A 144,179-nucleotide genomic window follows, 5' to 3' on the forward strand; every position below is an offset into this window, starting at 1 on the left:
CCATCTAGTTATATGGTCTAGGAACCATGAATATAGCGTCATTTCTAGGAAGAACCATTAATCTTACTACAAAAGTTTGGGTTCGGAGTTTAGGTATGTTCTTGGGAAGGTGTTAGGCACCCAAGACCGCCCAACCCTATGGTTGGCCTCCCATCATTGTGTCTTATGTCTTAACCTCATCAAAAGCATGTTCAAAACTTGCATCTAGACTCACACACAAACTAGCATATATCTAAACATACAACATGACATATTTTTTCCCAAACAAAACACACTTATCTATCCATCCAAATAAAAGAGAACCCAACATATCAAAGAAACCCTAGCATGTTACTATCATACATATTATATCCAAAGCAGCATATAGGCATAGAAAGATCCAAACAAACATGTGATGGCATCTACACTTCAACCAATCAAACATGTTTATCTCCATCATCAAGCTGAAATCCAATTCAAAGATGCATGGGAATGTGAATGCATGACTTACCTCACTTACCTTACAGCAACTCAGTACCTATAACATTAATAATGCATAAGCATGTGAATAAATGACATTAAAGCTAAGAAACCCTAATCTATACCCTAATCTATACATGTGATAACAAACAAATGTGTTAAAAGGTGAACAAACAATTATGGGGCTTAAACATATATAAAAATAGGCTACACAGAACAAACATGTGAGAGCAAAAACAAAACAAACAAAAAATTAGGGTTTTTGAGCAACGGCATCATGCACGCTAGAATAGGTTTGCGTACGTAGAATCAAGCTTACATACACAGGCTAGATCATGCGTACGCAGATCCTTACCCAGAAAACCTAAAACACAGAAATAGAGCAGAACTTTAAAACAACAAACTAACAACCTAACGTACACAAATATGAAAAGAACTAAAGGCCTAACACTAAACAAACATGTACAAACATAAACTAAACAAGAAAATAGGATTAAAACACAAAAGAGAAATAGAAAAGGAAGAAAAATAAAAAGAAGGGTTAGACTTAATACCTCAAACAAAAGATTTCCAAGCTTGATTTTGACTGTTCCCCTCAGTCAAATCTATTCACAAACTAATAAGAGACTAATTAGCAACGTTGAACTAAAAGGATTGGGGCCAGAAAAGATCTCAATCAAATAAAATTGACTTGAGAGTGTTTTGTGAAAAACTCCCTTTTAATTCATTATTTTCTAGTGAATCTTAGGTTTTTACAGTGAGATTTTTGTGTGTTTTGAAAATGTACAATGTAAGGCTTTTTATAGTTGAGAAAATGGGGTTTGGAATGGCTCCCAAACAATGTGGGATTCATTCCAAACCTCAACCATTATTGCAGAAAACTTTTCTTTCTCATACTTATGAAACCCTAGCTGCATACATTGGAATGTGCTTGCATACATATGCTTTGGCCTGTGTACGCAGGCTATAACCTGTGTACACAGGTCGAGGGCCACTTTAGTCATTTTATTTCTAAAAATAGATTTCTGCTTAATTAAAAGGTTATATTTTCCATTTTAACATTCTTCAAGTCAATTTGATATCTGATTGGGCACTAAATTGGCCTTGGGCCTTAGAGTTCGAGCATCATTAGGGAATGGGGGCCCTAGTTGTAAAGGGTACAAAATGTGGTGTCTACACCTGTCTTTGAGATAACCAATATGAAAATCCATTTGCAATCTATCAACCCATGTTATCTATTGCATTAGGTGAAAGCTATTTTTGTAAAATATATTTCTCTCTAATTTTATAAAGAACATTCTAAGTTGCTTGATTAGAGTTGGGATATATGTAGTCTGATCTAAATCTAACCCACATATGTTAGAGGCTTGTGATGTTGTTTTAGTGACCATTTGTTATTTTCCTTGGAAAATAGAGTAGAAACCTAGGCTACAAGGTTTTGTCTTTTTCAAAAAGGACCAATTATAAGGCATCTAAATGAATTTGTGTTTCAAGTTGAAGATACCACAAAGTTTAAGGTCAAAATGTGTTGAAGGTGTGAAACAAATTATGCCTTATAAGTTATAACTTGAACAAATTTTATCCCAGAGTAATAATGCCTTCTACACTCTCTATGTGTCTCTAATTTGATATCCTTACCAGGCACATTACTAAAGGCATAAGCACTAGTCTAATGAGAGTTTATTGATCATTGATATAGCTTTTGTTTCACTGAAACGTAGTTTTCTTTTTTCTTAGGGTTAACTATAGATTGCCCACCTGTGGTTTGGTCCGAATTTAAATTGCTTACCTATGGTTTAAAAGTTGGCACTTTATCCATCTGAGGTTAGTTCTGTCAGACAATCGTAACCCACCTCTGATACTTTTGTTAGAAAAACACCTTTTTATATGAAAATAAAACATAAAACGAATCAGAAGGTTAGGGTTTGAATTTTTTTGCGAAAATGAATGAACAATTACAATACGCATGAAATTTCCAATTATCTATGCTATCTCTCAAAAATGGCTTTCACAGCCACCTCCTCCCTCTTGTCCATCCTCACCAACATTTTACACCCATCTCCAAATTGGCCACCACCACCACCAAAAAAAAAAAAAAAAAAAAAAAAAAGAACAACAACAACCAATGTGGAAATACATCCTAAAGGAGAAGTTGCATGCTTGATTTGAAAACGAAAGAGAACAAGCGAGTGCTTTTGGAGAATTGAAGATCAGCCAAGCATGAAGAGTGATGGATATACCCTTTTTTTTATCTCTCTCTCTAAGTAAGTTTCAGCCGTACTACTCTATTGGCTACTGGCCAAATCCATATCATCGTAGTCCTTCAGATATGCTTCCTTGCTCTTTTCATAAAAGCAAGAGGCGGACCAAAAGCTTTAAGCAATTTCAAAAAATAAAAATCTCTGAAAAAAGTTTTCTTAGTGTCCATTTGGAACAGCTTATTTAGCTAAAACTTAAAACTTTTTATTGAAAGTGTAGAAAAAAGATTAAAAAATAAGATGAATAGTACAGTGGGACCCACGAATAGTATCAAAATTGCAGTAAGACCCATGAATTGTATTACAAAGTGTAGCAAGACCCATGAATAGTAGCAACAATAAGTTGAAAGTGGAGATAAATTGAAAAATTCAGCTCATCCCAAACGCACACTTAATGTGTGAATCAGGATCATTATCAGTTGGTCCTTTACGGTCTTCATAAAATTTGTTTTGGATTCCTACTTTTAGTGGATCTAGTTATAGTTGTGTCTCTGGCTTTGTGTCTAACTCATCTTCCCCTTCTAAGTTTCTTCAGCTTTTTTAAAATTTTTGGATCAAATATTTATCAGTTAACAAAAATCATCTTACCAAACAACTTTCCCAAGACTGGGAGCAAAATTGTTTGATTTTGTTGCATTCTTGTAATTGTTGCTAGGAGTTTTAAACATGAGTTCCAAATACTAATTTTACAAAACCCCTCACTTTTTCATCTTACTTTCACTTTTTGTTTTTGTTTTCTGGTTTTTTGAGAGAGATATAAAATGGAAGAAAATACAAATTTACCTTTGTTTTCAACAGAGATGGGTTATGGAAGTTAAACGAAGTGAATTTCAGGTGGGTAAAGTGACACTTTTCAAATTACAAGTAGGCAATGTAAATTCGAGCCAAACCACAGGTGGATTTAGTGTAATTACCCCTTTTTCTTAATATGCCTGTATTTGAATGGATTTCTACTTTGATGTTTCTTCTTTGTATTTGCCTTTGAGAAGCACTGGGTAGAGTTCAATATTGCAATTGTTTTGCATTAGTAATGGGATTAACTTGACATGTGATTACCTTTGTCCAACATTTAGCTAATCTATTCTAATATTATTTATTCACCTTTGTCTTTGGATATCAAAGCACATTGAAGATGCTACTCTTTACCGTGAAGCTGCATCTACATAAAGTTTACAATTTGTTAGGGCATTACATGTGTTGCTGGACTTGGGAGTTTGTGTTGTTTGTAGTTTGGAGAGCATGTGTTTTCTTGATGCAGTAAGATAATGGTGTTGTGTATCTTGAAATATCTTTTATTGCTTCTTTCAATCTTCTATGGATAAGATTAAATGACTTTCACATGTGAAAATTTCATAAAAAAATATGTTTGTATCAATATGTGTGTGTATGCATGCTTGCATGTGCCCCAGCTTTGGTAGATAACTTATTGCACCCATGTCAAGCATGTTGTTGTTTACTAATTTGTATTTGCTTTGATTCCTAAGTGGTAGCTTGGAACTAAAAATCTGATGCTAGAGGAATATAGCAATCATCTCGGCATATGTTTGTTAAGCATGATTTGTAGCTAACTACTACCTAATGTCTCATCCCTCTACCGTTTGAGCCAAGGCCCAATTACTACACCTTACCAACTGTTTTTACTATTATCATTATTTTTAGTGTCCATTTCGGAATAGATTATTTAGTTGAAATTGAAAACTTTTTGCTAAGATTGTAGAAAAAAGTTTTAAAAAAATAAGCTGAATAGTATCAAAAGGTGCAGTGGAACCCATGAATAATAGCAAAAATAAGCTAAAATCAACAATAAGTTACAACTTTAAGCACTTCCCTAATGTACACTTAGAGCATTAGTATTGATGATGCTAAAAAGTTATATTGCTATTTTTAGCACCATAACCTCCAATTATTGCCCAACATTGGTGGAGTTAAAGTCAAATTTTTTTGCCTTCTTGCTACAGTAAATAGCCAAGAGTAGTTGTTTACTATAGCAAGAAGGCATAAAAGAAATCATTGTTTATTCTTTTCTCCCTCTCCTCTCATTAAAAAAATCTTCTCTCTTTTCTCTTTAGTCTTCTCCCTTTATCTTTTTTCCTTCTCTCTCTCTCTCTCTCTCTCTCTCTCTCGTGCCTCCCTCATCTCCTTCTTGTGGGTGGGATTGTGGTGGTAGGTCAGTGTGGTTTGTGGGTGGGTCATTGGGTTTAGTACGATGTCTCTATGGGTGGGTTTGTGGGTAGATCGGTGTGGATGGGTCGCTGGGTTCGATGTCTGTATGGGTGGGTGGATGTGTTCATGTGGGTTCATCGGCTTTGATTCGTGGGGGTGGCTATAGGTGTGTTTGTGGCGGTGGCTCAGGTGGGTTTCATGGTGGTGGGTGTGATACCGTATTTTATTCACCCTCGATTTGTATTTTGGACCCCGAAAAATCCAAAAATGTTATTTTCTCTCCATGAAGCCGCAAGAACATCCAGAATGACGTGGCGTAACCCATTCGAACACCGGAGCACCCAAAGTGCCTCCCTCAGCCAAAATGACCAAAATGCCTTGGTCAACCCTAGGTTAACCGAAGGTTAAACAAGGTCGGAATCCTCACAAAACAATACTTTTCATGGTTTTATATCAAACCTGAGCTCCTCGGAGATTTTAGGCAACTTTGACCAAGTTTGACCTGGAGTTGACTCTCGGTGGGCCTTAAAAACCCTAATTTTGATCTGGCCGTCAAAACGGGTTGAAACCCTAGAGTCATAACTTTTGATCCGATCGTAGGATTTAGTGTTCCATACCTTTTCAAAAACAGGAAGTCAAGATATTTCCAAGGGTTTCAAGATCAACCTGATCAAGGCCACTTAAAGGTGGCGGCCCTTTAAAGACTGTTGGCAGCCCTACAAGGGCCGCCATCTCGAAAAGCATGCCGGGGCTATAAATAGCCCTAGGCACCCCCCCCCCCCCTAAAACCAAAAAAAGGAAGGACTCCCTAGCTGCCTGCTCTCTGTTGAATGTTTTCTACACATTTTTCCTCTCTTCCAAACACACAAAAAGACACATCAAAGCCACTAGATTCTTCCTTCTTCACCAAAATTACAAGGTATTGTTCTTATACCCAATCTTCTTTTCCTTGGTTCTACACCTTGGATTTGGGGTTTAGGGGTGTGTATGTAGCTTTTTAGCTACTATCCACACCCCTAACCTCCTAAATCTTTTTCTAACATTTATCTTGCTCTTTTTGCCTTAATAACATGATCTATGGCTTTATCTAGCATGATTCTTGCTTTATCTTGGTCCTAGCATGTTCTTAGCTTAGATACATGTTTCTATGCTTGTTTAGATGTCTATATGTCTTGATCTACATGCTTTATGCTTTATGCCATGTTTTCCCATGCTTTGTTCCTCTGTTTGTTCTATGTTGATGTTAGGGTTACATGCTCACATGCTTGTATGATGTTTTGGTCATACCTTGCTTGAATCTACATGTTTACATGCATGTTTCTATTCCTATATGTCTAGATCTATGTTTTCACATGCCCACTTAGATCTATGTTCTCTACATGCTTTGTACTTTTTTCCATGTGCTTATGCGCTCTATGCCATGTTGTGTGCCTAGACCTAGGCTATGTTTGTCATGCCATGTGCAATTGTGGCCCTTTTGTCACTTTTATCTCTTTTTCTTGTGTTTTGGCCTAATGGTTAGGACCCAATCTAGACCCTATGGTCTTTGTCATCATCCACACACTAAGGCCCACATCAAAGGGTTTGGATTATCCTTATTTTCATGTCTATGTTTGCTTGCTTCTATGTTTTATCTTCCATGTTAGCCTCTCTAGTTCTAGGCTATGCCACGTTTGACACCCTTATCGGGTTTGTGGTTTTGTGGTTACAGCTGATGCCTATGAGGCCTTGTTTGGGTGTAACCATTTGGGAGGCATCTTCGGATGCTGGGTTGCTCCTTGCGTACCCTTCCCTTTTCCACTTCATGCGATGACATGCTTACCATGCTTGTTTACGCCACCCATTGGCCTTTTATGCATCTTTACACGCTTGCTTACATGTCCATGCATGAGTCTTGCTTGCTAGTGTGTCATCCATGCTTCAACACAATGAAGATATGGACACCCAATCCAAACCTACATTTATTCCCCATGGACACCACCTTTTGTTTGCCTTTTGCTTGTTTGCCTTGTTACTTTCTTGCTTGTTCGTTTATCTTGTGGTTCGTCATGTCTCCTGTCATAAGCTATGCTTGCCATGTCTATCATACTTATCTGCTTTATGCCTCTTTCACATGCTCTTTGCATCTTTTTCCTTCCATTGCTTATCTGCTGGTTTCTTGTTCTTGCCTTTGCATGTACACACACGGAGCAAGGACGCGTAGAGCTAGGGCACGGTCTCCCAAGTGCAAGCAAAAAGGGCTAGGGTGCAAGCATGTTGATATAAGCCAAGTGGCCATGTTCAGTAGATTTAGGGGTCTAACTTCTCCCATTTGGTTATGTACTCTTCTAAACCCTCTTCCTTCCTCTCTTTTTTCTCTCTTAGATGGTTTGTATTAGGTATATCATGCCATGTACCATTCGTCCTCATCTCTAGAGTATGGCGACCCCTGTAAACTTTCCTACACCTATAAAAGTTCAAAAACGTGTATAAACACCTTTGAACGTTTAGACCCCCAAATTACAACTTAACCAATCCAAGCAATATGTCAAACAACTAGTGTGCAGAAACTTAACATATGCTATAATATGAAATTGGTTAAAAACTATCTAAGCCAAAACAAAACATAATCCATTGCAGATAATAAAAAGGCAAAGATAGAGAGGAAGGAAGATGCAAACACAAAGACAACACGCGATGTGTTATCGAAGAGAAAACCGAAGCTCTCGGCATAAAACCTCTCCGCCGCCCTCCAAGCGGTAAACAATCCACTAGAAAATACAGTTGGGATACATGGACAGCAATAGACCCTCCAAGCCTAATCTACCCAGTGCACCTAAGCCCTCCAAGCTCTTTGCTCCAACGAGGTTGCGCCGAACCTTTTTCTTTTCTAGCTTCCCGGATTCCGCTACTAGACCGTAGCATCAACCAATGAAGATTGGTTCCTTCCTAACTGCTTCCCAGAAATCCAAGCAGCTCTCTCATAGTAGTGATAATGGTGAGAATCAGGTTTGGTATAATGCCTCTCAAGGATTTGACAATGGCGAGGAAGAGAGTTAAGGAATTTGAAGAGACTCTAATGTATAGATTGTGGGTGAATCAATCTTGTTTTTCTTTAGGGTTTCTCTCTCAAAATTCTCTCTGGAAGCTTTCTTACAATCGTGGGTAAAGGGGTATTTATACTGGAGTGGGAGAGGAATGTGAAACGTCAGGTTTTACAAAACAGGGGTGGCTCGCTGCTTGACCTCGCGGCTTGACTAAGTCGCGAGATCCAGTTGCGAGATAACCGTATGGCCAGTTGTCCTGTTTTGTCCTGTAGTGCTCCAGCTAGCATGACTGTTCATCTTCCAGCATGCTTGGCACTTGTGCTGCGTCTGGCGGCTTGCAGCTGTGAGTCACCCGCGAGTCCCAGCCGCGAGTCTCTGTTTTCTTGCACACTCTTGAGCAATCTTCACTCTATCTCACTCACTACCCTTACATCAAACCCACCTAAATACAGGGTTACTAAATGCTGAATTACAAGCAAATTTGGCACGGAATAAAGCCAATTAGATGGTTGAATAAATTCAACCTTACAATCTCCCCCTTTGGCTATTCCGTGACAAAACCCTAAAACAGACTCTAGACTTAACATGTAAGTTGGGAACAGTTGAACAAAACTCACTCACACCTAACTCTAGAAGCTGTGAAGCACTTCAAATCATATGAACATAATACTCCTGAAACACAACAATACACCATGATCATTGTAAGCAGAAAATCATAAAATGCATATGAAACAGGCAATATGTGATCAAGCAAAGATGGAGTTTAGAAACAAACCATGGCTTGATCAACCAAGTGAACACCACAAGGTAGTGATCACAGTGCTCATTCACACTTGGAATGAACACAAGGACATACAAGTTAACAAGCACAAGGCAAGATACTTGTATGCTCAACACTCAACCAATGCATAGTACACAAGGTATATGCATCTAGGAACAATCCTACAAGGGCACAAGAGTGACAGTACATAAATCAAAATGCAAGACATTTAGATTAAAGTACTGATTTCAACATAGCATAAAGGCTGCATTAAGCAAGGTACATACCATAAAGCCTACAAACTATGCATAAAACATTAACCCTAAAAGCTTACAAAAGCACATGGGTACAAACACAAAACTTCCTGAATAACATCATCAAAATATATTAAAGTTTAAACCAAGAGTATAGGTTAAGAGTTAAAAACAACTATACACCAAAAACACAGTGTATCAAACCCAAAAATACATTAAATACCCAAAACATAAGCATATATAAACAAAGTCTCTGATTTTGACAACTTTGACAACTCCCCCTCAACACATTACTCCCCCTTAAGAGTTGCTTTTCTGCTTCTCATCATCAATGTCATCTCCCCCTTTTTGACCGGAATGGCCAAAGGGTCACTGTTCATGCTGAGTGGTGAAGCTGTCAAGTTTTGCAGACAAAACATCAATCTGGTCCTACATGGCTCTCATCCTCTCAGAGTGCTCAGTCTGGACTTCTCTGATCCCATCAAGTCGTTCCAGAATGATTTGGAAAGCATCTGGAGGTGTATCTGAAGAAGTTGATGCTCTAGACCTTTTGCCACTCCTCCTGGGTGTTGAGGTTGATGCATGCCCTGCTGCCTCTGCTTCAGTCTCCATTGGGACACCCTCTCCTTCATCACTTTCATCTTCTTCTCCTGGAAGCCTAACACTTATCCTTTTGCAGGTAAGCTTGTTAATTGCAGAGGGTGTGGACATGAGACTGATGTCTTGAGGGATTGGAACACCCTTCCTTCTAAAAATCCTCATTAGCAAACTGGGAAAGATCAATTTTGGCCTACAGGTTGTTCTTGTCTCATCCACAATGGTGTCATATATATGGGAACTTATGTCAATGAAATTCTTTTCTTTGAGATCCATCAGAAAAATTGCTCTAGCACAGTTGATTGTAGTCAACTTCTTTATGGGATAGAGGTTAAACATCATGATTATTGTTAGACACCTCATGTCCACTGGAAAGGCAGTGGTATTCAAACAGTTCCCTTCTCTTTGCCCACCTATCCTTTGTTGAACTGTTTCAATAGAAACACTCCTATCCTTGTAATTGATAAATTCCTCATCTTCTAATCCTTCAAGCCCTAGCACATCATCTATGACATGTGCATCCAAAATGAATTCTTTACCTCTAACCCAGCAACTTAACTCATTCTCCTTTATCACAGCATTTGAATAAAATTCCCTAATCAGGGGTTCACACACCACAGGGAAATCACTCAGAAGCTTTTCCCATCCTCTTCCTTCAAAACAGCTGGGGATAAAGGATTGTCTTAAGTCCTCCAAATCTACAAATCTTTCTTGAATAATTCCTGCTTTCAAGAAGATATCCTTGTATCTCTCAAAGTGATGAACTGACCTAAACAGTTTAGAATCCATTTTCAATCTTTTGTTAGCCTTCTTTGCAGGAGTTTTCTTCTTCGGAGGTGAGGGAGCCATCTGTGAACAATCAGAAGAGGCCACAACAGCATAGAACAATATATGTGTAGACCTAGTCAGTACCATGTAATTAACAAAGAGATTACAGCCACACAGATGAACTTAAACACTTAAACAATAAGCTACTTAGATCATCCACATGGATAAACACGCCTAAAATAGGAAACACAAGAACAACATGGAGAAACTATCCTAAAGGCAGATATATGTCATTGAGACATATAATGGAAAAATGATATGACTCACAATCAGCATTTTGAAACTAACAGATGCTCCCAACAGATTAACACAATAGAACAAGCACATTCAGCACAGTAAAACACATATCATCAAACGGAACATTTTGAAACAACTCAACAGCTCAAGATCAGATAAAATAAAAGACAGACTTAGCTAAGCACAGGATGAAGACCAAAAAGGAAACAACCAAGATCAAAACAAACTATTAGCAACAGCATCCGCAAGCTAAGCATGAACAAAGAGCAATAGCCGAAACACAAACCCATTTCTAAATCATAAACATATGCGAAAAATCAAGGGGAAAAACACAAAATCAAGTAGAAATGAGTTCAAAACTGAAAACCCATACCTGTGACTTGAAGAATTTGAGCAGAAAATATACAACAATGGAGGTTGGAAATGGGAGCACGGAGTGTTTGGGAGGGAGATAGTTTAGAGAGAAGATGAACAGTCACAAATGTTCGAGGGAAAACTGAAAAAGATTTAAAAACTGCTCCTATTTCTGCCAAACACGCGTTTTTCGTGACTTGATTAAGTCGCCACACAGTCGCCAGTTCAAGCCGCCAAGACACTCAAGGACCAAAATTTGAAAAATTTTTCTAAGTGTTTTTCGCAACTGGAAGGTCTACCCGCGAGTGAGTCGCGAGCTGAGCCGCGAAAATCTCTGAGTAACCCTCGCGACTGGACCTTCCACTCGCGAACAAGTCGCCAAAAATGACCCGCGAAGACGCGACTAAGGCTCGCGACTTGACATACCCGCGACTTAGCAGCCAAAACAGGGCAAAACTGGATTTTTGAAATTTTCAGATTTTTCAAACAAAATACTTTCCAAAAACACCTAAAACATTCAAAAATCTTTTTGTGCTTGAATTAACAAAGATTGAGCATGTGAAAACACATTTCATCAAGTACAATCACACAAATGAATATGGCATTTTTGAACATAAACTTGTGTGTTGTGTGTGGATATCAACAATGAGATAGTCCTTAGTCTAATGTGAAGCTTCAATGATCAATTCAACCAAGACATACACAATTAGCACTAGATCATGTGACCCATCTCAATTATAGAAATATGTATATATGACCTCCCACAAAACTTGATAACATAACTTGGAGCTTTACATTTGACTCCACTTTCAATCGTAACATTTGATCTTTTTGATCTTTTGAGGCAATCACCTCTCATTGTGAGAGTGATATTTGATATTTCTCTTTAATGAACAAGCCTTTGGCCTTTTGAATAAACATTTTCTTTAATATAAAGTCGCTTACCCTTTTTCCTAGTTGAATACTAGAATGTACGACAGGCTTTTGCAGCTCAATATCTCTTTTCATTTGGAGATTTACATTTGATGAGCTCTTTTTAGCAAAAACATAAATAAATAGTGGGAAGATATATAGACACAAGTCTATGCATGTCTCAAGATCAACATAACCATTCACTAATCATTCATGACAAGTTTGAAGATCTATTTACAACAATCACATAGATTTCAAGATTTTTCCCACAGTGATATGAGTGCATGAAAACAAGCAATGCTCGAAAATGCACAAAGCCATTAGCACAAAGGTACAAGGCAAAACAAGTTTTGAGACAAAAACTCAACAAAGTCAATCAAGCTTTTTGATTTTCTAATTTTTATGTGATTTTTGGATTTTTGACACAAGAAACAAAAAGATTGATAAGACAAAATTAAAAATATGCACAAGTAGACAAGCAAACAACCAACAGCAAAAACAGCAAGCAAAACAAACAAACATTGTCACAAAGCATAGGAAGTATTAATGCATGGACATGTTGTAATGCTTATGCATGAGTACCCTTTTTCACCCACACGTCACTTGCGTTTGGGGTGATTTCCTTATAGGATTGGGTACGGGAGTTAGGGCTTTCAAACCTTCGTGAGAAGCTTTCCAAGCAGTTGGTGAATGCACCAATCATCTTCATCACGTTCATCATTCCGGGATCACCATTCTGATCTCTAGATTGATCACCTGCCCAATTTCTTCTATCATTTCTAGGTCCTCCTGACCTTTGAGGAGTTGCACTATTCTTTGCTCTCAGCTTTTGGCAATTTGGTCGAGTATGCCCTTGAAGTCCGCAATAATGACACACATAAGTTGCTCTAGGACCTCTTTGTGGTCGTGGGCGTGACTTGGCACGAGATTCAGACTTGCCCATAGATTGATTACGGGGATTCAGCATCCGTTGGTTCACCACATTCTTCTTCTCCTCCACCTTGAGCTTCTCATCAGTAAGGTCAGCTACAACTGGATCTTTGGCCTTTACAAACTTCACTTCTTTAGTGACATTTCCAGATGAACTACTTTCTCCGGTATATCCCAATCCGGATTTGTCTGAAAAGTTCTTTTGAAATGAGATAACATCATCTAGCTTTTTGGTGGTGACCCTCTCTATTTTAGCATTTGCTTGCACAACCTCATTCTCAAGAAATCTCACTTTTGTGTAAGTTTCGGACAACTCACTATTCAGTGTTTCTATCTCACATTTGGCCTCCCTATATCGGATTAGGAGACTTTTGTAGTCCTCCTTAGCCTTCTTCATTTTTCTCACAACAGCCTTGGCCACCCTTGTGTACTCACCCGACTTCTCCAAGAGTGAGTTATAATTCTCTTGAAGATTTGCTGTGCTTTCATCTTCTTCAGCATTTGATTCTTCAACAATTCCTAGTGATTCATCATCACTATGTTCTCCAAGGTCTCGTACAAGCAAATTCAACTCATCTGAAGACTCAACATGAGCAATAGTCATAAAAGCCGAATAGTTCCCCTCTCCATCACAGCTCTCTTCAGATTATGAGTCAGACAAATCCGAGTCACTCAAAGTCGTGGCATACACTTTACCTTTCGATTTCAAATAATTCAGACATTCCTTCTTAAAGTGTCCATGCCCGTTACATTCGAAACAAGTGACACCTTGTGTGGGTTGGGATTCTTTTCCATCTTTCTTTTTGAATTCCCTTTTCTCCCTTTCAGAACTTTGGAATTTTCTTTTATCATCAAATTTGCCATTATTTTTGAATTTCAAGAACTTTCTGAAATTTTTGACAAGGTATGCAACATCTTTGTCAACCACATCTTCTCCCGATGAGTCTTGATCTTCCACCTTCTCATTAATGGTCTTTAGAGCAAGAGATTTACTCTTCCGTTGATTGGGCAGCGACATCTCATAAGTCTGTAGAGAACCAACCAGCTCCTGTACTTTGATGTCATCAAGGTCCTTCCTCTCTTCAATCGCTGTCACTTTAGCACGAAAACTTTCCTGCAATGATCGAAGGATCTTCCTTACAATTTTTGAATCCTCCATTTTCTCCCCCAAGTTGAACTTACTGACAACCACCTCATTTAGCTTCCCATAGAAAGAGTCAAAAGACTCATCCTCACTCATTTTGAGGTCCTCAAACCGAGTGGTCAGCATTTGCAACTTGGTGTCTTTCACTTTCTTCGTGCCTTTATAGGTGGTTTCCAAAATCTCCCATGCTTCTTTGGCAATGGTAGTGTGAGAAATCCTGTGAAATTCATCTGGAGACACACCACAGAAAATAGCATTGAGTGCTTTACTGTTAGCATTAGATGCAGCAAGTGCTGCCTTATCCCATGTGGATTTGGCTGCCTCAGGTCTGGTCCAACGAATCTCAACAGCATCCCAAACAGATTCATCAATAGAACACAGAAAAGCTCTCATGCGAACCTTCCAAAAAGCATAATTACTACCATCAAAATATGGAGGTGCATTTAGGGATTGAGACCGATCCATCTCAAAAGGGAGTCAAGGATCACACAATGGTAATGAAACCAATAACAGTGTACCCGCTCTGATACCAATTGAAAGTTCAAAAACGTGTATAAACACCTTTGAACGTTTAGACCCCCAAATTACAACTTAACCAATTCAAACAATATGTCAAACAACTAGTGTGCGGAAACTTAACATATGCTATAATATGAAATTGGTTAAAAACTATCTAAACCAAAACAAAACATAATCCATAGCAGATAATAAAAAGGCAAAGATAGAGAGGAAGGAAGATGCAAACACAAAGACAACACGCGATGTGTTATCGAAGAGGAAACCGAAGCCCTCGGCGTAAAACCTCTCCGCCGCCCTCCAAGCGGTAAACAATCCACTAGAAAATACAGTTGGGATACATGAACAGCAATAGACCCTCCAAGCCTAATCTACCCAGTGCACCTAAGCCCTCCAAGCTTCTTACTCCAACGAGGTTGCGTCGAACCTTTTTCTTTTCTAACTTCCCGGATTCCGCTACTAGACCGTAGCATCAACCAATGAAGATTGGTTCCTTCCTAACTGCTTCCCAGAAATCCAAACAGCTCTCTCACAGTAGTGATAATGGTGAGAATCAGGTTTGGTATAATGCCTCTCAAGGATTTGACAATGGAGAGGAAGAGAGTTGAGGAATTTGAAGAGACTCTAATGTATAGATTGTGGGTGAATCAATCTTGTTTTTCTTTAGGGTTTCTTTCTCAAAATTCTCTTTGGAAGCTTTCTTACAATCGTGGGTAAAAGGGGTATTTATACTGGAGTGAGAGAGGAATGTGAAACGTCAGGTTTTACAAAACAGGGGTGGCTCGCTGCTTGACCTCGCGGCTTGACTAACTCGCGAGATCCAGTCGCGCGAGATCCAGTCGCGAGATAACCGTATGGCCAGTTGTCCTGTTTTTTCCTGTAGTGCTCCAGCTAGCATGACTGTTCATCTTCCAGCATGCTTGGCACGTGTGCTGCGTCTGGCGACTTGTAGCCGCGAGTCACCCGCGAGTCCCAGCCGCGAGTCTCTGTTTTCTTGCACACTCTTGAGCAATCTTCACTCTATCTCACTCACTACCCTTACATCAAACCCACCTAAATACAGGGTTACTAAATGCTGAATTACAAGCAAATTTGGCACGGAATAAAGCCAATTAGATGGTTGAATAAATTCAACCTTACAACCTATATTTTGGGCCATCCTCTTAAATCTTCAATTCAAAAAACATCAATCTTTGCTATTAGATAGTAGCTGATTCCACAATATTCACACATGCACATCAGTTAGCAGCCATTTCTTCAATATTGTTAATGTAAAAATAAATTCAAAAAGAAAGTCAGCGGTTAAATAGTTATTTGAAAAAAAAAAGACAAACATGAATAAAATCTTGATAAAAAAGAAATAATTGCTTTGCGCCTTTGACAAATATTGTTCATGTCTTCGTTTTCATCATTCTTTTGAAACACACATCTATGGACCGTGTAAGCACCCATACTCATCAGCCATAAAAGTCTAAGATTGATTGGTGGTTGTGGATAAGGAAACTAATCTAGATTTTTGAGATAGAAACCTTCCTCGAGAGACAAAGTTCATTAAAACTAAATACGAAATGATGAGTTTGAGCTTTTGGATTTCAAATTTATTTCAAGTTTTTGAAGTTTGCCTATTTATAAATTTATTTGTGTTTTTCTAGTTAATTCTTTTTAACTAGAGTTAACTCCTCATCTAGAGAAATATTATATCTTAGATGGCAAGTTGTTACTTATGTTATTAGTGAGCAAAAAAATAATTTTAATGATGGAGTTCATATTATAATCATCAGTAATAACTTATCAACTAAAATTTGTTATAAAAGTGTTATGAAAATGTCGTGGATGGCACTCCTCTTAAATCTATTATGGGTTTTGTTTCGTTTTGTTATTTAGGAAGTTGAGTAAGATTTATTTTAAATGCCTACTATTACTGGTTTGGACTACTTTGGAGGAACAGCTCAACTGTCCGTAGGTTATAGTAATTCCTGGAAAAGAAGCCAGTTTACGACACGAAAGACCATCCAACTTCTCCACACCTTGTCAAACCCATATAGAACAAAGATAAGAAACATTTCTAACACCCAAATACAAGTACTCAAAAACTAAATTCCCAAAAATAAAAAAGTCCATTACAGAAGCTCAAACACCCAATACTCATATTGGACCAAATGGTAAAAATTGGGAAAAACTAAAAAGAAAAATCCAACTAATAGGAAAAAAAATTACCTTCACCAGTCATATATCACTATGTGATCGAGTACACTCTTACACGGCTCCACCCGTGTAGGCGAATTAGTTGGTTCATTCAGTTACGACTCTGATGTAAGACATGGTTTAATATTTAAATTTTGTAATTTTTAATTTTAGTATTTTTATGTAATTTTTGTTATTTTAGTTTTAGGTGATTTATTTCCTTAATTTAGGTGTTTTTAATGTTTTTTATAGTCAAATTAGGGTTTTATATGTTTTTGTAGCTGCCTTAGAGTTTGCTAGCCGCCTTGGGGTTTCTAGCCACCCTAGATTTTCTTTTTACTATTTAAACAGATTGTAGCCTCTAAAGGCAATTCATTTTTTAGACTATTATCAATAAACACAAACTTTTTGTCAAATTCTTTCTCGGGTGGATTCTAGTTTTTTTTTTTTTTTTTTTTCCTTGTGGATTCAGGGAAACCCTTTGTGGATTCGAGATTTACTATCAGAAGCTAATAGTTTAGTTTCTATTCCATCACAAGAGCATCGTGTGTGTTTTCTTCAGGCTTCCACAACATCAGTTGGTATCAAAGCCTTGACTTACCCTAGTCTCATGGCTAATCGGTGAGACGATGACCACCACAACAGTGACAGTAATGACAACGTCAACAATCCAATCCTCACTAGGGCTGAGTTCCTTAATTTTCATGATGAGAATCACCAATTTTGTGAAAAGAGTCAAAACATTATAGGTGAAATCGAGCAAAAGATTGCTACTCCTCTTGCTAGGAAATCATTTCACAATAACAATGATCAATCTATTCAAAGACGCACTCCTAACTACAAGAAAATTTCATTCTTCAGTGGAGATATGTGTAAGTTGGATTTTATTGATTGGCTTCTTGATTTGGAAGAGTATTTTATTTTTTGGAAGATTTGTGATGAAGAAAAAGTGCAGCTTGCATCTAATAAATTGGACGATGAAGCAGGTGAATGGTGGAAAGATATTCAAATTGATAGAAAGCGGTGAGGTAAGCATCCAATTTGTTCTTGGCAAAGAATGAAAATGATATTAATTGATTTATGGTTTCCTAATGACTATTATGATATACTAGATTATACAAGTGTTGATTGTAAATCTGTATATTCATATAAAAAGCAATATATTCAAAACATAAAAGGCCAACCACAAAACCAAAATTATAATAGCCAAGTCCATGTGTCAAGTAAAGGAAAGGGTTTAAGGGCTGAGAAGACGCAGCCTATTTCTAAAGAAAATTTTGAAGTGGTTAAAAAAGATCAAGACTTGCAACAAGTTATTGAATTAAAGATTGAAGATACTACTTGTCAAAAGTTTAATGAAGAGGTCAAAGAAAAGAAGGTTAAGCTAATTGTGGGTAATGATAGAAATAAAGAGATGGTAATTGTTGAGAATATTGTGGAAGATCCAATTGAGGTTAAATATGAGGATAAGTCCACAACTCACAATTTTCAGGTTTCAGTTGATTTGTTGAAGATGACTACACAATATGTTGATTTTCTTGGAGTAGAAAATTTTAATTTTATTATCAGTCTTTTGTTGATTGATGTTGCAAATAAATTAAAGGTAGATGAGAATAGATTTTATGCTACACTTTATGGACGAGAAAACACTTAACCATTTGAATAAAATAAGCATGCACTAAGTGAAGTCCCAATAGTGGACGGGCAAACACTTAGCCATTTCAAAGTCCCTAAGTAAGCGAAGTACAAACCATGGACGAATGAATACTTGAACAATAAAAGAAACAAGAAGGAATAGAAACAAATAAAGATGAGATTTATATTTAAAAATAAAAAGGATAGACGACCACCGTCCAAAAACCCTAAAGAGTAATAAGCCTAAAAAGGCAAGTGTATAAAACTTCCGTCCTTAAACATGGACGGAGTAAATGTACTTGAAGAAATTTAAATGGTCCAAAACAACGGACAACCCCCCCCCCCTCCCCCCAAAAAAAAAGATGAGAAAAGAAAATAAAGACAAAAATAAAATTTTGCTTGTAAATTGAACTATAGGGATAAACCACTGGGGGCAATGCCTCTAGACTTTGAGTTGTCCTTTATGGGATGAGGGGTAGAGACATCGTCCTCAATATTTACGTCCTCTAAGCTCATCTGGAGTAAGGAACTCTCAACTATAGTAGGGAGCTTGATAGAATCAAAGTCTACCCTAGGAAACACTTCGACAACATCTATACGGAAGTCCTCGAAACCCGTAGTTTAGTTTTTGCTTAGGAGGTCAATGAACTCACTGGATGTCTTAAATTCCTTGATCACCTCATCTCTAGATTTGCTCAAAGAAGACCTGAGCTTGTCATTCTGCTTCTGAAGATGGTCCAGACAGGTGTCCTTCTCTATGATGTCTACCCTCAGCTCCTCAACTAGGTTCTTTAACTCCTTCACCTTGTCCTCCAGATTCATCCTCTCCCCAGTCTTACGGCTTGACTCCCTTTCCATGTCCCTTATTTTTGTCTCCATCCTAATCCTCTCTTTATCCAAATATGCCACTTGCCTAGACGCCGCCATGAACTTGGTCATAACCTGCAATATACGCCAAATATGTATCACTAAAAGGTTACTTGAAGACAAGGTATATGACTTAGTATGGACGAAGCAAAAGTTACCTTGAAGAAATCATGGGTCGTCGAATGCTCAAATTCCTTGACGGTCATATCGTAGCATATGGAGATGTCCTCATTTATCACCACTTGCTTGAACCTGTTCCAAGCTAGGTTCTCCTCCTTAGAAGAGTCATGGCACCGTCGTCAGAAAGAGGGGCTTTGAGAGAAGGGTTGGACGGATCTACATCGGGACGAGGGAGGGAAGCATCAACCTTAGGGATCACAAGTTTAGCAACAAGAGCAACAGGGTCAAGAACCACGACAGGAGTGGTGGACGGTGTCTACAGGTCAACTTTCTACTTCTTATTGCCTCGACGGCTAGGAAGGTTACCCGTGTCCAGTTTCTTAGACACAGTCTTCCTCTTTTTCGATGAGACTAGAGGGACAAGCTTCAGTATGAACAGAGCAGGTGGCCAAGTTTGGATAGGAGCCTTGTCCCCAGATTGGACGACCTCATCACCAACAATGCCTTTCCCCTTATTCTCCTTCATAGTTGCCATTCCTATACAAAAGAAAGAGAATTGTTAGAGTCTAGATGGACTAACAAGCGAAAGTGCAAAAGAATAAATAACTTACGTTGATGGGTGGTAAGCTCATGGGTTAATGCTTCCTCAGTAGGTTTAGGTCCAAGCCCTCAAGTTGCTAGATGGCAAAGCATCACTAAGGAATGGAAGGTCTTGTCTACAAAGGAACGTGCTCGTTGGATGCGTTCTAGGAGAAGTTGGTCAGGGAGGGTCGTCTTACAGCTAAAAAAAAAAAGAATGAAGTTAGACAAGTATGATAGAATAAGCAAGACGAGCTATAAAAGGCAACGTATCTGTGAGAGACCGAGCAATTAGGTGCTCTCAAAAAAGAGATTTTTGGGTGCTTTTTAAGGCACCTTTCTTTTTGGGTAAGTGGTGTGGAGTCACCTTATTTTTTTTTAATACAAAAAAATAAGAAAAAACTAAAAAAATACATGATTGAATTATTCCTCTATCATTGATTGAAATGAAAATTACATATTTGGAAAATAAATAATTACATGGCTTTGGGTCCTAATTACAAACTACCAAAATAATTACATGGCCTTTTGTCCTAGTTACAATCTACTCAAAAAAAAAAAAAAAAAAAGACAAGGCATAGATCTCCCTATCCAAAAGAACTAGATTCGAAGGCTAGGTTATGGAATGGGAAGGTGTTAGGCACCTATTTCGCCCAAACAGAGTCTGGTTTTCTAGACTCTTGTGACCAATGTACCCCTTTATGCATGCTATGAATGACATGTTGTACATATGAACAAAGCTAAATCACACAAGCTTATTTATGAATGCATCCTCTTATTTGTTAAAAAAAATTCAGATCTGTTTTAGTAATAAAAAAATTGAATTTGGTTTAGAAAAATCAGATTTGTTTTTCCATGTGTAGAAAAATTAGTTTTTAATGAAAGAAAAATCAAATCTGTTTTTTGGACAAAGTAAAATAAATCTCTTGGGTAAAAAATATCAGATCTTTTTTTTTTTTTTTTTTTTTGGGAATGAAAAAAATTTTGGTTTTTGGGTTTGGTAAAGAACAATATTTCTTTTTGTGTAAAGAGAAAAATTAGATTTGTAGATGATTAAGAAAATCAGTTTTGTTTTTTATGTGAAATAAAACAAATATATATATATATATATATATTTAGAAAAGGATTATATTCACAACATCAACCTATGCAACATGCCTTAAACAAAACAAACAAGACTAGTCATGACTTTTTTTTTTTTATTTAAAAATATGCTATTTAAAAAAAAAAAAAAAAATCAGATCTACATTCAAAGAAAATATAGATCAGTTTTGATTAAGGAAAAATTCAGATTTACATCTAATGAAGATGTAGATCAGTTTTTGATTGAAGAAAAATTCAAATCTACATCTAATGAAGATGTAGATCTGTTTTGGTTAAAGAAAAATTTAAATCTACATATAAGGAAGATGTAGATCAGTTTTAGTTAAAGACAAAATCATATCTACATCCAATGAAGATGTAGAACAGTTTTTTGATTAAAGAAAAAAATTAGATCTTCATCTAATGAAGATGTAGATCAGTTTTTGATTAATGAAAAAAAAAAAAAAAAAAATCAGATGTACATCTAATGAAGATGTAGATCAATTTTTTTATTAAAGAAAAAAAATCATATCTACATCTAATGAAGATGTAGATCCGTTTTGGTTAAAGAAAAATTCAAATCTACATCTAATGAAGATGTAGATTAGTTTTAGTTAAAGAAAAATCCAGATCTACATCTAATGAATATGTAGATTAGTTTTTAGTTAAAGAAAAATTCAGATCTACATCTAATGAAGATGCAGATCAATTTTTTTATCAAAGAAAAATTCAGATCTACAACTAATTAAGATGTACATCAGTTTTTTTTATTGAAGAAAAATTTAGATCTACATCTAATGAAGATGTATATCAGTTTTTGGCTTAAAAAAGAATATTAGAACAAGCAAATTTTTGAAATAAAAAAAGTAGATCTCAACAACAACATCATGAACACATTCTAAATATATTGACAACATATGAGATGAGAATTGTAAAATCAATACTAACGCAAATATGAAAGTTCAAAGAGTGTGTAAAACACTTATGAACGTTTAGACTCCAAAATTAAAAATTACCAACACAAGCTTATAATCAAACAATATATGTGCGGAATATGAAATATAAGCTATAACCAAATTGTTAACACACTTTAACCATAATTAATCACAATCACAATAGTAATTAAAAGGTAAAGAAAAAGGGAAGAAAGATGTAAACATGAAGATAACATGATGATGTGTTATTTAAGAGGAAACCGAAGTACTAGGTGAAAAACCTTTCCGCTGCCCTCTAAGCGGTCAATAATCCACTAAAGAATGAAATTGGGATACATGAATAGAAGAAGACCCTCCAAGCCTAATCTACCTAGTGTACCTAAGCCCTCCAAGCTTCTTACTCCAACAAGGTTATGCCGAACCTCGTCTTCTCTAACTTACCGGATCCTGCAATAGCCCATTGCATCAACCAAAATGAATTGGTCCCTTCTGAACTGCTTCCCAAGCACCAAAATACCTTCTCACTGATATGGGTATGGTGAGATAAGGATTTGGCTAATGTACCTCTCAAAGATATGTTAATGGAGAGGGTGAGAGTAGAGGAATTTGGAGAATCAAAGGATGAAGATTGTGGATGAGTCAATCTTGTTTTTCTTTAGGGTTTCTCTCTCAAAATTCTCTTTGGATGCTCTCTACATTTCATAGGTATAAAGGTATTTATAGTAGGGTGTATCAGGAATGCACAGAGTCAGTTACAACCAAACAAGGCATTTTGGCGACTCGACCTCGTGATTGGAACGAGTCGCGAGTTTGAGTCGTGAGCTAATTGCCTGGCCAAATTGAAAGTTTTGTCTTGTAGTGCAACTGCTGGCGTGACCCTTCAGCTCCCCCTACATGCTTCACATGTGTGCCATTCTGGCGACTTGCTAGTTGCGAGACTCTTCTTGAGTGCACACTTCTTGAGTTTTCTTCACACTCTCTCACACACTATTCTTACATAATTCCCACCTAAATACAGGGTATCTAATTGCTAAATTACAAACAAATTTGGCATGGAATGAAGCCAACACATGATTGAATAAATTCAACCTTACAAAATATTCATTCATGCATCAAAAAACTAAAAAGAGAGAAGAGGAAAAAGTAAAGAGAAGACTACCTCTTGCATGGACGTATTCTTTTTCTCAATAGAATATTTTAGGGTTCTAAGAAATTTATGCAATTATCTTTGAAACCTAAAAACCTTAGTTTAAGAGAGAATATCAGAAAAGGGGAGTCAGGAATATGAGAAATTTGAAAATGTGAAGAGTGTCTCTTTGGGAGCGTTAAAAAGAATGTGCTGAATTTTGAGATCTAGTCTCTATTAATAGAGGCTTGAGTGCTTAAGAAATAAGCAACGATGGGTAGAATGTGAATTGGGACGCGTCTTTCTGCAAAAAAGTCGAAAAAGATATGTTTGATCGCCACCCGAACTCCGTCGGACCAAAAACCTAAAGTGTGCCATTTGGCACTTTGAAAGTGCTGAATGGCACTATTGAATGCCAATCATGCTTTCGAGCTCAAGTGCCTTTTGGACTCCTTTTTTAGGGTTTTCCTACGTCGGGACATGCACTTAAACTCGTTCTCAATCCGTATTCTAATTTTTTAACTCTTTTCTGGATAATTCAGGTCTTTTCAGCAACAATTATCTTGTAGATAAATACCTTAAAATAATCTTGATAAAGTTCAAATTATCCACAATTTTATTATTATCCAATTATCCCCTTTATTCCTATGCAAGCAATCCTATTCTAGACACTAATTATCAACCAATCACAAAATTATTTAATTAATTTTAATTGTTTAACCAATCACAATTAATTTAAATGAATCATACATGGTTGACTCTACCAAGACACAATGCATGCTGACTGTGCAAACTTGATCATGTGATATCTTTCGATCCAACAATCCGATTTGAAAACCGGACATACTTTCGCGACCATTAGAATCTCAAGATCATTTTTATGATATGCAATGAACAAATTAATGCATGTAATGCAATTATGAATTTTGGGGTACATGGATGGTCATTCTAGTCATCTTCATTGATTAAATCATGAGTGCAAAATCGAGTGTCTACAGTATCCTCAGAACGTAGACGACCCATCTCATCGATGTAAGGAGGGAAGGGGTCATTGCCTACCTCAATAGGGTTCTCTACCCAATACCCTAAGACGTAGAAGAACTCCGTCTTCCACCTTCTATCAAACAAGGGAAGAGACCTTATCAACCTACAACTAGAACCCCTAGCTGAAAACTGACTGATTGAAACCTAGGGATTGACTTATTTTAGAGGGTTTATAGCAATATAAGAACTCGTCTATAGTAAGAGGACAGTTCCCATCGAAGAGCTCTCTCCACAACACTTGCATGGATACAATGATCCTCTATGCATTGGGGCTAAGTTGGTTTGGACCTATACCTAACTTATGAAGAATCTCCCTAGCGAAAGCATTAAGAGGCAACCTAAGACCCTTTAACAGGTAAGCCTCATAAATGCCAACCCTTGAATTTGGGGTACAACACCATTTGCCAGGAATAGCAAGACAGGGATTAAGCTCACCTAGGATTTGGTATTTGTCCCTAAGTGAATAAAGTCTCTTCTCGTCTATCTCCGAAGGCATACCCACAGCACATTAGTATAAAATGTCCTCCTCCTCACTAGGGAAGGGAATGGACGGTTGGGCGCTAGGTGATGGACCAGTGGATGGACCCTATACGAGAACTGCTTATCTGTAGAACCACTACCACTACTACTATTGTCACTATTACTATCGTTGCTATTACTTTCATCTTGGTACTCTTCTAGCTCTCTCTCATCCCTATCACTAGACGAAAATACCAATATCTTAGCCATTTTGTAAAGAATTCTATGGAAAAACCTACAGATGAAGAAAAGAGAGGATACCTGATTCTAAACGAAGATGACTAAGGATGAAAGGAAACTTCTAGAAGATGCACAGGACGACTAATGTTTGAAAAGAAAATATGAGAAATGTGAGAGGGTAGGAGGGGTATTGCCCTATTTATAGGCAACAGGATGGGACACTGAAACAATGTGAACCAACCAAAATGTGCCACATGGCAACTTTTCGAAAAATGAAACGACGTGACCTATAGACCATTAGGATTATGCTACGTGTCAACATCTAGGACATCAGGTCCTAAATTTCCCTGACATGCCACCTGGAAAATCCTTCAACTAATGAAAAATCAACACGTGTTAGAATAACAATGTAAAGATGACACAAGGACAAGGGGGCAGCTGATGGGGATTTGGATTAGGTTTAGTTTGTCCATGGTAGTCGTCCATGATCAAATCACGCCTAGAACATTTTGTAAAGAAAGAAGTCCAACAGACGCACCACAAACATAAACAAGGTGCATCCAGCAGAAGGTGATCGTCCAAATCAAAATGGTCATCCATGGCGTAAGGGCATGGATGACCAAACAACACTTAGCTAATTTCAAAAAAAAATTTCTAAGGGTTCAATACAATCAGACCACAATCTGCCATTCCAAAATGTGGGGAGAATTCCTTGAAATCTGCTCCACTTTCTCCATTAACTCCGCACATCCCCCATGATGATAGTGGATCCAAACAAGTAGACCCACTCCTAACTCTCTATAAAAGGGTCAAGTCTCATTCAACCAAGGTAATTTCTATTATTCATAATTCACCATCCTTGTGTTCTAAAGAGAAAACTAACTCAACCGTTGGAGGGTTCTTGGGCGGTTCATACCGGTCACCCTTGGCAGTCTTTTTTTATCTTCAGGTCATCAAGCTATCATTGTAGCCCGGAGCATTCAGCCTACTGATTTTCGTGCATCATCAATAACTAAATAAACGTCTATATTCTTTTCCCAATCTTATATCACTCTTAATCCAATCACCCACAAAACTTCAACACAAGTCCTTAATTAATTTTGGACACTGATTGATAGAATAGAAGGTGAAAGAGAGAAGCATTTGTTGTGCAATGTCAGTCCATTGTTGAACGCAAAACACTTTATCACCAATTTGTTTTCAAGAATAAATGACCAAAAATACATTCTCAAACATGTTTTTCATCAATTTTTTTAGGGTATGTGCTTGATGTAGGATTTCAAGTTGGAAATTTGTAATTTCTGAGAATTTGTGATAGTTTGGTTGTTCCTTTGACGAACTTAAGAATTACAGTACTCATGAAATGCGAGAATTTCAACTCTGACATTTTACCAAAGAAATCTCAATTCTCACATCACTGATATGAGACTTATTAATTTGAACTTTATACAAAATATTTTTGTAATTTAACAAAAATATGATTTTTTGAACACTGAGGGTATAAGAAAATTACACAATTTTCAAAATATTAATTCATGACTTTAAAAAGTACAAAGAGAACAATTTAAAAGATTATTTTCATCGTTTAAAATGTGTTTTTAAATATAGAGTAATGAAAGTGCAACATGAATTCAAATTCTAAGCATGTTTAAACACAATAAAGTCTACTATTGTGGATTCAAATTCTCAAAAACCAGTAACTCTCGAGATTTAAAATTTCAGCCAAACAGCCAATGAAATGTAGTTCAAATAATACCTCCCCCTAAGTATAAGATTGGGTGGAAGGTAAGGTCGTGGCTTTTAAATCCATTGGATGCATTTTATTACTTATATATATATTGTTAGGTTCTAAGAAATTAGGAACTAATGTATTAGAACTTCAATTTGTATTATATTGGTAAATCATGATCAAAACATAGAATCTAGGTTTAGGCTTGCTCAAAGTATGTTTATTTGTGAAATTGGAATCGAGTGATTGCAGAATTTATTGGACTAAATCTGCAAGGTTCGATCGATCGAAAATTAGACTCGATTGATCGAACTACATGCAGATTTATTTTTCTGCAGAGTTCCAGTTCAGCCCAAACTCTACTTAAACGTATTAGGGTTCAAGTAAAACTCTCCTATATATAAGGGAAACCCTAGAACGTTTTTGAAGTGGTTTTTAGAGAGATTAGAGTGCCTCTTGTGCCTCTTTTTATTTTTAGGGTTTTGTACCCAAAGGCTCTCTAAAGGTTATGAAGAGTTTTCAAGGAGGAGATTTTTTCTACACCTTGATGATCAATTCAGTTGCTGCCATTAAAGCTTAAAGAATACACAAGCGAGGGTGTTTGTAGCTGGTGGGAATCCAAGAAAGAAGGAGTCCGTGGATTCGGAGCTTGCACGTGGTCGTGTCAGTAAGTTCTACTGGTTGGTAGCATTAGGAAGTCGAGCGGGGGTGCTTGTAAGTTCTTTTGTATGAACTTCGATTCTTTCAAGATAGTTGATTCAAGTTTACCTTGAGCATAGCTAGGTCAAATCCTCCCCAGGTTTTTACCGGTTTGGTTTCCTGGGTGATCATATCGTGTGTTATTTATTTTCCGCTGCTTTGTATGATTTGATCTTTATTATTGTGATAACCTAGACTTGTTTAATTGGACTAAGTAACAACTTGGCTAATTACCTAGGTTTAATCAATTGCTTAAGAGGTCTAAAAATTGTCAAGTGGTATTAGAGCAGGTAGCTCTTCTGTTTTAGATCTTTTGATCTAAGAGCTGATCCTTGACCCCTGTTGTCATGGATAATTTGAAATGTCTTTCTAATCATGTTTCTGCTTATAATTCTGTTGATTTTATTGATGCCTGTGAAACTCTTCATAAGGAATTATTGAAATCCATGAAAATTGCTAAGAAATTCAAGGAAGAGTTAAAATTGGCTAATCTTGAAAAAGAGGAATTGGTTGTTAGATTAGATGAATCTAATAAAAAGAATGAATTTTTGAGAAATCAAATTTCCTCTCAAGATGAGAAGATGAAAAGCATGGAACAAGAGTTAGTTGAATCTAAAGTTAAAATTGAAAATTTGACTAGTACCAAGCCTGTTGTTGATAACAGAAGTGTTTCTGTTTCTCTTAAGCCTAAAACTGAGAAAGTTTATATCCCTCCTTTTAAGATGAATAATAAAGAAAATGCTTATTTTGCTAGGTTAGAAAAAGGTAAAAGTTCTGATGTTGATGCTGAAGTTTCTAAACCTAAGTCTAAACCTACTGTTAGAGAGTATAATAAATCTGTTTTTGTGCCTACCTGTCACCTTTGTAGTGTTGTTGGTCATATTAGACCAAATTGTTTTTTGTTGAGGCAAGAACCAAAGCCTGTGACCGGAAACCCCATTAGGAATACTGATGTTCCTAAATTTGTTCCTATTTGTCACTTTTGTGGTGTCCATGGTCACATTCGTCTTAATTGTCATAAACTGAAATTTAAGCATTCTATGTTTTAGTCTAGGATTTGTGATGATATTTCTCCTGCCATAAGTCCATATAAATTGTTTCATATTTTTTTTGAAAAATTTGAGCTTGTTGGCTTGTGAAAGGAATTTGCAGGATTTTAGTCTTTCTCAGAAGATTGGTATAATTCCTCAAATACACTCTGCTTCTCATGGATTTTCACCTACAAAGCCGAAGACTCGTGCTATATGGGTGAGAAAAGATTCTCCAAGGTGAATGTTGCTAACTTATCCCTAATTTAATTCTTTCAATTAATTATGGACATGTTTTGTTTCTGTTTTTGGTCGTGTTTTTTTTTGGGTTGTTTTTTATTAAAAAAAAAAATCCAAAAAAAAAAAAACATTGAAAAAAAATTTCAAAAAGACAAAAATATTTTATTTTGTGTCTAGTTTTTTTTCTTGAGGATTACATGAGTTATGATATCTCTCTCTTGATTTAGAACATGCTTGACATTGTGGAGAAACTTGAATAGTATGTGTTAAATAAGTGCTAAGCTATTTCTGATTTTGTGTGAATATGTACTAGTTTGTACATGTACTCATGGGTTAATTAAGAAATTGATATTTCTTGTTTGTGTACCCTCTATAGCTTAGTTAAGCACTGTTATGCATTGCATTTGCATTGTTCATTTAGCATAATGTGTGCTTTTTGTTTTTGGTCATAAATTTTTTAAAACCAAAAAGATTTTTGTGTTTTTCACATCTTGAATTTATAATCAAGGATTGGCCATATTATCTTTACATAACATGTCTTTTGTATCTTGTTTAGCTTTGATGAGCTTATTTATTACACTCTACTAGTTGAAGATTTGTAGTGCATGTTGTGTGGGAAAGATGTGTATGGTTTTTGATTACTATGTCTTAATCTTGAAGTCACATGTTTTTAAATGTTGGACTTGAACTTTTAGAGAAAGGCATAAATAACCATCTCACCACTGTTCACTAGCCAATCATGAACACCTTAGTGCATATCATAAGATTTTGTGCTCGAGAAAGTGTAGCACATGCACAAAAAAAAACATAAGGTGAAGCCTCGGTTTAAATTGCTTAATACTTAAAATTGGTGTGTACTATTAGGCTTGATGCCAAACTCACATGACTTAAAATTGGTATGTATATTATGAGGCATAAATACAAGAAACTTACATGATTGCAAGCTTATGATCTAGGAGATGTGGGAGTTATATGATGTAACTCTTTAGGTGATAGTCTCTTTTAAATTCTATGTGATGAATTTTGTAGACTTTGTGATTGATTGCTATTCACATATCACCTCACATGTATCTCAAGTTTTTGCTAGTTGCACACACTACACAAATTACTCTTTATTAAACTTGGTACATTATATTGTGTGTGATCTTGTTGTGGCCATCCAAGATTAAAAGTTCCTTGATTTTAATGCAAAATGTGTGTAATGTTTGCGCTTTGAGGACAAATTGATTGAAAATCTTGATTTTGGAAGATCTGGGATGAATTCAAGTGTTTTTGAAAAACTTTTCGTCTCATACTTATGCATTTTTTATAAAACAATGTGCTTTGAGGAGTTTCTACTATAAAATGCTCTGTTTTTCAAAAATCTGATTTTTCCAAACTTTCGATCGATCGAACCTGTTTTTCGATCAATCGAAATTGCGATTAAAATTTTTGGTTTGAGTCTACCAGACTCGATTGATGTTCGATCGATTCTCGATCGATCGAAATTGAAAATTTTCAGTTTCTATGTTTTTTTTACCAAATTTTTTTTTTATGCATCATTTATGTTTAGGATTCACATGTATTGCATTGTTTTTTGTATCCATCTTGCAGTTTTGCAGTCATATCTCTCATTGTTTTCACATATAACATGCATACACTTTGCTAAATTGGATCCTCAACTTGATTTAAAAATTGATTGATTAATTTTTGAGCTATGTACTTTCTAGTATATGCTATTTTTATGTGTGACCTGTAGAAAATATTTTTCTTAAGAGATATGATGAATAATCATTGTGCAAATATTTTCTCTACTCATGCAACTGTTTATGGGTCACATAGTGCCATGTTTGCATTTTATTGAAAGAGAGAATATTTTTTCTTCATGTGTATCCTCAACTTAGTTTTTTTTAAAACTTGGTTTGTGTCTTTTTATTTATCCCCAACCCCTTTATTTTTCCCTAAAACTGTTTCCCAAAATTTGTTTTGTATTTCCTATTTTTATAGGGGGAGAAGCTTATTTTTAACCTTTGTTGTTCATAGGGGGAGTTGTCTCTATTTCTTATAGAGTTGAATTGTTTTGTGTTCCCTTCTTTCTCTATTTTCTCTTCCTCTGTTGCGTATGTTTTCTGTCAACTCTTTATTTGAGTTGTCTTTGTCAATGCGTGACAAAAAGGGGGAGAGATTTAGATGAAATGTGTGGAAAATACAAGAATGTTCTGTTTAGGGGGAGTTAACATTGAGTTAACATTATTTTTGATGTATCTAACTTAGGGGGAGAGTTAGATTGCATATTTGTTGATTTACTATTTTTGTTTTTTCTGTCACACATGCGTTTATGCATTTGTTGAGTGTTTCAGGAAATATACAGGTTGATTCAGTCGTGCTGCTGTCTACACTTGCAACTGATAGATAGTAGTTAGGTTGAATTATTTTTGGGCTATATGTAACTTTGAGCATTTCATGTTTGTGATGTGTTTTGTTAGGTTCTAAGAAATTAGGAACTAATGTATTAGAACTTCAATTTGTATTATGTTGGCAAACCATGATCAAAACATAGAGTCTAGGTTTAGACTTGCTCAAAGTATGTTTATTTGTGAAATTGGAATTGAGTGATTGCAGAATTTATTGGACTAAATCTGCAAGGCTCGATCGATATAAAATTAGACTCGATCGATTGAACTACGTGCAGATTTATTTTTCTGTAGAGTTTCAGTTCAGCCCAAACTCTACTTAAACGTATTAGGGTTCAAGTAAAACTCTCCTATATATAAAGGAAACCCTAGAATGTTTTTTGAAGTGGTTTTTAGAGAAATTAGAGTGCCTCTTGTGCCTCTTTTTATTTTTAGGGTTTTGTACCCAAAGGCTCTCTAAAGGTTGCTCATATTGCGGTTTGTGTAAATCTCTTGTGAGATCTAGAGGAGCTTTCCTTTACACAAACTTAGGGTTTTCAAGGAGGAGATTTTTTCTACACCTTGATGATCAATTCAGTTGCTGCCATTAAAGCTTAAAGAATACACAAGCGGGGGTGCTTGTAGCTGGTGGGAATCCAAGAAAGAAGGAGTCCGTGGATTCGGAGCTTACACGTGGTCGTGTCAGTAAATTCTACTGGTTGGTAGCATTAGGAAGTCGAGCGGGGGTGCTTGTAAGTCCTTTTGTATGAACTTCGATTCTTTCAAGATAGTGGATTCAAGTTTACCTTGAGGATAGCTAGGTCAAATCCTCTCCAAGTTTTTACCGGTTTGGTTTCCTGGGTGATCATATCGTGTGTTATTTATTTTCCGCTACTTTGCATGATTTGATCTTTATTATTGTGATAACCTAGACTTGTTTAATTGGACTAAGTAACAACTTGGCTAATTACCTAGGTTTAATCAATTGTTTAAGAGGTCTAAAAACTGTCATATATATATATATATATATGTATGTATGTATGTATATAAAGACCTACTAGAATGCATGCATAGCTTACCAATTACTTCTCAAAAAAAAAAAAAAAAAAAAAAAGACAGCATTTGGACAAAAACTTCTTATTACCATTACTACAGAGAGCAATTTCCAGTGAACAGAGCCAAACAAACTTCTATATTCTGTTCCCAATCTCCCATCACTCATAAGCCAATTACTTACAAAACTTCAACACTAGTCCATAATTAATATTGAAAAATGATTGATAGAATAGAAGCGGAAAGAGAGAAATTATTTTTGGTGAAGATGTCAATCCAAAAATATTTACATAAATTAATTATATAATTTTTTTTCAATGTCATCCTATTAATTCAAACAGAAATCCTGATTTTACTATCCTGTTTGTGCCAATATATAATTGATTTTGCTGACAGCCATGAGAAACAATTTCTTTATTTTCTAATGTTGATTTATTAGATTTATGCAATTTTTGTAACTGATTGTCTACCCCAGTATATTTCTTGTATACTTGGATGACTCTCTTTTCCTGATTTATATAATCTTATTACTTATAAAAAAAAGTGTTTTCTGCTTATATATCTGTTTGTTTTTCAATTCTTAAACAGTATTAACTTTATTGTGCAGGTTAAGGGCTACCGTGTTGGACCAGTATATGATGATGTTTTGGCTATGGCTTGGTTTTTCCTTGAGCTAATTGTCAAGTCAATGGCATTGGATAAGACTCGTCTTTTCTATCATAACCTTCCCACAAGTATTTTATATTCCCTGAATCTTATTCATGCCATCTGCTAAGATAGCTTTTGCTAATATCCATGTTGTTTCTGCATTTATATTTTTAGTAGACGTTGAATTACTAAGAAGTTATTTGGTAGGAGAGAAGGCCATTGGTCAAGCTTCAATTATTGGAAAGCTTAATAATACTACTTAGGTGCATGGTTACCAAGCTTAATATGTAGTGTAGCTTCCCAAGGTTCCTCCTTGGGTAGCTTTTTTCTCTTGGACTGCTGCTTTAGGCAAGATTCTAATTACAGATAATCTTCGAAAGAGGTATTTTTTTGTTCATGAGTGGTGTTATATGTTCAAAAGGTGTGGAGAATCTGTAGATCATCTCCTCCTTCACTATCCTATAGCATACGAGATGTGGAGTATGGACTTTTGCTTGTTTGGTATTTGTTGGGTGATGCCGCAAAGGGTAGTGCATTTGTTGGATTCTTGGTCATGCAATTTTAGGCGACATCCCAATATAGCTATATGGAGGATTGTGCTGCACTGATTGATGTGGTGTATATGGCAGGAACAGAATACTAGAAGTTTTGAGGGATGCAAACAGTCCATTCTTGAGTTTAAGACATTTTTCTTTTTTACTCTTCTTGAATAGTGCTTAGTTTTACCATCTTTTTCTTGTCTTTCCCTTCCTATTTTGCTTGATCATTGTAATTTGGTTTCTTGATGTTTTTGCCCCTTTAGTACATTTCCTATGTACTAGTTTGTGTTTTTTTAATAAAATTTTTATGTTACTAATCAAAAAAAGAAAAAAAAAGTGAAAGCTAGCTTGTGCATTGGATGTGTCCCTCATTTTTTAATGAGGAATTGGATTTTCTAGGTTGAAGGGATTTTTACAAATATCTTTGTGCCTCTTTCATCATAAATGTTATCTAGCTAAGTCGCATACATGTCCAAAATCCAAGAAATTAGATATAAAAAATGTAATTTAACATGGAAGGAAAGAAATTTATTTTGTGGCCTTTGATAGGGTATGCTTTCAATCTAAGATTTAGAATAATATTTTGCTTGTTAAATTTGAGTTCATTAATATTATATAAAGCATGAATAAATTTTGGAATGATTCATCTATCATGACAACAAGCATATTCTTTGGTTTTTTGGCAGTAGTTTCCATGTCCAAAGGAGTGATATTACCTTTAAAAATTGGTTTGACTTGCTCATCCTTGCTTACTGGATGTTGTCTATAGTCTAAACTTCAAGCTAATTATGTAGTAGTGATGGTATCATATGGTGTTTTTAGTAAATATTAATAACAATTTATATCCTATTCTGCTGCTTAGAGTCACATATCTTTGATCGGTGTTAAAAAAATGTTATTTTTGCCATTCTATTTGCGGCACTTTTTTTTTGATAGATTGTAGTACTGAACTATGTTAGGATGCCATTTCTTCTTTTGTTATATATATAGTTGCTTTCATTTAAAATTCTTTGTTGATCGTACAATTTAATTCCATGTTGCTGCCAGCAAATCATAGCATCACATTTCTAATCAGCTTATAATCTGGTTTAATTTTTGAGTGAGTTTTATTTTATTTTATTTTAATAATATTATTTTCCTTTTGGCGCAGATGAAGATATCCCTCTGATGCAATTGAAAGAAGGTGTCTTTAGATGTATAATGCAGTTGTATGATTGCCTTCTAACAGAAGTGCATGAGCGCTGTAAGAAGGGGTTGATTGAGCTTGGCAAAACGTTTGAATGGCAGTTTGGCCTTCTTTTGTTATGATCTTTTGTCCATCATTGAACCTCGCCAAGTTTTTGAATTGGTATGCTTTCTGCTGTATTTTAATGTATTTGTAAGAATTTTCGATTGGTCCTTTTGAATCTACCGTAGACCAAGAATGTTGAATGTGCCCTGCTATATTTTGAGAACTCTTTTTGATGATAAACATGGTGACTTATAAAAAAAATACTCAGTAGTTTTGTTTATCATTTAGAAAATTAGAATTAGATAAAAGAGTAACTTCGGGAGAATTTAAGCATGGCCAACTTATCATCCACTTTGGTAATAAATGGGAGCGAGGGAGAGGGAGAGAGTCACTAACTTCTCATAAAATGGATTACCATGCTAAAGGAATGCACCAGCAGTCTTGTTCTAAAAGTTGATGCAATACAGACATTGTAGCTTGGGTCAAATGACACCACTGGATATGTTCCTTGTATTACTGATTGTTACAATTCAGTGTGAATTGCACTGCAAAATACTTTGTTTTGCTGGTGCTGGCATTATTTCACCTCCATATTTTACTTGGTGGTTTTGGTTGCTGTATTTAAATTGTGGCTGAATTCCAAATTGCAACTGAATAAGACATTGTTTTAATAGGGGCAACTGGAATGTATTTATGAGAGTGTGCTTTTGGGATGTTTAATCGAATGTTTGAGACATGCCTTATCAATCCTTTTTATTTTGTTTTGTTTTGGGTTTTCTGTTCGTATATTTGACTATTTTTCTCTCTGCTAGTTACTAGGATGAGGTGAAGACCAATAAGCTTGATGACCTTTGAGTTAACAAACAACACCAACTTATTAATATTGATAAAGAAACATACCTTAGTTGTAGGGGAATGCAAAATGTGATTTGTACAGCTGTACTAAAGCAGTAGGGCTCTATTGGCCCGAAAGTGGTGGACTTTGTTGTTGCCCTTTTTCTATACTCTCTTTACACTGTTTCTTCTATATGTTGCAGATTTCCTTGTACCTTGACAAGTTTTCTGGCGTGTGCCAAATGGTTCAGCATGACTGCAAGCTTACATTTTTGCAGATTATATGTGATCATGACCTTTTTGTGGAAATGCCTGGGAGAGACCCTTCAGATAGGTAATTCATCAATGTGACACTTCTTTGGTACTTCATATCACTTTTTATATAGATAACATTGGAATTCTCGGTGATTTTAGCATCTCAAAGTAGCTCAAATTTCTCTGTGTAGCTTGCTTATTTGATATTGTTTTGTGGTATAGTGTTCTCTGTAAGCATATAATTTCTGTAAAATAATATCAAACCAAACTTTGACATTGGAATTGATGATATTTTGCTTATTTAATTGATCCATCCAAGGATGCCTGCTGCTCTTCTCCAAAATCGCTGAAACCACATCATGCCACTACTAGTTGGAGCCTTTGGTTTGATCATACTAGAACATCTAGAGTTGTTTGGCTATTAGCATATTTGTAATGCTAATAAGCTCCAAAATTTAACAAGATTGAATTTTAGTATTAAAACGGGGGCATTTGACTTATTGAGTTCATTGTTTTTATACATTTTCTTTTTATTGACTTATTGAGTTCGTTGTTTATATACTTATTGAGTTCATCTAGTATTATTGTATTTTATTTCAAAAAGTAAGGGTAATATAGAAAAGGCCATAAAATAGTTTACGCCTTTGCAGAAAATGGACATGTTTGCAGACATCCTATTAAGGAATGAAGGTTTAACAAAATACGTTGGAGGGAGTATAATGCTGCATTTTGTACAGAAGCTAGAAATTAATTATAGTTGTTGTGATTTCACATGCATGTTAATTTTAAGGATTGTACCACTAGCTGGGAATATTAAGGTTCCTCTCTGTTTTGGTATAGAAAATATATTTGCATATATGAAAATAAAAACACCTCAAAGCTCTTTATCAAAGCTATAGATTTTCTCACCTTAAAACCAATCTCTTTTCACCACCTAAATAAAAATATTAAATTATAAGTAATAATGCCAATGCAAAATTATGTGTATCAATTCATGGTCATAGACTATGCAGCTATAGCAAAAATGAAACAATTTTGGGTAGTTGCTTCTGTAGAACTAATCTAGTTTAATTGTAGCTGATGATAAGTCAGTTAAAGTATGTCGAGATAAGCTATGAACAGAATTAAATGGTCTATAGTGTCAGCACATGCTTGCAGAATCAAGATGAGGAGATCAGCCTGGAATGTTTTTTTTTGTTATGTTTTGATTTTGTTTTTTTTCTTTTTTTTTAATAGGCATTAAGAAACTTTATCTAATCTAATCTAATCTAATACTATATATAACAGCAGAAGCCTTTAAGGAGGTGCTGCCACATTAGGAAAAAAGGCCATCTAAAATTTAGACACGTATAACTTTAAAAAGCGATACATTGCAATGTTTGGTAACGTTACAACATTGTTTAAAAGCCCCTTGGTATAAAAGGAAACTAACCACTTAAAAAAAAAAAAAAAAATTGCTACAAGAGAAAGGAGAAAGCGAGGCGATAGATACAGAGAGAAATTGTGATGCCCCAATTTGATTGATTGTGTGATGTGTGTGGGTGTGTGATGAGTCCCACATCAGGTATTTACTGGGTAGATCTGGACTTTATTAACAACCACAAGGAGCTTCAATTGTGACTAGTCCTTTTGAGGTATAGCGCAGATGTGGCTAGCGCTTTTCCTTGGGTCGTTATATATGGTATCAGAGCCGGCCCAGTAATCCCGTGTGGGCTCGGAGACACTACCCCACAAAGTGGGCCCTAACGAGGACGTTAGGGATTTAAGTGGGGGAGATTGTGATGCCCCAATTTGATTGATTGTGTGATGTGTGTGGGTGTGTGATGAGTCCCACATCGGGTATTTACTGGGTAGATCTGGACTTTATTAACAACCACAAGGAGCTTCAATTGTGACTAATCCTTTTGAGGTATAGCGCAGATGTGGCTAGCGCTTTTCCTTGAGTCGTTACAGAAATAGAGTGCCCGTTTGGATTCGAATTATAGCTGCGTCTGCGTTTTCTAAATTTTTTTTCCAGCCGCACTATTTGACCAAGTCAACCGTGAACAGTGCATCTGTGCACTGTTCACAAACTCACAAATTCTACTTTTCAGCAACTTTTTCATTAAAAATGGGTCTCACGACACTATTCACACATTTAAAAATTATTTTGCTACAGTGTTTTTAGTTTCAGCAAAAATAAGCTCAATCCAAACAGACCCAGAGAGGCGATGAGATTTGGAGAAAGAAATAGAGAAAGAGGCAGAGTTAGAGACATCTCAGGTCAGTACCACCGTCGGACTCTGACCACCAAAATCCTTGCTTCCTTCAACCGGCAATGTACTGTTACAGAATGAGTTTTCTTTTTTTGGCTTTCTTTGTTTTTTGATTTTTTATAAATTTTTATAAGTAAAAACCTAAATCTTGTGATAACTATGATTTCATGTTTATTGCAATTTGGGTCGCTCGCCAGACTTAAAACGTCGGAACTGCAAGCATACAGAAAAAAACCATTAGGCCATACATCCGCCACCCAGATCGTCAAAACGGGCTTCGGTATTTTTTCTTTTCATTTTTTAGATTTGGGTATGAAAATGTTACTTTAATTGAGGTTTTTTTTTTTTTTTTTTTTTTTTTTTTTTTTTTTTTTTTTGGTTTAATGGGTTTAGATTTGATTCATTTTACTTTTGGGTTTTTGGGTTTTCTATCCAAATGTTTGTTTCCTCAATTTTAGATATTTGCTTTTGTTTTGTTCTTTGTTTAAAGATTACTGAAATAACTTCATTGAGATTAAATTAAGTGTAAGATTGAAATCATTGGTTATTTCCATTTCTAAAATTTATTTTCCCTTTTCAATCTTATTTGAAATGTGGTATCGTGATTAAATTTGGGCATATTGTTTTATTGTTGTTAATCTTGCTTTTTGGATGTATTTGGGATATCCTTGGTCTACGAAAACCAAATCCTTTGCCAACATCTTTTACTGTTATCCTTGATGATACTTTATCTTTCATTTCTAACATCTTTTTTCTAATTCTGCTAATAGAACAACTTAATTTTTCATATACAATTTGTTTGATAAAATTACTGATTTTTTGTTTTATTCTAGAATTCTTAATACATGGAGGTGGAAAGAAAATAAGAAGCATGATCTTGCAAGTTATAATGATATACCATTTTATGGTAGACACTGTACATGTTTGTATTTTAACAGAGAGAGTTTATTTCATTGTATTGTATTATGTTAGACACTATTTAACTAAACAAAAAAAGGATTCATTGAGAAAAACAGAGATCAATGGAGAGAGAGAGAGAGAGCAATTTGCGGGCAGGCACTACCGTTGCTCTCCATACACCAAAAAAATGGCCTCCCTCCACTGTTTAACTACTAAAGGTAAAGGTTTTTTTATTCATTTTTATATTACACCATAACTTGATTTTTATGTTTAGTCGTTTGGTTGGATAGGTTTGGATTTATGTATTTGAGTTAGATTTGGATTTGGCTATGGTAATTGGGTTAGAATTGTTTTCTACTTAATGTAATTTTTTTAGATTGATTTTGGTAATTTTTCACAGGGAGTATCTTTGAATTCTTGCCTTTTGGAAATATGAATTCTAATTTGTGATTTCTTTTATTGATTTTTTTTTTGGGCGGTAATGAGCATTTTTAAATTTGTGTCTTTGGTTTTTTGTTATATCGTAATTCGAAATCTTGGTTTCTCTATTTGTGTTTGCCTTTTGTTTTTGTTGGAGCCTTCGGACTTTGTGGAATTATAAGGGTGTGGACATAAACCTATTAATGTTCCTTTAAAGTTTTTTTTTTTTTTTGATACCTTATCAGTTCTTTCTTTGTTTTAGAGTTATGATTGAATTTCAACCTATGGTATCTACTGTTTATGTGTTATTAGACAACAAACTTTCTGTTTGTCTTATTAATATTTCATTCTACACAGAGAGCAACGAGTAGGGAGGTGATGAGACATGAGAAAATCCAAAGCATTACCAACAAAGGATGCAATTTCAACATGATTGGTAGACCCAATGCTCTTGGCTAACATTCTTTGTAGGATACTATTTACTGTCTTCAACAATTTGTCACTAACACAAGTTTTAAACTTTTAATTTTTCTTCACCTTTCTTATATGATACACTTTGTACTTCTTTCTATTTGTTTATAGGACTTCTATTATTTCTTTTAATTGTTTCTTCAAACTTATCTAAACATATGCACATCCTCATAAATTCCTTAATGTATCCCTGTACCACTCTGCTCAAGTTTAAAATTCACAAAAATTTAGAGGACAAGACAGGGGTATATTAATGCTTACATTATTTTTGTGGGACTGTTGAATTACCTTTGAATCTTTGATATGGGAACAATCTTTCACATTTTTACAATTCAAATCATATTATAATGTTCAATTTAACTTCTTGGGTAGTCTCTCTTTCATCTTTCTTTGCTGTAATTTAAAAAACTTTCTTACCCTATCATTTTATTGAAATACAGATTTACTAAGTTCTATGTCAAGTATGACACTTGGGTATTTTGCAATAAGATTTACTGGATCAAACTGACAGTTTAGGATGGCCTGATTTTCATTCTGTTTATCTCCTACTTTGTATTAAATTTTGTCCATTGATGTATTTGGGTTTGAATTGGCTCTATTTTGAATATTTTAGTCAGCTTTTTCTTCAATTTTTTAAAAACTTTCCTCAGCATAGCTTTTTTTTTTTTTTTTTTTTAAGTTTTTTTGTCTGTAATATTCCACAATTGCTTTTCCTTAACCTCTGGATTTTTCAATATCTATATTTTGTAATTTTGTAAATGAAAATTTTTCCTATTCGAATTAGCATCTGCCTTTTTCCCTACTTAATAGGCTAGGGTTCTTCTTTGATTGTTTTGTTAATTGATGACTTTATTCTATTTCTTTGGATTCTTTTTTTTTTTCAATTTATCATTTGTGGCTTTTGTTTTGGTATCATTAGTGGGTTTTGCCCTTGAAATTTTGTGTTTAAAAGTCAATTTCACTATGGAAGGTTTTATATTTGAATTTTAGAGTGTTATGATTTTATCTAAGTTATGGTTTTTAAAAATAAATTAAAATGTTTGGTTTTGATTTTTGATTAAAAAAAAAAAAAAAGTAGCTAACTGAATGTTAAAATTGTGTTATCTTTGTTTACTAAACATGGTTGTATTGTTTACACATTAATTTTTAGATTATTATGTAGAACTTGAAAATTATCTTTGTTTAAAAAAAAAAAAATGTAATATGGAAAAAATCTTCCACTTTTTTGCATGCTTACTACGTTTGCTTCAGCTTCTTCTGTAGTCTCTCTTTCATCCTTTTCCCTGTAAATTAAAAATTCTTGTTACTCCATCATTTTGCTAAAACACAGATTTACAGCGTTTTCTGTCAAATACGACACTTGGTTATTCTGCAAGAAGAGTTGATTGATTGAACTGACTGGTTAGGATGCCCTGATTTCCCCTATGTTTATTTCATATGTTGGATTAGATTTTGTCCATTAATATATTTGGGTATGACTTGGTTTTGCTTTGCAAATTTTAGTTAGCTATTTTATTTTAAGTTGATTCAATAATTTTTAGTTACAGCTTTACAGCGTTCTTTGCCATATAAGACACTTGGGTGTTATGTAAGAAGAGCTGCTAGATCAAACTTACAGGTTAGAGTGGCTTGACTTTCCCTGTATTTATCTCATATTTTATATTAAACTTTGTTGATTGCTGTATTTGGGTTTGTATTGGTTTTGTTCTGCATATTTTTGTTATCATTTTAAAAGTATTTGGATTCAATTATTTTCTGTTTTGGACTGAACTAAGCTGAACTGTAAAACTGTTATGATTCCATTAGGTTTTTCCCATCATTTTCCAATAGCAAATATGATGTTAGGATTCTCTTTTGCCTTTTTTTTTTTGGCTATGCTTTCTAATCAGTTTGCCTAATTTGTATTTTTGTGGTTTTTAATTCAGTCTACCTCAAAGATTACATTGCTGTGAGTTTAAGGAAACTGTTATGATTCCATTTGGTTTTTCCCATCATTTTCCAGTAGCAAATATGATGTTAGGATTCTCTTTTGCCTTTTCTTTTTTTTGGCTATCCTTTCTAATCAGTTTGCCTAATTTGTATTTTTGTGGTTTTTAATTCAGTCTACCTCAAAGATTACATTGTTGTGAGTTTAAGGAAACTGTAATGATTCCATTAGGTTTTTCCCATCATTTTCCAATAGCAAATATGATGTTAGGATTCTCTTTTGCCTTTTCTTTTTTTTGGCTATCCTTTCTAATCAGTTTGCCTAATTTGTATTTTTGTGGTTTTTAATTCAGACTACCTCAAAGATTACATTGTTGTGAGTTTGAGGGATTTGAATTTCAAATTATGATGATTCTGAAAATTTTCATTACAATTTCAAACTGAATTTTTATATATGGTTTATAATCTCCATCATTTTTCCCTACGGGTGTTTGCGGGTTTTGGTGTAATAATTGATAGTAGATAATGTTGCAGTATATATCTTAATTCTTGAAATTATAGGTGACATCTTGATTTCGGTGTTACTCAACCTTAAATGTTTTTATTTTTTATGGTTCATTTATTTAAACCCGCTATATTTTATAGATTTCAGATAATTATACTTGATTAGAGCTATTGAGTTAAATTGAAAGGTCAAGATAGGCTAATTTTCCCTTTGTTACTTTTACTTAAATATAAAATTATCTTATTTGTTGATGTTTAAAAAAAATTAGCACAAAAACAGTATAAGAAGATTTACAAATACGTACTCTCTGATTCAAAAAACAAACGTTAACATTACTTTTGGTCCTTTACCATTTTTGAGCCCTTTTTGATATTTGTTTAAGTCCTTACTAATTGCTTGATTCTGCACATTACTTTTTATTATTCATGAATAAGATTTTTGATTATGTACATCCGATTTATATATAATAAGTTGTCATTAGAATAAGGAAAATATTTTAATAATTTTTCTAATAGCTTCAAAGTCAATATATAGTACAAAGAATGCAATCTAAATTTGAACTTGATTTAATGTTAACCATTTCTTGAGGCACCATTTAATTTAAGTGTCAATCATTGCAGGGCACAAAATATGATTTTGTATGAGAACTAAAGAACGACAACTCCTTGAAAAATAGAGATAGCACAAACCTATTTTATAGATAGCATACCTACAAACAGGACAAGGACAAATGAGTAGCTATACAACTTGAACAGAACAAATTAATGTATTTTATTTATTGTATTGTTATGTTAAGTTATTGTCTTAATATATTTTATTTATTGTATTATTATGTTAAGTTATTGTCTTCTAATACGTAAGATGTTCTTGTGTTCCCACACTTCGTATGGACCATCTAATGTGCTTATCCCACACTTTGGATTGTTCATTATTGGCTTTATGGTACATTCTAATGCTGAAATTTTGTGCACACCATGTGTTTGACAAAATGTTTTGCTTACTCTTGCATTAGTTTATGTCCACTACATGGTTTGTGCCTTTTGGTTTTAGTTGCCGTTGGTCATTGCATTTTTTTTTTTAATGTGCATTTAGGCATATTATGTCATCACCATAAGTAAAAATTTAGTACATTGTGAGCGTTTGCGCTCCGCGTTTGCGTCCACGTTTTGATGAGTTCACGTTTTCTCCTTTTTTTTTTTTTTTTTTTGGCCCACATTTGTTGACTTTGGGGGGACAAATTTCACTGTTATGAACAGTAAATACACGAACACGCACTGTGCTGACGCTGTTCATGTACTAAAAAATATTAAAAATGGGTCCCACGGTACTATTTTCACATTTAAAAATTATTTTGCTACAGTGTTTTCAGTTTTCAGTTTCAGCAACAATAAGCTCAATCCAAACGGACCCATTGTCCACTTGAATATTCCATCATCAAAACCCAAGTTGCAACATTAGAAAATTTAGTAGTCTTCTTAAATTGGAATGTATTCTAAACTACACCTTCTATATTAACATATGTATATAACTAAACAACTACAACTTTAAATTTGATTGAGATCATCTAGATAGGCATGCTTTATAATTTAATTGCAGTAAAGTGAATAAAAAAAAAATACATCTAATTACGTGTAGCCACTCTTAGACCTCATACTCCTATTAAAGGCACTTAACTTTCCTAAATATCTAAGCCAAGTTAATGACATTTCAAATGTATGCAATTCAAACCACTTCCTGTATGTGACTGCTTTTTTGTTTACTTATGGGTTAGTTTCTTATTTGACGTGTTGTTTAAGAAAATAGGGCAATGATTAATGAAGGAAATGACAATTCTCTTTTGGTTAGTGGAGATAGTGATGCTGGTAAATAGGACAACAAAGATGCTCATGAGATATCTTGCACACTTAGGTGGGCAATTTGGAGTAGAAGGACGCACAATTGGATTTCAAATTTCCCTGTATAAGCATATGCTTGACATATTATCGGAAGAATTATGTTAAAATCAAGGTTTATGTCCACCTTGACCTTTAATATCATAGTCCAAACCCAATTCTTAAGGCCTTTAGCAATGCCAAAACAATTCGAAACAACAACTCAAGTTTTTTTGTTAGTTTCCCATAGTTTGTTTTTCATTTAAAGCTATCTTTATACTTTTATTTCTTTCATTTAAATTATACATACTTCATATATTTTTCTTAATTTTGCATATATTTTAGGTATATATCTGTTTGAACTTCTCATTATAATGTCTCTTTCATGTCATAGGGACATTACTATGTAGTTGTTATGGGGTAGAAATTAGAATGAATTTGCTTGATAGGTCTCCTGTTTGCCAGATTTCCAATTCCAAAAGAAAATACCATTGCTTTTAACTCCTATGTGCCACACCACCTGAGGTATTGATGCATCCAGTAGTTATTCCCATGCATGGCAGAACTAATTTCGCATTTGTATGTGTTATTCGTTTGGAATCAATTTAACATTTTTTTTTTTGAAACTTCTAATATGTCCAGGTATGCAAAAAGATCATCAATGGCTTGGATGCTCACAACACTAGACCCATAAGACTTTTAAGAGACAAAGCATGAAGTCCATAAACAAGGGGTTAAACTCTTTGAATTTTGGTTTATTTTAGGATTATAAATGTTATTTTGAGCTATGAATCTAAATTTGTATGATGTTCTAAGGTATTTGTTTTTCCACTACTGTAAGTTTAATTTTTTCCCCTTATTTAAAGTGTGTTAGTATACGTTACTATGATGAAGTATGATTTGATTTACTTTTGATGATGTTAAATAAGAAAGAAAAATACTTTTGAGATGCTATAAAAATACAATAAAAAAATTTAAAAAAAATATTTAAATAAAATTCCCGTGCATTTGCACGGGTTAAAAGCTAGTTTAAAATAAAATTACAAGAAATGCTTAATAATTAAGACCTCAAGTCACATAAATCCAGAGTCAAAGGAGGAAGGAAAACAGTTGAAATCCCTTTCATTCCCTTGAAGAGTGATGTCTAAAGATGCAATACACTAGTGAGTACCGGAACGTTATCAGCAAGCTTATAGGAACCTGCAAATAAAAATAGGGTTCTATCTCATTACTACAATGGCATAGGGCTAAACTCTACAAATTAACCCATGTAACCATACAATGACTCCCAAATTTGCTAAATATATTGATTTGCTAGCCTCTAGTATGTATGGCATGACTTCCAAGTTTGCTAAATATCTTGATTCACCCAACAAGTCTTTAAAATTTATATTGTCAAATGCATCAAGATTATTGTGTGATCGTAAATATTAAGTTAAAAGAAAATCTTTTAATACTGTTATAAGACAAGCTTCGCTCTTTGGTACCAAGGTTGGGTTGTTAAGAAACAACATGTTTAAAAAATGAGTGGCTGCAATGATAATGTTAAGATTGATTAGTGGAAATACAAATAAAAATAAGATTCAAAATGAGAAAATTCGTTTAAAAATAGGAGTTTAAAGATAGGGGTTGTCATATTGATGATGAGGGAGAGTTGCTTGAGATTGTTTAGTCTTGTGCAGAGGAGAGCGATTAAGTTGATTAAAGTTGGGAATGAAAACAAGATAGAGGAAGACTTAAAATAACAATATTAGAAGTACTAATAAAAAAAATAACAGTACAAGTAGTAAAAAATTACTTGTCAATCAGGGAGGTACCAAAGAGTATAATTTTGGATGAAATAACATTGCAGAAAAGAATACATGTGGCCGACCCTAATTAATTTGTTGAGGATCCATGGCCGACTCCAAAATTTTGGACTAAGACTTGGTTATATTTTTTAATGTCATGGGTTGATTAAGGTGGTTCCATTATATTATATTATTCATGTCATCAACTTTGGATTGTGATTCTTCCTATTAAATTTTGTTAATTAATGATCCCATGGTCTATGCAGATCCTAGATGAAATGCCTGTCTTTTACAACCTAAATGCCGTTGAAAAGCGTGAAGTTTTAATTGTTATTTTGCAAATTGTGCGCAATCTTGATGATGCATCACTTGTAAAGGCGTGGCAACAAAGCATCGCTCGGACTAGATAATTTTTCGAACTCTTGGAGGAATGCTTAGTTCTTTTTGAGGTTGCTACTTTGTTCAAAACTTTACTTCCTCTTTGATGATGTGATTTGAGTTTGTCTGTCAGTTAATTTTACTTCTTGTTTTGGTGATCGCATAGCAACATTGATACTCTTACCATTTTCATCATCGTTGATTTTTAATTTTATATTTTAGTCTATATTTTTTATTTGTTTTAAGACTTTAAAGTTAAACTAGCCGCGAACCCGGGCGTTGCACGTGATAATTACTTTTATGGTGGTTTTATTAATTTTTTTTTTTACAATTTAAACTAATTTAATAACGAGTAATATATTTCATAATTATATTTTTATTTGTTATAGGAACAATCATAAATGTAATATAGGAACAGTCCAAAACACCAAAAAAATGTAAACTAAAAAAATTAATAAAACTTAACAATGATTAATTGAACCAATATTATGATAAAATTTTGTTTTTGATAATCTATTAAGGTTATTTTCTTTGTATAAATTATAATTTCAGCCGCCCAAAACATATTATCAAATAAAAAATTATTAGCAAAATCTAAGAATTAAATTTCTATACATGTATTGTTATAAAATAATAATAATAAAGATAAAATTGCAAAAGTTAAAATTTGTCACCTATCCGATTATTTTCGTTTGGCTAACCTTTGCTTTTCTTTAAATAAATGGCATTATAGAGTACTTCTAATACAACTATTAAGAGTACTTTGTCCACCACAAAGGATTAGAAAATAAACAAAAATTAGTAAAATCTCATAGTTTAACATCTAAATTGAGCACTATAAAAAATCATGCTATGTAACAGAATAAATACCAAATTATCCAAATCATGCTATGTAATAGAATAATATTATATTTTTATATGCTATATTTAATTCTTTAGAATGCAATAGGATAAAATTTAACAATCAAAGAGAATTAAAAAATAAAATAACAACAACAACAACAATTTAAAAAACAAAACTAAATCACATTAACCCAAAATAGAGTTTTAAAGAATATAAAAAATTATCAACCTAAAGTAGAGATGCAAAAAAAAATAAAATAAAAATTCACCAAAAAATTTAGAGAGAGAGGGAACAATTTTTTTTTTTTGGTGAGAGAAAACTATGCATAGAATAGAAGAGATAGTGACAAATTTATAGTAAGAGGATGTAAATAAGAAGAGACAAAAATAAAGGAAGATGAAGGGAAAGAGGAAAAATGATATTATTGTAGAGGGTAATGGGGAGATGAAAAGGTAAGGGAGGGAGAAAGATTGAAGAAGTAGTGGGAAGATGAAATGGCAAGGGAGAGAGAAAGGTTGGAGAAGTGTAAATATTAAAAAAATAAATGTTAAAAACAATTATTAGAAAATTGAAAAAAAAAATCCTAAAGCTTGAAAGGCTTCAAATATTTGTTTTTTTGTTTTTTGCTTCTTTGTTTTTTGCTTTTTCTTCCTTTAAGCTAAAAAGACTCACACAAAACCCTAAAGCTGAACTAAAAAGGATTTGAGTTGGGCTTGATAGTGGAACTAAATAAATAAGAGGTGTGTTGGATTAATTATACAAATTTATTATAGGGTGATAGTGGAAGTAAATAAATAAGTAGTGGGCTGGATTTATTATAGGGTGATAGTGAAAGTAAATAAATAAGTAATGGGCTGCATTTATAGGGCTGAAAATTGTAAAAATCATTTTTAAATTGTAGGACAAATTATATTTAAAAAAAAAAAAAAATGACGTGGCAACTTATGTGGCGCAACGTGAGAACAGCAGCATTAAACACTACGCTTCAGCTTTTAGTAATACTAGTGTTTAACCTGTGCAATGCGCGGGATAGTTTTACATATTAACGAACTTTGCATCCAACATAAACTTAGTTATCATACTTCTACCACATATATTCAAACTTAAATAACATAGTATATTTAAGTATATAGTGTCCAATATCCCCTAAAATTTTTAAAAATTAGTTTCTTCAAATCACTCATGTGTGTACTTTCCTGTTATGAGAGATTAAAAAAAAGAATCTGACTTTAAGCAATTAAAACTTACATGACAATTTCAAATAGCAAATCTACTATTCCTAGGAACCACAATGAATCACACCAATCTAAAACTTGCAACACAATTTCAAATACCAAATCTACCATTCCTAGGAACCACAATGAATTAAACCATGAGATTTAGAGAATTTTACACCAAAAAGTTTAAAAGAGAAGAATGGCTACAAAAAAATATTAGTAAAATAATAATGCATAATTAATAGTACATTGGAATCTCAAATTCTAAAACCAAACCAATATATAACCCTTAAAAGGGACATTGAATCCAACTTTTTAATCGCAAAAGAAAAAAGACAAAGCTATAGTGCATAATCAAGCCACAATATATAAACAAAACAAAATTCCACCTGCAACAAATAAAATGCATAATTAATAGTAGATGGGAATCTCAAATTCTAAAACCAAACCAATTCATAAGTCATAACCCATAAAAACAACATCGAACCTTAATCTTGACCCTAAATTTCAATTGCAAAACAAAAAGAGAAAAAGAAAAAGCTCACAATCCCGAAACAGCTGCAATGATACAGAGAAAATTTGTTAAATAAAAGTAAATCATCTATAAGTACTCAAATCCAAAACACTAAGACATACACAATAAAAATAACCATACCGTAGATTATTCTTTTGAAGGTAGTCATATATATTTTTTGTTTTATTTCAATAATCTATAGGAAGTGAATCTTATGATTCACAATATTCAGTATTGTGGAATTGACTAATCTCTGTCTTATTAACACTAAATGTATCACTTTTTTGTAAATATAGGACTTCGACTCCATTTTCTATTGTAACCTCTCTCAAGCCCATGGATATTAGAACCAAGTAGCCTAAAGCTAGAACTGATTTTGTCAGTCCTACTCAAATTGTGGAAGCTTTCCCTCCAAAAAGTAGCTAAGGTGGGGATTCTACATCTAGGAACTTGCAAGATGGAAAAGCACATGGAAATTGTCCTCATCTTAACTCTAAAACTATAGAAGAGCAAGGTTCCTATACAGTTGTAGATTCCACATAACACAATCAATCAGCTTTGACCTGAGGAAGAAAAAAAAATTGATAAGAGAATGATTGGAGGGAGAAAAAAAAGTTATCACAATGAACCAACTGCAAATTATCAAGCATCAATGTTGCATAATGAAATATTGCAGATACTTAATTTTTTTTAGAATTCTCCCCCAAAAAATTCCAAATCTTCATTAAAGTAGAAGAGCCCAACAATCTGACATACATCATCCAAAATACGAAGCCTATCAAACTCGAAGATGCATACTATAAGCCAATTAACAATGTGTCTATTACCAAACCAAACCACCTTTCAAACCCAAGAAAAACCAGAAGAAAAGGCTTCCAATCAGGCAGACCAAGGGTACATACAAAAAATGTACATACAATTAAATACAATTAAATCTTCTCCTAAAATTTCTAACTCCATCAATTCCTCTGGCTTTGGAACTGACTTAACTAAATCCTCCAGAGATGAAACCACATTTAGCAATCCAAAACACAATCTTCAGAAATATCTTATCCCCTTTCTACTGGAATCCCATACTGCTAAACATGAACGCTTTCTTCACCATCCTATTTGGGTTTAACTTTTCAGTTTCAGAAATTTCCAAGAGTAGATCAAAACAGTTTTGAAAATCTATGTTACCATCAGTAGGAATATAAAAAGAAGTCATCTTATATTTAAACTGATTTTGAAGTGCAGCTTGATTAAAATAACTTAAGCTAACTATCATAATACAAAAACATGCAATAGAGATTCCATATTAATTTGAAGGGAATAAGACTTACAACAATGAGTTTTCTATCATTGAGCCTTCTTTTACCACTTTTATTGCAGCAGCAACTGCTACACCAAATGAAATCCCCACCTGAAATAAACATGCTCTCACATTTACCACAGATTTTGAAAACTAAAAGAACCAGCAAGTAGCAACAAAGTAATAAAAATCCTTTACCCCCTAACCTGATTCTTGATATTAGCTTTCAATTTATTTGGACATTTATTGTGAATGACAAATCACTGAATATTTAAGAAAGATTTTAGTTACATATCTTTTAAATAAACCAAACCCAAAAAAAAAAAAAAAAAAAAAAAAGAAAAAGAAAAAAACATGTTGCAAGCATAGTATTGATATCAAATGCTAAACGACAAAGTTTTATGATAAGTAATTAATCCAACAATTGACTTGGGGAAGGATTAATTCCAAAAATACAAATAAGGGAGTGTTGTAGAATGGTAATAGACCTCAAACATATATGAGTGAAAGTTAAAGCCACCTTCAATAACTTGTAATATATTATAATCTTTGATCATTTAAAGCATTAACAAAATTAATGAATGCAGCAGCAAACTATAATGGCCATTTATAACTGGCATATATTATAATCTTTAGGTAATTTAACAATTTCAGCCGAAGAAAATTTGGTTTAACTAAACAACGTAATAGCTGAAGTAATTTGCAGCTAATAAGGTAGTCATTGGAAAGAACATTAACCTCATGCAATATAGACTTCCTTACTGTGGTTATTCATACAATTTAACATTTATTTTGTACTGGATCAAATGTCATTATCTAATTCTAGAAAGTATGACATGAAGGAATCTAGAAATAAAGGAATTAACTGCATGCTATAGAGAACAAATTAAAGAACAATACTAATTTGTAGCGGGTCCTAATCAAGTGAATGTTAAGATGCATGCACTTCTACCAGTAAGCTAATATCTATATTTGCATGATCAATATTCACCACCAACACCACTGCATCACTGTATTGTAATAAATCTGACAAAAGAGATGCTCTAAACTCTATATACACATGCCACAAAGTTAACATGCTCTACTATGTATTCTACAAAGTTATCATTACTTTCCAATGGCCAAACCATAGAGCTACATGGTTTCATGCTGGATTTTTCAGAAAAATTATAATGATCCCTAAAAGCCACCAAAAAAAGTAAATATTAGACAGTGAGGTCATATTGGATATGACTAACAGGTACTACCAAACCCTCTTAAATCAGCAAATTGTGACAGTAACATATTAGTCTCTGAAGTCATATTGAAATGACTAACAGGTAGCAGTGTTACAGTCACACATAATTCAATTTCTCCTTCTCTTACAGCTCTAGCCGAACTCTCTTAAACCAACAAATTGTCTACTAAAAAATTTAGCACTATTTAGACCATACAGTTTTGTAGTCTAGGCCTTGATCCTCCTCCGGAGAGTAATCATCAAAACTTATATCAAAAAACTTAACTGTACCATAGTGAATAAACCAATATGTTACATATACGCTGAAAAGAAATGCATCATTTCAAAATTAATGCTTATTAAAGAAAAGTGTTAAAATAATAATTATATGATCAACTTCTTCATTTTATAATAGCCTGAACTTTTAGAATACGCATAGTTTAACTTCATTTTCTAATAATAATTCAATTTCTTACCTTGAAAATTCTGCTCCTTTAATTTTTTTTAAACAGATTCTGTTTCAATACTGAATGAAAAAATCCACCACTGTCAGTAAAGCATGCCAACCAAAAAGTGTAAAGTTTTATCATCTAGGAGAAACTGGTGATATTATGAAACTAATCTTGCTTGATATTTTACTGTTTCTGCACATGTTCACAAACACTTTTACCCTAGGTCTTAAACTTCCATTTGAAGTTTTATCCTAAGAATCAATATAGGCAGCATTAAAGCTTCTAATATAAGAGTAGTGAACACCAAAAACATAACAGTCTATGCAAAGTGATTCATTGACCTGATATGGGTAATTAGCAAGAGGGAGGGAAAAAGAGAGCTATAAATTTAAGTCTTCTACAATATAGCATTTTTCCTCATAAAACACACATAACTCTAAATTTTGTTTCCAATATATTAAATTATAAGTTATAACACTATTTTCTCAGACTAAATATAGCAGTACAAATTCTGTTTGGTTCAAAATTTTGGTCAAAATTAAATAGTATTTTAAAATGGAAAACTCATTGCTTGTATACAAAACTTAATCTTTCAAAACTAATAAATCACAGAAAGAAGTTTTAAAGAAAAAAAAAAGGAACTGAAATTTCCCAAGAAAGAAAGACTTACACAGTACATAACCCACATAGAAATCCAATCCACACAATCATATGTAGAACAATCTCTCAAAAATAATTAGAAAATACCCAAAAAATCAAAGAAAAACTGACCTCCTTACATAGATAAGCAGAGTATTCATGACATTGTCTCTGTAATTGGGTCATAGCAGAACAAATACTTGAGATTATATTATAATCTCACAGATTAGAGAGGCTTTTGACTAAATAGTTATAGTATTGGAGACGTTTGTAATCTTCAAGAATCATAAGGAATATAAGGAATAGAATAAATCCAATTACTGTAGCCAAATCCAAATCTAACTCAAATACATAAATATATAGTTATGGCACAATTTAAAAACGAATAATAAAAAAAAAAAAAAACCTTCACCTGTACCAGTTTCGGCTACATGACAGATTCTCTACTTCTCTCCTCAACTTATTGAAATTTTATGGTATTTAAATATAAAAAGTAATCCACAATTAGCAAAGTAAACTAACAAACGTAATTGAAATTTGAAACAAACAAATAAAAAAATAAAACTTTAGAATTGGCTGCAATTCCTTTTACTATTATACCTTCAGATTTCACAACCTAAACCCATTAAAACCCAACATCAAAAACAACAAAATAAAGTCTTAAAAGTCTTTTTAAAAATATCAACTAAAATCTACAAAGTAATAAACTTAGTATAAAGAAAGTTATACTATCAGATTTCAAAATCCCACAATTTCACACCCTCTTACAAAACAACAACACACACACCAAAAAAACAACCTAGAATAGGTAAGAGAACATTAAACTCATGTATGGTTTTCCCTGATTTTAACAAATAGAGAGGAAAAGGGATATGAATCCAAATTCCTAAATTGACAGCAAATCATAATCGAAGAGAATATTAGGAAAAGAAATTGGTACCTTTGCTTTGATTAAATTAGAGTCTCTAGATTGTAGAAAGATTCCACTTCAGAAAAATTCAAACAAACCCATTACCGAAAATATTTAATAGAAAATAGTCACATATCACAATTCCGATTTCCTTGACCCTAATTTCTGGAACCAAAATCTAACTGCGATTGTATAAGTGGAAAACATATAGCAAAACTAATTTAACTTTAAATTTGGTGGGATAATAAGTCAGAGAAAGAATAGGGACCCGTTGGAGGCATTGTTAATCAAAAAGTTAGAAGAAGAAGGAAGAATTTTTGAAGGGAACTTGAAAACGGTTCTCTTTTTTCTTCATTGGAAACTATGGGGTATATGTAGTTTTTGTCTGATTTCTCAGATTTTTCTCTCTCCCAACTCTTTGCGCCTAATCGACTCGTTCTCTCCCTCTCTGTTTATCAGATTCTCTCTCGGTCTCTTTCAATTTAACGGTATTTTTGTTTTAAATCGTGAGGGATTTCCCTGATTTTAACAAATACAGAGGAAAAGAGTTATGAATCCAAATTTCTGAATTGACAGTAAAAAAAAAAAACAAAAAAACAAAAAAAACAAAAGCAAATATCTACAAACATTTTGGTAGAAAACCCTAAAACCCAAAACAAAAACAAATCAAATCTAAACCTACCCAACAAAAAAACTCAATTAAAAGGAGAAAGAATGTGTCGGCACCAGTTCTTACCACCATCAGTAGCCTTGCCATAGAAGAAAAGTCTATCGGAACTGGCAGCGACATTCACAAACACTATCTCTGTATCCCTCTCAATCATTCTGCGTTTTAAAAGCCCGAAACAAAATACAAATCAAACCTAAACCTAGCCAACAGGAAAACTCAATTGAAAGGAACATTTCATACCCAAATCTAAAAAAATTTACCAGTGTTGATGGGCCATAGATTTTTCCCGGTGGTCTGATTCTGCCTCTTTCTTTGCTTCTTTCTCCATGTCTCAGGCCTCATTTCCTCTCTCTATTTCTATCTCCGTGTACATCGTATTTCTCTCTTGGCACCATACGAACTCTATCTCTCTTTGTGACTGCATCTTTTGTTAGGAATCAGAAAAACTTATGAAACAAATAAGGAAATTTTGGGAGAAATCTCTGTTCTTTATTGAAGAGTAAACCTGACTATCTTATAGCGTTACAGAGCAACACTTGAAAAACAAGAAAAATAACAGCCCACGTTTCAGAGCTCCTAATAACGTGGTAAGACTAATTCAAATGAACAACTAGCCCTTAACAATAGGGATTTATTGACAGATTGGCAACAGCCCACCAACAGCCCACTAAAGCAACCTAACGTCTAGCATAACAAAACATAACAATTCTTCCCTTAAACTAAATGCTACAAGCATTCAGTTTATATCCATCTCAGAACAAACTCCCAATAGCCCTCGCAGGTTCAAGAAAACATCCAGCTTGAGTGGTTTAGTCATCACATCAGCCAACTGTTCTTGTGTACCACAATGCACCAGCTCCACTGTACCAGCCTTTGTGAGCTCTCAAAGAAAATGGAAACGCACATCTATGTGCTTACTACGACCATGCATTACTGGATTTTTTGAGAGTTTGATTGCAAAACTATTATCACAACGAATAGTGGTTGACTTGCCTTGATTTTGACTCAGCTTTCCTAACACCCTTTTCAACCATACTGCTTGGCATGCACACGAAGCAGCAGCAATAAACTCTGCCTCTGTGGTAGATAGACTCACTACTAGTTGTTTTCTTGATGACCATGATACTGCTCTTGAACTCAATAAAAACACATAGCCTGAAGTACTCTTTCTGTCCTCCAAATCTCCAGCATAATCACTATCAGTGTATGCAGCAAGTTCATCATCTCCTCCCTTCTTATAGAAAATTCCAAACTCAGTTGTTCCTTTCAAATATCTTAGCACCCTTTTTGCTGCCTGTAAATGAAGCTCAGTAGGATTCTCCATATATCTACTAATAAGACTCACCACAAACATCATGTCAGGTCGAGTAGCTGTTAGATACATGAGACTACCCACAATCTGTTTATAGTAAGTCTTGTCCACCTTAACTCCACCTTCATCCTTCATGAGCTTAAAGCTAGGAACAATGGGATTATGAAAAAAATTACTTTTATCCATTCCAAACCGTTTCAGCACCTCCAAAGCATACTTCTTTTGACTGATAAAAACACCATCAGATCTTTGCAAGACTTCAAGACCAAGGAAATACCTCATCTTACCAAGATCTGTCATGTCAAACTCATGCTTCATGGAATTTTTAAACTCTGTAAACATCAATTCATCATTTCCAGTAAAAATGAGATCATCAACATAAAGACTTACAATTAATACTTTGCCTTCTTTGCTTGTCTTGATGAATAGAGTATGCTCATAGTCACACTTCTCAAAGCCTTCTTTCATGAAATAGGCCTCTATACGGCTGTACCAAGCACGTGGTGCTTGTTTAAGCCCATAAAGTGCCTTCTTTAACCTGTAAACCTTCTGTTCATTTCCCTTTTGCACATAACCACAAGGCTGCTCCACAAAAACCACTTCATTCAACTCACAATGTAAAAATGCAGACTTCACATCTAACTGGTAGATAGTCCATCCTTTTTGAGCTGCAAGTGCTACCACCAATCGAATTGTCTCCATGCGTGCCATAGGTGCAAATACTTCAGTATAGTCTACCCCATGCTGCTGAGTATACCCCTTTGCTACAAGCCTAGCCTTGTATTTGTCCACTTCTCCATTTTCATTAAACTTGGTCTTATAAATCCATTTCACTCCAACCTTCTTTGCTTCCTTAGGTAACTCCGTCAATTCCCACGTACCATTTTTTTTTATTGCTTCCATTTCTAAATCCATAGCTTTCCTCCATTTCTCACTCTTCACAGCATCTTCAAAGTAAATAGGATCAATAGTTGCAAACATGGCCAAATGAGCCAAATGAGCTTCATTATCTTCTTCAAAAATGCCTTCCCCTGTTTCATACTCTCATCCAAATTGGTGGTCTCCTATTCCTCCCTTCATTTGAGCTAGGAGAGCTTTCTTCAGTCAAGGAATCAGAGGAAAAATTACCTTCAGCTGCTTCTACATTAGCTTCAGGATCAGATTCAGATTCGCTCCCCTCTTCATTAGGATCAACTTCATTTCCCTCTTCATTGTCATCAAACATAGTTGCTTCCTCCTCAAGATCACCCCATTCCAATTCACTCACAATGGATTCTTCATATTTCTTACCCCAATCCCAATTCTTGTCTTCTTCGAATACAACATCCCTACTTGTTATGATTCTTTGTGAAACTGGATCATAAAGCCTGTAAGCCTTGGACTCTTCACTAACTCCCAACAAAACACAACTCAAGCTCTTATCATCCAGATTAGTTCTTTTACTGTCAGGCACATGAACATGGGAGATACATCCAAAAACTCTAAAATGCTCAACTGAAGGCTTAACTCCGCTCCAAGCTTCTTCTGGAGTCTTGTTTTTTACTGCCACTGTTGGACTTCGATTCAAGACATGCACTGTCCAATTTACTGCTTCAGGCCAGAAAGTTTTTGGAAGTTTCTTTTTGGAAATCATACTACGAACCATATTCATAATAGTTCTATTCTTCCGTTCTGCAACACCATTCTGTTGTGGTGTGTAGGCAGCTGTCAATTGTCTTCGTATGCCATTTACATCACAAAAATTGATGAACTCTTGTGATGTAAACTCTCCTCCTCGATCAGTACGTAACATTCTAACAAACGAGTTTGTCTCCTTCTCAACATGTATCTTAAAACTCAGAAAAACAGCAAAGGCTTCTGATTTCTCCATTAAAAAATAAACCCATGTTTTTCTACTAAAGTCATCAATGAAAGTAATCAAATACCTCTTCTTGCCATTTGAGATGGGCTTGATTGGTCCACAAATATCAGCATGCACTAATTGAAGAATTTGTGAAGCTCTCCAGGTGCTTTTCCTTGGAAATGAGAACCTTTGTTGCTTCCCTACCAAACAAGCCTTACACAGCCTTGAGGGAGACTTAAGTTGTGGTAAACCATTCACCATCTTCTTCTGCTGAAGAGTCTTTAAGCCCTTACAGCTCAAGTGTCCATATCTACAATGCCAAAGTTGCACCATATCTTCCATGATTGTGTTGAAACAAGCAGATGCTATAGGCTGAGATATAGCATGCAGTATGAACATTCGATTCAAAGCCATCTTCGTCTCCATTATTAAGCCTTTCTCAGGATGAAACACTTTACACTTTTTACCTTGAAACAGAATGTTCAGCCCTTTTTCTTGCAATTGCCCAATACTTAGTAAATTGTTCTTTAGCTCCGGCACATAAAACACTCCTGTGATTATCTGTACTCTTCCATTAACTTGTAGCCGTACATTGCCCTTTCCCATCACAACCATACTTGAGTTGTTGCCCAGCTTTACCGAATCTCTGAAACTTCCATCAAAATCCAAGAAGTATTCCTTCTTTCCACACATATGATTGCTGCATCTTAAGTCAAGGAACCACATATCTTCTCCATTTGCCTTATTCATATCAACATAAGACATCAGTAACATCTCTTCTTGAGTCTGAGCATAGTTGGCTTCCTCCTCCTTGCTTGGACATTCCCATTGAAAATGCCCAAGCTTATGACAGTAATAGCACTCCACTGTGGCTTTGTCGAAGCTTTGTCTGCCTCATCCCCTTCCTCTTCCTCTAAAACTTCCACGGCCTCGACCCCTTCCTCCAGATTGTTCTCCATGTGTAATTTTCAAAGCGTGTTCTTCTTCCTCATGAGAACTCATGCGTTGTTCGTGCACAAGCAGGCTGCTTTGCAACTCATCATTGGTTAAGGTGTCTATATCCTTAGACTCTTCAATGGAACACACAACATAATCAAACTTTGGAGTCATGGATCTCAAAATCTTTTCAACTACAACATCTCCCTTGTCATCACCATTTGCTTTCATCTTGTTGGCTATGGTAAGAGTCCGTGCAAAATACTCATTCACAGATTCCCCTGCCTTCATGTGAAGAATTTCAAACTCCTTCCGGAGAGCTTACAAGTGAGCACGCTTTACTCGTGTTGTACCTTGATACTTCTGTTTCAAAGAATCCCATATGTTCTTTGCTGTATCCTTGTTGAGGATTGTCTCCAGGACCAAACGATCTATTGCTTGAAATAGATAGTTTTTTGCTTTCAAATCTTTCAACTTCTGATCTTCAATGTTCTTCCTCTGAGCATCTGTGAGACCTTCTGTTGCTGTAGGAATCCCATTCTCCACTAAGCCCCAGTACTCCTTAGAACGCAAGAAGTTTTCCATGAGCATTGCCCAATGATCATAATGCCCATCAAATTTCGGAACAGCTGGTTGCATAAAAGAATTTTCTGTCATCGTACTTCAATCACTACACACGTAGAAGACTGCTGCTTCTAATTTTAACCAGGCCCCATGACGGCGCTCTGATACCAAATGTTAGGAATCAGAAAACTTATGAAACAAATAAGGAAATTTTGGGAGAAATCTCTGTTCTTTATTGAAGAGTAAACCTGGCTATCTTATAGCCTTACAGAGCAACACTTGAAAAACAAGAAAAATAACAGCCCACGTTTCAGAGCTCCTAATAACGTGGTAAGACTAATTCAAATGAACAACTAACCCTTAACAATAGGGATTTATTGACAGATTGGCAACAGCCCACCAACAACCCACTAAAGCAACCTAACGTCTAGCATAACAAAACATAACATCTTTCTCAAGCCCTTCGTTTGTATTTTTACCGCTCTGTTCTCTTCCTTTTTATCCGTACAGCAAGCAATGCTTCTTTTTTTTTAATAAATTTATGCGGTTAATTTTTATATTTATAATGAGAGGCTTTTAAACGTTATAGCATTACTAAGCAAATGATACACCGTACGATTTTTTTTTTAGATTAAACTGTATACGTGTCAGTTTTTTAGATAGGCTTTTTTCCTAACGTGGCAACACCTCCTTAAAGGTTTCTGCTATTATATGTATAGATATAGATATAGATATAGATTAGAAGTATGAATATGGTCTGATTTCATTTAAGGCAAAACATTGAAGATAATAGATTTACTTCCAACAAATTGTAGTGGTCGACTACTAACATATATATATATATATATGTATGTATGTATGTATTCCTCCTGGCTTGTGTGTTGCTACTTTTTCCAATTTTAAAAACTTATCTTGAAGAAGTTAGAGGGTAGATATTTTCATTAAGCTTAAACTTTGGGTCTCAAAGAAGTCCACATAGTACAGGTATTTTGGATCCCTTTTTGGTAAAATCGTACTGTTTCCACCTTGTGGTTAATGCTTTTGGAAATTATGTACTTTATTGTCTCTTTCATGAACAAAATATTTTTGAAGCTCTTTGTTTTTTTTTGGGCCCTTCACAGTTTATATATGTTTTTGTACGAGTCCTTACTGAAGTTGCATTTTGTATCACATTTTGTTATTCTGGCTCCTGCTCTAATTACATTACCCTTAAAACTAATTGTTGATTGTGTACTTTTACATCATAGAAAACCTGCTGATGGCATGCTCATGGGCCCTGCTTCCCCCAACAACTCTGATAGACTTTCTCCCGCAGTTAACAATTATCTATCTGAGGCATCAAGACAAGAAGTCTGAGTAAGTTAATTTTACTGTTATAGTTCTGAAAATCAATGTTTCGGTGTTTTGTCTATTTGCCTTTTGTTATTCATTCATTGATTGTAATGTTGACTTTAAATCCATTGATTATTTACCTTCATCAGTCAGTAGTTTCTTGGTTATTCTTTGTGCAATTTATTTATATTTATGATATAGAACATATTCATTGTATCCTCAATACGCCTTGAAACTCTAATGCAGCCTCGGGGAACACCTGAAAATGGATATTTATGGCAAAGAGTGAATTCCCAATTAAGCTCCCATAGCCAGCCATATTCCTTGAGAGAAGCTCTGGCTCAGGCACAGTCTTCTAGGATTGGAGCTTCTGCACAAGTACTTCAAGAATCTTTGCACCCGATATTGAGACAAAAAATTGGTACAGTTTTGGACAGAAAAATCGATTGCTTGTTTGATTGCTGCAACAGCACCATTTACTCCAAGAAATTACTATTATTTTTGTTTTACATTTATTGTAGCTATTTTAGGCCACTGATAATTTCACATTCACTTCAGGAGCTTTGGGAAGAAAACTTGAGTGCTTCTGTCAATCTCCAGGTTTTGGAAATAACAGAGAGATTTTCCATGATGGCTGCCTCCCATAGCATCTCTACTGACTATGGAAAACTTGATTGTATCACAGCCATATTAATGAGCTTCTTTTCCTGAAATCAACCTCTGTCTTTCTGGAAAGCTTTGTTTTCTGTCTTCAACAATGTCTCTGATCTTCATGGAGGAACTCTAATGGCAAGGGAGAATGATCGTTTCTTAAAGCGACTTTCCATCTACTTCGACTGTGAAGGTGTTAAGAAGATCAATCAAAAGAATAATTCTGAAGCAGTGATGAATAAAGGAAGACTGACTCGTGCAAGAAGGACTAAAGAACAAAAGAAGGAAAGGGGATTAAACGACAGTAGCAACAATAGCATTAGTATATTACTGAGAAAGCTACTTGTAGCATTAAAAGGAGTAAGTTAAGCACGAGAGATGCACATGGGGTATCTGTGGAGCTGTTAGTGGACAGATGGCTTAAAGTTATTGGAGGAGTAGAATTTGGGAAGTTGTTACAGGTAGTTAGAGGAGGTTGTTAGTTTTCCCGCTCTTTTATTTTTCTGGTACAGTAGTGATTTGTAGTATAAATGTAAAGGTATACTTTGTAATTCATTCATTCTTTGTAATCACAATTCAGAGCAATAAAATCTCTCTCTCATTCAGAAGATTTTTCTCTCTTCGTTGTTGAAGATTCTCATAGTTTCTTTGATATTTTGCTTAATTGTGATACTCTGTTTTTCATTTCTGATCTTTAACAGAAGGTATGCCCTTTGAAGTTCATAGATTGCTGCTTTTGATCTTAACATACACTATTTTATTTGTATGTTTTGCAGAGTTCCTTCTATTGCTTCATGCAGACAGCAAGGTTAAGGGTCATGCTAATTATCACATTATCGGAGCTGATGTCTGATGTGCAAGTGACTCAGATGAAGCTGGACGGAACACTAGAGGAAAGTGGTGAAGCACGACGGCTTAGAAAATCTTTGGAGGAAATGTCAGATGAAGCTAAAAGCCCCAACCTATTGAGGGAGTGTGGACTTTCTGATAGTGCTCTGGTAACAATTCCGGAAAGATCGGAAGAGAACAGGTGGTCCTGGTCAGAGGTGAAATATCTCTCTGACAGTCTTCTTCTTGCCCTTGATGGAAGCCTGGAGCATGCACTATTGGTAAGTTTTTAGCAATATTTGCATCAGCTTTGAGTTTGAGAAACAGTAAGAATAATTACTCAATTAACAAACACTATGCCTTGACCCTATTTGGATAAGAATGTTACACTAATCAGGGTTAAGGGTTGATCCCTCTTTTTTAAACTTCTGTTTTACATTCTTGCTTTCATTGTAACTGGCACATCTTGTGTGGACATTTAACATTGCTACCAATTCATGGTGGGAGATAAGTCTTATAGAGCTGCTTATTTCCATATATTACTTTATCTGGGTTTGCAATTTTATCAGTAGGTTATAGTATAAGTATTTTTGCTTTGGCAGAGTTATGTTTTCTTTCATCAAAGTAAAGTAACCTACATACACATGTAAAGTTGGACACTTAAAAGGACACATTTCCTATAAGTACTAGGAACTTTGACAATTTACATGTACTTGAGACAAACTTAAATATTCGTAAAATTCATTTCTATAAACTTGAAAGTTCAAAAACGTGTATAAACACCCTTGAACGTTTAGACCCCCAAATACAAAGTAACCAATTCAAGCTTTAGACAAATAACAAGCGTGCGGAAAATGTACATAAGCTATAAACAGAATTGGAAATCAATCTAAGCCAATTATAAATCACATCCACAGCAGAAAATAAAAGGCAAAGATAAAGGGAAGAGAGATGCAAACACAAGGACAACACACGATGTGTTATCGAAGAGGAAACCGAAGTCCTCGGCATAAAACCTCTCCGTCGCCCTCCAAGCGGTCAATAATCCACTAGAAAATGTAGTTGGGATACATGAACAGCAAAAGACCCTCCAAGCCTAATCTACCCGATGTACCTAAGCCCGCCAAGCTTCTTGCTCCAACGTGGTTGCGCCGAACCTTTTTCTTTTCTAGCTTACCGGATTCCGTTACTTGACCATAGCATCCGCCATCTTTGGCATCTTCCAATGCTTCCCAAAACTTCAAAAAACACTCAACACTCTAAATGGGTGTGGGTAGTGTTTGGATAGAAATCTCCTCTCAATAGGTATGACAACGAGAGAGGGAATGAGAAGAGACTACAAGCTCTCTCTAATTGGGTGGGTGTTTTGAAGAAACCTCTCTTAGGGTTTTTCTCTCTGAATGGCCACACATATTTTGTAGGAATGAGGGGTATTTATACTGGTGTGAGAATAGAATGCAAAGAGTCAGTTTTTCCAAAAACAGGGTTGGCTGGCAACTTGACCTCGCGACTTAACTGAGTCGCGAGTTCAAGTCGCGAGCTAGCTAAATGGCCAGTCTGGATTGTTGTCCTGTAGTGCTCCAGCTGGCATGACTGTTCAGCTCCCCTGCATGCTCTGCACGTGTGCAACTTTTGGCGGCTTGCAAGCCGCAAGCTTCCCGCGAGATCAAGCCGCGAGTCTCTACTTCACTGCACAGTCTTGAGCATTTCTTCACATTCTCTCACACATTACCCTTACATGATTCCCACCTAAATACAAGGTTTCTAAGTGCTATATTACAAGCAAATTTGTCATGGAATAAAGCCAACACATGGTTGATTAAATTCAACCTTACAATCTCCCCCTTTGGCTATTCCGTGACAAAACACCCTAAAACAGACTCTAGACTTAAACGTGAGTTTGGGAACAATGGCAAAACTCACTCACACCTAAATCTAGAAACTGTGCAGCTCTTGAATCATATGAACATGAATCTCCTGAAACACAACAATACACCATGATCATTGTATGCAGAAAAGCATGAAATGCATATGAAGCAAGCAATATGTGATCAAGCAAAGATGGAGTTAAGAAACAAACCATGGCTTGATCAAACAAGCAATCACTACAAGGTAGTGATCACAATGCTCATTCACACTTGGAATGAACACTTGAACATACAAGCTAACAAGAACAATGCAAGTTACTTGTATACCCAACACTCAACCAATGCATAATACACTAAGTATATGCATCTAGGAACAATCCTACAAGGGCACAAGAGTGACAGTACTTAACAAGAAAATGCATGACATTTAGTTAACAATACTGATTTAGCAAAATATAAAAGGCAGCATAAAGCATGGTACAGACCATAAAGCCTACAGACAATGATATCAAACCCTAAAAGTTTACAAAAGCAACATGGGTACAAAGCACATTATATTGAATAAAAACTTAAACAATATAAACTAAAAGTGCTTAAAGTTTCTCCCCTTCAAAATGATGAGAAGCTGTGATGCACTAGGAACATATATACTTGTAACCTGAAACACTTGCACAAAACACATTAGACCCTCAAGGTAAAACTAGTAATAAAAGGACAAGTATAATGTAACAAACAAATTGCGATCAAGTAAACATGATGTAAAACATGTGAGCAACTTGATCATACACCAAAACAGTCATATAGAAATGACTACAATGATCACATAGCAAAGCAAATGATCATCCGAACATGCAATCAAAGAAGCACAATAGCATAGGGATATATGCATGTCCAAATCACAAACATGATGCAATGAGAATAACAAAGTATAACTCAAAGCACCATAAAGCCAACAAGAAAACAAACAGAACAAATTTTTCTAGTTAACACAATGTCTTCTCCCCCTTGGAATATGCATCTCTACTATGGAAAATCTCTCCCCCTACAAATGTGCACGAGAAATAGAATTTCTCCCCCTAAGGATGTGCACAAGAGTCATAACAAGAGTCATAAAGAAATGACAAAACACTCCGGTATACTCTCTAGAGTATATTCTCCCCCTTTTTGTCAGGAATAGACAAAGGGTCAAGGAGAAAAGAGGGCAGGATATGAATGTACGAACAATGCTAATGATGCATGAGGGGTGTGAGATGAATGAGAAAATGAAAACTCAATCCTAAGACAAAGTAACATGCTACAAAGCATAAGGTAAGCATGACATGCTAGGATGAAGAAATAAGGTAAAGACCAATGCATGACAAAGGTAGCAAAGGTGTGTGCAAGAGGTGGCTAAATGCAATGCATGACCAATGCATGAAAAATGCACATGTGGGGCAAAATGTACTAAATACACAACCAACGAACTAAACATATTCCTAATGAGGAAACATGAGAAACCCCAAAGTTTGGTACTCATCAGAGTCCAAACAAGCGAGAAAATGTCTAAGAGGCATTTTATCAAATACCTAGCATGCACACTATGAACAATAATGTGAAACAATGCATGAACATCATGAAAATCACCCTTAATACATGTTCTTTCTGCCACAAGGGGCCAACAACCAATGCAACTCAACAAAAGAAACCAATCCCATGAAGAAATTTGACAAAAATTAAGTTTTCCCAACCCCTATGATAAAAATCCCAACCAAGAGCACAAAACTCTCCAAAACATAATCTAAGGATCAAAATCAATGAAAAGAGTTTATAATTACCTTAGAGATGTTACTGGATTGAAAAACCATTCAAATTGGTTGGGTTTTAATGTAAAAATATTGAAAGAGGGGTTTTAGAGAGGATGGGAGAGGTTTAAAACAAGTTTCCCACGAAAAAGCTCTTTAAAAAGCTGATTCTGGGCGACTCGCGACTGGCGACTCGCGAGCCAAGTCGCAAGTGAGCCACGAAACCTCTCTGTATGAACTCGCAGCTTAAACTCGCGGCTTGCAAGCTGCCAAACTGAGTAGCCAAAACTGGCAGCTTGCTGGCAGCTCACGCAAGTAGCCAAAATGAGTGGCCAAAAATTCTGACACTTGTTTTTCAAAACAGAACATGTTTAAACATTGAAAAACAAAGTAAGCACTAAACATAAACACAAAAAGTGATAAAAATCACTTCCAAAAACATATAAAATGATCAAAAATCTTTTTAGATTGAACCATACACGATTGAGCACACACACATCACATTTAGACAAGTACAATCTAACAAATGAATAAGACATTTATTGAACATTAGGCATGTGTGTTGTGTGTGTGTATCAAATGTGGAATAGTTCTTAGTCTAGAGTGAAGCTTCAATGATCAATTCAATCAAGTCATACATAGCTAGTACTAAGTCAAGTGGTCTATCTCAATTATAGAAATGAACATATATGACCTCCCACAAGAAAATGATTACATAAGATTGAAGCTTTTCATTTGGCTTCTTACAATTCATATCATTTGATCATTTTGAATCAATACAACTCATTTTGAGCAATACATCTCATTTTTGAGATTGATGCCTGAAATTTTTGATATTTCAATTTGATGAACAAGTCTTTGGCTTTTGGGCATCAAACATTTTCAATACAAGTCGCTTTCCCTTTTTCCTAGTCAAATACTAGTATATGCGACGGTTTTTGCAGCTCATTATCTCTTTCCATTTTGAGATTTACATTTATTGAGCTCTTTAAGCAATAAAAATAAAAGAGTGGGAAGAGATATAAGCACAAGTCTACGCATGTATTAAAACCAACATGACTATTGACAAATCATTCATGACAAGCTTGAAGATCGATTTACAACAATCACACAAAGATGTCAAGATTTTTCCCACAAAGATATAAGTGCAAAAATAACAAGCTAAGCTCGTAAATGCACAAAGTCATTTGTACAAAGGTACAAGGCCAAACTCACATGTGATATGTGCTCAAACATATACGATCAAACTTTTTGAATTTTTCATTTTTTATGTGGTTTTGGATTTTTTACTCACACAAAACTGAAATATAAAAGTAAGATCAAAAATAAAACAATGCATATAGATAAATGCAAGATGCACAAAATGCATGAAGATATGAAATATAATGCATGAAGGGTCCTACAAAGATCGAAAGAATTAGATCAAGGACCAAAAGAGCAAAAGCTCAACCATAGGAACCCTTCCTCATCCAAACGGAATGATTGTTTAGAATGAGTGTCTCAAGAGAAGTGAGACAAGGGTTGGAAGAATGAGAACCGGAGATGCACATAGATAAGGAGTTAAGAGCATTAAACATTTTCTTTAACAACATGCTATTTTCACTCAAAACCGGTTTACTCTTTTTAGCATACCAAGAAGCTCAAGTTTCTCTTTTCTTTTGATTCTTTTAGAAGCATGAAACTTAGAGTATTGAGGTCTTAGATGACCAAATGCACCACAATGGTGACAAACAATGTGTTTAGGTCCACTAGGCTTTTTGGGAAGGGATCTAACAACAAAGGTTTGTTCTCTTTTTAACTTGGGGCATTGGGGTCTTATGTGACCAATCACACCACAATGGTGGCAAGTTGGAACAAACTTAGATCCATCCAAAGCCTTAGGTTGAGACCTAAACAGAGGCTTAGGCTTAAGAGCCTTTCTCTCCACTTTTTGATTTCGTTTATGTGGAGGAACGTACACCGATTTGTCCTTTGAGATAGAACACATAATAGGCACAAAATCGGGTACCACAACATGATTGCAACATACATTTTCTTCCATTTTAGTAACAGGTTCAGCAATCAAACACTTGGCATACATCTTAAGAGATTCATTTTCAGATTTAAGATCATCAACACGTTTGTTAGACAAAACAAGTTTAGCATCCAAGTCCATATTCAAACATTCAAACTCTTTCAGTTTTTCAAGAGAAATTTCAGCAAGTTTTTTATATTTCTCAACCAATTTGTTGGATTCATTGAGCTTAGCAATCAAATCATCCTTTTCACAAAATAACTTGCTCAAATTCTTTTGAAACTTTTTAGCATTTTTCTTCAAGAGTTTGTCAACAACACCCATAGATTCAAATAACATGTCATCACACTTATGAGGATTAACACTCATAGAGACATTTTCACAAACACGTAGCATGTTACATTCATCACCAACCAAATCATGCAAAGAGTCATACAAAGCACAATCCATGGCAAATAAACACAAGGGGTCAAGGATCACACTAAGGTATTTAAACCACAACAAGTGTACCCGCTCTGATACCAATTGAAAGTTCAAAAACGTGTATAAACACCCTTGAACGTTTAGACCCCCAAATACAAAGTAACCAATTCAAGATTTATGACAAACAACAAGTGTGCGGAAAATGTACATAAGCTATAAACAGAATTGGAAATCAATCTAAGCCAATTATAAATCACATCCACAGCAGAAAATAAAAGGCAAAGATAAAGGGAAGAGAGATGCAAACACAAGGACAACACACGATGTGTTATCGAAGAGGAAACCGAAGTCCTCGACGTAAAACCTCTCCGCCGCCCTCCAAGCGGTCAATAATCCACTAGAAAATGTAGTTGGGATACATGAACAGCAAAAGACCCTCCAAGCCTAATCTACCCGATGTACCTAAGCCTTCCAAGCTTCTTGCTCCAACGAGGTTGCGCCGAACCTTTTTCTTTTCTAGCTTACCGGATTCCGTTACTTGACCATAGCATCCGCCATCTTTGGCATCTTCCAATGCTTCCCAAAACTTCAAAAAACACTCAACACTCTAAATGAGTGTGGGTAGTGTTTGGATAGAAATCTCCTCTCAATAGGTATGACAATGAGAGAGGGAATGAGAAGAGACTACAAGCTCTCTCTAATTGGGTGGGTGTTTTGAAGAAACCTCTCTTAGGGTTTTTCTCTCTGAATGGCCACACATATTTTGTAGAAATGAGGGGTATTTATACTGGTGTGAGAATAGAATGCAAAGAGTCAGTTTTTCCAAAAACAGGGTTGGCTGGCAACTTGACCTCGCGACTTAACTGAGTCGAGAGTTCAAGTCGCGAGCTAGCTAAATGGCCAGTCTGGATTTTTGTCCTGTAGTGCTCCAGCTGGCATGACTGTTCAGCTCCCCTGCATGCTCTACATGTGTGCAACTTTTGGCGGCTTGCAAGCCGCGAGCTTCCCGCGAGATCAAGCCGCGAGTCTCTGCTTCACTGCACAGTCTTGAGCATTTCTTCACATTCTCTCACACACTACCCTTACATGATTCCCACCTAAATACAAGGTTTCTAAGTGCTATATTACAAGCAAATTTGTCATGGAATAAAACCAACACATGGTTGGTTAAATTCAACCTTACAAAACTGATAGGGAGCCCCTTCCCTCGCCACTCCTTACCCCGCACTTCCCACCTTAAAATAGGCCTATGCCAGGTATGCTGAAATGGCGAGGGATCAATTTAATGAGGTGACCTGATTTTCTACTCCCTATTGGCACAGGGATGGGATTTTATTTGGGCAAGTGGCTGATATAGATTTTAGGAATAGGGTTAAGGTCAAGGTAGGGTCTTTGCAGTGCCAACCCAATAGCATTTAGTCAAATTTATGTGGATGTTTGATAGAGTGTTTTTGAAACACGAGGTAAGTTATTATTAAAAATATAATTGTATTTGCCTACTGCCATGGAGTGGATGCTGTGGGATATTGGGTTGATAAGAAAGAGAGGAGCTTCATACACACAGAGACATATCTTTGTTACCATTACTCTTAAGGAAGTTTGTGCGTATTTGACAAATGCGATTGAAGGAATTTTTCCAATTTTGAATGTGGTCATTACTTTCCTACTTTCTTGTCCTGATGAGTAAATGTCATTGAACTAGCAAAAATAATACTATCATTTTCTCCCTTCTCTCACAGGGATCTGTGATGACTATGGATAGATATGCAGCTGCTGAAAGTTTCTACAAACTTGCAATGGCATTTGCGCCCGTCCCAGATCTTCACATAATGTGGTTGCTACATTTATGTGATGCACATCAGGAAATGCAGTCTTGGGCTGAAGCTGCCCAGTGTCCTGTGGCTGTTGCTGGTGTTGTGATGCTGATGCGAGTAGTAAACTGTTATTGGGGCTTGTGGTTCAACCACCCTCAGTCCTTATATGGAAAGTTGACCTTAGAAAATCTGCCTAACTATTTCCCCATTTTCTCACCTTGTACAGTGCAGAGCTGTAAAATTGACTTCATGATTTGCTTACTATTGCGTAAAAATTAACTGCCATCTGCTCATATGTCTAATTAAATTTACTGCAGGCCCTTGTGGCTAGAAATGATGTCGTTTGGAGCAAGGATCATGTAACTGCTCTTCATAAAATTTGCCCAATGGTGAGCAATGAGATCACATCAGAGGCTTCTGCTGCTGAGGCAGAGGGATATGGTGCTTCAATGCTCACAGTTCACTCTGTAGTGACGTACCTTCAGCTTGCTAATTAGCTTTTCTCTCAAGCTGAGCTCTATCACTTCTGTGCCAGCATTCTTGAGCTTGTAATTCCAGTTTATAAAAGCAGGAGGGCGTATGGGCAGCTGGCTAAATGTCACACTTTACTCACTACTATCTATGAATCAATTCTTGAGCAGGAATCAAGCCCAATTCCATTCACTGATGCCACATACTATCGGGTGGCATTCTATGGTGCTTGATTTGGGAAGCTTGATAGAAAGGAGTATGTATACCGGGAGCCCCGTGACATTCGGCTAGGTGACATAATGGAGAAACTTAGTCATATATATGAGTCTAGGATGGACGGCAATCACACTTTACACATTATTCCAGATTCGAGACAAGTGAAGGCAGATGAATTACAGCCTGGAGTCTGCTACCTGCAGATAACTGCTGTTGATGCAGTAATGGAGGATGAAGATTTGGGAAGTAGAAGGGAAAGGATCTTTTCATTTTCCACTGAAGTGTCCGTGCACGTGTGTTTGACCGCTTTTTGTTTGATACCCCGTTTACGAAAAATGGCGAGACCCAGGGTGGATTGGAAGACCAATGGAAGAGGCGAAGTGTGCTTCAGACTGAGGGCTCCTTCCCTGCCCTTGTGAATAGGCTCTTGGTAATTAAATCTGAATCTCTTGAGTTCTCCCCAGTAGAAAATGCAATTGGAATGATTGAAACTCGGACAGCTGCACTACGAAATGAGCTTGAAGAGCCTCGCAGTTCTGAAGGCGATCAACTCCCTCGTCTCCAGAGTCTACAGAGAATTCTTCAAGGCAGTGTTACTGTTCAAGTAAGTTGTTAAGTTTGGTTTTTAATTTCTGTTTTCTGTATTGTCCGTTTTAGCAATTTATATTGCTGACTTCCGGATTGAGTAATTAGAATTACCTTTTGCCCATTCTTTTTGACAATGCGCTGTAATCAAACTTATGGCATTGCTTATTATTTTCTAATTGCTCTTGGCCAACTACATGTGCAGGTGAACAGTGGAGTCCTAAGTGTGTGTACGGCCTTCCTATCTGGTGAACCCGCAACGAGGCTGCGTTCACAGGAATTGCAGCAACTCATTGCTGCACTCCTTGAATTCATGGCTGTTTGCATGCGGGCCATTCGGGTACACTTCAGATTGATTGGAGAAGAAGAACAAGAATTCCACACACAGCTTGTGAATGGATTTCAGTCCCTCACTACAGAGTTATCTCATTACATCCCTGCCATTCTCTCAGAGCTTTGACAATGTTGTAGCATTATTTGTTTTTGGTTATGCTTGATGTGCCCATATTATTTATTTTCTTATTTTGTTATTATTTTTTTCAGTGATGTACAAATATGTGTATACGGACAGTTTTTAGACCCCTTAAACAATTGATTAAACCTAGGTAATTAGCTAAGTTGTTACTTAGTCCAATTAAATAAGTCTAGGTTATCACAATAATAAAGATCAAATCATGCAAAGCAGCGGAAAATAAATAACACACGATATGATCGCCTAGGAAACCAAACCGGTAAAAACCTGGGGAGGATTTGACCTAGTTATCCTCAAGGTAAACTTGAATCCACTATCTGAAAGAATCGAAGTTCATACAAAAGGACTTACAAGCACCCCCGCTCGACTTCCTAATGTTACCAACCAGTAGAACTTACTGACACGACCACGTGCAAGTTCCGAATCCACGGACTCCTTCTTTCTTGGACTCCCACCAGCTACAAGCATCCCCGCTTGTGTGTTCTTTAAGCTTTAATGGCAGCAATTGTTTTGATCATTAAGGTGTAGAGAATATCTCCTCCTTGAAAACCCTAAGTTTGTGTAAAGGAAAGCTCCTCTAGATCTCACAAGAGATTTATACAAACCGCAATATGAGCAACACTAAAACATGGCTAGGGTTTGCCTTTTATACTTAGAACAAATAAGAAACCCTAAAAACGTTTTAAAACAACTAGAGCTGAGTTGGAAAATTCTACAGAAAAGTAATCTGCCCGAGCTTCGATCGATCGAGCCAGGCCGAAAGCCACAGTGCTTTCTGCTTTACACTCGATTCCAACTTTACATTGACATACAACTTTGAGCTAGCTTTAAACACTTCTAAACACATTGTTTTGATCATGATTTGCCAACAATACAAATTAGAGTTCTAAATACACAAAGTCCTAAACTTTAGAACCTAACAAACTCCCCATTTGGCAATTCGTGACAAAACACAACTTTAGAAGTTCAAAGTTTACAAAATGAAAAGCCCTTTACAAAATAATGCTCATAAACCAAATTCAATCCTAACTACTATCCATTAGTTGCAAGTGTAGACAGCAGCTCAATTGAATCAACCTGTATATTTCCTGAAACACTAAACAAAATGCATAACCGCATATGTGGAAATAATACAATTAAACAAAATAATTTCTTGATATCAAACAACACACAAATAAAGACATATATCGATGAATAACTCATAAATATAAATCAATAAGCAGTTTGAAACAAGAAACAAATAAAGTACCAACAAAAACATAAAACTCCCCCTAACATGAATATCCCATCAAAAACAAGGTAAGAGCTAAAAAAGTTAAGTACACAGTGAAGCACCTAGATACAATCTAAAACTCCACAAGCTCCAACCAAAAACAAAAAGTCTCCCCCTGAAAGCAAAAACTCTACAAGTACTCCCCCTTTTTGTGACGGAATGCCAAAGGGCAAACAAGATATCCATCATCAAAAGGGAGGTGGTCTAAACTGCGCCAACTCCGCACGCAAGGCACGGATCTCATCAAGCACGTCCACCAAAATCTGTCCTTGAGCCGCCTGAATGGTCAAGACATGATCCAACGTGCGACGAATGTCTGAATCATTCGTAGCAGTCGGTGGAGGAACAGCAGCATCAGCATCAGCAGCAGCAGCAGCACCTGAAGTCTCAGCAGCAGCTGTACCTGTAGAAGAGGGAGAAGGGGGAACACAACTAGATGACGCACCTCTAGGACGAGAAGGAGGAACTCTCAACTGAGCAGCCCTCTGACGAAGAAAGGTGGCACCTATGGGAGCTATCACATGAACAGGCTCACCTGACGGAAAACCATCTAGACCCAAATAGAGCAGAATCCTATGAATGAAAATAGGATGAATCACCGCATGCCCTACGGCAGAACTCCTATGAACCTCGTTCAAAGAACGAAGGAACAAGTGAGGAAAACAGATAGACGCTCCAGAAGCAAAGGCGTACAAAAACACACATCGCTCTAAAGGGATGGTCTGGAAGTGAGAGATAGGCCACAAGGAATGACACGCGATCCTAAAGAAGAGATAGGCAGTCTCGGTAAGCTCAACGGATGTGATCCGAGGATCAGAACCCCACTGGATAGATGACCCAGTGATGTAAGACATGATAACATCTAAAGAGGGTGACTCATCATAGGGATAGTCAGCATCCCGAACAACCGGCACTCCAAGAGCCTCAGCCACCACCCGAGGGGTAATGGTGAACTCTACACCTCGTATCCAACTCCTAACTAGGGTGTTGGAATCATAGATGTGGCAAGAGAGGTTCGAGTAGAACTCTCTAATCAGGGCGGTCAGAGGGGGATGATCTATCTCTACGAGAGGCAACCAACCCCTAGACTCAAAATTGGCCCTAATGGCCGGATCAAGCGCATCTAACACAACAGCTCGCTCAGACCAGATCTTATGCTTACAGTTCAAGGTGTCATAGGCTTCTCTACACTTATCATTCTTAAACAGCTCTACACTAGGTGGAGACTCAGAGGAAGTGGAAGTGGTCCTATGAGCTCTAGTTTTCCTAGGCATGGTGCTAAGATAAGGATCAAAACACAGAGCGAAAGAACAAAAACCACAAAACCAAAAACCAAGGGCAGACTGCAAGTTAGCACAAAAACAAAAAATAGAATCAAAATCTATATGATGCATGAACAAGTTTAAATGTCATGATGCATGTGCTAATGCAGTGAATTGAGTCAAAAAGATTCAAATTACAAAATTGGCTTGCACATAAAAGTTTTTAACACAAAAACCTCAAAATATAGAAACCACTTGATCAATTTTAAAAAAATTGACGAATTTGATCATTACACATGATATAATAACAACAATAATGACCAATTACATCAATTGGAGAAGCCAATTTCATCAATTTAAGCTAATTTGACAAAATCCCCAATTCGGATCAAATTCAAAACCCTAGAATTTTCAATTTTTCAAAAACCACAAAATTGATCAAATTAAACTATAGGGAACATCAATATAACATCATGGCACAAAAACCCATTGATCAATTACACAAGAATTGGCTTGAATCATCAAAAACCCCAAAAAATTTGAAGATGTCGAAAATACCCATGAGAATGCATGAAAAATGCATGAAATCAAGAAATAAACTTGAAAAAGAAGGGCAAAAGGGTCTTATCGGCTTCTAAGGACAAAAACCTTGCAAAAATCTTGAAGGAAAACGACAAAAATTTGATGGTGGAGCCAAGAGCCAACGCGGAGAGAGAGAAGGAAAAGAAAAAGTTTGAACAGTGACTTTGAAAAAGTCCAATTCTGCCTTTTGAAAAAACTGATACACGAGTTTCGATCGGTTGAAAATCAGCCTCGACCGGTCGAAACAGACAGAGGCTCCCTCTCTCAAAAATTTTAAAATTTTTAAAAATTTCAATCGGTCGAAAAACAGAATGGACCGATCGAATCAAGCAGAGGCTCACCATATTTTTCAGGAAAAACACAATTTTTGAAAAACAAATTGATTTAACTCAAAGCATTAAAATTTAAAACCAAAAATGCATGAGTATGAGATGATATGATTTTCCAATCAAGAATTTTAAGCCCAATATTCCCAAAAACAAAATTTTGCATTCTCCACAAATTTTCAAGCAACAAATTTAGTTTGCACATAATTCAAAGTGATTGTAAAAACTTGGTTGGTTAGACCATAAACACACACAATAACATGTACAATGTTTAGCAACGAGTAACTCGTATAGTGTGTGCGACTAGCAAAGACATGAGATACATGTGAGGTGATACGTGAATAACAATCAATCACAGAGTCTACAAAATTCATCACAAAGAATTTTAAAAGAGACTATCACCTAAAGAGTTACATCATATAACTCCCACATCTCCTAGATCATAAGCTTGCAATCATGTAAATTTATTGTATTTATACCTCATAATATACATTCCAATTTTAAGTTTATGTGAGTTTGGCATCAAGTCTAATAGTACACACCAATTAGATTTTAAGAATTAAGCACTTTTACCGAGACTTCACCTTATGTTCTTTTTGTGCATGTGCTACACTTTCTCGAGTACAAAATCTTATGATATGCACTAAGGTGTTCATGATTGGCTAGTGAACAGTGGTGAGATGGTTATTTATGCCTTTCTCTAAAAGTTCAAGTCCAACATTTAAAAACAAGTGACTTCAAGATTAAGACATAGTAATCAAAAACCATACACATCTTTCCCACACAACATGCACTACAAATTTTCAACTAGTAAAGTGCAATAAATAAGCTCATCAAAGCTAAACAAGGTACAAAAAAAACATGTTATGTGAAAATAAATTGACCAACCTTGTTTTCAAAAACCAAGAAGAATAATGCAAAAACAAAATGTGCTTCCTTTTTCCCTTTTTTTTTTTTTATTTTAATAAAAATAAAAACACCTAGAATGAAATGCATGAATGTTATGCAATGCAAATCCTAAAGACAAAAAAAAACACAACCAAAGAACAATGATCACAAAGGGTAGAGAAATGAAGCACAAGGACCAAGAGGCCAAAGACAGATTAGGGACACAGAATCACACCAATCACTTGACGAAGAGTCTCAAACTTACTTCTATCAAGAGGTTTGGTAAAAATGTCAGCATTCTGACTCTCTGTAGGAATATACTCAAGACACACAATTTTTCTTTCAACAAGATCCCTAATGAAGTGATACCTAATCTCTGTGTGCTTAGTTTTAGAATGCTGAATAGGGTTCTTAGATATGTCAATAGCACTAGAGTTATCACAGTAAACCACCATAGTATCTTGGGATATCCCATAATCTGTTAAAACCTTTTTCATCCAAAGAAGTTGTGAGCAACAACTTCGAGCAGCAATATATTCTGCCTCGGCAATAGACAAAGACACAGAATTTTGCTTTTTGCTCATCCAGGCAACAAGGTTAGCACCAACATAAAAACATCCACCAGTGGTGCTTTTTCTATCATCAGCATTACCAACCCAATCAAAATCAGAAAAACCAGCAAGAGATAGATTAGACTCTTTGCTATAAAATAATCCATAGTCACAAGTTCCAGCAACATATTTAATTATTCTTTTAACAGCATTTAAGTGTGAAACCTTAGGATTAGACTGAAATCTAGAACAAACACCAACACTAAATGCAATATCAGGCCGACTAGCAGTCAAATATAACAAACATCCAATCATACTTCTGTATAGTGTAACATCAACAGACTCACCTGATGAATCATTTGTTAGTTTTGCATTGGCGGCCATTGGTGTTCTAGCATGGGCAGCATGGTCCAGTCCAAATCTCTTAACAAGATTCTTTGCGTATTTGGCTTAGTTGATGTAGATCCCTGAATTCGTTTGCTTCACCTGTAATCCCAAGAAATATGTTAGTTCACCAACCATACTCATTTCAAACATTGCCTTCATTTCATCTGCAAAAGAATGAGCAAGAGAGTCATTAGTAGCACCAAAAACAATGTCATCTACATAAATTTGAGCTACAACAAAACTATTATTATCCTTTCTTATGAAGAGAGTAGTGTCTGCAAATCCCCTTTTGAAGCCGTGCTCAGTAAGATATGCAGTCAATCTATCATACCAAGCCCGTGGAACTTGTTTCAAACCATACAGTGCTTTCTTCAATTTGTACACATCATCCGGTCTGTAAGGGTCAACAAATCCTTTAGGTTGTTCAACATAAACTTCTTCTTGCAGCATTCCATTCAAGAAAGCACTTTTGACATCCATTTGATATAACTTGAAGTTTAGATGACTAGCTATAGCCAGCAATATCCTAATGGATTCCAATCTTGCTACTGGAGCAAAGGTCTCATCAAAGTCAATCCCTTCCACTTGTGTGTAACCTTGAGCAACAAGTCTTGATTTATTTCTGATGACAGTGCCATGTTCATCTGATTTGTTCTTGAAGATCCACTTAGTTCCAATTACATTCACACCCTTTGGTCTAGGAACTAATTCCCACACATCATTCCGAACAAATTGATGAAGTTCTTCATGCATAGAGTTCACCCAATCAGCATCTTGAAGTGCTTCATCTACCTTCTTCGGTTCAAATTGGGACAAATAGCATAAGAGTGTAATTACACTTAAGGCTTTTGACCTTAATCTCATATTGTCATTCAGACTTCCCAATATATTTGAGGAGGGATGATTCAGTCTTACTCTAGAGGAAGGACCTTTAATTAGAGATCTGGATGTACCTCTTTGTTCTGATGAAGGACTAAACTCATGTTGAACCTGTTGAGTCTCATGAACTGGAGTGGATGGTTCAGGACTTGATGGCACAGATATTGCATCATTCAACACCATTAGCTCCTCATCACTATGTTTCACAACATAATCATTAGGGAGAGAGTCATTAACTTCTATTGGCTTATCTTGAACCTGAGTAGTACTTTCTGGATGTGCTTCTGGACATACTTCATCATTGATCACAACATTTGAAGATTCCATGACAGTTTTGGTTCTCAGATTGTATACCCTATATGCCCTACTAGTAGAAGAGTACCCTAATATCCTTTGTCACTCTTAGCATCAAATTTCTCTAGGTGCTCTCTATCACGTAGAATGTAACAATCACTACCAAAAATCCTGAAATACTTGACAACTGGCTTCTTTCCTCTCCAGAGTTCATAGGGAGTCTTCTTGGAGTCAGGTCTGAAATACACCCGGTTTAGCGTATGGCAAGCAGTGTTAACTGCTTCTCCCCAGAAAGATTTTGGCAATTTTTTATTGTGCAACATCACACGTGCCATCTCTTGAACGACCCTATTTTTTCGTTCAACTATTCCGTTTTGTTGCGATGTCTTGGGTGATGAAAATTCTTGATGTGTGTCCTGTTCATTGCAGAAAGTAGCTAGCTTGGTATTCTCAAATTCTCTTCCGTGGTCACTTCTAATTCTAGCTACCACTATATCTTTTTCAACCTGCAATTTCTTACACAGATGTATCATTTTCTCAGGAGCCTCAGCTTTATCTTTCAAGAGTACAACCCAAGTATATCTGGTAAAGTCATCCACAAACACTAGAATGTACTTCTTTCCTCCCAAACTCTGAACTCTAGCAGGACCCATAAGATCAATGTGCAGTAACTCTAGAGGTCTTGAAGTTTGAACACTAGCCACAAACGGATGTTTAGATTTTATCTGTTTACCTATCTGACATGGTCCACATATGCACTTGTCTATCTTCTCAAATTTAGGTAAACCAACAACAGCATCACATTTTGAAATCTTTTCTAACTGCTTATGAGTTGCATGCCCCAGCCGTTGATACCACAAATCAACTTGATCAATCTTTGCACTAAAACACTTGTTGCTTATGCTTGGTGTCAATCCATAACAGTTGTCCGCCGTTCGTACACCAACACACATACAGTCACCTCCACCATCAAGTATTTCACATTCATGCTTAGTGAAGAGAACATTTAGTCCATTGTCACAAATCTGACTGATGCTGAGTAAATTTGCCTTTAGTCCATCAACATACCAAACATCTTCAAAGACCGGTAACCCTGGGATGTCCACAGTTCCAATGCCTCTGATGACAGATTTGTTTCCATCTCCAAAAGTGACTGTACCAATCTTTCCTTCAAAAAGAGTCTTGAATAATCCTTTGTTTCCTGTCATATGCCTGGAACAACCACTATCCAAATACCAAAGACAAGAATCACGTGCCTTTAAGGTGGTTAAGGCAGTATAACACAAATAATTATTACCACATATGATAAGACCAAGATGTTCAAGGAAAGATTTAACAAACTCAACAAGAAACAAACATACAAAGTAAGCAAGTTGATGAATAAGCAGAAAGAATTTCCAAAAATCCATACCAAGGGGTCAAGGATCAGCTCAAAGATCAAAGGATCAACAACAAAAAGAGCTACTGGCTCTGATACCACTTGACAGTTTTTAGACCCCTTAAACAATTGATTAAACCTAGGTAATTAGCCAAGTTGTTACTTAGTCCAATTAAACAAGTCTAGGTTATCACAATAATAAAGATCAAATCATGCAAAACAGCGGAAAATAAATAACACACGATATGATCACCCAGGAAACCAAATCGGTAAAAACCTGGGGAGGATTTGACCTAGCTATCCTCAAGGTAAACTTGAATCCACTATCTGAAAGAATCGAAGTTCATACAAAAGGACTTACAAGCACCCCCGCTCGACTTCCTAATGCTACCAACCAGTAGAACTTACTGACACGACCACGTGCAAGCTCTGAATACACGGACTTCTTCTTTCTTGGATTCCCACCAGCTACAAGCACCCCGCTTGTGTGTTCTTTAAGCTTTAATGGCAGCAACTGTTTTGATCATCAAGGTGTAGAGAATATCTCCTCCTTGAAAACCCTAAATTTGTGTAAAAGAAAGCTCCTCTAGATCTCACAAGAGATTTACACAAACTGCAATATGAGCAATACTAAAACGTGACTAGGGTTTGCCTTTTATACTTAGGACAAATAAGAAACCCTAAAAACGTTTTAAAACAACTAGGGCTGAGTTGGAAAATTCTGCAGAAAAGCAATCTGCCCGAGCTTCGATCGGTCGAGCCTAAGCTTCGATCGATCGAGCCAGGCCGAAAGCCACAGTGCTTTCTGCTTTACACTCGATTCCAACTTTACATTGACATACAACTTTGAGCTAGCTTTAAACACTTCTAAACACATTGTTTTGATCATGGTTTGCCAACAATACAAATTAGAGTTCTAAATATACAAAGTCCTAAACTTTAGAACCTAACATATACTAACTTTAGTAGGTGATGTTTAGAAAATGAAAATTGCTAGTCTCTCGCTCTTTCTCTCTCTCTCGCTCTCTCTACAGAAAATACCCATTTGGTGGGATGGTAAAATTGCGGCCGTAATTTTTGCTGATATCATAGTTTGGAGGATTGAGTAAACAAAGAAAGCTTAAAACAAAAAATTGAAGTGCAAAAGTTGTTGCAATTTTATCTCTCACATTGCATCTTCCTTCGTTATTTTTGTCGTACTGAGTAAACCTTCCTCTTGAACTTATTTTGATTATACTACGTCACTTAATGATGCATCACTTGTCAACTCGTGGCAGCAAAGCATCGCTCAGACAGACTAGATTAATTTTCAAACTCTTGGAGTAATGCTTAGATTTTTATTTTATTTTATTTATTTTTTTTTTTTTTGAGGTTGATGCTACCTTGTTCAAAACTTTACTTCCTCTTTGATCATGTGATTTGAGTTTGTGGGTCAGTTAATTTTACTTCTTGTTCAGGAGATCGCATAGCTATGTATGTTGATACTCTTATCATTTTCATCATCGATTGTTTTCAATTTTATATTTTATTTGTTTTAAGACTTTAGAGTAGAATTAGATGTATGAATATCGTTTTATTTTCATTAGGGAAAAACATTGAAGATGATACATTTGCTTCCAACAAATTGTAGTGGTATACTACCAACAGCAATTGATTGTGGACATGTATAAAATTGTGTTTTATTTGTGATAATATCAGGAATTTATCAGCAAATTTGATGGTTCTATCAATAGGATGGATTTGTACTTTAGAAATATCGTAACCCAAGAAACAAACTTTTGTTTGGAATAGTTTGATTTTCTTAGCAAAAACAACGAGACATTATGTTTAATGATATCAAGAAACGAATACAAATGTTTCCTAGGTTTATCAATAGACTTTGAGTAGAGAAGGACATCATCAATATATCATAATTGATTATACTAGTTGTACTAGTTAACTCTTCTTTTACCTTACAAGCAAAAAGATGAGACAGGCTATCAATGAACTTTTCTTTCCAATAAGGTTTTCAGGCTATCATTACGAAGCATAACTCTAGAGATATGAAGCATAACTCTAGATATGAAAATGTCTTGATACCATCTATAATTAGACATGGTAGGACATTGCAAGTTATTTAAATAAACACTTATAGGAAATAGAGGTAGAAACAAGTTTTTCCAAGTAGGAATGGAAATAGAGGAAAAAACAAGTTTTTCCTATGCTAAAAAGGAGCTAGGAACTTTTTGTGAACAATATGGCTTTGAGCCGTTAATTGCTCCCTCCAAGACACACTTTAGTTTCTTTGACTTTTTAGACTATCATAATAAAAAGATAACTGTAATAGAGAAAACGTTATCATGGACGAAGACAGAAAATCATAAAAAGGTGTACCAAACTTATACACCCTTTGAGTCAGTTATATTGAATCAAAGTAGTGGAGTCCAAGTGTTGGCTACTCCTATCAAAAAACCTAGTCTAAGTAGGAATGGACGAAAAATACAAGATTAAAAACTAGGAAAGTAAGGGGAATCTTGGGATAATATAGAAGCTTAGAAAATTGAGTTCTGATTACAATTGAAGCGAAGTAGCCTTTTCATAGGCAAAATTAGACACTAATTGAATGGTGAATAGTGAGCAGTAATTTAACTTTTTTACTATCATAGCAGATCTTCAACAGCTTTGTCGGTATGTGTCGATAGTAACGATGTAAATAGTGACTTTAGCAATTTTTTCAGTATGTGCCGACAGTATCATCTTTTGCAATTATAGAACTAAAGTAGGAAATCAGTCTTCAGCTAAGTCTAGAGTAGCAATTGAGTCATACCCAAACAAAGTCCAATTTAAAGAAACCATTTTTGAAGAATTTAGAGGTAGATAATTTTTCATTAAGCTTAAGGTCCCAAATAAGTTCAGTTAGGAATAGGATAGGTATTTTGTATCCCCTTTCGGTAAAATTGTAAATGTCTCCACCCTGTGGTTAATGCTTTTGGAAATTATCCGTTCATTTCGGCTCTATTGTGGCCTCTTATATGGGCCTTTTCAGGCCTTCACACCCATTTGCGGGTCTTTGTTTTTGCTTGACTAGTTTTTTATTTCAAGCCCAAAGGTCTCTTCAAAAGTTGGGTACCAATATGGTGTGTATCCTCAATGAGCCAAGCCACACCACTCTAGTCTCAAGTAAACTGGCAATGAAGGGATTTTAAGTTTCCACTAACTCTTCCAAGGAAATTGATATTCCACACTAGTTGAGCTGTGTGATCATATTAATTGGAAAATCCCATTTTGCTATTTTAAAAATTATAATCGGCTTTAACCTGACATCGATTTCTAGCCATGCGTGCATGGTGAATTAGTATGAATACGCAAAAACTGTTACTTTACTTTTGATATTTTACTTCACTTAAATTTAGTTTGCAATGAAATTTTTAGATTTTACTTTTAATGTCAATATATTTAGTTTAAACATTAAGACTACACGGTGATCATCTCACCACATGTTTAGTTTTTGCTTTTAGATGGATACCATAGCTCAGACTGTTGAACATGTTATGATAACTTAAAACAAGATTGACATCATCAATCCTCTAACCGTGAAGGAAAATTCATCCAAAAGTTGCAACCGGGTTGTTGCAAATGATGGTTATGATATATACTTTTTTGGTTTTGCTTATTATCAAAAAGCATGTAACCAGTGTTGTATCAAGATATTGTATTTTCCCGAAATAGGATGTAGCTCTATTTCCATTTTTTATTCTAGACTGGACTTGACTTTTCATTTTTGGGTAATTACACTCTCCTCTATTGAGATTTGGGGGAATAACACTTCACTCCAAACTTAAAAGGGAAAAAACATGAGAGATTTGAAGAAAATAATATTCCCCACTCCATTAATATTAGTAATGATATATTCTAATTAAAAAAAAAAAAATTCTCTTTACCTAAGTTTAACCATGGTTAGTAAAAAGAGAATAATATAAACTCAATTCTATCTAGTACGTAAATTGTAAACAAATTGACTTAATTTTTTATTTTTGTGAAGAATTTTTTTTTTTTTTTTTTTGACTTAAACGAAGACTGAGCTGCATATTCAACTGATATTTTTCAAGTTTGAATTGCGAAATATAGGTATTTACTATCTCAATATGCTAAGTTTTGGTTGCTTATTAACCTTACTTAGTAAAACATTGTTTGATTGAAATATATATATATATATATATATATCTTAACAACCCCTCCCCACCCAAAACACATGAATTATAATCTAAAAAGGAAAAAAAAAGGTGATGAGTCTTGATTATTTAGGTGTACCTCATCATAGGCTCATCATAGGGTAGGTTAAGTGTAGACATTTGAACTTTGAAATGCAAGGTAATTTTAGAATTCTACCCTTAACCAAAGGACAAGTTAGTATACAATATTTTTTTTCTCCAATTTAATAGAATTTGGTCAAATGAATGTCAAGGGGGAACTATTTTTTCCCTTCAGGTTTGTGGTAGAATGTCATTCCCTCAAAACTCAAGGAAAAGAAGTTTAACTAACCTTTTTCTTTTCCTTTTTTTTTTTTTTTTTTAAGTTTCCTTGCTTTTATTATTATAATAAAAGTTCCTTTGCTAAATTGATGGCAAATCTATGATTAATTAAATCAGATTTTCTTTAAAAAAAAATGATAAAGACATCAAAAAAGAATGAAATATCATATGAGGATATTGGTGAGTGGTTAATATATTTCGAATCTCATTATTATTAAAGAAATTTTGAAAGCAAAAACAACCATTTTACTTCCCTTCATTATAATTTTGTTATTTTAATGTACACTAAATTTTGTTTTGGTTGTTACAAAAATTTTATTGAAAAAGAAAAAAAAAATTGTGCAACATATGTACCAATTACTAGCATAATTTTCAGATCTAGACCGTTCAAAAAACTGGTAAAGGGAGAGGTTCAAAGTTTTTAAGGTCGAAACAAGGTTCGATCGAGGTAGAGCCGCTATGACATCATAATTACTTTAATAATTAATTAAAACCTAAATATAGATATTAAATTTATAAAACTAGCAAAATTGACTAATATATCTATATATGTGAGGGAAATTTAATAATTTTTAAGCATATATTTAATAATTAAATAAGTAAGTTAATAAATAAAATAATAACCATGAAAAAATTATAATTTATGATTAATTTTTGAAGTAGAGTTGAATATCTTTGAAGAATTTTAATTTTATATATATATATATATATATATTATATTCCTTGTAAGAGATGGATAATTTAATTATGTAGAATAGAATTGTGTTAAGTTGTTTTTATTAAAAAAAAAAAAATTTCGTTGAGTTTACTTCAAGTATTTTTTTAGTTATTGTTGAGCATCAACTTGCAAGCTTAGCTGAGTGGTTAGGCTCTAACTCCATCTCTGACAGTGCCTAGGTTTTAAACTTGGAAAGCGCACTTTTTTTATTTTTTCTTATTTAATAGGCATGCTTGAACTGGGGTTGGACTGTACGGTTCACGCAGAACCGTGCATGTTTGAACCGGGATTGGATCGTATGGTTCATGCCACCAGTTCTACATGAACTGTGCGATCCAACCCTGGTTTAAGGGGTTCATGGAATTAACAATAAATCTGGTTCTCTATGCTTAAAAAACTGGATTTTAGTCCGATTCCCGGTTAACCCAATCGGACTGCATGGTCCGATTCGGATCTAAAAACCATGATTACTAGTATATAAAATAAGCAAAAAAATATATTTATAAATTATTTTTATTCCCCAAACACACTTAGTTAGTGAAATGATTTTTTTTTTCAATGACTTTCTTTTTCAGATAATTCAACAGTTTGTGGGGAGAGAAGGAATTTAAATCGTGTATGTTTTTTTATTGAAAATACCACTTCACATGCAACAACCAAAATGATCATATTCTAATTTTCCCATAACTTGTTGCATGACATCTTGGATCAAGAGTTTCATGTTGAGATAGGAAGAACCCTCCATTGCACCCTTGGCCATCTCCCCAAGCTCTCTAACTCTCTTTCTTCTTTCTTCTCCTGCGTCTCCTTCTTCCATCAACTGATCTATAGCCCTTGTAAATTCATCCCTATTTAGCACCACCCCAAACTTCTCTTCCTCTACCCAGTTTACAACAAATTCAGCCCCTAAACTCACACCAACCTTCAACACCTGTACAATAAACTTTTCATTATAAAATTGATCAGCAAACAAGGGCCAAGTTATTATTGGCAAGTAAGGACGAACCCAGAATTTTAAACTAGAGGGAGCCAAAGTTTAAGAAAGAAAAAAAACTCCAAATAAGCATCTATATAGTATTAACAAATTATAAATACACAAAATCATTATTTCTTAATACATTATAAAATCCATATAAGTATCAATATAGAGCGTTAAGTGCGGATCAGCACTTCCCTTAAGAACTAGAGCGTTGACTGCACTAACAGTTGCAGTCCTTTGTGGTTTCATGCAATAACTCCAAACCAAATTGTTTCTAACACTTATTTGAGGTCTGCCCAGCTCAAACACATAAACAAATACATTAACAGTGCGTGGATTCCAGTTATAAAATCTCTTATCGTCAAATATGAGATCACCAAAAACTAATTGTTATCTTGACATGATGATAAAAAACAATCATCATAGAATGGAGACATAAAGGTTCAAACACTATCATATATATATATATATATATATATATATATATATACACATCAACGCTGCTACAAAATCAAGCAATAAGCTAAGAAATTCACATACCCTCCAAAAGCCATTTCCAAACTCAAACTATCAAAAAAGTCATTCCCAAACACATAATCTATAAAACTCATTCTCAAATTCTTAAGCGTAATTGGACTCTCAAAGTTTTATTTTTCCAACTACATTCATTATTCTCAACGGTCATAAACAATCATAAAAACCACATTAAGCGCTTAACAAATCAAACATCAAAATTTATTCATTTGATAACCAAGCCTGAAAATTCCCAAACCACACCACTCTAAATACCAAGCTTACATTCAACACCAACCACAAACACTTGACCAACATACCCATGACCTCAAATTCGAAGCCCCCATATACGATCCAACAAACCAATCATAAAAAAATTCCCATATTTTGTCCAGTACCACCCTAGGAAGCAAGGGTGCAAATTCGTGTGTAGGTGTGAGTACTGTGAAGTGACTCAAATTTTTTTGAAAAAATAGAGTGTGAGTGTGGTAGGATACGTTTACTAATAAATTATTAAATATTTATTGTAGGAACACATTTTGCAACCCAAGCCCAAGATGTATGGGATATTGGCCCAGTGAGCTTAGTACAATAAATTTGTAGAGAATGGGTCAAAGAACTAGACCGTAATAAATTTGATAACGGCTAGTATGGATTTAGAGGATGATCAAGCAAGAACAAGGAACATAAAACTGAATGAATTCACTGTCCGAGGACATAAGTTTTCATATAAATCAACTAAACAGGTTACAAATATAACTTTGATTGCTACAATGTTTTTCTCTCTTCATTTTCGGGTCCCCATCTATGAAGGACCACTTACATTATATAGTTTCCTCTGGACGATCTTGATCCTACACTTGTCAATCATTTGAGCCACTACTTGAGTGCTTGTCCCATCAGACACCCTTTCTGACTTTTTGTGAATTGTGGTAGCCAAAGTAGCACTGTTCAGGGGTCTTCTCCACATAAATACGACCAGAAGTTTAGCTGCACGGCACTCAATGTGGTGGTAGTAGCTTTTCCTTAGATATTTTTGAGTTCTCATCCTTCTTGTGTGTTCATGATGCACGTCCCTATCATTAGAGCTTCCTCAAAAGTTCCCTTGACTATCGAGACATACATTTGAGCTGTACCTAGCATATCTGAGGAGTTATTCCTCCTCAGACCGCCCTCCCATTTGTATCTCACTCATTAGATTCTAAGCTTGACCCATCCAACACCATTCATTTGTTCTCGGATTACTATGCTCTCGGCCAAGAGCCAAGGCCCAATATATAGTTTGGGCCCTTAACCCTACATTTATTTCTTTAAAAAAAATATTATATATATATATATATATATTCATATAATGGTAATATATACCAATTTAAGAGCAATAATAAATACAAATAATTCAGTAATTTTAATTTAATTTGTTTAACCTACAAATAATTTGACAAATATATAATAAGTTAATAAATAAATAAAAATCAACTCAAGTTTATTTTTATTAATTTTTTAAACAAGTATTTCGACCAGTTTCTAGCCTAGTTTCGGCCTAAATCGACCCAAATCAGCATGAATCGAAAAATGAAAAAAAAAAAAAAAAAAAAAAAAAAAAAAAAAGGATAAGCGAATTGGGGCGTTGATGTGTGTTGAGTGTGGGTGTCGTGGCCCTAGAGCTACACCTGTGCTTCCCACCACCCACGTTGTAAACATACAAACCCATATCTCCCACCCACACACAAATAATAATAATAAAAATAAATAAATAAATTTCAAAACTAAAGAGGACAAGAATGAAGAACCCATTCAAACAAAATTTTTCATTTTGGTAGCTCACTTTACTAATTTCATTTTCCATCTACTGTTGCACAGCACTCATCCTCGCAGACATGATTCAGATACCACCATTCCCACAATTTTGGTTTTGGACTCAAAGATGGTCCCACTGAATACTAAATAGCTAAAAACAAGAGTAATGGCGGCTCTAGGAATATTTTTTAGGGTGATCACTAAGAAATTTAAATGATACAAAATTTAATAAAGATACAATTTGAATATATCAACGTCACAAAAAAAAATGCAAATACACAAAATATTACAATTTTTTTATACTAACAAAGAGAATAAGGAAAAAAAAAAGACTAATAAAAGATAAAGTGTAAATTGAAAATGCTGATATGAGAATAATAAAGTGATCACAACAATTTCATAACAAATCTTATATAACAAGTTGTTAGCATATTAATGGTGGGAAAAACATGTCAATTTTGAGCTTGAATTAGAGCAACAACTTACCACATAAGATTTATTGTGAAATTGTTGTGAAAATATTGTGGATGTAGCATTACTCTTATATTTATTGAACTCAAATTCTTATGGGTCTCAAGTAAAAGTGTTCAAAATTTTTATTAAGGTGGTCAAAATAGGTTAATTTAGTAAATAATATATTTTTTAAAAGTATATATATATACAATTTTTTCAAGTCAAGGTGGTTACGGAACATATTAATTTAAAATAATTATATATATATATATATATATTTTGCATGTATAATTTTTTTTTTTTGACAAGTGAGGGTGGTCCTAGGACTGGATCTGGATCCTCTCTATTTCTATTTGAAATGGAGAGTGTCCAATTAAGGGTTAGGATTTGCTTAAAAAGAATCTAAGGTCTACAAAGTGCCACCTTAATTAAAAGTTTTTAAGTTAACCAAATAACAAATAACTATGGTAAACAAAGTTAACTATGGTCCAAAAACAAAAAAAAAAAAAAAAAAAAAAAAAAAAAAAAGCACTAGATCCTTGTGTCCAGAATTTGGATCCCCTTCAAGACTCAGTTCTTCAATCCCAACTGCCCATCAGCCACCGGCCACCATCTTCGCTATTATCACGCTACTGTGGACCCATGAGTTGATATTCCAAAATTGGGGCGTCATTTCTCTCTCTCTTGTTCTTCGTTTGGCTTTTGCTACAGGCCCCGCGAGATGTGAATTTCGCGTTTATTTTATGTTCTGTGGTTGTGATTTATGGCTTGTTTTATATAATCAACTTTTGATGCTTCGTTAGTCTTTTGGTGTTTCTGAATATGATGAACTTATGGTGGTCTAGTAATTTAAGAAATGGGTGAAGCAATCAATCAAATGATCCAGAGCTTTGAAGCAAGGGAACAGTGAAAGTGAGGATAAGCATAGACATCAACCTAGCATCATTGTTATTATTATTATTTTGTTTGGATGAGCTATGGATTAATGGATTGAGTTTGTGCCTTAATTCAAGGACCATTGATAAGAGTAGTATTGGAGTTCAACAAATAAGATTTCTAGTTTTTTGGAGAGTTAAGTTATTTAGATTGTTTCATTTATTTGAGTTATCTTTTATTCTATTCGATTGTATCAACTTGTAAACTACACTGTATTTAAGCAATGAGACTTGAATAATAAAGCAAGCAAATTAAATCGCAAATGGTCTTTTCTTTCTCATGTTCTGGGAGGTAAGTCACCTCTAATTTGACTAACCTAATTCAATAAAGACCCTGCATAACTAACAAAGAAATTAGAAATCCTTTATCCTTTACATATAGTCAACTTCTGCAAAACCATTTTTTTGTTTTCTTTTTTGCCTCATTTTGGATTATTAACGTTTTGAGACATCAAAAAATGGAATTAAAAGTAGTGATTATTACATCAATGAAAAAGAATGATGTAGCTGAAAATTGAGAGCAAGCCAAATCAGTGTTTGATCACTTTGGTTGCTGGTGGCTGATGGGCACTCAGGGTTGAGATTGAAAGGATCTAAACCTGAGGATACGGTTGCTGCCTTGTTGGGAACCTAGGGTGGCTTTTTTGGGTTTTGGACAAGAGTTAACTCTGGTTACAAAATTTGAATTTGCTATTTGATTAGGTTAAAGCTGTTAAATGAGGTGGAATGTTATAGGCCTTTGATTGTTTTTAGGCAGATCCTAACCCTTAACTAGAAACTCTCCATTTCAAACAGAAATGGAGAGGATCCGGATTTGGGTCCACCCTTACAGACAAATAGAGCCGCCAGTGAACAAGAGGGTCCTCGATGAAGGACTGATAGTGTTAGAAAAAGGACAATCTTGTAAAGACAGAGCTCTATGGTAGCAGCCTTGCCTCTATAAAAACCTTCACAAACTTGATTCTCCTCCTCGACCGCATAGACTAACAAAGTAGAATGACTGTAAGACTGGGTGTTAGGGTCAAGATACACAACTTGACACACTTTGGTTTGTTGTGAATTGTGAAGGGTGTCACATTTTGGTATCTTGACCCTTACACCGAGGTTCATAGTTATCCCCTAGTTTACAAGATCTCTTATCCACCATCTTCAAACCCAATCCTGTTTGGTTCCTGAGAAAACAAAAAAAAAAAAAAACATAGTTTTTTAATCTTTTTTGTTTCATGGTGCTTTGAATTTCATTAATGTTTGGTGCACTTTGTAACGTATTTTTATTGCATTTTAGGTTCACAGATTCATAATTTTTTTTTTTTTTTTTATTGTTTTTAGAGCAACCAATCCATATAGATGGTTCAAAAGAGAAGAAAATGTTGGAAATTAGATTGAGATGTGATTTTCTTTCTTTGGAGTCATGTCTTCCATCTGTTTGTAGAAATGCTAGTATCAGAGAAAAAGCAGAAAAATAGTAAAGTTGATCAATTTTGAAAAGTTTTGAACTTGGTTGGCATTGGCCATGACAAGGATAATTTTGATTGATTGCTATGGAGGTGCCCAAAAGGGATGACCAACCTTAAAAGGGATAATCGATCCCAAAAGGGATGATCGACCCCTAAAAGGGATGATCAATCCTAAAAGGGACGACCAATCCCAAAAGGGATGACTAACCCTCGAAAGGGATGACTAACCCTAAAAGGTATGACTGACCCCGAAAAGGATGATCAATCCTAAAAGGGATGATTGATCCCTAAAAGGGATGACTAACCCCAAAAGGGATGATCAATCGAAAGGGATGACCAACCTCAAAAGGGATGACCGACCCCCAAAAGGGATAACCAACCCCAAAAGGGAAGACCAACCCCAAAAGGGATTATCGATCCCAAAATGGACGACTGACCTTAAAAAGGGATGACCAACCCCAAAGGATGATCGACCCTTGAAAGGGATGATTGATCCCAAAAAGGATGACTGACCCTCGAAAGGGATGATCAACCCTAAAAAGGGATGACTAACCCCAAAAGGGATGATTGATCCCTAAAAGTATGACCAACCCTGAAACGGATGACTAATCCTAAAAGGGATGATCAATCCCAAATGGATGACCGACCCCAAAAAGGGATGACCAACCCGTGGGTTGATGAATTAGGCAATCCCTGATCTTTACGACTCGTCCCCTAGGGTTTCCATGGGACTTACGTGGGGCCCACTCATGCATCCTTGTATGGAAATTACTTGCATATCATGACCAAAGGCCCTACTATGCAATCAAATATCTTATATATGGAAAGGTGATCCTGAGTATCTTAGGACCTTTCTCTCTACAAGGAAATTCCCCCGTATCAAGGGATTCGTGTCAGTTCTCTACCACTATATAAATCACAAACATTACCCTTCTTGAGGTATGTGAATCCTCCCTATCTTTTACACTCTTGAGTTTTTGGAGAGTTTTCTATTACTGACTTAACCTTCGGAGGGTTTTTGGCTGGTACCCACTGGTGCCCTTTGATTGGTTCTTCTCTTTTATTCTTCAAGTACATCCAATAACACGTGTGTGGAAGATCAAATCACTGATGATTTTTGTGCATCATTAGTTGGTGCCGTCTGTGGGGACAAGTGATAAGCTATATCGTCGTTTCAAAGACAAAGAGTTGTATGGTCTTGACACGATCAATGGCTACCATCAACTAAGAGCTTGAAAACCCACCCAACACCTTAGAGAAACAAGTGCAAACCCTCACTACGGCAGTTGATCGACTCACCTAACAAAATCATGAGCTGGAGTGAAAGTTGGGCCTGCACAACGAACAACATTCAAATGACCAAAATGACGAATAGGGCGGTGGCGAATGCAACAACAAGCGTCCCTTGATGAACGATGACCGGGAAAGGGACGACTAAGATGAAAGCATTTGAGCGAACCGACGAATGTCAAAAAGCATTTGAGGAACTAAGGCGTACCTCGCATATCCACCATTCCTCAGTCCATCCACACCCGATGAAAAGCTTTCCTCTACTTGGTCATATCCCCCATGGCTGTTAATTCAGCTCTTATCCAAAATGAGGATCGTATGCAATTACCTGTACACTAGAATAGCCAAGTGCTTAAAGGAGTAGAAGAAAGATATCCCCTCATGGAGAAGTTGGCCTTCACTCTAATCACAACAACTTGCAAGCTTAGGCCATTCTTAGAAATGCACACCATAGTAGTCTAGACAAATAAACCCCTCGGCCCAAGCATTAGTTGACTTCGTCGTAGAATTTACGATGAACAAGGCGGAAGGATGGGGGGCCGCCCCATAGGAGGTCTGAACAGAATGATCATCCAACAGACATGTTGGAAGGACTAGAGTAGTCCTACTATCTCTTGAAGGGGATGTCATAGAGTGTACCGTCTGACTCTAGTTCCCGATGACCATAATGGACTAAGTACGAAGTTGTACTAACGGGACTCGATTTAGCCAAAGCAGTTAGGGTTTCATCAGTTGTCATCCATAGCGACTCCCAAGTTGTCATCAAGCATATCAATGGAGACTACGAAGCCAAGGGAAAGTAGATGAAGAAGTACCTTATCCTTGTCAAGAGATGGACATATCAAAATTTTGCAGTAGAATTTTCACAAGTCTCATGGGAAGGAAAGGAACATGTTGATCGATTGGCCAAGGCCGCATTTGCTGAACACATGACTATCGATCATCAGGTACTATCCTTCACCCAACACTCCTCTACCATTGAGGAATTGAAAGTACAAGTGATATCAACAAGTACTGATTGGAAAATTCTTATCACCTCCTTCCTTAAAAATGGGATGATTCTGGACGACCACAACATGTCCCAAAGGTCGAAAGTTCGAGCATCACGCTTTGTGCTGATAAGAGAGGTTTCTCCTGACCATACCTAAAGTGTTTGATCCTTGACGAAGCAGACTATGTCATGAGGAAAGTCCATGAAGGGGTGTATGGAAACCACTTGAAGGTGTAATTGTTGGTCCACAGGCCCATACAAGCACGGTACTATTGTCCTACCATGCAGAAGGATGCCCAATCCTACGTAAAAGCATGCAATGAGTACCAACACTTCAGTAAGATCTCATGGCTAAACACTACGAAGGGAAGAACGAAGAAGGGATCCATCTACAGTTGGATATACTAGATGAGGTCAGGGCAATTGTTGAACAATGAATGGCTCGTTACACCTCATGGCTAAACACTGTAACACCAAGGTCAAACCTTGACACTTCAGCATTGGGAACTTGTTTTAAGGAAAATGACCATAGCTGCAAAGGATTCAGCACAAGAAAAGTTAGGACTCAACTAGGAAGGACCATACAGAATCATTGATTGCAACAGAAAGAGGACCTAATACTCATCCTAACAGGATGGATCAACAAACATGGATGCCCATGGGCACCTAATCCTCATCCCAACGGGATGGATCGACAACCAAGGATGCCAACGACACCTAATCCTTATCCAAAACTAGTCCAACCTATGGGATGGACTGATCAAGGATGCCTACGGGCACTTATTCCTCATCCAAAGACTAAGTCCTACCTATGGGTGGACTAACGAACAAAGTCATCTACAGATGGACAATCCAACATAAAGTCATCCCTAAGAGGGAAGGGCAACAATCAAAGTTGCCTACGGATGGACAATCCAAAATAAAGTCATCCCTACGAGGGAAGGACAATGACCTAAGTCGCCTCCGGGTGGATAGACGACCAAAGTCGCTTATGGGTGGACAGTCCAAAGTAAAGTCCTACTTAAGAGGAAAGGACAATGTCCAAAGTCACCTACGAGTGGACAGTCCAAAGTAAAGTCTTACATAAGAGGGAAAGACGACGACCAAAGTAAGTTCATCACCGAAAGGGAAGGATGACGACCAAAGTCAACTACGGGTGAATGACCGAACCAAGCCACTCACAAGTGCCTTGGTAAAAATTCTAAATCTTCCTACCAAGAGGTGAAGGGACAAACCAAGCCACCCACAAGTGCCCTAGTAAAAAATCCAAATCATCCTACCGATGGGTAGGGGGATGAACCAAGCCACCCACGAGGTCCTTGGAAAAGGATCTAAGTCTTCCTACCTACAGGGTGACAAAGGAACCAAGTCACCAAGGTGATGAACGATCCAAGAAATCCTCCAAAGATGATTGACTCAAGTAGAGATCATCTAGCCAAGTCACCAAGGTTGTAACATCCCGTCAGTTTAAAAAAAAAAAAAATGTAAAGTCAGCATTTTTTTGTGGACCACGTGTACCCCTACCTAACCCCACTCCCCACCACTCATTTTCACCCACCTCTCTTCTCTCTTTTGGCCGGCTCCCTCTTTTCTTTCTTTCATTTTTCTTTCTTTTCTCTTTACTTAAACACACACTCACCCACCGGCCTCCACTCCAAATCACACAATCTCACCATCATTTTTTCGGCAAGATCACCAGAAAAATACTTAGGAACCCCAAAGCATCTTCATTATTTTATTTGAGGTAAAAAAATTTCTCATCTTTTTGGTGGGTTTACACTTTTGCTTGAGGTTATTTTTATCTAAGCTTTAATAATGATACCCATGTGATTTATGAGTATTGGAAGTGATATTTATGTGTTTTTATGTATGAGTTTTGTATTGGTGGAATTATTTGATGAGTGGGTATATACTTTGTACTATTGATGACTGCTTATGGTTTATGTATAGTGAAAAATTTAGGGGTTTTAAGTTATTACATGTAATGGTTGGTAAATTTAATTTTTCCCTTGCCATTGGGTTTATTTGTAGTTAGTTGAAGTTCTAAATTTCTTATCTTGGAGGATATATTGATTTTGCTTTCATGGTTCTCTTAATGATGTAGTGTAAATTTTATGGAAGCTAGTCATAATGTTGGAGATGATATTAAATGGGTTAACTTTGTAAATTGGAGTTTATGCCTTGTGAATCTAATTGTTGAGAAACTTTGGAAGTAGAATATATTATTATTGATGAGGTTAGATACTAGGCTTGTCTAATTAAGTGATTAATTGGCAATTCCTAAATTGTGGCTAGATGCAATTTCAAGCTCTATGCTTATTGTGATAGGTTTACTTGATATTGTTTAGGTTCTAGCTAATCTCCTTGGAGCTTGGAGAACTAGGATTTTGCGGTTGCGAGGTAAGTAGCTTTTTAATGGAATTTTGAAAATATAATCATGTTGCATAAATGTTGTTTTTGGGTTAGACACATTTTTGGAAACTACCTATGAAAACTATATTTTCCTAAAAATTATTATGTCGTAACCTTAATATATACATGATTATATATATGAAAATGCATCATATTTGGTATCGCATTTTGGGAATGCATAAACTGTTGATATGGAAAAATGAGCATCTTTTATTCACTCTTAGATAAGGAAATCTTAGATTTTATGATATATTAGAAAATTTAAAGATGTTTATCTCGTCTTGTTATGTGGGAAATTGTTACAAAATCTTTTGACAAGAATGAAGTTGAAAACCTTACAAATTTTGTGGAAGTTTGATTATTTAAGGTTTTTCTGAAACTACTTGGTTATAAACTATGTATTTGAAAGAAAATGTATACCTGTGAGCTTTATGTGGTTTTAACACCATGCCATGTGTGATTTCCCGATGATCACCTGATATGGTTTCCGTAGTCTTTGTGACAATGGAATCAAATCTAGGTCAGTGCCCTTTCACTTTGGATGACGCGTTCTACCCTGTTGTCCATGCGGGGAAGAGGTTCCTTGATTGTGTGTGGGTGAGGCTGCTGTCCATGGGGCCAAAAGACCACATGCAAGAGAGGTCCTATTAGACGCGCTCTCTTTGCTGCCCATGGGGGGAGAGAAAAACCTTGAGGGTATGGGTGAGGCTGCTGTCCATGGGGCCAAGAGTTTGCATAACAAAGAGGACAATATCACACCAGTTGTGAATGGATGGATCCCCTGACCAGTTTATGTGGTAGTGTGATATATTTATAATAAGTTACCTTATGTTAGATATTATGGATTTGGAAATTATATTGTTGGTGCTCACAGATTATAGTATATAGTTTTAAGGTATTTACTTCGAGAAACTTTGTATTTCATTATTTAATCATCCTTGTCATATTATTATTATTGAAGATGAAACTTGCATTTCCCTCACTCCCATTAAATATGCTACTTATTGGGCTCTGTCTCATTCCATTATTTTCTAAACTTTTTAGAGTAGGCAAGAATTTTTTGAGACAGCTTTTGGTGGCTAATAGTAGTTAGACTAACTACTGATGGAGGCTGAACTTTTGTAATGGATATATTAGATGGTATACATCTTAGACTAGGCTTGACTCATTCTTTTGTATATTATAATGGTTATGACTGTATTCCCACTTATGGGACAAGTTGTTGATATGTAATTGTTTATTCATACTTCTATTCTTTTGTGGACAATGGTCCTTGTAATTAATGCTTAGAGCTCTGACTTACTCTGAGAGTACATTCTATGGGATTATTATGAAAATTCTTGATGTTGGCACTTGATAGGATTTATGTGGATTGAATTGTCAAAAAGGAAAAATTTACACGTACTTGAGACGTCTTTCTCATGCTTTGGACTCTTTGGGGTTTGGGCATGACAAAGGTGATGAATGATCCAATATATCCACTAAGGATGATCAACTCGAGTAGAGATCATCCAACCAAATCACCAAGGTGACGAATGATCCAAGAGATCCTCCAAAGAAGATCGACTCAAGTAGAGATCATCTAACCATGTCACCAAAGTGGCAAACGATCCAAATGATCCTCCAAAGATGGTCAACTCGAGTAGAGATCATTCAACCAAGTAACTAAGGTGACAACTGATCAAAGAGATCTTCCAAAGATGATCGACTTAAGTAGAGATCATTTAATCATGTCACCAAGGTGACAAATGATCCAAATTATCCTTTCCGAGAAATCCTTCAAATAGGATTGACTCAAATAAAGATTTTCGAACCAAGTCATTAAGGCTATAAATGATCCAAGTAATCCTCTAAAGATGATTGACTCAAGTAGAAATCCTCGAATCAAGTAACCAAGGTGACAAACGATCCAAGTAAACCTCCAAAGACGATTGAGTCAAACAGCAATCCTCTAATGACAATTGACTTAAGTAATGATCCTCTAATTAAGTTGCTAAGATGACCCAATATCCTGGCCAATCATCGGTATGCGTAAGTGGTGGTCAACCGAACAAGTTACACTGAATTCTCATGGAATAGGGGGCAAATAAATGAACCCCTAACACTCTACTATTACAAAACCTTCATATTCTGCACTCATCTACTTGTGTAACAACCACGGAATGAGGGGCAACTGATAGGGAATATTTTCACCATCTAGAAAGTTTTTAACACCCTAGAGTCTTCGATTACCAAAAGCATCGTCAGGTACCTTCCCTGACACTATGCAACACACTTCGCCTTAACGATCATCACGTATCAAGAGATTGTCAACATATCCGACCCAATAGATTGTGACCATGCCAATTGACTCTGTCATCAGGGATCTATCACGCATCCCCCTGACTAATTGGGTTGTGACCAAACTGATCGACTTTGTCATCAAGGATCTGTTGAGGGATGTCACACATCTTCCTAACTCATCGGTTTGGAAAGCCTAGGGGGTAGACAGATGATCAAGGATGCCCGCGTGCTCCTTATCAACTCCTAAGTCCGACCTAAGGGATGGACAGATGATCAAGGATGCCCATGTGCACCTGATCAAGTCCTAAGTCCTTCCTAAGGGATGGACAGACGATCAAGGATGCCTTGGTGCACCTAATTAAATCCTAAGTCCTACCTAAGGGATGTATAAACGATCAAGGATGCCTTTGCGCACTTGATCAAATCCTAAGTCCTACCAAAAGGATGGACAGATGATTAAGGATGCCTTCGTGCACTTGATCAAATCCTAAGTCCTTCCGAAGGGATAGCTAGACGATCAAGGATGCCCTCGTACACTTAATCAAATCCTAAGTCCTACCTAAGGGGTGGACAGACGATTAAGGATGCCCTCATGCACCAGATCAAATTCTAAGTTATACTCAAGTGGTGGATAGACAATCAAGGATGCCCTCTCTATCTCTTGCACTCTTGAGTTTTGGAGAGTCTTCTATTACTGATTTAACTTTCGAAGGGTCTTTGGCCAGTACCCCACTAGAGGCCTTTGATTGGGATTTTTTTTTTTTTTTTTTTCCTTTAGGTACATCCATTGGCACGTATGTGGACGATTAACTTACTGATGATTTTTGTGCATCATCAAGCCTAAACTTTAAGAGTATTAATAGTATTTTACCTTTTAATGGTATTTTGTCTTAGCTATTAAATAGTACTAGTATGTAGTCTCGTGCATATGCACGGGTACAATTAAAAATAATCTTAATTATACAATTTAAATTATACATAGTACTAACTTACATTTTTTTTAAGCTATATGTTTTTAAAATATGTAATGGTTTCTCATTATATATATATATATATATATATATATATATGATTTAGAATTTAATTGGATTTAGACTTTTCAGTTTTTTGCACTAAATAATTAGCTTCCCACAAAAATTTAAAAAATAGATGGACACGTAGTGAAAAATTAAACTCCAATTGAAATCTAATTGGATTTGGACTGTTCGATTTTTACATTCAATAATTCATTTGGCACAAAATTAAAAATTAAATGAGACACATGACGTAAATTTGAGAATCTAATTAAAATCTAATTGGATTTTTTCTAAGCTTTGGCTATTAATATACATATATATATATGAATGCTTATAGGTTATAACAAAAATGTTGTCGACAAGGATTACATCAATACATGTTCCGCATTTTAAATTGTTTGGACACCAATTGCACTTACTTTATAAGTTCTTCAAATGAAAAAGAATTATATTAAAATATTTATTTTATTTCATTGTTTGGGAGTTTTATGGAGAAAATTGAAATATAATTATGTTATTTGAGTGTTTAAACGGGAATGAATGAAATGGGTAAGCAAGATCAGTTATTCATTTCTTTTCCCTTAAAATTTTAAATTTTAATTTCTCTAAAATTTGGATGAATATGCTTCCAATGGTGTAAAACTGGTGCTAAATAAAATGGCACAACTTGCCCACATGGCGAGTTGTAAGTGATAGAAGTGTGATGGGGGTCTATATGGAGACACATTTCTACCACTCACAACTCCACATGGGTGAGTTGTAGCACAAATTGTGTTATTTTATGTGACGCTAGCATTATTCTTTGAAATAGGAGTATAATAGTAATACTATTATAATGTAATTTCGTACCATTTCTTCAAACACTTATTCCGATAAAGTCACTTACATTCTATTTCTTTTCATCATTAACTTAAAAAAATCCAAATAAGATTATCTAATTCTATTCAATTCATTTCTTTTTTATTATTTAAACTAGTGTATTGCTCGTGCATATGCACAGCTACAATTAAAAACAATTGTAATTATACGATTCAAATTATACATTTTTTTTTTTCTAAAAGATGTTCAAATATGCATGGCATTAACTTACACTTTTTTTTTAAACTATACATTTTTAAAATATATAATTGTTTTGTTAGGTTCTAAAAGTTTAGAACAATTAGCAAATCGTGAGCACAAACTTTTTTAGATATAGATTCATAAGTCTATAGGTATGATTAGACAATGCTCAAGGTGCTGCAAGTATGAATACAAGAAAAAGAAAGCTGTAGGTTCAAGAATTCGAAACATACCAAGTTTGACCAATCGAGACACGGATCTACAGAATTTAATTTTGGCCCAACAACCAGTTAAGCCCATTGAGTGATTAGGGTTTCAGATGTATTTCACATAGTATTTAAAGGAAACCCTAAGACACGTTTTATGATGACTTTTGTAGGTGCTCTTTTAAGATCTAAAATGTACTATGGCCTCTCTTTTTAAAGTCACTACTGGAATTCCATCTACACATAATTAGAATCGATATATCTGAAGTTATTACAATAAGATCATACATAGCTAATGATTTAAATTTGGCAAAAAGCACATTTTAGTCCCTACATTTTCAGGCGATTCCCATTTTAGTCCCTAAATTTTATTTTTACCGTTTTTAGTCCCTATCTTGAAAAACGCTTTTTATTTTGGTCCCTGCCGTTACTGATGTAACGGAAATTGCATAGCTGGCAAACGGCATGCACTGTTAGCCTGACGTGGACATTAAAATAATAATAAAAAATGCCTCAACATTTAAATTGAAAAAATTAATTTATTAATTTTAACTAAATAAAAAAATTAAAAAACATAATTTAAAACTAAAAATTATATGAATAAGATCTAAGTATGTCTTGAACAAGAACAACAAGAACACAAGCTCAAATCTAAGAACACAAACCCAGAAATTAAAAAAAAAAAAAAAAAAAAAAAAAAAAAAAAAAAAAACCCATCAAAGCATTAGTTCAAACCCACTCCGATCTCCGTCGATCCAAACCCACACACACATCACAGCACACACCTAGTTTCGGTCATGCCCAGATCAACCTAGAAACCCACTGAGAAACCCACCGATCCAAACCCACGCACACATCACAGCACACACCCAGCTCCGGTCACGCTCAGACTAACCTAGAAATCCACCACCCAACAAATACCAAATCAGAACAATCACTTACCCAAACCACAACTTACTAATTTGTTTTCCATTTCACTCAATGGAGATATCTCACAATCCACACTGATCTAAGCTCCATGCCGATCTGAGAGTGAGGACCGTTTGGTTCTCCACAAAAAAAAAAACAAATAAATAAAATAAAAAAATCTAAGCTCCGATCTGAGAATGAGGAAGGATAGAGAGACTGAGATCTACGGATTCGACAATCCAAACCCAGAAATTGATGCGTTAGCTATGGGTTCAAAAGGGTTTTTCAGTTTGGGTTTTTCTTTAACGCTAATGATTGTTTTTTCAATAGTGTTAGGGGAGATGGTTTTTGGGGACTAACGTTTTTAAGAGATGAGTTTTCGGGGAAGGAGAGTTTTTTTATTATCCGGTTCTAGTTTTAGTTAACAAAAGAAGTGTCAGGTGGATAAATAGTGAAAAATACCTTCTTCTTTTTTTTGTTTGTTTTTTTAATTTCTGGGTTTGTGTTCTTGGATTTGAGTTTGTGTTCTCGTTGTTCTTATTTAAGACACACTTAAATCTCAATTCATATGATTTTTAGTTTTTAATTCTGCTTTTAATTTTTTTTTATTTAGTTAAAATTAATAAATTAATTTTTTTAATTTAAATGCTGACGTGGCATTTTTTATTATTATTTTAATGGCCACGTAAGGTCAACAGTGCATGCCGTTTGCCAGCTATGCAATTTCCGTTTCTGATGTAACGGTAGGGACCAAAATAAAAAAGCATTTTTCAGGATAGGAACTAAAAATGGTAAAAATAAAATTTAGGGACTAAAACAGGAATCGCCTAAAAATGTAGGGACTAAAATGTGCTTTTCGCCTTTAAATTTTTTAGTGGGATTTCAGAGTTACAAACGTGGGTGTTTTTTGGCTACAAATTTAGATAGAAGAGCTCCTGGATCAATGGCAGAGCTAGGAATTTATCTTTGGGAGGGGCCATATATAATTTTGTGTGTGTGTGTGAAATGTAAAATAGTAAAGTACAATACTTCATAACTCAACATGTGCTATAAACAAAAGTGTATTTAATTAAAATTAAACAATCATGAACAAGATTGACAAAACGATTTAATATCTTCAATCAACTATGAAATGTTAATAAAGTAGTATATACTATATATTTTAATCAAGGCGAAAAGCACATTTTAGTCCCTACATTTTTAGGCGATTCCCATTTTAGTCCCTACATTTTATTTTTACCGTTTTTAGTCCCTATCCTGAAAAACATTTCCCGTTTTGGTCCTTGCGGTTACTCATTTAACAGAAATACTCTACGTGGCAAACGGTCCAACAGTAAATGCTGACGTTTTTATTAAAATAATATTAAAAAAGCAACGTCAGAGAAAAAGAATATTAAAAAATGCTACGTCAGCAATTTAATTTTTGAAAAAAGCCACATTAGATAAAAATAATATAAAAATTTCTAACTTAATTATTTTTTAAAAAAAGAAAAGAAATTAGTTAAATTAATTTTTTTTTCCTTTTTTCTTTTGGAAAAACCTGAAGAATGTGTTCTTCATTTTTCTTCCCCAACTAAGCTTGCCCAGAAAATTAAAAATTAAAAATTTACTTTTCTTTTCCTGCATTTTCTTAGCAACCAAAACCACAAAATCACTCAAATTTACAAAATAAAAAGATATGCCCATAAAAATTTACAAAACACAAACATTCAACAAGATTTTCTTATGCTTTGAGACCAAACACAAAAAACACAAAACTCAAACCCAGATTTTCAGCCTCCATGCACAACCAAACCCAGCAAAGCCTGAATAAGATCTTAGAGAAAACGTACACCTGATTCCACTTTGGATTCGAAATCTTCTCCAAATGAGTATTCGATTTGGATTCAGACAACATACACCACAAACCCACAAACCCATAAATCAACATACACCACAAACCCAGAAATCAAACCACCCACTGTCGAGCAATTCAAACCCAAATCCAATACCTAACTCACCAAACACCTTAACAAAAAATCACCAAACACCCAAACAATACCCAAAGGCACGACCACCACCACTCTGAACAGAACCCAGCCACCACCAAAACCTGACTACCAACAAAACCCAACTACCAAAAAGACCATCACAAAACCCAGCCACCAAAGAGACCTAGCAAGCACCGAAACCCACCACCAAATGGATCCAGCAAACACTGAAAAAAACCCACCACTAAAGCTGGCCACCGGTTCAACTCCTCAATCGAAACCTACCACCGAAACGCCACCACTAAAACCCAGCAACCACCGATTCGATCCAACCAAAACTTAGTCAGATGAGAAGAGATAGATGAGCAAAATATGCTGTGAATAGAGAAAGAGGAATGGGAAACATAGAAGAGAGATATAGAGGGAGAGATAGAGAATTGTGAATAGAGAAAGAGGAATGGGAAACATGCTCCTGGCACGCTCTTCATGTTCTTCCAAAAAAAAAAGGAAAAAAAATTAATTTAACTAATTTCTTTTTTTTTTTTAAATAATTAGGTTAGAAATTTTTATATTATTTTTATCTGATGTGGCTTTTTTCAAAATTAAATTGCTGATGTGGCATTTTTTTAATATTATTTTTATCCGATGTGGCTTTTTTAATATTATTTTAATAGACACGTTAGCATTTACTGTTGGACCGTTTGCCACGTAGGATATTTTTGTTAAATGAGTAACGGTAAGGACCGAAATGGGAAACACTTTTCAGGATAGGGACTAAGTGATAAAAATAAAATGTAGGGACTAAAATGGGAATCGTTTGAAAATGTAGGGACTAAAATGTGCTTTTCGCCTTTAATCAACTAATCAAGTACATTTATAATTTATAATGCCATTTAGTATATAATGTATTGATTATTATAATAATAAATAATATATTATAAGGAATATAAAAAAGAAAGCAAATGAAAAGTAAAGTAAAAAAAAATCAAAAGAAATCAAATGCAAAGTACTTGGAAAATAGTTAAAAACAAGGGGTCAGCTAGGGGCACAGAGCACTACATAGTCAGGGGATGAAGGGCTCACAAAAGTTTAAATCTTTCACTCTTTCTTGTCTAGTTTAGTCACAAACTACAAAACTTTTACTTTTTATAGTGGGAGGGAAAGGAAAGAATTGAAAAGGAAAAAAAAAAAAAAACAAAGAAGAAGAAGAAGAAGGCAAACGTCAAGTCACCAACGGAGACAAAGAGAGCAAGAGAGAGAGACACCTGTGTGAGGCAAAAAAATTTTGCAACTGTATGGGGGACTTGGTGGTGTGGCTCATCAATAGAACTTCAAACTTTTCAATTTTTCTACTGTTGTGGTATAAGTAAGCCCTAGATGTGTTGGGATGAAAATTAGAATTTTTTTTTCCCTTTTATTTGTTAAGGTAACTATTAAAATACCTATGTGTTCATTTTAAAAATGTTGAAAATTTAATTATTGTAATTTGTTGACATATATATTTATGGATTGTATTTTATTTAAATGAAAATTATGTTTATTTTTAGACTTTCTTTAATATGTATATTATCGGGTATAAGGGGCCAAAATGATAAGGTTTAAAATTTTTAAAATTATTTAGGATATTTCCACAATTTTTTTTTTCTAATTTTGTTTTTTTGAAAATTTTGCGGGGGATAAGGCCACCCTCGGTCATCAAATGGCTTTACCATTGGCATGGATTTGAAACTGTGGTGGTCGCATGAGTAAGTACTACAAGAGATAGCTTTAGATTTAAGGAAAAATCTATTGTAAAAATTCTGTTCTATTTTAGTGAATTTGTTGCCTTGAGGATAGTTTAGGTTAAATCCTCACCAGTTTTTTTTACCTTGAAATTAGACAGTTTTGTTGGTTTTCCTAGGTCACCATATTGCTTGTCTTCTTTACTTTTCCACATTAAGTGATATGATTGTTTGTGTTTAACCTAGATTTGAATAATAAATCTAAGTAACTACTTGGTTAATTAATTAGGTTAAACAATTTGAGTGTACTAGGGTCTAAACAAACTTAACAGGTTTCTCATTATGTGTGTACACACACACACATGCACGCACTTGCGCACACACACACACGCGCACACACACACACACACACACACACACATATATGATATAGAATTTAATTGATTTTAAATTCCCCTATTTAGCTTGTTGTGAGATAGAGTTGTTTTCCAAAAAAGATTAGTGGAAAACAATTTCTAAAAATAAGCAATAATTTTTATGTTGACTAAAAATAGTTTTCCTTTGACTTTTTTTTTATGTTACCAAACACTGAAAAATATGGAAACTATCTTTACATAAGGTTTTTCAACAAAACAAACAGTGTGTAATTAGATTTGGACTCTTTGATTTTTACACTCAATAATTCACTTGGCAGTTGGCACAAATTTAAAAATTAAATAAAACACGTGACACAAAATTGAGAATCCAATTAAAATCTAATTAGATTTTCTATAAACTTTGGCTATTAATATGTATAGATTTCCTTTATGAACTCACAAATGAAGTGCTAGAATTCTAATGTAAGGTTTTTTTTTTTTTTTTTTTTTTTTGAGTAAATCTTATGTAATGTTTTGTTTATACAAACAAACAAACAAAACAAACATGGTATCCCTTATTTTCGTGAACTAAACGAGTTGTTAGGTTAATTCCACCTAAGTTAGCTGAGCAATTAGATTCCATAAATGAAATTTCAATTCTTCTTTTTGAAATATTAACTACGTAAACTAGTGATGATAATCCTATGGAATTGAACCTTAGGATTTAAACTCATCCTGACCAATCTTTTATTTTAAACTAGTCACAGACCCACGTAATGCGCAAGATAATTTTTTTGCCATATTATTTTTGTTAAGTAAAAAAATGAGAATAATAGTAGAAACTTATAAGAGTCTCAAACTCATCTCACAATAATGTGATTACATTGTAATATATATAATAAATTTTATGTAAGTAAAGAAGTCTATATCTTGATTTTTTGTATATATATATATATATATATATATAGGCAAGGAAACATGTTGTATTTTACTTTCATTTATTATATATGCCAAAATGTTTTGTAATTCATTATAATAGAGTGAAATATGCTTCAAAACACAACACAATTAAAAAATGGAAAATGTATAATTTTTATTAGAAAACATGAAAATGAATCTTGATGGTTTCATATGAAAGCTAACATTATTTTGCATTTTTGGAGAAGTTAATGAGCAATTTATCCAAACTTTGTTTCCATTTTATCACATAAGAACTATTAAAAAAAATTATAATAGTTTCTATTTTGATAATCACTAAACATATATGATAATCAACCATTACAAAAAAATTTTCCCCCAAAACATATACTGATTTCTATTTTTCTTTTCCATACAATTTAAAAAATGTGAATAACTAAGGAATCTAAATGTGTAGTTGATCTTAGTCAATCAATAAATAACATAAAAGGGGGAGGGGAAAGCGAACGTTTTCACAGTATAATTGTTTATATATGTCCATATTTGTTTTTGTATATATTAATACTCTTGTTTTCTAAAATATTCATGTAGTGACTATATCTTGTTTGATCTCTCCTAGGTCTATAGATTTAGCCCAACTCACAGCATATAAACCAATGATCATTAAAAAAGAACCTAACAAAATGAAGTCAAACACAATTTCTAAATTTTGGTGATAATTAATAGAGAGATTAAAAGATATCGCAATATATGTAGTGATAATTAAAAAAAATTTCATTACAAATACTATACTTATTGGTTTTAAGACAGATTAAAAGAGAACATATATAAATATAAAAAATATTTAGGAGAAGAGAAAAAAGTTTATACAATACATAAGTGTTGAGGTAAGGGAAAGGTTGGAGAAGAGGAAGAGACTTTGTATGTTTTGGTAATTGAAAAATGTATTTATAACTGGTAAGTTGCATAGTTAATGCGATGATGATGATGATGATGATGATGGTATATATATATTGGCAAGGAAACACATTGTATTTTACTTTCAATTATTACATATGCCAAAATATTTTGTAATACATTATAATAGAGTGACATATGCATCAAAACACATCACAATTAAAGAATGAAAAATGTATAATTTTTATTAGAAAACATGAAAATGAATCTTGATGGTTTCATATGAAAGCTAACATTATTTTGCATTTTGGGAGAAGTTAATGAGCAATTTATCCAAACTCTATTTCCATTTTATCACATAAGAACTATTAAACAAAATTATAATAGTCTCTCGATGGAATAATTAAATGATATTCAATGCAAGGCGTAACATATGGACATCAATGACAGACAAAGCCATAAAAGACATTCCATGCCTAAGACAACTAAGGAGTAATGTATGAGCACCAACGGACGAATAACCATTAGCAAACAATAAAAACCAACCATTAATACCAATGGCTCCATATCCCATAAATGCAAATATTCATTCAAACAATGAAAACAAGGGTAATAAAAACAACACAAACAAAAGGGAGAAAGGTAAACAATTTCCATCCCAAAAACTATTCACAAATTGAATTCTTTTGTGATATACTTCAACTGAATTTCATTCTAACTTAATCATCAAAGTGCCTTTAGCACACGCCACACCGGTATATTTCTTTTGCTCTATTTCATATCTTATTGCAGGTTTGTCTCTAGATGAATCCAATGCCTTCGTCCATTTGTATTGATGAGGAGTTTGACTGATGATTTTCTACATCATCAATACCCATTCCCTATTTTATTTTCATCATACTAGGAATTTGACTTTTGTGGTTTTGTGCATCCTATTATCCTTAATATAAACTTTAGATATACAAGAAAATAATTTGATCCCATCTCAATCACATACTTTCGCAGATGCCAATCTTAGAGCATTCCCATTAAAGATGTTAAAAGCTAAAAATGCTATCTTATTGAATCTCACTCCAAAAAAAAAAAACACTACAACAAAGGTGTTATTATGAAAAATTTTAGAAGTTGAGCTACAATGGACTGCTATCTATAACAGTCTTCTATAGCTCAAATCTTATAAAAATAATAATTTTTTAATATGTTTTCAATTAAAATATCTTTTCTCTCTCTTCGTATTCTCTCTTTTTCTTCTTTCTCCAGACTTTCTTTTCTCTCTCTTCTTTCTCATTTTCTTCACTCTTTCACCGGTTTCTCTCTTCTCTGTCTTTTTTCTTTCTTTCCCATTAGTTCTTTCTATTTCTCCTCTCTCTCTAACCCTCTCGCCCTTGCCCTCTCTTGCTTGTCACTCACTCTCTCATCGGTTTCCCATGGGTGTGAGTTACAGTGCTTCGGTGGTCACTATAGGTCACCTGGTCACGGTGGGTCTGGGTCATGGGTCATAGTTTGGTGGTAGATCGGATTTGGTGGTGGGTGAAATTTTGTGATGGCTGGATTTTATGTTTGTGATGGTGGTTGTTTTGTGATTTGGTGGCTGGGTTTTTGTTTTGTGATTGGTGATTTGTAATGGATGGGTTTTGATGGTTGTTTTGTAATTCATGATTTGTGATGGCTGGGTTTTGGTAATTGTATTGTGATTGGTTGTTTGATGGCTAGGTTTTGTGATTTGGTGGTTGTTTTGTAGTGGTGGTGGCTAGTGGTGGGTTGATTTTGGGTTGGGGTGTATGGTGGTGGTAGGTGGGTGGGTGATGGTGGCTAGTGGTGACTGCAGGTTTGCTAGGTTTATACTAGTTTGTTTTTGTTTGTGATTTTGGTGGTTGGGTGGTGGTGGTAGCGGCAACGGCGACTGTGATTGTGGGTGGTGGTTGCTATGACTGTGGGTTGTGTGGAGTGGAAGAGATGAGATTGAGAATTAAAAATAATAATAATAATAATAATAATGAAGTGGAAAAAAATGAAAAACCTTTGATGTTGGTTATATTGTAAAATGAGTTGTTAAAACAGATAAAGTAGGTTTTTGAGATACTAAATGCTAAATTTTTTGAAATCTTTGATGGAAATGCTCTTAGGGTGACTATGTGGGTCTGTCTGTGCTAAGCCCAATCCAAACCCACCAGGCTTCTTTTTTCTCTAACCCCTCTTTAAAAGCCCAGTTCGAAATGAATAAATCTCAGACTTAACTCACATTGGGCCCTCAGCTGAACAGTCAAGCCTATATTAAACATTATTAGGCCCAACCTGAGTTCAGCAATCACTCGCTCAAAATTGCCCAACAAATCAGTTTGTACCTTCACTTATGCCCAATCCGAAATACAATATGTATCACTCTCTCAAAAGCCCAATCTGAACATAACAAAAACCCACAAATAAAAGGATCCAAATCCATCAAATCTAGTCCATCCCAAAATTCACCCACACAATTTAACCAAGCCCAATGAAAAGCCTTCTTTAATAAAATTTGTCAAGCCCAAGACAGAAAAATGCCCCAAAGCTTTTCGAGAATCACATTTTAACTAAAAAATATTCCAAATTAATATGTTGACCGCCACAGTCTTTTCAAATTACATTTTTGAACTGCAGATTTTTCGGGAAAAAAAAAAGTTTACCCCAAAAATTTTTAAAATTGAAACTAACCCCTCTCTTGAAAATTTCACAAAGGTCCTCCAACCTTTTGAATATCATGATCAGACCCCACAACCTTAGTAAAATTTTGAAAACAGCCAAAATGCCTTTTTTTTTTTTTTTGGGAGATAATATAGACAAAATACACAAGAGAAAGGGAAAGAAGGAATGGGAAAACAAGACTTAAAAACAATTGAAACACTTCAATGTTTTAGTACTCCAACAATATTTTTCTATGCTACTAGTTCAAAATTTTATACACATGTATACATTATTTCGGTATTTGTGAAACTTTCTGCAATGGAGGTAACTGTATTTAATATAAATTGATAAAATAATGACAAATATTATACCCTATAATATACATATAATTGTATCATATGTACTTTTGTGGATAGTTGGTATGAATTATTTCTGAAACCTATTGTACTTCGATATAAGCAACCAATTGCTGCAACTTAAATAATGCTCCCAAGTGTAGAATTGTCGCGAAGCACTAATTCGATAAATTTGAGATAGAATTTACAAGGAAAAAAGGAATTAATTAGAAAACCAAAAGAGAATAAAACTTAAACAATAAAGTTTAATTGAAGAGATTTTTGATAGTTTAGTAAAGGTAATTTAAATTGAGAGAAAATAATAATGTATTAAGGTGTTAAGGTTTAGGGATCCACGCATAACACATATATTGGTAATCTTAACAATGTTTATTTTATAGCTTAACTAAAATTCATATGAAGGATGATCTTAGTCGGATGATTTAACAATAAGAACTCAAGAATTAATTGTCCAAGTTAGTTTCATGAAATTGATTGGATTTAAACAAAACAAAACTAGTGAATTAGTTCGCAGGGAATACTAAATATTTAACTTGCTTGGAGTCTACGATAAATCAAAGAATTATATAGGACTAAATACTTTTCTAGATATGTAAATCAATCAAAAACATAATAACATAAGCATTATAATCATAAAATAATTGTTAAGAACATAACAATAAACAGTAGAGTTTCACCCCTTGCCTTAGCAAGGTTTCTAGCAAGCCATAACACACACACACACACACACACACACACACACACACACACACACACACACACACAAAAAAAAAAAAAAAAACTCTAAAAACTATAAAGAAATTTTAAGAAGACCTAAATTATGTTCTATAGCAGCTCCCCTCTGAATTTTGCCCTGAAAAGCCTTTGAATAGGTTAAGAAATCCTATTAGAAGTTGAATTCTCATTAGGAGAAAATCTCAGGTTTTTAGACTTCACTTAATTGACGTTTTCAGCCCATTTAACGTCAAAATTTGTACTTTTGGTAAACTATAAAATTGTAAAACATTCCAGCCCAACTTGAATAATCTTGATTGGACATCTGACCTAAAAGTTATGCCCCAAATACTAATTGGTGTGTAGGTTGAAATTCTAATCCGAATTGGACTTAAATTTAGTGCAAATTTCCTTTGATTTTTTACTTCAATTGGACTTGAATTTAATTGGGTTGTCATTTTTTGACTTCATCATGGCCCTTGTAAAGGTAAAGTCCATTAACTTTCTTCTTAGCACAAATTCATATATTTAATTTCATTCTTCTACAAAGAAAAATTCGCACATTTAAAATTCAATTAAGCACAAAATTGATTATTCAGCATTATTCCAAAGCCAAATATAAAATGCATGAATTAACTCAAAATAGTATGATAATGCTTCCTAATAATAATAATATAAATATGCAAAATTAAGCTATTATCAAGGTTGTCAATACCGTACTGGAGGCCGTATCGGTTTGGCCACCGGTACGGTATATTTCGGATACCGGTCAATACCAGTGTACCGTTTCGAGTTTACCGCTATTTTATATATTTAATATATATATATATATATATATATATACACACACACATACACACATACATACACAAAATCTCTATTTACCATAAAACAATACCTCAAAAATTCATGTTTATCATAAAACATTACTTCAATTAAGAACAAATAATTCATTGTTTGAAACTTTAACTTAATTAAAAAAAAAAACACATACATAAAATTGTTCATTACACACAAAGAAAACAAATAAACACAAATTACATAGGATTGTTCATTACACATAAATAAACACAAATTACACAAGATCTACTCCCATCCTTCAAAAGGATTTACATCAGGACCATAATACACATGAGTATTAGCATCTGTCAACACAACATCATTTTCACCATCTTCCTCATCAAGAACAACAACATCATCATCATCATCATTATCTTCTAAAGTCATTGTTGCTAATGGTTCTTCAATGCTATCCCAATTCACATCTTCCTCACTTAGTAACAAAAATTCAGATTCCTCAATATTATCAAGGCTTATAGGATCCAAGTAATCCTTTGTCCTTCTAATGTTCCTACCAAAATCAATATCATACATTGGTGACATTTTCTAATCATTCAAAATAAAAATTGAATATATTTAAAAACATAACTTTCTCGTAACAACAAATTATACCGAACATACACCAAGTCATTCAAACGTTTATGCTCAAGCCTATTTCTCCTCTTGGAATGGACAAACTCAAATGTGCTCCAAGCTCTTTCACAACCAGTTGCACTACAACACTGACTTAGCACTCGAATTGCAAACTTTTGTAATTCCGGAGTGTCATTTCCAAATTGCTCCCACCAAGCAACTTCCAAAAATAAAAGAAATTATTAATTTAGTACAAAGCAAATAACAAACTTTCAAATGAAATGTGTATATATATATATATGTATAGATACATATAGCATACTTGGACTTAGTTTTTCACGTTGGCGGATTGCCATAGGCATTCCAAAGTCACCTAAAGACTTTTTGTATAATTCAATTTGAGAACTAAGAATATCTTGCTCATCAGGATCAGAAACCAGCCTTGTAATGGTACTAAGTAGGCCTTTTGTAACATCTTTTTGCTTCTTAAATGACGGCCTAAAGAAGATTCCAGGGTTAAGATAACAACCTACTGCATGCAATGGACTATGGAGTTGTTTATCCCATCTAGCATCAATGACACTAGTAAATGGTATATATGCAGAAATTTTATTCTTCAACCTTGCTTTTATATTCTCCTTTGCTTTATCCATTGCCTCATACAAGTATCCCATTGATGGTTTTTCATCCCCATCTACAAGACGTAGTACTCTAACCAAAGGCTCACTAATCTTCACTATTTGTTGACATTGTAACCAAAACTCTCTATCTTCCAAAACAATTGCAGCCACCTCCTTTCCCATGACATCCCTAGCATATCGAGATTCGACCTATTGATCACAAGTAAACATTTGCCTAAGTTCTTTCTTGAACTTAGTCAAGCATTGAAGACTTAAAAACTTAGTTGCAAACCTTGTGATGGCTGGACGAATCAAATCCCTACCATTAGTGAAGTCGCTTCTCATCAAAGCTAAAATCTTGCCATGGTTGTATATGAATTTGGTAATCTTTTGAGCCTTTTGAATGGTTTCATAAATGATAGGAAAATATCTTTTATCAGAAAAATTTTCCAACATTAAATCAATGCAATGGGCTGCACAAAGAGACCAATAGAATGTCCCATATTTCTGCATTAGCTTCTTTCCTGCAGACTTGTAAGAAGCATCATTATCTGTAATGAACTGCACAACGTTCTCAGGCCCATTATCAAACAACTTAAACAATGTATCTGCATCCTTTGTTAGGCCTGACACATCAAGGGATTTAAGAAACATGGTACCTCTAGGACAATACACTAAAAAATTAATGATTGGAGCTCTCTTTTGATTTGTCCACCCATCTGACATAATTGAACACCCATAAACTTTCCAATCATTTTTCACATCTAAGAGATAATCATTCATTTCACCCACATGTTTTTGTAATAAAGGCCCCCTCAAGTCATGATAAGAAGGTCCCTTAAAACCAGGCCCAATAGCTGCTACACTATCTAAAGCTTCTTGATAATACACAGAGTGAGCGGCATTGAAAGGTATATTAGCATGGTACCACCATCTTGCAAAATTCATTCTTGCCTTCTCAACCATTTGCTTTGAGGCCAAAGAAGACCTTATGGATGGTTGAGAACCAGGTTTTGTTCTTGGAGCAAAATAGGATTTAATGTTTGACTTTTCTCCAACTTTTTCTTTCCCCTTAGTGTTATAATTACTAACTGATGAATGACTCTTTGAACCCCCTCTCTCATTATCATTATTACCTTCATCATGATGATGATCATCCTCCTCCTCCTCCTCTACATCATAGGGATTTGCAATTTCTCTATTTATTCTTCTTTTTTTCTGTTTATTTTCTTTAAATCTTCAATCAATTGTTTCATTTGCCATTTTACATCTTCAGATACTTTTTTGCATGCTTCAACATCACTCGGAATCCCAGCTAAATGATACTTGAGCCTAGTAATTCCTCCCCCCCTTATCATTTTACAACAAAAAGTACACTGGGTGTTATTTCTTGCATCCGGCACAGCACGGCCATAAGCCCATGCTGGATCCTCGGACCTTACAGCCGGGCCAGATGCTACACTTGACTGATTTTCAGTCATAATTTACACTGCATATATACCATCAATTATTTGTTAATAACTCTAGTTACCTTTTTATTAATAGTCATACTAAGTTGTAATACTAACCCAATATTTGAAGCTAACCAAAATCAAGAATGAAACAACAATATATATCAATTCAGGAACACAGAACCAACACAATTCAGGAACACAGAACCAAAATCAATTCAGGAACACAGAACACAATTCAGGAACACAGAACCAACACAATTCAGGAACACAGAACCAAAATCAATTCAGGAACACAGAACCAAAATCAAGTTTTTATTTATCCTATTCCACATGAAGTATAATTCCACGCATAAATAATTAAGACAAAACGTTACCTGAGAGTGGCCGAGAGAGTGAGAGACGGAGCAGCGGCAACTGAGAAACAGAGCAGCGGTGAGTCGGCGACTGAGAAACAGAGAGCGGAGTTGCCGAGTGTGAGAGAAAGATTGGCCTTAAACTACTACGGCAGAGAGAATAGAGCAGGATGAAATAGCACTCGGTCTGAATCCTAACTCGAGGAAGGGTTCGCTTGTGCTTCTATCTTAAGGTGGAAAAAGGCATGAGGATGAGGAGACCCTTGATCCTAACCCTCGAGAGAGCCCTGAGAGAGAGCGTCAGAGAGAGAAAGAAAGAAAGAGGGTTGTGGGCTTGTGGCTCGCTGACTGAGAAACAGAGGGCGGAGCTGCCGAGTGTGAGAGAACAGAGCAGTTGAGAGAGAGCGTGAGAGAGAGAAAGAAAGAAAGAGGGCTGCGCCGGTGTGGGAACTAGGTAGTGATAGGAAATTAGGGTTTTAGAATTAGGATTTAACAAAATTACAATTTTACCCTTGATAAAGTCAGAATTAACAAAAGCATAAAAAAGGGTTTTAAACGTTCCGGTCCGGTATTCAAATACCGGCCGGTACAGCCGGTATTGGCCGGTACGGCCGGTATTTTTACCGGTACGAAACGTGGGGATTAACCGTATTGGATCACCGGCTGGTACGGTATATTCTGGCCGTATCGGCCGGTACGGTACGGTATCAACAACACTGCTATTTTCACCTATTATCACCAATTGTGCTCCTTTTGCAGATAGTTAATATTTTGATTAATGAAAAAAATAAGCCTTTTGGTCTCTTTGGTGTGGCGCTAACTCCAATTCGACCTTAATTGCTGAAACCTAGTGATTTTCCCGCCTGAGATTGACTCCAAGCCAGGTCTAGATGTCGTGTTGACTCCTAAGTCATACACCTTTATTTTCTAGTCTTTCAATTTTACTATTCAATTATTCTGGTTAATTTGTACAACCTTAAAGAAGGGAAATTGCTGATTTAAAAAAAAAAAAATTGAATACATGAGTCTTTAAGTCAAGCATTCATAATTTTCAACTTTTTTATTATTATTATTATTATTTATTTATTTATTGCCTGAATGAAAAAAGAGGTCACCAGTGTGAGTTCATCGACACTATACTATGTGATGGCAAGGCCAGCCCAAGCGTTTCGGAGGCCTAGGGCAAAATCTTCAAATAGGGCCTTTATGTTATCATTTAAATAATATTTAACTAGCGTTTTATACAATAATTTTTTAAAATCCATTCTTTTTTTCTTTTTAATATGATTTTTTTTTTGGTTAAGAAAATGCTAAAGTTATAACAAATTTTACTACAAACTAGTGTTGTAATGAATGTGATCAATGACATGAGACTTACAAAAATACTAGAAATATTATGAAATTTACAAATGAGAATTATAAAGATATATCACCAATCACAAATATTCATTTAAAAATGCGTTCAATAGTTTTTTGAAATTCATCTATCATATTCATTGTCACATCAAATTAGAAAAGTTATGGAGACCACCACGCACCCTTGGTGCAGTGATCACTCCACAAGTATAAATTCTTGTAGGGTGTGGGGGGCAATGGCTAAGATTTAAGTCTCTAGAAGAGAGTTTCGCACACATATACACTTAGATTAGGTTAGAGTAGAATTTTTATCTTGTATAAAAATAATTAAATAAATAAAAGTTATGTATTTTTAACATTTTCTTATTTGAATTACTTGTGATTAGTAACACGTCTATTTATAAGACCTATTTATTTAAAATTTTCTTATCTTTATCTCTAGCATTACTTAATTCTTTGAGCCTTCTTAATAGTGAAAAAAAAAATGTAAACTAAAAAGTTTTAATATCTCAAAAATATTTATATATAAAAAATAAAAATATTTGCTCCAAATTTGGGGTCTTCTCTAGTAAGGGGGTCCTAAGCAATGGCCTAATTGGCCTAAGTCTAAAGCCAGCCTTGCGTAATGGTAATATCACGTATACCACACAAGCCTTGCTGAACCTTATTAATAATAGTTGAATGTCAATTTAATGGCAGGAGTCATACTTCTTGAACTTATTCCCATTCTAAATGGTTGACGTAGAGGGTTTCATGTCCTATAACAAAATCTGATTGCCCAAATAATGAAACTCCATATATTGTAAGCAACTTAAAGTCCCACTTACTAATTAATCCCAAAGTACCCAGCCCCTTGATTAAGAAATTTAAGGACAAAGTTGGTAATCCACTTTCCATGAGTCAAACATATACGTGTTTACGTGCGAAGATTTGCTGTGATCATCTCTTGTCCTACTGTTGTACTTGTTTATAGTCTTTCTACAAGTCAATGAACAAAGTCTTAAGTCAACTGTTAATAACGACAGTGATTGAGTGAATATCACCATAGAAATCCATACCATCACGTGTTTAGATTTATTTGGCGAAGGTGATTGCTAATTAATGAAGCAGGCTCAACTTGATCTGTCTCCAAATTGTACTGGTTTTTCAAACACTTGAGATTCTAATTCCCCAAATTCCGGCCTGATCTCCTATATATATTGTATTGGGATTTTTTGCCGCATAAGTCTTGTCAAAATAATAAATTTTACACTCAAGAAGAGAGCATCTTATCAAATATTTTATAATTAGTATTACAATACTCTTATATAATAAAGATATAACACTTATTGGTTTCTTATGTGGATATAGGCGGTCAAACTGAATCATGTAATTTTTATGCTCTTACGCCCTTATTTTATGCTCCCCTCTTCTACATCTATTTAAACATATATTATATGGTTTATAACAAAGCTAATATTAACAGACATTATTGCTCATCTAATTGTATGGAACTAATACTAATGAAAAGTGCTTTTCCTTCAAATAATGCTTGTAAGCAATTTTTTTTGTGAGTTTTTTTTTGTGGTGGATAATTGGGTAGGGTAAATTAATTTCTTTCACAGGTATTTTTGAATCATACTCATTGTATAACGGGTTATTGAAGCAAGTGTAATATTTGTAGTGCCAAATCATTCGCTAGCCTTATTATTTATGTATGACTTCATTGCTATATATGGTGTTTTCATTGTTATGGCAATGTTGTTATTATAATTTTTTTTTAAATTTTGAGATGAATGAGCACTTTATATCATTGAATCGATCAAAATTGGATGAATTGCAAGAGCTTATTCATTTATAACAAAAACTAACTTCAATCCCTATAGCCTATATTCAATACAATCCTATGTGTCAATTCAGATTAGCATGTCGGATTTATATCATGTTGAGGTATGAATATTTGACTAAATGGCTCGACTTGAACCCTACCCATTTAAAAGTCGTGTCATGACTCTTTCACCTTAACCCAACTTGTTAATGAAGTGGGTTAATGCAACTTGACACTTGACATGCCTAAAAAACTGGTCATGTTGGGTTGACACGAATGTGACACAACCCATTTCAACCCACTTAATATTAAATATGACATTCATATAGAAATAAGTTCTTTACATCCTGAAAGTAATGCATACACTTCAAGTCTTCAATCCACGTTTAAAATAACATAGTCCAACAAAAATATAATATCCATCTAGAAATAAGTTCTTTACACCCCAAAAAAAGTGCATACACTTTAACCCAACTTCAAAATAAAATAGTTTAACAAAAATATAACATTCACAGAACTTGCTAAATGCTAAGTATCAATATTAAAAAAGTTGGTGCAAACAATAGACTAATCATGACTAGGGTTTATAAAGTTTCAATTTACAATTATATCACTTGTAAGTTTTTATAATTACTCACTTTTCTTTTTGAGTTTAAAATATAGATTGGATATAAGAGGTATTTGACAAATCCAAAATAAAATAAATATTTATTTATTATGTGAATTAAACGGGTTGTGTTAAATAATGGGTCATCTTAAGTTGATATAAATAAATTAACATGTCAAACGTGTTTATTGCAGGTCACACGGGTTGATCTGCTTATGACATGTTTCTTATTATGTAACATTCGGGACAATCCATTTGTAACCCAAACTTGCTAAGACTCAACCCTAACCCACAAAAACCCGTATCATGTTCACGGGTTGGGTCAATCATTGACACCCCTAATTTTATACAATGAGAGAGTCACTTTTGATTATGGCTAAGGATACAGCCAGGCATAACAAACTACCTTGTTAAAAACATTTTACGGGCAACACATTCCATTGACAAGCTTTTTCCTATTTGTTTGGATAAAGGAGAAATTTTACTATCTGTTGAAGGCCAAAATTTCACAAGAATGCCCATTCCATGAAAAGTAAAGAAGGCCCAATTCAAGCAGCAAGAAGAATCAACATTAAGGCCCTATTTATGTTCAGATTTCCAGCAAAAAAGGTCATTAAAAAGTCTAGCAAAATTCAGTGAAAGAACTGGGTCGGGATACCCAGAGGCTGCCAGAAGGCCGGGATACCCAGAGGCTGCCAGACGCTCAGGATCCTCAAGTAATGCAGGGCAGTTACTGTAGGATTGAGACAACTGAAGAAAGGTATCACGAAATACAAGAAATGAAGAACAAAGATGTCCTTCTCAAGTACCCACTGGTACAGTAAAGAATCAGAAAGTATAAAGCAAACATTCATGAACAAAGGAGCTGTACCACAAGGAACCAAGAATGAGAAAATCATACGTAGAAGCAACTGGAAGAGAACTTTCAACCCAGCAGTAAAAGATTCCAACTATTTGGGAATAATAACAACAAGGAAATAACACCGACAGCCAATTCTGAAAAATGAGAAACCTTGAAAGAAGAGAAGATTGAAAGCTAATTGTTGAGGACGCCCCGGAATGGAAAGTCAGCAAGTGACTTTTAGAGAAACAGTATTAAAAGATGAAAACCATGAGAAAAAGGGGAAGAGACCAGTCCTTGAGCAACTGTCACAGCACGAGCTCTGAGGGACAAAAGAGAGAAATCACTAGTACCATGGAGCCCTAGAAAACACACTATAAAAGGAATAGAAAACCCATGTTGAAGAGAGGGAGGATTATTCAATAGGAAGAATATCATAACAGAGTCATTAGAACTCTGTAAAATTTAAGAAAAACAGAGGAATGCCTCCCGGTATCCCAGAAACAGCCACTATAGCACATACTTGGATTCAAACTTTGCAAGTCTTAGAGGCTTGAATAGCCATCAAAGTCTGTAATTTTTGAGCTTATTTGAACCTTGTATCACGTCTTAGTGAGCACATTTGTAATCCACAATCAAGAAAAATAATGAAATATCTCATATTGATTTGAGAATTTTTAACAATTACTTTGCATATTTCTTTATTATATTATCTTTCTTTACTGCTTCTTGCTGCTCAATACATATATTCTTGCTTGTAAAACTGAGTCCTTGCCCAAGCAAAGCCACTCAGACTTGAGTTCCAAATCCCACAAGTCTTGTGCAAAAGCACTAAGTCTGTGAGAATTGGGGCCAGGATTCTCGTGGCTAAATCATTCTCATGAAATTCACTTACATATATGTATAAAGATTGTATAGTGCAGAGAACCAGAGATTCTGGGTTCTTACAGGCCTCATACGCCCCGAGATCACACGACAGTACGTCCCGGGATCCCATGACAGTACGCCCGAGGAGGAATCGCATTTTTGCCTTGAGGAGATTTATGTGACTTGCGCACAACTTGGTTCGTAATCAGCCCCCATTTAGCTGCGGTGAACCAAGCCCAGTCCACCAAAAATACAACTATTTGGCCCAGGATCCTTGGGCCTGTGTGCTAAAGAAAAAAGCACTCTCACATTTTGGCGACTCCGCTGGGGACTGGGAGAAAGGAGAGGGAAAAAGTAGTCCCTTCGCAAGCATGGCTCCAAAGCTAGGAAACACCTAGAGGAAGGAAAGTTCCTCTTGGTCCATTCAACATCAAGATCCCAAAAGTGTGGGTTCCTCCAACGAACGTTCTACCGAGAGACTATATATGGAATTTTGGGGAATTTCCCAACACAAGATAAGTTTTATGCGTTATTATTTTCTCTGCTTTACAATTTGAGCATAATAGATCATTGCCCTGCTTTTTAAAAGAAAAACAGGGGGTCATGTAGTAATATATAAACAATTATAATATTGTCTCATTACTTTAAAGAAAAATGGAGAAGTGAACAAATAAAATATATTGATGAAATGAAGATTGTATGAGCTACATAATAGAGAAATGGCCCCACATTTGGGGGCTAATGTATTCTTTCTTTTAAAAAAAAAAATTCATGATATTGTTTCATTTGTTTAAAAAGAAAAAGAAGAAAGAGAAATAAGTGAATCAAAGAGATTTGATGAAATGTAAATTACATAGCAAAGCAATTTCGTCACGTTGTGGGGCTAAATAATTTTGCAGCAACTTGATAATAATATCATATGGCGTAGATTAACAAAATGGACAAGTTCCTTGGCTCCACCCACGGGTTTAGCAAAATGGAGTAGTTCCATGATCCCAGCAAAGCCTTGAAAATCCTTGATCCCAGCAAAGCCTAAGAAATCATTGGTTCCAACAAAGCTGAGGAGATCCTTTATTCCAGCAAGGCTGAGCACATCCTTAATTCCAGCAAAGTCTAGGAGATCCTTGACTCCAGGAAAGCAAAGCTTGGGAGATCCTTGATCCCAACAAAGCCTGAGAGATCCTTGATCCCAACAAAGCTGAGGAGATCCTTTATTCCAGCAAGGCTGAGTACATTCTTAATTCCAGCAAAGTCTAGGAAATCCTTGACTCCAGGAAAGCAAAGCCTGGGAGATCCTTGATCCCAACGAAACTGAGGAGATCCTTTATTCCAGTAAGGTTGAGTACATCCTTAATTCCAGCAAAGTCTAGGAGATCCTTGACTCTAGGAAAGCAAAGCCTGGCAGATCCTTGATCCCAACAAAGCTGAGGAGATCCTTTATTCCAGCAAGGCTGAGTACATTCTTAATTCCAGTAAAGTCTAAGAGATCCTTGACTCCAAGAAAGCAAAGCCTGGGAGATCCTTGATCCTAGCAAAGTCTAAGAAATCCTTGGTTCCAACAAATCTGAGGAGATCCTTTATTCCAGCAAAGCTGAGTACATCCTTAATTCCAGCAAGGCTGAGTACATCCTTAATTCCAGCAAAGTCTAAGAGATCCTTGACTCCAGGAAAGCAAAGCCTGGGAGATCCTTGATCCCAACAAAGCCTAAGAAATCCTTGGTTCCAACAAATCTGAGGAGATCCTTTATTCCAGCAAGGCTGAGTACATTCTTAATTCCAGTAAAGTCTAAGAGATCCTTAACTCCAGGAAAGTAAAGCCTGGGAGATCCTCGATCCCAGCAAAGCCTAAGAAATCCTTGGTTCCAACAAATCTGAGGAGATCCTTTATTCCAGCAAGGCTGAGTACATTCTTAATTCCAGCAAAGTCTAAGAGATCCTTAACTCCAGGAAAGTAAAGCCTAGGAGATCCTCGATCCTCGATCCCAGCAAAGCCTAAGAAATCCTTGGTCCCAACAAATCTGAGAAGATCCTTTATTCCAGCAAGGCTGAGTACATCCTTAATTCCAGCAAAGTCTAGGAGATCCTTGACTCCAGGAAAGCAAAGCCTGGGAGATCCTTGATCCCAACAAAGCTGAGGAGATCCTTTATTCCAACAAGGCTGAGTACATCCTTAATTCCAGCAAAGTCTAGGAGATCCTTGACTTGACTCCAGGAAAGCAAAGCTTGGGAGATCCTTGATCCCAACAAAGCCTGGGAAATCCTTGATCCCAACAAAGCTGAGGAGATCCTTGATCCCAACAAAGCTGAGGAGATCCTTTATTCCAGCAAGGCTGAGTACATCCTTAATTCTAGCAAAGTCTAAGAGATCCTTAACTCCAGGAAAGTAAAGCCTGGGAGATCCTTGATCCCAACAAAGTTGAGGAGATCCTTAATTCCAGCAAGGCTAAGTACACCCTCAATTTCAACAAAGCCTAAAAGATCGTTAGTTCCAGCAAAGGCGAAGTATTTCCACGAATCCAGCAAAGTAAAATGGTTGTGAAAAAAAAAATGGAGGCATCCGGAAAATGGATAGAAGTTCCATAATAGCATCAAGAGAAGGTGGATCAAGCATGATTCAACAACCGCCTCATGTCTTGGGGGTTAAAGCCTATTATGCAGTAGATCTTAAATATATTTTGAAGAAAATCAATAGAAACACTATATTGCAAGTCAATAGCAAAATCAACATTATTGAAAGCTCAACAACTATACAATACATCTATCATTTCTTACAGCTCAATAATTGGGCTCACCTATGGAAATAACAAGATTTGGAAGAGATACAGAGACTACTGGAAGACACCTACAACTAGCTCTAAAAGCCAACCATGACATCACAACTATTGCCTAATCCTCTTAATGTATCACTAGTACGTGAAAGAGGGATTGAATGGGAAGCCCACAAAAGTCACTGCCAATCTTAGTCATTTCATCCAGCACAAAGTAAACTTTATGGAAAATATACTTTATGATGAATCGGCTCCAGCTGAAGAATATCTCATTGTTAGGATCCCGGGGAGCTCCCATATTTGGGATCCCGGGGGTTCCTATCGCAGAAGAAGAAGAAACCTGGAGGGAAAGCAGAATATTGCTTATGAAGGCACGCGGGACCTGAATGTAGCCTACAAGAGGATCTCAGACCACCATCTTACATGATAGCCCAGGAAGAGATCCTGGAGGAACCTGGGGATACGATGAGTCAGAATTTCCCATCTCCAGGATCCCGAGGGGTTCCCATCCTAGAAGAAGGAAGCAATGCCCATGGTTTAAGGGATCCCTTGGACAGAAAAAGAAAGAAGAAGGAAGGCTAATATACTGTTTACGAAGATCCTGGAGAAACTTACAGATATGAAAAGGAAGACATAAATCCTACCAAAGGAAAAACTAGAAGATGTGAACTTGGGGGCTGACGCAAGGAACCCAGGGCCCATCCTAATCAGCAGTCAGTACAGAAAAAAGAGCAACGGGTGGAGCTATTGAAAAAATATGAAGATTTATTGGCGTGAACTCCTTCAAATTAAATAAGGCACGTCCAAAGGATAAATTTCCTTTGCCTAACATCGATCTCCTCATAAATCCAACTAAGGCAACAACAATATCAACCATGAAGAGGCATACCACGATCAGGGAACTCAAGAGCTTCTCAGAAAGAGTTTCTTACGTTAGGAAGTTCACACCAAGACCAACCTTGGTCATTAGTGGACTATCCAAACTATTGAAGAAGGGGAATATTTTCATATAAGGAGTTGGGCAACCAAATGTCTTTCATAAAATTTCAACAGATCATGAGTCATTTGCCTACCATATGGGTACTATCCATGGCAAAATCACTATTGTTGTACCTGGGATCTTGATCCCAAGCATACAAAGCATTGAAGGACACTGAAATGAGATATCCCAACATAGAAAGGGCGTGTATGACAGTTATGCATCTCAACAACTGAATCATTACTTTTCATCCCACCAAATCCTATTGGTGACAAGCTCTCATCCAATAAAAACCCTCATCGATCAGCCCTTGCAATCTTGAAGAGTAGCCAGGTGGTTAATATTAATTTCCCAAAACAGCATAGGTCTGAAGGATCCCCAGAGCTATCAAGAGCTAAGCTGTAACAAACTCATTGACCCAGTTCCCCGAAGAAGAGAAATACCTATTAAGTGAGAAGATCTCTAAAAAAGTAGTAGCGGTAGAAATCCTTGTAAAGAAACAGACTATGAGGTTTGTGAAGACAGCCTTCAACGAGCATGCCTAGAGGAAGTCATCCTCTTCCAGGATCCCCATACGAAGATCCCCCACTTGAAGAAAACACCATGACAGAATCATCTTGGTGGAGCTCCTGCCATCAGTCCACCAGTGAGAGCAATCTTAGATGACTCATAAAAGAAGATTATTTCCATAAAGGATTTGTTCACAACCAAGAAAGGATATTTTAGAAGATCCTCGGAGAAGAAAACAAATCCTCATCCCTTTAAAGAAAAGAAAAGAAATCAGTTCAGTAAGCCCACTTGAAAATGAGGGGCTACGAAGGAACTTTTTCTGAAGATTGAAAAATTCAATGGTCATGAACAAATTTTCCAAGTGGTAAGGCCTAGGACTTGGGAAAAGGCAAATTTTCCATGTACCTAGCCCAGAACTTGAGCTGAACAGAATTTTCCAAGTGGCATGGCCTAGGACTTGGGAAAAGGAAAATTTTCCATATACCTAGCCCAGGACTTGAGCAAAACAGAATTTTTCCAAGTGGCATGGCCTAGGACTTGGGAAAGGAAAAATTTTCCATGTACCTAGCCCAGGACTTGACCAAAACAGATTTTTTCAAGCAACATGGCCTAGGACTTGGGAAAAGGCAAATTTTCCATGTACCTAGCCCAGGACTTGAGCCAAAACACAAATTTTCCAAGTGGCATGGCCTAGGACTTGGGAAAAGGCAAATTTTCCATGTACCTAGCCCAGAACTTGAGCAAAACATAATTTTTTCCAAGTAACATGACGTAGGACTTGGGAAAGAGCAAAATTTCCATGTACCTAGCCCAGGACTTGACCAAAATAGATTTTCCAAGTGGCATGGCCTAGGACTTGGGAAAAGGCAAATTTTCCATGTACCTAGCCCAGAACTTGAGCAAAACAGAATTTTTTTCCAAGTGGCATGGCTTAGGACTTGGTAAGAGCAAACTTTCCATGTACCTAGCCCAGGACTTGACCAAAATAGATTTTCCAAATGGTATGGCCTAGGACTTGGGAAAAGGAAAATTTTCCATGTACCTAGCCCAGGACTTGAGCAAAACAGAATTTTTCCAAGTGGCATGGCCTAGGACTTGGCAAAGGGAAAATTTTCCATGTACCTAGCTCAGGACTTGACCAAAATAGATTTTTCCAAGTGGCATGGCCTAGGACTTGGGAAAGGGAAAATTTTCCATGTACCTAGCCCAGGACTTGACCAAAACAGATTTTTCCAAGTGACATGGCCTAGGATTTGGTAAGAGGAAGCTTTCCATGTACCTAGCCCAAGACTTGGCCTAGAACAATTTTTCTAAATACATGGCCTAGAAATTGGTCAAAAGCAAAAGTTTATGGATACAAGCTGTAGCACATACCAGCAATAGGTAAAAGTGCAGATTGTAAGCATATCCCAATCATGGCTACAACTTGTAGCACGTACTAGCACTGGGTACAAGCTATAGTACGTACCAGCAATAGGTACAAGCCGTAGCACGTCCTAGCAAAGGATGCAAATTGTAAGCAGGGCCCAAGGAGAGGTACAAAGAGAAAGAGCCTTGAGTGGGTATGAAAACTCAAAAGTGGGTGTGTAAAGTGCACAAGATTGACCTCCTTGAAAGGAATTGGTTCAAGGGAGCCTAAGGAAGCAAGGAAGGCGTAACTTAAATAAAAAAAAAAATTCTAAGAGTACATCACTCGAAGCCGCACAAGCATGGATACTTTTGCAAGTCTCTATACAAAGAGATTAGTCAATGACATTGCAAACCAGCTAGCGACATTTCCCTCCTCCTACAAGGTGCAAACTCACCAAAGGCTTGGAGGTACTTCGACTCAACAAAAGAAAGGTACCCTTTCGTTCATCCCATGAAGGAAGTGTAGCAATTCCTTTGGAGTTTCCCTCAAGAATTATTTGATCTACACATTGGTTCTACAAACCAGAAAAGTGTCCAAAAACAATTTATTTTCTCGCGCGTGGGCTACAGGTAACCCACGAGCTTGGGGGGCTAATGTTGAAGGCCAAAATTTCACAAGAATGCCCATTCCATGAAAAGTAAAGAAGGCCCAATTCAAGCAGCAAGAAGAATCAACATTAAGGCCCTATTTATGTTCAGATTTCCAGCAAAAAAGGTCATTAAAAAGTCTAGCAAAATTCAATGAAAGAACTGGGTCGGGATACCCAGAGGCTGCCAGAGGGCCGGGATACCCAGAGGCTGCCAGACGCTCAGGATCCTCAAGTAATGCAGGGCAGTTACTGTAGGATTGAGACAACTGAAGAAAGGTATCACGAAATACAAGAAATGAAGAACAAAGATGTCCTTCTCAAGTACCCACTGGTGCAGCAAAGAATCAGAAAGTATAAAGCAAACATTCATGAACAAAGGAGCTGTACCACAAGGAACCAAGAATGAGAAAATCATACGTAGAAGCAACTGGAAGAGAACTTTCAACCCAGCAGTAAAAGATTCCAACTATTTGGGAATAATGACAGCAAGGAAATACAAACGCAGCTGAGTCTGAAAAGTGAGAAATCTTGAAGGAAGAGAGATTGAAGGCTAGGACGCCCCGGAATGGAAAGTCAGCAAGTGACTTTTAGAGAAACAGTATTAAAAGATGAAAACCATGAGAAAAAGGGGAAGAGACCAGCCCTTGAGCAACTGTCACAGCACGAGCTCTAAGGGGCAAAAAAGAGAAATCACTAGTACCATGGAGCCCTAGAAAACACATTATAAAAGGAAAAGAAAACCCATGTTGAAGGGGAGAAGATTTTCAGTAGGAAGAATATCATAACAGAGTCATTAGAACTCTGTAAAATTTAAGAAAAACAGAGGAATGTCTCCCGGTATCCCAGAAACAGCCACTATAGCACATACTTGGATTCAAAAGGATTCAAACTTTGCAAGTCTTAGAGGCTTGAATAGCCATCAAAGTCTGTAATTTTTGAGCTTATTTGAACCTTGTATCACGTCTTAGTGAGCACATTTGTAATCCACAATCAAGAAAAATAATGAAATATCTCATATTGATTGGAGAATTTCTAACAATTACTTTGCATATTTCTTTATTATATTATCTTTCTTTACTACTTCTTGCTGCTCAATACATATATTCTTGCTTGTAAAACTGAGTCCTTGCCCAAGCAAAGCCACTTAGACTTGAGTTCCAAATCCCACAAGTCTTGTGCAAAAGCACTAAGTTTGTGAGAATTGGGGCCAGGATTCTCGTGGCTAAATCATTCTCATGAAATTCACTTACATATATGTATAAAGATTGTATAGTGCAGAGAACCAGAGATTCTGGGTTCTTACAGGCCTCATACGCCCCGAGATCCCACGATAGTACGTCCCGGGATCCCATGACAGTACGCCCGAGGAGGAATCGCATTTTTGCCTTGAGGAGATTTATGTGACTTGCGCACAACTTGGTTCGTAATCAGCCCCCATTTAGCTACGGTGAACCAAGCCCAGTCCACCAAAAATACAACTATTTGGCCCAGGATCCTTGGGCCTGTGTGCTAAAGAAAAAAGCACTCTCACACTATCAAAACAAACAAAATTTACAATGAAATCCAAACACTAAAACAAAATCAACCCCTAAAACACAAATCATTTGCAAATACTTACCTACCGACTTCCACAAATACCACCAACCTTCTTTATAAGCCAAATCATTACGATTCCAAATTAAAAAAACTATTATTCCAAACCACACAACTACATCACATCAAAACAAATATTCAAAGCTCAAAACAATCCCACAACAAAATATAGCAATTGCAATCTTCAATTTAAAAGACATCAATCCTATTAGATGGTAGCTGACTCCACAGTATTTGCACATGCGCATCAGTTTGCAATTTCTTCAATGCTATTAATGTAAATATAAATTCAGAAAGAAAGTCAGTGGTTAAATAGTTATTTGAAAAAAAAAACACACACACACACAGAGGAATAAAATGTTGATGAAAAAGATAAAATTGCTCTGCACCTTTGACGTAGATTGATCACGCCTTCATTTTCATCATTCTTTTGAAACACACGTCTATGAACTGCGTAAGCACCTATACTCGTCAGGCATAAAAGTCTAAGACTGACTGATGGTTGTGGGTTAAGAAATTAATCTAGAGTTTTGAGATAGAAAAACCTCTCTTGAAAGACAAAGGTCACTGATAAAACTAAATACCAAACGATGAGTTTGAGCTTTTGGATTTCAAATCAGTTAGGTCTTTTTAACTAGAGTTAACTCCTTGTCTAGAGAAATGTTATATCTTGGATGATACGTTGTTACTTAATGTTATTAGTGGGCAAAAAATTAATTTTAATGATGGAGTTCAGATTATAATCAATAATAAACTGCCAACTAAAATTTATTGGAAAAGTCGTGGCACTATTTTTAAATCTAATTGCATGGTTTGTTTCGTTTTGTTATTTAGGAAGTTGTGTAAGAGTTGTTTTAAACACCTATTATTACTGGTTTGGACTACTTTGGAGGAACAACTAAGCTGTCCTCCCTTAGGTCATAGTAATTCTTCGGAAAGTAGCCACTTGCAACACAAAAAGCCTCTAACTTCTGCACACACTATCAAACCCCGTATAAAACAGAGATAAGAATCATTTAGCCCAAATGCAAGCGCTCCAAAACTAAATTCCCAAAAAAGAAGGAAAAAAAAAAAAAAAAAAAAGCCATTACAGAACCTTTATCACCCAAATACTCAGATCGGATCAAATGGTAAAAACTAGGAAAAATTAAAAAGAAGAATCCAACTGATAGGAAAAAAAAAATTACCTTCACCAGATGTCGTATATCACTATGCGATCGAGTACACAGTTATGCGGCTCCATCCGTGCACGGTTACACGGGTCCACCCGTTTAGGCGAAATAGGCTCTTCCTCGATCGGAAGTGGCGGTTGCACTGCCTGTACCTGAGGCTGGTTGCGTTGATGATGGTAAATCATCACCGTGAGGGGATGCCGGTTAATGTAGCTAGAGCCAAGATACTCCCCAGCACGAGGGGCACGGATACTGGTTGTGGTTGGCTTGGAGGCCTTTGTGGTTTGGGTGGTGGTCGTGATGAAGTGAAAGGGCGAAAAGGTGGGATTGGAGGAAACTGAAATGCTGGCACTGGCGGTGGTGGAGTAAGGGAGGGAAATGGGGGGCAGGGTGGTGGTGGTGGTTGTGAAGAGAGGGTTGGAATTAGTTATACAAGTTATACAATGATGGTGGTAAACAACATGAACAACAGGGCAAACATGGTTAAAATATTTGGATTTTGGAGTTGGAGCTGAAGGTCGTCTGCTCTGAAATAGCCATAAAGTCAAAGCCATGCTTTTTTAGTATTTTTATTTTTATTTTTTTATATAGTTGCTTGGATCACCGTCGTTTTGTAGATAGTCTTAGGCAGTCTCAGACTTCACCAACCTTGCTCTTCCCATGTGGGTAGATAGTCTCAGATCTAGACTTCACCAGCCTTGCTCTTCCAATGTTGACGTCTCCGTCTTGTTTTACACTAGTGTTTTATTTATTTTTGCAAGAAGCTCTTTTGTTTTTGTTTTTTTTTTGTTAGAAATACAGAATAATTATATTGTATTTCATTCAGTAATAGAATATACATAAGTGCCTTTATATAGGAGGCAGGGTGTGCAGTACAAGTAAGTGTGCTATACAAGTAAACAAGGTGGCCCTAAAACCTACATACCCTAATACACGTTAACAGCCCCCCTCAAACTCAAGGTGGATGTGAGACCAACTTGAGGTTGTCAACCAAAGTACGAAGACGTCCCTTAGGATGTGACTTGGTGCAGATATCTGCAAGTTGATCTTTAGAAGAAACTGAGATCAGCTTGAGAGCACCATGGACAAGATGATAATGGATAAAATGACAATCGATCTCGATGTGTTTAGTCCGTTCATGGAAGACATCATTGTGAGCAATATGAATGGCACTCTGGTTGTCACAATAAAGAGGAATAGTGGAGGATGTGGATACACCTAAGTCTTTGAGAAGCCACCGTAGCCAAAGAAGCTCAGATGTGGTATCAGCAAGGGCACGATATTCTGCTACAATATTGGAGCGGGCCACATGAGTTTGTTTCTTGCTTCGCCAAGAAATCAGAGAAGAACCAAGAAGAAAGCAATAACTAGTGGTGGACCTGCAATCAGTGGGATCTCCTGCCCAATCAACATCAAAAAATGCAAGGAGAACAAGAGGAGACTGAGTAGAGTAGAAAAGACCATGGAAGAGAGTGCCCTTTAGGTATCAAAGAATACGCAGAACAGCAGCATAGTGAGTCGATCGTGGAGCAGATAGATACTGACTCACTTGATGAACAACATAGGAAATGTCTGGACGAGTGGCAGTGAGATAAACTAGGCTGCTAACCAAGCGTCTGTAAAGAGAGGGATTAGACAACGGTTTCCCCCCTAACGGAGTCAGATGTGCATTAAGCTCAATTGGAGTGTCAACAGTCGTGCTATCAGTGAGTCCAGCTCGAGACAAGAGTTCAGAGGCATACTTGGCTTGAGTAACATAAAGTCCATCTATAGAATGAGTGATTTCAAGACCCAAGAAGTAGCTGAGATGGCTAAGATCTTTCATCTCAAACTGCTGACTAAGAAAATCCTTGAGTTCTTGAATACCACTGAGGTCATCACCAGTTATGATCATATCATCCACATACAGGAGAAGTAAAATAGTGCCTTTGTCAGTGCGATGAAGAAATAAGGCAGAATCATAATGACTGGTCATGTAACCTAAGCGAGAGATGGTAGAGCTGAATTTGGCAAACCAAGCTCGTGGAGCTTGTTTAAGGCCATAAAGAGCACGTCGAAGGTAACAAACCTTATTTGATTCAACAGAGAGACCAGGAGGAGGTTGCATATAAACTTCTTCACTTAAATCCCCATTAAGGAATGCATTTTTGACATCCATCTGAAAAAGGTCCCATTTTCTGGCAGCAGCAACAGCTAAGAGAGCTCGAACGGATGAGATACAAGCAACTAGAGCAAAGGTTTCTTCATAATCAATCCCATACTCCTGTGTAAAATCTTTTGCAACAAGACGAGCTTTGTAGCCCTTAATGGACCCATCAGAGCGAGTCTTAATCTTGTAAATCCACTTACAACCAACCACAGATTTCCCAGGGGGGAGATTCACCAAATCCCAAGTATGGTTTTTAGATAATGCATCAAGCTCCTCTTTCATTGCAATCTGCCATAAAGGATCAGTGGAAGCCTCACGATAGGTGTGAGGCTCATGTAGTGTAGCAAGGGCAGTGTAACAATGATAATCAAGTGAATGTGTAGAAATGGATCTTACCCGAGTTGAGTGACGAGGTGGAATGTCTTGTGCAAGATTTTCAGGAGAAGCAGGAGCAGGGGACCTAAGCTCAGGGTTGGGTAGCTCGTCTTCAACTTGTGCATCTTCCACCTGTTCATTAAAGGGTGAATTAGGAAAGGGATCAAAGGTATTTGGTGGTTGGACAGAGAAGTCTATAGGAGGATCAAGAGCAGTTACAGAAGGAATATGTGTCTCATCTGGAAAAAGATCTAAAACAGAGGAGGAAGATAGGGAGGCATGGAAGTGAGAGAGTTCGACAAAGGAGCAATGTTCCCAAAAGACAACATTGCGAGAGATATGAAGACGATGAGAGACAGGATCATAACACCGATACCCCTTTTGAGTTTCGCCATAGCCAAGAAAACAACAAAGCCTTGACCGAGGCTCAAGTTTGTTATGCTCATGTGGCTAAAGAAGAACGAAACAAGCAGAACCGAAGGAGCGAAGGTGGTGATAGTCTGGAGGTGACCCAAAAAGGCACTCATATGGAGTTTGATTTTAAATAACAGGACTTGGAATGCGATTAATAGCATGAACAGCATGAAGAGCAGCTTCACCCCAAAAAGAAGCAGGAACTTTGGCAGAGAGAAGAAGAGCACGAACAGTGTCAAGAATATGACGAAGTTTTCGTTCAGCTCTACCATTTTGCTAAGAGGTACTTGGACAAGTTAGTTGATGAACAGTGCCATAGGAATGCAAAACAGCTTGGAAGGCATATTGAGTGTACTCAAGAGCATTATCAGATCGAAAAATTTTGATACATTTTGAAAACTGAGTTTCAACCATTTTTGCAAAATTAGAATATACTTGCAATAACTCAGAACGATGTTTCATAATAAAAATCCAGCTATAGCGAGAGTAATCATCAACAAAGACAATAAAATATCGAGACCTACCAATACTAGAGACATAAGAAGGCCCCCAAATATCAGAATGAATAAGGTCAAAGATATCAGTAGATATTGATTCACTAGTATTGAAAGGCAAAACTGGTTGTTTTCCTAACTAACATGAAACACAATCAAAATTTTCTGTAGACACTGAACCTAACAAACCTCTAGAAGCCAATTGTTGTATACGAGAGGAAGATGCGTGACCAAGTCGAGCATGCCAAAGTGCAAGGGAAGGAGTAGAAGAAACTGTAGCAGCTGCAACAACAGAAACAGGAGCAACAAGTGGTAGACAAAGGTTGTCCACGGGAAACATACGCCCAACTCTGGGACCGGACACAAGCTCTTGTCCCATCCTTGGATCCTACACAATACACCCAGAATAATCAAAGGTAATGCGATAACTTAACTCAGCTAATTGGCCCACAAAAAATAAATTGTAAGAAAGGTCAGGAACATTAAAGACACTAGGAACCGAGAGATTGGAGGTTGAAACGGAACCTATATTATGACCAGACATAGTGGAACCATTTGCTGTGTGAATATTAAGAGGGTGTGGTGTAAGTTTAAGTTGACGAGTGAGGAGTCATGTGATTGCAACAAGCAGAATCCATAAGCCAAGAGGAAGGAGACATACCAGATAAAGCTGAGAGAGAAGAGGAATAAGATGCATTACCAGCCTTACGAATGACATTGGCGATGATGTTTTTAAGGCCATCTATGGACATGGTGAAAGTGTGTCCTGAAGACTTAGACTGTGCAGAGACGGGAGCCATTGGTTGGACACTTTCAGTGTTAGCAACAGTAGCAGTGGATATAGACACAGCTGATTTGTTGCGATGATAGCAAGTCTTAATATTGTGGCCAAAACGTTTGCAAAAACTGCAAAGACGTTTGCTGCATTGTTGGTGATGATTATTGCAACAAGAAGAAGACCTGTCCTTATTTCTCATTTAGAAGCAAAATATGCAAAAATGGAGTGCAAAAATGAAATCTACGCAAAAAACTGGGTAAGGAGGACCCGGACTGCAAAAAGGTCAACTCTGGTCAAAAGTCAACGATCAATTTGGTCAAAGTCAACGGATGACGTCAGCAGATGATGTGGCGCTGACGTAAGCAGGTGACGTCAGCTAGGGCTGACGTAAGCAAGCAGGATGATGACATCAGCGAACAAGTTCCGGCGCGTGGTGGTGCGTGGGAGCGCGTGACAGTGCGTGACTGAGACAGGAGGCACGTGGCGGCGCGTGGTGGCGCGTGCCAGTGACGCCGAGAGTTCTGGTGGCGCGTGGAAGGTCCGATGAAGACGAAATTTCACAGAAAGGCAGATCGGAGAGACTACTTTCCAATGATGCTATCTGTGGTCTGATCGGAGAAGCGGAAGCGGTGGTGGCGGTGAGGCAGTGGTCTTTGATGTACTGGAGTCGCGGTGAAGGCAGCGGTGCTGCTCACAAAAATGACTGCAAAGGACACCCAAGAAGACAAGACTACTTAAGAGCGGCACACCAAAGGATTAGAGCAGTGGCTCTAATACCATGTTAGAAATACAGAATAATTGTATTGTATTTCATTCAGTAATAGAATATACATAAGTGCCTTTATATAGGAGGCAGAGTGTGCAGTACAAGTAAGTGTGCTATACAAGTAAACAAGGTGGGTCTAAAGCCCACATACCCTAATACACGTTAACAGTCTTTGCTTTTTTGTTTTTATGCTCGGCTGCTAAAACAATAAAAAGCTTAAAATACCTTCGAGTCTTACTCCGAAAACAAAAAACAACCTTAAAAAAAAAAAGCTCACTGCTTAATGCCCACATGGACCTTTCTATATTTATTATATTTCTATAAAGCATAGTAGACTCTTCGTGGAAGATAAAAGTCTTTGATAATCATATTTATTTTATCCTAGCTAGTTAAGAACATGCAAAAATCCTTAAAAATGCAAATAAGGGTACACTATTCACAAAAAACCCTACATTCGGTGAGCCATTTTTCAAAGTATTTTATGACATGCTGCAATTACATCTAAATATAAATGTTACTGTAGCAACATCTAAATCATTTTTCCTCTTTATTTATCCACTTTTCTCTTCTCAGACTTCTTCTCTCTCACTCCTCAAATTAAGGTCATCATTCGAGGTCGTCATTTTAGATCTAGGTGGTAGTCACGGTTGTTTTTTGCTGGGGTGGATTGTTAGTGTTGCTGTTGTTGGGTTTAGTTTTGGTGGTTATCATGGTTTGGGTGGGTTGTCAGTGTATGCTGTGGCAACTGTAATAATTGAAAATAATATAATGAAATTTTTTTATATAATCATCTTCACACTTTAATATATATATATATATATATATATTAATGGAAAAGAATAAATGTTGGGAAAAAGATTAAAGAAGAGAAAAGAAAAAAAAAACGCAAGAATTTTTCGTGATTTAGCAATTTGCCTATGTACATAGGCGGCGATAGAGAAAATTTCACTATAAAATAAGGAGATTACAATAGTAGCACACAAACATTCTCACAAGTTTCAAACACCAAATATATACTTGGCTCTCTCTCACAAAGAATAAAAAACACCCTATTGTATTTGCTAAAGTCTATTTTGCGGCTACTTCTTTCTCTCAATGTAAATTAAGATTTTTCCATTAAGAATAAAGAACACCATATTCACAACTTCAACCCAAAAGACCTTAGAAAGCTCAGCATTTAGTCTTATACACCTAGATATTTCACCAAATGTTCTATCTCAGCTCTTCCATTTTGTTGAGACATTCTTGGTACCATAAAGTACCTTCTGATGCCATACTTTTCACAAAACCTCAAAAACTCTTTATTTGTGTACTAAGTGCCATTATCAGATTTAAGACACATGACCTTCCTTCTAGTTTGGTTTTCCACTTCAATGTTACACTTCTTGAACTTTGCAAATGCATTAGACTTGCTCTTCAAAAAGTAAACTCAAATTTTCCAAGAATAGTAATCAATGAAACTCATATAATACCGAGATCCATCTTTAGAGATAACTTTCGCCAGTTCTAAAATATCATAATGAAAATAATCTAGAATTTCCTTTGTATTGTGTGTGGAAGTTTCAAATTGCACCTTACACTACTTTCCCAAAAGGTAGTATTTATAGAAATCTAATTTACATGACTTAACTCCAACCAACAGATTTCTTTTCTGCAATTCCCTTATACCATACTCGCCTAGGGATGGATTCAGGATTTTAAGCCAGTGAGGGTTGAAAAAAAAAAAAAAAAAAAAACCCTCTAAATATATATATATATATATATATATACTCAAAATCGTTGTTTTTAAATACATTAAAATGCAATCATTACTAACAAATACACACCAAAAACATAATAATTTTTTTTTAATACTAGGCTAGCTAGGGTTTTTTGTTGTTGTTGAAACTAGAGCATTCACATGGTGGTGCTAAAAAATTTAGCTTTTAACACCTCAAAAATGTATTTTATCTATTTTACCACCTCAATTTACAATACATATAATATCAAATGTTCTATTTTTTTATCACTTCATTTAAAATAATATAAACAATTCATTAAAATAACGAAGGAAGAGAGAGAATTTGAGTTTTTTAATTGAAGGAAGATATATAATCTTAATAAAATATTGTATTTTATTTTTAATAACTTGTTATAGCCAACTGGTATTTATACCTGTTTACTATAATTGCAAAGAATTTAGCTTTAGTTTCTCTAATAACACATGAATTTTTGGTTCTTTGGTGGTAAAATATTTTTTTTGCTAAAATATAATCTCCATTGTGAATGTTTTTATTATTTTTGTTAAGTTTTTGGGATGGATAATTGCTATTTGGGTGAGGCTAACTAGGCTTATTGAGGAGAAGGAAGCCTAAGGTTTTGGAAGGGAGGCTCAAGTATAAAAATGAAATATATAATAACTATTAAAAAAATGGACGGGATCCGTCCTTGTGCTCACCTATATACCCTAATCACTTATGCTACAAGAGCGTATCATCTTGCTCAAATTTAGTAATTGTAGCAACTCAAGGTACAATGGTGCAGCCAAAAAATCTGCAGATATTATCATCTACTTTTTGTCTCTTCATCATAATTCATAACCATAGCACCCTTTGATATCTTCATTATCTCATTCTTAAACTGATAGATAAAGCCATTAGACTTATAGATAAAGCCATTTTGAAATCTAGAACATGCTTACATCCTATAATGTTCTCATGACATTATTAACCATCTTAACTTAATTGTTCTTATTCTAACAACTTTGCAAGCAACATTTTTTTCCATTAGAACGGAACCACAATTAAATAATCTATAAGTGTCGAACCAATCCCTGTGGAGTCACATGGAACAAATATGCTAAATCTAGAACCTAAGAATTGATCAAATGGTTAGATTTGATGAAACAAAACACAAGTCTCCATCTGAATTTGCATCTACTTCCACTTCATTAGTAGATCTTGAGGACCCGTCCTTGTTTTTATCCTTGTCTCTTTACCACTCTAGACAGTCTCAACGTATTGGGCCCTTCTTTTGGCATTTATATCACTTCACTATCTTACTCTTGTATTTGGGTATATTATGTCCCCTGGTAGAACCATTATTCTTGTCTTTCTCCCTTCCATGATCTTGAGTACCGTTTACCATGAGTCCTTCACCAAAACTCTTACTCGGATTTTATTTACGATGGTAGTGATCCTTCAAGACTCCTGAGATCTCTTTAAATTCCAAAGTCTCCTTCCCCCAACATAGGATTGTAAACAAATGTTCGTAGGAAGTCGGGATTGAGGTCAAAACCATCATCACGTTATCTTCATCATTGAATTTTATATTGATCCTCAACATGTCAGTAATAAGTTGGTTAAATGTGTTGATGTGCTGCACCATATTTGCACCCTCAACCATCTTAAGCCCATAAAGTTTCCACTTAATATTCAATTTATTTTTGAGGGACTTGGACATGTATTGGCTCTTCAACTTCAACCATATAGCAGCAATTGACACCTCATCCATGACATCATACATAAGCTCATCTGTCGGACATAGTCGAATTGTACTCACTGTCTTCATCTCAAGTTCTTCCCACTTGTCATCAATCATCTTCTCTAGTTTCTTTGTTTTCCATACAAAGCCTTCACCAAGCTTTGTTGCACCAAAATTTCTTTCAGGATTCTTTGCTATAACCCGAAGTTACCAATCTTGAGTATGTCTACCTTGAAAATAGAAGCATTAAGCTCCATTAGATCAACAAACCTAGAGCTTTGATACCAATTTTTGTGAAAATAAACCCACTTACGTAAGATTAATTAAGAGAAGAAAAATAGACATATCGAACTTAACTATGTCTACCTTGGCAATAGAAGTATTAACCTTTATTAGATCAACCAACTTGCTACTCTGATACCAATTTTTTGTGAAAATAAACTCACTTACATAAGATTAAAGAAGAGAGAAAAAAAATAGACACAGAGAAGTTACATGGTTTGAAAATTTGCCTACATCCATAGGTGATAACAGAGAAAGTTCCACTATAAAATAAAGATATTATTTTACATGCCACAAGACCTAAACCCCAAAGTCTCTCTCATAAAAAATAAAGCACACCCTATTGTATTTACTAAGCCTATTGTGCTGCTACATCTTTCTCTCAACACAATTATGTGCCTACATCACATAATATAATATAATATATAATATGCAAAGGTCGGCGGCTACTACTGCAAGTCCTAAACCAAGGACCTGGTTTTCTAGTGCATGTCATACACCAAAGTAGAGTCCTATTACTACTAGGGCTATGTAAACTACCATTGACCAATATTAGTCAACCACACAACAATAAATTATTATTGAGATACATCCTACCATCAAATTTTCTTAATATCTTTTAAAAGGTAACACTTTTTTAAAAAAAAATTCTTCAATCAAAACTATATATATATATATATATATATCACAAAAGAAGCACATAAAAAAATCTAATTACTAAATATTTCATCTTTTTCCCTTTGAAAAAAAAAAATCTATTTTTTTATTTAAAAAAAGTTACTGATAATAGCTTAATTTTTCATATTTATGTCATTATTAGAAAGCATTATCATATTTATTTTGAGTTAATTCATGAATTTTATAGTTGGTTTTAGAATAATTCTGAATAATCAATTTTGTGCTTAAATGAATTTTAATGTGTGAATTTGTCTTTTGTAGGATAATGAAATTAAATAAGTGAATTTGTGCAAAGAAGAAAGGTGATGGACTTTTCTATTACAAGGGCCATGATGAAGTCAAAGAAGGCCAACCCAATTAAATTCAAGTCCAATTGGAGCAAGGAATCAAAAGAAATTTGTACCGAATCTAAATCCAATTTGGATTAGGATTACAGCTTGCGTACCAATTAGTATTTGGAGCTTAACATTCGGCTTAGATATCCAATCAAGATGATTCAAGTTGGTCTAGAAAGTTAACTTAAAGGGTTACAACTTTATAATTTACAAAAAGTCCGAATTCTGAAGTTAAATGGGCTGAAAACATTGGTTAAGTGAAACCTTAAAACCTGGGATTTTCTCCAAACGGAAATTCAACTTGTAATAGGATTCTTTGACCTATTTAAAAGCTCTTTAGGGCAAAATTCAGGAGGGAGCTTCAGTAGAACATAATTTAGGTTTTTGTAATTTTTTTTATACAGTTTTTAGAGTTTTATTTGTATTATAACTTGCTAGAAGACTTGTTAAGGCAAGGGGGTGAAACCCAACTATTTATTGGTATATTCTTAAAAATAATTTATTGGTTTTAATGCTTATGCTTTTGTTTTTGATTGATTTACTCATCAAGAAAAGTGTCTATTTCTATATAATTCTTTGAATATTTATCATAGACTCTGGGTACATTAAATGCTTAGTATTCCCTGAGAATTAATTCACTAGTTTTGTTTTGCCTAAAATCAATCAATTTTCATGAAACTACCTTAAACAATTCATTCTTGAGTTTTTATTATTAAATCATCCAACTAAAATCATCCTTCGTATGAATTTTGGTTGAGTTATAAAATAAATATTGTTAAGACCACCAATAGATGTGTTGTGTATAGATCCATAAACCTTAGTGCCTTAATATATTGTTATCTTTTTTCAATTTAAATTAATTTTACTAAACCATCAAAAATCTCTTCAATTAAACTTTATTATTTTAGTTTTATTCTCTTGTGGTTTGCTAATCAATTCCATTTTTCCTGTGAGTGCCTTAATATATTATTATCTTCTCTCAATTTAAATTAATTTTACTAAACCATCAAAAATCTCTTCAATTAAACTTTATTATTTTAGTTTTATTCTTTTGTGATTTGCTAATCAATTCCCTTTTTCCAGTAGTTTTGACCTCAGATTTACCGAGTTATTACTTTGTGACAATTCTACACTTAGGAGCATTATTTAAGTCATAGTAGTTACATTCACAATTGTATATCTAGTCATGTACAATAATAAAGGGAAGTTGAATTGGTTTTGGATTGCAGGTCTTTTCTAGGTTGACAATGGCAAGTCCATCCTAGGCATATATGGAGAAAAGCAAATTCATGTGCATGCCAATTTTTTGGTGAAGCGGGGAACATCTCTACATGAGCGAGACAGATCTTCTTATATGATCCATTTTGTTCCTCGCACTTGTTAGGACAGTTTTTGTTGTAATTGGCTAATTCTTTGACAAAAACCACTTTACTTGTATGTGGGTAGATTTAGGATGGTTTAGTACTTCAAGGAACCGATGTTCAAGTCTAGTATTGAAGCCATAAAAGTCTGACCAAGAAACAAGTGAAGATGTGCTGCTTATTAAAGCTCGACAGAATCCAATCTATCGAGATTTAGTGTTGAAGCTCGATAGAAGCTCGACAGCAACTGTGTCTGTCGAGAATTATGAAATCAAGATTTCCAAATATGATTACACGCATATCCTTGAGTATTTGTATAGGGTTTCTTTTCTCACAACCCTAGACATATATAAGGATTATTTTAGAGTCGTCTCAAGGTTGCCCAAGTCATTCCAAGCATATATGCATATTGTGACCAGAGACATATTGCTCTAAGTTCATCTTTCTCTTGTGAAAACTGCTGCATTTGTAAGCCTAGGGTTTTGTGATTAAGAAGCTTTTGATCTTCATGTTGATGAACTGAAGAATTTTGTAGCCAACATCTTTCTCAAGTTGGAGCATTAGTCACGTACTATGATTCGTGCATTAAACGAAGAGATTGTCGCTACATTATAAGTCCAACTGGGTATTAGGGTAAGGGTTCAACTGTAAGTTGGTATTAGGTACTGAGATTCTTTTTACTTGTAACCACTTGTTTTGATAATTGAGGATTCCTGATAGTGGTGACCTTAAAATCATCCGGTAGGGTTTTGCCTTAGAGGTTTTCCCCATTCGTAAACAAATCACCTTATCAAATTTAATTTTTTCTGCACTTAGTTTATTTGGTGATTTGTTTGCGCTACTACGTGATTGCATGTTAAGTTGGATTAATTAATTAACTCGGATAATTAATTAATTAATTAACCTCAAGGGTATTGGGAGATGTTTAATGAGATAGATGGAGATTTCAAAGATGTGGCCATAAGGACGTTCAAATTCGGACTCCCTACGGACCATGAGCTGAGGAAGTCTTTAACTAGAAAGCTTGCATGCAACATGCGCCAGTTGATGGATCGTATTGATGAGTACAAGCGAGTTGAGGAAGACCAACAGTAAGGGGCCAAAGTGAATACTCCTGACCGAAGAGATTACAAGGTGGATAGGTACAACAGTAGTACGGTGAGAAGGGATTTTCTAGGGTTTGGAGGACAGTCCACCATGTAAGTAGTTAATACACTTTTTAGGGAGCCTGTGCATCAGATACTAGAAAAAATAAAGAATGATCTATACTTTAAATGTTCGAATAAAATGGGAGGACATCCATCTCAGTGCAATCAAAGTTTGCATTGTCAGTATCATCAAGACCGTGGGCACACTATAGAAGACTACCAAACCTTATGGGATTTTCTAGAGCAGTTGGTCAAGTCCGAGAAATTAAAGCAGTTCTTGTCTTAGTCATTCGCGCAAGGAGGAAAGATCGAGCCAAGCCCTCATCGGGAGAACTATCTGCGGCCATCCTTGGGGACAATCAATGTGATTATGGCAGCTACAGGTCGAACAAGTATATATCAATCCGAGGTGATGTCTTTATCAAACTTGCACAGAGAAATTCTCACCTCTAAGGCTAAGTGAGGGGGGACGCAAGCTCGACCAACTCTTAGTTTCTTGGATGAAGATAAGACTGGAACTCATCAACCCCACGATGATGTGTTGGTAGTAACGATTCAGATTAGGGGCTATGATGTGAAGAGAGTCTTAGTAGGTCAGGGTAGTGGGGCAGAGATCATGTACCCTGATCTATACAAGGGACTAGAGCTTAAGTTAGAGGATCTGGACAGTTAGGATTCACCCTTGGTGGGATTCGATAGGAAGATGGTTGTCCTTAAGGGTATGGTTAAGCTGCCTGTTCAGATGGGTTCTAGAGTAGTGGAAGTGAATTTCATTGTGGTGGAGGCATATTCACCTTATACAGCCATTTTGGTGAGACCATGGCTTCATGCCATGAAGGCTGTGTCTTCAACTCTGCATCTGAAGGTGAAGTACCCCTCTAGGGAGCAATTTGAAGAACTTGTTGGGAGCCAAGCCGTGGCACGGTAATGCTTGGTCACTGCTATCAAGCACCAATCTGGGGGCGAACCCTTAATGTCCTCAAATAGGGCTTTGTAGTAACCAATGAATGTGGAAACTCCCTCATGCGTTGTGGGCGAGGAAGCCAAATGTGAGGGGCTGGAAAGGGTGATGATATGTACTGACGTAGAGAAGTTTTTTCAAGTAAGGGTACAACTGCCTCTTCAAGAAAAGGAAGAGCTACTGCCTTTCTTACGCAAAAACATGGACATCTTTTCTTGGAGCGCTTATGAAGCTCTTGGAGTGGACTTTGATTTTATATGTCGTCACCTTAATGTCAATCCAAACGTTGTCTCAAAGAAGCAACCACCTTGGCACTCATCCAAGGAACACAGCGAGGCTGTTAAAGAAGAGGTAACAAAGCTCAAGCGTGCAGGGGCAATAAAGGAAGTCTTTTTACCCATAATGGTTGGCCAATACAATAGTAGTGAAGAAGAAGAGTGGGAAGTGGAGGGTGTGTGTAGATTTCACATATCTAAACAAAGCTTGCCTTAAGAATCCCTTCCCAATGCCCTAAATAGACCAATTAGTAAATGCTACCATTGAACATTCTCAAATGAGCTTTTTGGATGCCTTTCAGGGGTATCATCAAATTCCACTAGCTCTGGCCGACCAGGAGAAGATTGCTTTTCTTACACCTATTGGGAATTATCATTATAAGGTGATGCCTTTCAAATTGAAGAATGTTGGATCTACCTATCAAAGGATGATGACAAGAATGTTTGAGTCCCAACTAGGCAAGAATATAGAGGTTTATATTGATGATATGGTTATGAAGAGCAGGGTGTTCGCTGAGCATTTGAAGGACTAGGATATATTTTTAAAGTGTTGATGAGGCACAAGTTATGCCTTCATGCTTCTAAGTGTTCTTTTGGTGTTAACTCGGGCAAGTTTTTGGGTTATATGGTCATGCATCATGGAATTGAGGTTAATCTTGATTAAATCAAAGTGATTAATGATCTACAACCTCCTCAGAATCCGAAGGAAGTGCAAAAACTAACAGGGATGACGGCTGCCTTTAACAAATTTATATGTAGGTCAACAAATAGATGTAGGCCATTTTTCTTGGCCACCCATTATGTCGAGACCCAAAAGTTGAGAAGTCCTCTTCGCTTATATTGTTATGGCTTCACATGCAGTCAGCTTAGTACTAGTGAGAGTGGAGGAAGGAGTACAGAGGTTAGTCTATTATGCGAGTAAATCTCTGCACGAAGTTGAAATTTGCTACTTGCTTTTGGAAAAGGCCATCTTGGCAGTGGTGCACGCTATGAGGAAGCTTCGCTATTGATAGGCCACAAACTGAATGACTCCTTGTGATAGAAATTAATTAATTAATTAGCCAAGTTATTAATTAATCAATTTATTATGCAAACGCGTGGTAGTATAAACAAATCACTAATAAACTAATTATGTAGCGGAAAATAAATAACACGATGATTTGTTTACGAATGGGGAAAACCTAACAACAAAACCCCCCACTAGGTGATTTTCAGGTCACCACTCCTAAAACTCCACTATTATCACAACAAGTAGTTATAAGTAAATGAATCCAAGTACCTTACTAATCTACAGTTGAACCCTTACCCCAATACCCAATTGGACTTGTTCTGTAGTGACAGTTCCCCTTTTAGATGCACAACTCTCAAGTACGTGACTAACCAATTGTGCAGATCCCAGTACGTGACTTCAATCACCAACTAAGAAGGTTGTTGGTTGCAAAGTTCTTCAGTTCATCCACACGATAAAAATCAAGAAGATGTTTGGTCACAAAACCTTACGGTACACATACACAACAACTTCTTCAAGAGAAAGAAATGAACTAGGGCAAGAACTTCGTCTCCGATCACAATTTGCTTGAACAGAGTTTGCTCAAAACTTGTGCAACTTGTGAACACTTTGACGGCCCTTAAAATGATCCTTTTATATGTCTAGGGTTAGGAGAAAAGAAAGCCCAAAGATACATTCACGGATCCCAAAAAAATCATATTGGAATTTTGACAATCTTAAATCTCGACAGATAGCAGGTGTCGAGCAACTGTCGAGCAGGTGTCAAGCACACCGAATGAAGAACAGCTTCCTTAAGCTTGATAGATGCAGTTGTCGAGCCAGCTATCGAGTTTTAATAATTTTGCACTTTGAACTTGTTTTCTTGAACAGACTTGAAAGTTTTAATACTTTATCTTGAAACAAAGTTTCTTGAAGTATTTAAATCATCCTAAATCTACCCAAATACAAGTAAAGTGCGTTTTGTCAAAGGATAAGCCAATTACATAAAATCATGACATCTGTTCTTAACATATGAAACACATATGTCCTAACACCCATTACTTTCCGGCACACACCATTGTAGTTCTAACTTAACTCCCCTTGCAGTCTTTATTGCAAAAAGTTGATTATACGGGGAGAGTTGCCAAATGGGGGACAATCTTGGGGGCCTTTGATATAATGTACCTGCCACATACTTCAGTTAAAGGACAAGTTCTTGTAGATTTAGTGGCTGAGTTCACTAAGCCTCCAACGGGGGTAGAGGTTGAAGAGCATAGATTAGAGGGAAAGCTAGCTCAGACAGTTTCTCCACAGGGGCTTACACCCTAAATGTTGTACATTGATGGAGCAGCAAATCAAAAGGGATCCGAGTTAGGGCTGGTAATAGTGTCCCTGGATGGAATCACTATTGAAAAATCTTTAAGATTAGGCTTCTTAGCCATGAATAATGAAACTGAGTATGAAGTTCTACTGATAGGGCTAGCTATGGTTTTAAAAATGGCAAGAAAAGTTGTCGAAGTGTTCTCGGATTCCCAGCTCATCGTGGGGCAAGTAAGAGGAGAATTAGAGGCCAAGGATTTAAGAATGCAAGGGTATTTAGGTCGAGCTCAGTGCTTGCAGTCAGATTTTGAGTTCTTCACCATACAACAAATTCCTAGATGCAGGAATACATATGTTGACTCTTTAGCAACCCTTGTGACCTCTTCTGGCACAT

At 35.6% G+C, this 144,179-nt stretch overlaps 4 protein-coding genes and 2 long non-coding RNA genes across 6 annotated transcripts; 3 read left to right on the plus strand and 3 right to left on the minus strand.

Annotated features, from left to right (window-relative positions):
* The first annotated feature begins 39,269 nt into the window (after nucleotides 1-39,269).
* LOC115987891 lies at nucleotides 39,270-44,414 on the plus strand. Its single transcript, XR_004091248.1, has 4 exons — nucleotides 39,270-39,349; nucleotides 40,715-40,785; nucleotides 40,932-41,002; nucleotides 44,329-44,414. It is a non-coding gene; the product is annotated as an uncharacterized LOC115987891 (long non-coding RNA).
* A 4,163-nt stretch (nucleotides 44,415-48,577) lies between these two features.
* On the minus strand, nucleotides 48,578-53,018 carry LOC115987890. Its single transcript, XR_004091247.1, has 3 exons — nucleotides 52,968-53,018; nucleotides 49,752-49,831; nucleotides 48,578-48,992 (listed from the first exon to the last, which is right to left on the minus strand). It is a non-coding gene; the product is annotated as an uncharacterized LOC115987890 (long non-coding RNA).
* A 7,402-nt stretch (nucleotides 53,019-60,420) lies between these two features.
* LOC115986011 (guanine nucleotide exchange factor SPIKE 1-like) lies at nucleotides 60,421-69,677 on the plus strand. The gene is made up of 5 exons (XM_031108881.1): nucleotides 60,421-60,438; nucleotides 61,022-61,354; nucleotides 68,899-69,090; nucleotides 69,291-69,440; nucleotides 69,615-69,677. The coding sequence occupies exons 2-5, from the start codon at nucleotides 61,040-61,042 to the stop codon at nucleotides 69,675-69,677; spliced, it is 720 nt and encodes a 239-aa protein (XP_030964741.1). The 5' UTR covers nucleotides 60,421-60,438; nucleotides 61,022-61,039.
* A 5-nt stretch (nucleotides 69,678-69,682) lies between these two features.
* LOC115987889 (guanine nucleotide exchange factor SPIKE 1-like) lies at nucleotides 69,683-70,764 on the plus strand. The gene is made up of 2 exons (XM_031111502.1): nucleotides 69,683-70,264; nucleotides 70,451-70,764. Exons 1-2 carry the CDS (start codon nucleotides 70,142-70,144, stop codon nucleotides 70,703-70,705), a joined length of 378 nt encoding a protein of 125 aa, XP_030967362.1. The 5' UTR covers nucleotides 69,683-70,141; the 3' UTR covers nucleotides 70,706-70,764.
* Nucleotides 70,765-75,263: 4,499 nt separating this feature from the next.
* LOC115986012 (secreted RxLR effector protein 161-like) lies at nucleotides 75,264-75,983 on the minus strand. The gene is made up of 2 exons (XM_031108882.1): nucleotides 75,569-75,983; nucleotides 75,264-75,355 (listed from the first exon to the last, which is right to left on the minus strand). The coding sequence occupies exons 1-2, from the start codon at nucleotides 75,981-75,983 to the stop codon at nucleotides 75,264-75,266; spliced, it is 507 nt and encodes a 168-aa protein (XP_030964742.1).
* An 8,426-nt stretch (nucleotides 75,984-84,409) lies between these two features.
* On the minus strand, nucleotides 84,410-112,658 carry LOC115986013. The gene is made up of 5 exons (XM_031108883.1): nucleotides 111,985-112,658; nucleotides 111,395-111,882; nucleotides 111,112-111,292; nucleotides 110,773-111,010; nucleotides 84,410-84,697 (listed from the first exon to the last, which is right to left on the minus strand). The coding sequence occupies exons 1-5, from the start codon at nucleotides 112,656-112,658 to the stop codon at nucleotides 84,410-84,412; spliced, it is 1,869 nt and encodes a 622-aa protein (XP_030964743.1).
* Nucleotides 112,659-144,179: the final 31,521 nt, after the last annotated feature.

The sequence above is a fragment of the Quercus lobata genome, chromosome 4 (genome assembly GCF_001633185.2).
Source record: "Quercus lobata isolate SW786 chromosome 4, ValleyOak3.0 Primary Assembly, whole genome shotgun sequence".
Classification (NCBI taxonomy): Eukaryota; Viridiplantae; Streptophyta; class Magnoliopsida; order Fagales; family Fagaceae; genus Quercus; species Quercus lobata.

Excerpts from the sequence above, each read along its gene's own strand:
- LOC115986012 (XM_031108882.1), bottom strand. The coding sequence starts at position 75,983 with ATGGCCGCCAATGCAAAACTAACAAATGATTCATCAGGTGAGTCTGTT. Across the intron at positions 75,356-75,568 it reads AGAATATATTGCTGCTCGAA|AGAGTCAGAATGCTGACATT; the intron begins GTTGTTGCTCAC and ends ATATTCCTACAG.
- LOC115986013 (XM_031108883.1), bottom strand. The coding sequence starts at position 112,658 with ATGGTTGAGAAGGCAAGAATGAATTTTGCAAGATGGTGGTACCATGCT. Across the intron at positions 111,883-111,984 it reads ATTCGTCCAGCCATCACAAG|GGATGTCATGGGAAAGGAGG; the intron begins GTTTGCAACTAA and ends TCGATATGCTAG. Across the intron at positions 111,293-111,394 it reads ACGTGAAAAACTAAGTCCAA|TTGCTTGGTGGGAGCAATTT; the intron begins GTATGCTATATG and ends TATTTTTGGAAG.
- LOC115986011 (XM_031108881.1), top strand. The coding sequence starts at position 61,040 with ATGCAGACAGCAAGGTTAAGGGTCATGCTAATTATCACATTATCGGAG. Across the intron at positions 69,091-69,290 it reads GTGTTGTGATGCTGATGCGA|GCCCTTGTGGCTAGAAATGA; the intron begins GTAGTAAACTGT and ends AATTTACTGCAG. Across the intron at positions 69,441-69,614 it reads CAATGCTCACAGTTCACTCT|GAATCAAGCCCAATTCCATT; the intron begins GTAGTGACGTAC and ends ATTCTTGAGCAG.
- LOC115987889 (XM_031111502.1), top strand. The coding sequence starts at position 70,142 with ATGATTGAAACTCGGACAGCTGCACTACGAAATGAGCTTGAAGAGCCT. Across the intron at positions 70,265-70,450 it reads AAGGCAGTGTTACTGTTCAA|GTGAACAGTGGAGTCCTAAG; the intron begins GTAAGTTGTTAA and ends CTACATGTGCAG.